Consider the following 121,896-nt stretch of genomic DNA (forward strand, 5'->3'; position numbering starts at 1 on the left):
TTGCTATGCTGAATTATTTATGCACAATCGAACATGATGCGATATGCTGCCATATGCTGCCAGCACGCCCACAAGCGAGCCACTCTGGGCGGCGGAAGCGGAACGCTGCAATTTCCCGCATGCTAGTGTACACGAACCATAACAATGGGAATCTTTGTCCACAAAGCGGCACGTCGGGCTGTCTAGCTCTCACCTGTGATTTCTTTAGATTGGTGCATTATTATCTCATTATTGTAATCTTTTAAAAATATTTGATGAAGATTGTTGACGTCATCTGCCTGTATTCAGCAGAGAGAGAGAGAGACGCTATGCTACTAACCTCAGTCATGAATATTGGGTAGCCATCTCGAGACAACTCCAATATAAAGTGATTTTTCTCAAAGTTCCCGGGATGTCACGTGTCCTATTTATATCAATACACTCGTATCAACTTAAGTATTGCAAAACTTATATTTGATCAAATTAACCTAATATAGAAAACAAGACATACATTTTGTTGTTGACCAAAAAAATCGAAACTCTTTTGTTGACCTCCATACAAATTGTTCTTGCAAAACACCTGCTGGATGGAGACAGATGCAAGTTCTCCCACTAAGAAAATGAAGCCTGTAATTTTCATCATATGTCATTTTCATCATAGGTAGACTTCAACTATGACAGACAAAATTAGAAAAAAAAATCCAGAAAATCACATTGTAGGATTTTTAATGAATTTATTTGCAAATTGTGGTGGAAAATAAGTATTTGGTCACCTACCACCACCAAGATTTCTGGCTCTCACAGACCTGTAACTTCTTCTTTAAGAGGCTCCTCTGTCCTCCACTCATAACCTGTATTAACAGCACCTGTTTGAACTTGTTATCAGTATAAAAGACACCTGTCCACAACATCAAACAGTTACACTCCAAACTCCACTATGGCCAAGACCAAAGAGCTGTCAAAGGACACCAGAAACAAAATTTTAGACCTGCACCAGGCTGGGAAGACTGAATCTGCAATAGGTAAGAAGCTTGGTTTGAAGAAATCAACTGTGGGAGCAATTATTAGGAAATGGAAGACATACAAGACCACTGATAATCTCCCTCGATCTGGGGCTCCACGCAAGATCTCACCCCGTGGGGTCAAAGTGATCACAAGGACGGTAAGCAGAAATCCCAGAACCACACGGGGGGACCTAGTGAATGACCTGCAGAGAGCTGGGACCAAAGTAACAAAGCCTACCATCAGTAACACACTACGCCGCCAGGGACTCAAATCCTGCAGTGCCAGACGTGTCCCCCTGCTTTAGCCAGTACATGTCCAGGCCCGTCTGAAGTTTGCTAGAGAACATTTGGATGATCCAGAAGAAGATTGGGAGAATGTCATATGGTCAGATGAAAACAAAATATAACTTTTTGGTAAAAACTCAACTCGTCGTGTTTGGAGGACAATGAATGCTGAGTTGCATCCAAAGAACACCATACCTACTGTGAAGCATGGGGGTGGAAACATCATGCTTTGAGGCTGTTTTTCTGCAAAGGGACCAGGACGACTGATCCGTGTAAAGGAAAGAATGAATGAGGCCATGTATCGTGAGATTTTGAGTGAAAACCTCCTTTCATCAGCAAGGGCATTGAAGATGAAACGTGACTGGGTCTTTCAGCATGACAATGATCCCAAACACACCGCCCGGGCAATGAAGGAGTGGCTTCGTAAGAAGCATTTCAAGGTCCTGGAGTGGCCTAGCCAGTCTCCAGATCTCAACCCCATAGAAAATCTTTGGAGGGAGTTGAAAGTCCGTGTTGCCCAGCAACAGCCCCTAAACATCACTGCTCTAGAGGAGATCTGCATGGAGAAATGGGCCAAAATACCAGCAACAGTGTGTGAACCTTGTGAAGACTGTGTATAGCCAAGTTATCGTTATTCATTGCGTTCCTTGTGTTATCATTTTTACATTATTTCTATTTTTGTCACTCTGCATTGTTGGTAAGTGCCCGTAAGTAAGCATTTCACTATTATTCTACACCTGTATTTTATTTTTTTTACAATTTTATACTCATGTAAAAACACCCTTAATGCTAGCTCGCTGGCTAATGTTAGCTAGTCAGCTAGCTTACTAAATAGAGATTTTAATAGCTAACATATTCTTCTCTACTGTCTACTTTAAAATGATTTATACTTTTACTTTTGATACTTAAGTATATTTTTGCATTTACATTTAGTTTTAATACTTAAGTACGTACATTTAAAACCAAATCATTTTAGACTGTTACTCAAGTAGTATTTTACTGGGTGACTTTTACTTGAGTACAACAATTGGGTACTTTTTCCACCACTGGTGGATAAAATCACTATTTATAAGCAAATAGCCTACTCTCCCTCCAAAAATATTTGTAAGGGCTCTCTTCGTAATGAGGATCGGACCAAAGCGCAGCGTGGGAAGTGTTCATGATTTTATTTGATCAGCAAACACTCGAACAAAAATAAACAAGAGGGAAAAACGAAACAGTTCTGTAAGGTGCATAAAGTATACAGAAAACAACTACCCACAAAACACAGATGGGAAAAAGGCTGCCTAAGTATGATTCCCAATCAGAGACAACGAAAGACAGCTGTCCCTGATTGAGAACCATACCTGGCCAAAACATAGAAATAAAGAAACTAGAATGCCCACCCTAGTCAGACCCTGGCCTAACCAAACTAGAGAATAAAAGCCTCTCTATGGCCAGGGCGTGACAATATTTGTCACGCCCTGACCTTAGAAAGCCGTTTTATTTCTCTATTTCGTTAGGTCAGGGTGTGATGTGGGGTAGGCATTCTATGTTTTGTTTTCTATGTTTCTTTATTTCAATGTTTAGGCCGGGTATGGTTCTCAATCAGGGACAGCTGTCTATCGTTCTCTCTGATTGGGAATCATACTTAGGTAGCCCTTTCCCTCCTTCAGTGTGGGTAGTTAACTTTGTTTGCTGAACTAAGGTTCACGGTTGTTCAGTTTGTTTCTTGTTTTGTTGGTGTCATTCCGAAATAAAAAGTAATGTATGCTCACCACGCTGCTCGTTGGTCTTCCTTCAGTGACGGCCGTGACAATATCAATATTAGCGGGTAAAATTAATTTGGTGTCAAGGTGTCAATAATGTTGTATTTTTTTAAATTTGCCTATCATATGAAAATAAACAATTTAATACATTTTCTGATTTTAAACCAGATTTTTATTAATCATTTAAAAAGCTTAAATTATTATTTACCTGTGAATAAATTCATGAAATAGAGATGGATTAAAGTATTTATGTGACGATATTCTTCGTCCTCCTCTGGCGAGGAGTATGAAATGTCGGACCAATGCGCAGCGTGGTATGTGTTCATGATGATTTATTATACTGAACACTGAAAAATACAAAATAACAACGTGAAAATAAACAAAAACTGAAACAGTCCTGTAAGGTGCGTAAAACAGAAAATAATCACCCACAAAACACAGGTGGGAAAAGGCTACCTAAGTATGATTCTCAATCAGAGACAACGAACGACACCTGCCTCTGATTGAGAACCATACTTGGCCAAACACATAAACATAACATAGAAAAAAGAACACAGACTACCCACCCCAACTCACGCCCTGACCAAACTAAAACAAAGACATAACAAAGGAACTAAGGTCAGAACGTGACAATTTACCCATTTAATAACCAAACCATCATACAAACTTGCTATGCTCAGTCTTGATGCACAACTGAACTTGCTGCTATATGCTGCCAGCACAACCACAAGCGAGCCACACTGGGCGGATACAGTTTTGCACCCTTCGATGCTCACCATAAGTTTTATACAATGTAATGTTAACATACATATATATTTTTTTACATTTATTTACTTTTTTTAACCTTTATTTTATGAGGGTGTCCCATTGAGAGTTTTATTTAGCAAGGGAGCCCTGCATGACAAGTCCAGCAGCAATTAGACATTCATGTTTGAGACTCAAATACTTAAATTATGTATATTGGCCATTAACCAACATTGTCATCTTGAGTATAGTACCTAAAAGAAATGAGGTCAGCAGCTTCTTAATACAAAATTGTTCTTCATTGTAATGAAAAGTTAGATATAACCAACCAGCCAATAATAATGGATTTCCTCAGATATATCCAGTTTCCAGTCTGTAGTGGACCTTCTTCACAAAATCAGCAGCACTGCCAGCACAAAGCGAGAGGGGAATTATACCATTAAAAAAACTATTAGTAAAATACCTCCCGTATAAGCCAAGTTAGACCTAACCGAATCATGAGAAAACAAAAAGATCATTACTTGACAAATTGGAAAGAAATAATATAAAAACGGAGCAAACTGGAATGCTATTTGGCCCTAAACAGAGAGTACACAGTGGCAGAATACCTGGCCACTGTGACTGGCCCAAAATTAAGAAAAGCTTTGACTATGTACAGACTCAGTAGGAACAGCCTTGCTATTGAGAGAGGCTGCCATATTAGAAACACATATTTCCTTCAGATTACACAGACCCACAATGAATTGGAAAACAAATCACATTTTTATTAGGTGAAATACCACAGTGATCCATCACAGCAGCAATATTTGTGACCTGTTGCCACAAGAAAAGGGCAACCTGTGAATCACAAACACCATTGTAAATACAACCCATATTTATCCATTTATTTATTTTCAGTTTTGTACTTCAACTATTTGCACATTGTTACAACACTGTACATAGCCATAATATAACATTTTAAATGTCTCTATTCCTTTGAAACTTTTGTAAATGTAATGTTACTGCTAATTTCTGATTGTTTATTTCATTTTTGTTTATTATCTGTTTCACTTGCTTCGGCAATGTAAACATATGTTTCTCATGCCAATAAAGCCCTTTGAATTGAGTTGAATTGAGAGACAGAGAGCGAGAGAGGCTGCTATTGAGAAAGCATGGGACCATTGTGCACGTTTTCCAAAAGTTACAGGTTGTTTGCAATTTATGTAGAGGTAGACAGCAATAAATACAATACAACTATGGCTGTGTACCAAATGGAACCCTATTCCCTATATAGTGCACTACTTTGGACCAGGGCCCATAAGGCTCTGGTCAAAAGCAGTGCATTATGTAGGAAATAGGGTGTCAATTGGACACATCTTATCAATGTCCTTGAAGTCATGGCTTAAAACTGCATATTATTATGTTTCACTGGCACACGAGAACAGTTGCATTTAATAATTAATGTTGTACATTTAAAATGAGAAACACAAGGAAATAAACTAGCTCATTAAAGACAATAATGGTTCAAATACCATATTACCGGTATGGTAACTAGTGTCTAGTGCTGCAGCTTAGAGGATTCAAGAGCTCATAGTTGGTCAGCCAACTGTATTTATATTCTTACAAAACTATGATTATTTTGTTGTGCAAATGTATGGCATTATTAACTGTTTCTTAAAGCACACAGTGAATAATGTATTACAGTTTGTTCACAGACATGTTCAGGGAGTTGAATCACATGTTTGAGGAGACACATTTGCTATGAAAAAAGGACTACTGCTTCCATAAGTAAATTTACATTCTCTGATGTAGAAAGAAGATCTCCTTTTCCCTTATTTTCTGATGACAAGATTGTTTGTTCCTTCCACCATGTTGAAACAAAGGGACCTAGTTCCCTTCTGTATCCTATTAAATGCATGATCCCCCTTGCTAAAAGATACGTCAACATGAGAATATCAAATTATTAACAAAAAACTCTTAACTGTGAAATGCGATAATTAGTGTGACGTTATGATGACACCATCATAATCTAACAAGGATTTGAATGGCCTTTGGCACATTATGAAATATGATATCAGAATATTTGAAAGGACAATTTATATATCATCTATAATGTTATAGTGATCATTATACAAACAGTGTCAAAATGTGATAAATTCAATAAAATGCACACTTGTAGAAAATCTAAGAGGAAAAAGTTGAGGACAGAACAAATTAACATTTACATTTTGGATTTAACACGGATCTTTCTTTCAATAAAAATATTACTCCTAGACAAAATCATTTAAAACATACCATTGTGTCGTCTGGAATCAAACGTACACATTTTGTCTTACCCTATCTAAATCACATTTTCTGAACGGAAAACAATACTACCCACTGGTTTCGGCAACTTTATTTGACACCCAGCGTCATTATGTCATAACAGCTGTAACACTGTCATGACACATATTTAGACCCGTTGTGACATATATTGCATTATTTTATGGCTGGTTATGACACCTACATAAGAGTGTTTAAAACCCACAAAACCTACCACACAAGGCAAAACATTCCATTACACCATAGCTTACTTGTCAACAGTATGTTTATGTTATATAACATTTTATGAAATTGACCATATTAAATTATCATTGTAACTGTCCACACATTGATGTCAGACATCCCTACCCAATGCTCTGTTGCTGATGACTGAGATGAATACAGGAGCAGGACAAGACACCCCTTTGACTGATGACTGACATAAGGGCATGTACGTGATAGGCCTTTCTGGCTTATATGATTATGATAGTCATAATTCTTCTTCACAGGGACATAAAGAGTATTTTCTTAGTCCGATTAAAGTGACACAAGATGGGCATAATGCTTCATTACAGTGTCAAAGTGCATTTTCTGCAAAAAAAAGGAAGCTTCTTGGCAGGGAAAAAACAAAAACATTCTGATGTAGGTGTCATAACCAGTCATAAAATAACGCAATATATGTCACAACAGGTGTAACTATATGGGTCATGACAGTATTATGATCATGTTATTACATGTTATGTCAGCTTTTATGACATATGACATGTTTATGACCATGTCATAACATGTTATGATGCTGGGTGTCAAGTAAAGTGTTATCCTGGTTTTTCAATTCTTCTTCATAGTGCATCTCACTTAGTCTTTTTTCCCTTTCTGGATTTCATAGGTTTTTTCCCTCAATGTCAGTGGTGCTATTTCCAAACAACGTGACCAGCTGATCTTCGTAATTTGCAATGTTTCTCTTCATGATGTCCATGCAGGGGCCCAGCAACCTCTCAAATGCCTGGACATCCATAACTGGTAAACACAAGAGGAGAGGTGTCAGACACAGTAAAGGATAACTCTAAACAGATTACTTATATCCATTGTAGGTCCTGATCTGACAAAGATCCACATTGACAAAGAATAAGAACAGCCCATGATTGTGTTTGGAAACGTTATTAGCCCTTAAATCCTTATGTCTTCCGTCCTTGTTTCTCCCATTCCTCTCAAACTGAATTGGAGGAGACTCCAATGAGCTTTGAGAAAAATGTAGGACAAGGACGGAGGAGTATATAAGGATTTGAGACACAGCCCACAGAGTAAAGGCAGCATACCTAAACATTTAACACTTCCCACAGCAAAAGCTGAAGCAGCTCTGGGTTTGTTCGTGACCAAAGCCAGTTCTCCAAAGTACTGCCCTCTTGAGCACGTGGCTATATCGACCTCCTCATCCTCTTGGTCTTTTTTCGTCTAGAGAGAATACATAAGAGAGTAACATAAACAACATAATATCCCACAAATGGCCTCCTGAGTGGCGCAGTGGTCTAAGGCACTGCATCGCAGTGCTAGAGGCGTCACTACAGACCCAGGTTCGATCCTGGGCTGTATCACAACCGGCCGTGATCGGGAGTCCCATAGGGCGGCGCACAATTGGCCCAGCATTGTCCGGGTTAGAGGAGGGTTTGGGGGGGGGGTTTACTTGGCTTATCTCACTCTAGCGACTCCTTGTGCGGGCCGGGCGCCTGCAGGCTGACCTCGGTCATCAGTTGAACAGTGTTTCTCCGACACATTGGTGCGGCTGGCTTCAGGGTTAAGCGGGCAGGTGTTAAGAAGCGCGGTTTGGTGTGTCATGTTTCGGAGGATGCATGACTCGACCTTCACCTCACGAGCCTGTTGGGGAGCTGCAGCGATGAGACAAGGTCAAAATTGGGGAGAAAAAGGGGGTAAAATCCCCCACAAAAAATATCACACAAATCCATCTTAACTAAATTTCTATGTATGATACATTCAAATCTCTAATATCTTAGACACAAACTTACCCTGCTTCTTTTCATGGTGATTCTAACTTGACCAGATTCAACTATATAAAAACAATCTGCTAGATCACCCTGCAACAGAACATACATTACAGTATTTCAAATAGCAAATAAACAATACATTAGAATGAAAGAAATACTTGCAAGAAGTACAATTACCTGGCATGATCATATAAAATAGAAGAGAATAGAAGAGAAGATGGAGAAAACAATACCTGAGAGATGATCTGTTCTTCATCGCTGAATGGTTTAGAAGACAGCACGTCCACTACTTTCATTCTCTCTGAAAGCTGGGGATAACAGGGAAGGCAAACTTGGTTAAGACTGGTTTGCAGGGATGAGTTTGTTCTGTACTTTAAAATACACATCATCTGAATTCTGGGGATAACAGGACACACACTAATTGGATTGCAGGGACGTGTTTGTACTAATGTGAGAAAGAAAATGCACTTTGCGTTCACAAACATATTCTACTGATAAAGACAGAAACACAATAGATCTATACCTCTAGTGATGTAAGGAATGGAAGTGATTCAATGAACTCCTCATAAAGTCTCCTCTTCAACGCGTTGTTCTTTACAATGATCCTCCTGAATGTCAGACGATCCTGAAAATAGACACAGTTGTCAGTATCTCTAATCATTTATAATGGTAGGGTGAAAAACAACAAGTCATGTCGATGTCTGGCAATGGTGAATGATATAGTCAAGACAAACAGTCCACAATTTGGGATTGTTTTGTTCAGTGCAGTACTATTTCCACTCCTATGATTAATTTTTCCTTTTAGTCACTGTGTCCAACATAACATTTTCCAGCAGAGGGAGCTGCATCTCTAACCAATGTCAAGATTTTCCCCAAAAAGCTGTAGAAGTGTCCTATTATTATATCAAGCTATTATCATTGGTTGGTTTATCCGTATCCCCATTAGCGTTTACCGAAGCAGCAGCTATTCTTCCTGGGGTCCACACAAAAACATAAAACACGACAAATAACAAAACACTGATACACTCATAGACAAGAACAGTCACATAAAGCTATAATACAACAATATACAAACAATACAGCTAAATAATAATGTATTGTGTAGATTGCGTGTTAGAGTGTGATAATTTGTGGGTGGCAGGTAGCCTAGCAGTTAAGAGCGTTGTGCCAGTAACTGAAGGATTGCTGACTCGAATCCCTGAGCCAACGAGGTGAAAAATCTGTCAATGTGCCCTTGAGCAAGGCCCAAGTCGCTCTGGATAAGAGAGTAAGCTAAATGACTAAAATGTGAATGTTTGTGTGTGTGTCATTTCACAGTCCCTATTGTGCCATGAGATGATGTTTTATACATTTTTTATGGTAATTTTGCTCTTTGGTTGAGTAATTGGAGATAGCTCTGTATAATACTGTGGTGGGTGATTCTTAAACCAGTTTTAATCATGGCGGTAACAAAGTGATTTAGAAAGCTGATTGCTGCAGATGCATCATGGCTATCATTCTGAAGACTAAGATGCTTAGTTTATGACACAGTGTTTCAATTTAAATATATTTAACATTTGTGTCTGAATTTTGTACATTTTCACCACAAATTCTCATTAACGAAATGCGTCCGGATTAAATTCTCTGGTCATTTGTTACAATTTTACTGACTTATTTGAATAAAACACAAAATATGTTGCTGTAGTTTGTCCATAAATCATAAATGTTTTATACTAGTTGAAGTTTACATTAAACTATAATATTTATTATGTAAAAACAATGTCTTTCTCATTACCGTAACATGTTTTTTGATTTGCTGTAAAAACACTAATACATTTTTTATAGAGTTGTATTCACCCATGATGCATCATCTAGAAGAGTAGTCCTTAGATGAGCACGTTCATTTAATTTCTTCACTTATATGCGGGAATGAGGATCTTATTCTCAAACACCCTCTTTACGACTCTTGACCTTCTCATTACCGAAACGATTAAAGAGCTCAAATTGGGAAAAACTTAAGAGAACCATTAATTAACCAAAATGGAGGCATGAATGGGCCTCAGTGACGTGTTCAATTGTTCTCTGACTCGTGATGGCTGTCTCCTATTACTTTGAGCTAAAGCCCTTCTCATTACCATATCATTTTTCGTCTGTTTCGGTGATGAGAACCTTAATTTTGGTTACGATAATAAGCTAATTCTAATGTATAGTCAATGGGTGTGCTGTGCTGATAACTTAGATTGTATAAATTTTTTGTAAAACATCAGTTATTTGATTAAGAGAAGTTGTCAAAAAATATGTGTGTATAAACCCCATTTAATTGACTTAAAGCCACAATCTGGAGTTTGTGTTTCAGCAAAGAGCAAACCCCCCACTTAGAGGTATCCCCTATGTTTACATGTGTACCTGTTTGTTTTAGCATTTACCTGTACTGTTGTTTGATATCCCACATATTTTGATTATTTATAAGCATATCGTGTTATTCTATTTGCATATTGGATATCATTAAATTTATAAATAGATCTAAAATACCTTAGAACAACACATATCCATGTCTTAATACACCAATGTTACCTGTAAAGACCTTGGAGAAATGTAAAAAATAAATTTAAAAAGTAGCCTTTTAACTTTTGAAAATACATGCACGTAATTACAGTATTTATACTTGTGCTAAAATAAGGGGTATTTTAGTCAATTGCATTAAGATCAGTGATTTTAGTATTATACAAGTCATTTGAGATTAACAAATAACACAGTTTGATGTATTGGGTTACTGAATCTCTAATAGAGCCCAGGACAGTTTTTCAATGGCAATCTATGCAACACTCATTACCAAAACAGGCATTTTCATCTACGAAAGCTGCTTTTCAGTACCGTAAATACACCGATATTTAGGAAATATTCCGAAAAATAAAATGTATACTTTAGTAATTTTGACTTAATCTGATAGTTCTTTATGTGTACATAAACATGACATGAATACACAAGTAATTATGACAAAAAAAATAGATTCAGAAAAGGTTATGTGTTGCTGTAATGAGATAAATTACAACATAAATGTGTAGAATTAAATTTGTAATATATTTGTTTGCAGTGTTGTGCTTAACTCAGACCTTTTCAATCAGTGAGAAATGTAAAATAAAATGTATTCAAATTATGTTTATATCTTTTTTGGACTTAATAATATCTGATCAATAAACATAACAATAATTATTAATTAAATAGCTAAAAATCCTAATCTTAGTAATCCAAGAGGAATTATGGTTGAAAATGTGTTTCTTTTTTAAAACTATTATTTTGTCAAGTGCCAGTTTCTTGAGAATCACCCATGTGTTCCGTGAATTCATTTTGGACTTGGGGACTGTGAAGAGACCCCTGGTGGCATGTCTTGTGGGGTGTGTCTGAGCTGAATGTCATTTAATTATGCAGACAATCTGGAATTTTCAGATCACAGTAATATTTCTCATAAAAACGAAAAGAGAAGATGATAATCTCTTGTCTAACCTCAACCGAGAAAGACTGACATGCATGTTCTTGATGTTAGTTCTGTAGGCAGCAAGGCATGCTGCTCTGTTTGAGCCAGATGCAGCTTTGCTTGGTATTTTCTGTTGCTGCACTTCACCATTTTACTGGACAGTAATCAATATTGGACAAGACCAGAGCCTGAACAACTAGTACAGTTGATTTTTGTGTAAAAAACCATTTTCATAGACATACCCCTCCACATCTTCACAACTAATTTGTCAATATGACTTGACCATGATAATTAACCATCCAACGTTATACCTAGGAGTATAGCTTCCTCAACTTGCTCAATGGTCACACCCTTTATGTACAACTCCAGTTGTGGTTTAGGAAATATTAGAGAATGTTTTTAACCAAATACAATGCTATTTTGAATTACCCATTCTAATTTTCCCAAGTACTCAATGCCATGGTCTGGTAGCATTTGGGGTTTATCACATGTACAAAGACTCAAGTGCTGCTAATGTACAGAGTGTAATCCTTACAGCTCAGAGAGGAAAGATTCTTGGAAGCTCTTTGTACAAAACATGGCTTTTCCCTCACTGAGCTTTCTCAGATGTTTATCGATAGCTTAATACATACAGTGCATTCGGTAAGTATTCAGACCCCTTGACTTTTTCCACATTTTGTTACATTACAACCTTATTCTAAAATTGATAAAATTATTTTTTCCCTAATCAATCTACACAGAATACCCCATAATGACAAAGCGAAAAAAGGTTTTTAGACATTTGTGCAACTGTATAAACATATGTTATGTATCTTACATACGTATGTTATGTATCTTATTTACATAAGTATTCAGACCCTTTGCTGTGAGACTCGAAATTGAGCTCAGGTGCATCCTGTATCCATTGATCATCGTTGAGATGTTTCTAGAACTTGATTGGAGTCCACACGTGGTAACTAAATTGATTGGACATGATTTGGAAAGGCACACACCTACAGTATCTATATAAGGTCTTACTGTTGACAGTGCATGTCAGAGCAAAAAACCAAGCCGTGAGTTCGAAGGAATTGTCTGTAGAGTTCCGAAACAGGATTGTGTCGAGGCAGAGATCTGGGGAAGGATACCAAAAAATGTCTGCAGCATTGAAGGTCCCCAAGAACACAGTTGCCTGCATCACTCTTAAATGGAAGAAGTTAGGTACCACCAATACTCTTCCTAGAGCTGGCTGGCCACCCGGCCATACTGAGCAATCGGGGGAGAAGGGCATTGGTCCGCGAGGTGACCAAGATCCCAATGGTCACTCTGACAGAGCTTCAGAGTTCCTCTGTGGGGATGGGAGAACCTTCCAGTAGGACAACCATCTCTGCAGCACTCTACTAATCAGGTCTTTCATTGAGGAAAGGGGAAAGGGGGATACCTAGTCAGTTGTAGAACTCAATGCCTTCAGCTGAAATGTGTATTCCGCATATGCCTTAATCGACATCCACGTCTTTGGCACCCTGGGAACAGTGGGTTAACTGTCTTCTTCAGGAGTGACCCGACTCATCAGTGAAAGGCACATGACAGCCCACTTGGAGTCAAAAGTCACCTAAAGACTCAGACCATACAAAACAAGATTCTCTGGTCTGATGAAACCAAGATTGAATTCTGGTCTGAATGCCAAGCGTCACGTCTGGAGGAAACCTGGCACCATCCCTATGGTGAAGCATGGTGGAGGCAACATCATGCTATGTGGATGTTTTTCAATGGCAGGGACTGGGAGACTAGTCAGGGTTGAAAGAAAAATGAACGGAGCAAAGTACAGAGAGATCCTTGATGAAAACCTGCTCCAGAGCGCTCAGGACCTCAGACTGGGGTGAAGGTTCACCTTCCAACAGGACAATGACCCGAAGTACGCCGCCAAGACAACGCAGGAGTGGCCCAGCCAGAGACCTGAAAATAGCCATGCAGCGACACTCCCCATCCAACCTGACAGAGCTTGAGAGGATTTGCAGAGAAGAATGGAAGTTCGAACAATTACAGGAGTGCCAAGCTTGTAACGTAATAACCAAGAAGATTTGAGGCTGTAATCACTGCCAAAGGTGCTTCAACAAAGTATGAGTAAAGGCTCTGAATACATATGTAAATGGATTATTTCAGTTATTTATTTTTTATTTCTAAAAACCTGTTTTTGCTTTGTCATTATGGGTATTGTGTGTAGATTGATGAGGGAAACAAATATTTATTACATTTTAGAATAAGGCGTAACGTAACAAAATGTGGAAAAAGTCAAGGGGTCTGAATACTTTGCACCACCTTACAGGCATTTTGTCCATGTGATTGATGCAAAATTGACGACTGAGCCATGCTGACAATGACCGTTTCCCAGAAAACTGCCAGACAACTGCTACCGCATCATACAATATGCACTGTACAGTACTGTCGGTTACTGCATGTACAATGAGGAACAGTTTATGGGGCAGAAAATAATTCACTCACCAGGCACCAGAGAGCTCCGGGCGAGGTGGCTATGATGGTAGCAGCCCTGGGGGTGTTGTACATCAGGGCCAGCTCTCCAAAGCTCCCCCGGTTATCATAGGCTCCCACAGTCTTCTCAATGCCATCAACCCTCATGCAGATATCAAATATCCCTCTGAGAGAGGGGTGAGAGAGGATGAGATTTAGAGAGAACAATTTGGATCATATAATAGTCCTTTCAAGACAAATACAGTGATCAACTGAAATGAAACTATTGCCAAATATACTATGATGTATGGGAGGAACATTTGGGGAGTAACCCCGAAAGGTTGTCAGTCCAACAGTTTAACCATTACGCCAAGAAGTCCAAACCTCTTGATGAGGTTGTTAGGTGTTAAGGTTACTATAGTATGTCAGGGTTTACCTTTCTATGACATAGAAGTTATCCCCATCGTCATCTTGATCTATGATGTGCTCTCCTACCTCAAAGAACTTCTCAAACATGGCATCAAGTACTTGGGAAAATTGTTCCTGTGGTGTGAGATAACAAACAATAAATAAAAATACAGACTGAAACAAAGACCTGAGGAGTATATCAAACTAGCAGTCTATTCAAATAGAAAACATTGTAGGCCCTAGGCTACACATTACTCATTACACATTGCACAGCATCATACATACAGTACGTAGGATACATGAATATTTCAACTTGATTCCTCGCTACATGTTGTTACAGTACTTAAACATAATTGGCAAAACAATCCCACAGTGCATCGGGCCATGGCACAAAGCTACTGGCCCCAGGCTACACTCTGTTCTCTTTTCTGTATATAGCGTGTGTGCGTGTGCGTGTGTAATGAACCATAGCAGATAGTGAATGGAGGGAAAGGGAGACCCACTACAGTACAATGAGGGACTAAAAATATAACATTCTTCATCTTACCGGGTCCAGGTTTTTAAACAGGAGGATATCTCTGCAGGCCTCCTGTAGTCTTTGCCTCTGCTCGTCTGTTTTAGGGTGGGTCACCTGGGAAAGCTATTGTTATATGGAAAGTTATTGACAAAGATATTTTGAAACAACACGTCTTTTGTCCTTCACATCCAATTATCTGTATACTCCACACACTAATACCAATACTCATCTAGTACAACATCCTTTAGAAAACATAGCTGACATTTAGCTTGTCATCATTTTTTATCTCCAGAGTTCATTTCTTCAACAGTTCCTCTGTAGTCTCTGTAATAGTTGCATGTACAGTACCAATTTTTGAAATCTTACCCTTTGCTCTTTGTCCTCCTCGTCTTCATCAGGGTTGAATGCCTCGGCACACACTGTATGATAGAAGAGGTTATTGAAAGTTACTGCAAGACATTCACATTCACTGAAAATACAATATGCTGACCAGAAACACACATTCTGTTGAAGACATATGTTGCTTGTCAGAAAAGGTTAACAAAAAAAATCTAAGAAATGTAGAAAAGTAGAAATACAAGATTGTGCACAGAAATGTGTCACTGTATTTAATCCATTACTGATCCTATAAGCAACTGTCTTATTCATGGTGGATTTAGAGCCTTTGTGTAAAATTATTTTATTAAACGCAACCTTGTTTTAAAGTATTGGGCCTATAACGAACTTCATCAAGATGTACGTTGTCTGTGTAAGAGATTCATTAAAGATAATACGCGGTCCATGTTCCAACAAAGGAATATATTGTAAAAATACGTGGATATCCATGACATCTCTGAGAGATTTAGTAATCCTAATAATGTATCACTTTTTAAACAGATCAGAGAAATAAAAAGTGAGTTAACACAAACAGAATTGAGTCAGAGTTCAGATCCTACTTGTGACTAACATAAAGCACATACTGTATTTATTATGGGGTGATAATACCTTAATTTTACACTTGAATTTGACATAAAGACTTTTTAATTGAAGATGCAATAGACCTTTTTCAGAGTTTTTCACAGTTCAGCTTCTGTAATACCACACAAAAACAAAGGCACTGAGCCCAAACCTCCCCTTAAGACTTTAAAGATGAGTGGCCAGGGGGTCTCTTTTCACCTTTCTTCTGGCATGAGTGCCCAACAGCTAGCCTGGTCAACCAGACTGAGTGCTACGATCATTGGTGAGCTTAGTGGTCAGTATCGTTGACCGGCCTAGCCAATCAGCTCCTAGATGCCTCCAGCCAACCATCCTCTTACTAACTATCCAGATAGCAGCACAGTCACTCCTCTGTCTGTCCGTCTTCATCAATAACCTCAACTTCCCACACAACAGACTAGGATGGATCCTCATATCAACACGGTCCTGCTGCCGCAAGTTTCAACTCACATCATTTTGTGATTGACTTCCTTCCTGGGGTTTGTTAAAGGAAGATCGAGATGACGGTGATAATTCATCTGTATTGTAAGCGAGGCTGGGTAAAATGAAACACAGTGGAGGAAGAGATCGGATTAATGGCCTCTGTGAGTGTTAATACCTACCAGTTACAGTATCCAGGGGATTTTCATATCCACAACGACCGGAGACTTTAACTGTCCTACATACTCATTCTTACTCTAATGTTAAACAAAATCAAAAGAATATGATAGAATAGAACTAAAAACATTGTGATCTTTACTACAGAGTGGACCTAAAAAAGTCTGGAGCATAACTACCTGTGTAACTTCAGAAAGTATCCTTGAGTAAGAGACATTTCTGTTTTGTAAGTAGACTGCTGACTAAACGAACAGTCCAGACAGAGAAGTACTGTACTGTAGAAAATTGAAGATTCCTGGTAAAGCAAGTTAATTATTGAAATGGTGGTGTGTTGTTATAAGAACAGACACTACAGTGCTGCTGACTAAATTACTGTTGATTTCAGGCGCTCTGGGACTGGGTATTTCACGGTTGAAAAGTTAAAATAGTTAAAATAGACTACAGCAGAAGCATATCCCTATAGTGGTTTGTCCTTTAAAAGTTGCAGCGTACTGCGCCACAGCTTACTTGGTGCCACAGAATTCTATGGCACGTTATTTAAGTGCCAGACACTAGTACACTAGTATGTCCTGTGTGGCTCAGTCGGTAGAGCATGGCGCTTGCAACGCCAAGCATCGTGGGTTCGATTCCCGCTAGGGCCACCCATATGTAAAAGTAGTGGCCCCAGCCGACTTGTAAGTCGCTTTGGACAAAAGCGTCTGCTAAATGGGATATATTATTATATTAGTACCATTAATGCTAGTTAGTGCTAGTTTGACCACCAGAGTGCATCTTTGAGAAGCATTTGATAGCCTTCAATAAAGGCTGTACTAGAGATTTTTTTTTTTTTTTGTAAGAACATAGTATATGGGAATGATTTTAAGACATTTTTATTAATTAATTAGATTAACATTATGGTGTTTCTATTTCTATTCCAAGCTCTGGAATGGAAAATATGATGCTGTACAAAGTGACGGTCGGGAGTAGGCTACAGTACTTGGCTATTTTTTTAAAGAATCCCTGTGTTGTGTAGGCACGTGGGAGACCGGGGTTCAATTCCCCGACTGTCCTTGTAAATAAGAATTTGCTCTTAACTGACTTGCCTACTTAAATAAAGGATACACTAAGAGCATAACATTGCTACACCCTAATTGTATAATTGTATTCTACCCAATACCCAAATGGAGATTCAGTGAAAATAAAAATGACATTGATTTATCAAGACCAGTCCCCATGCTTGTCTCAGAGCAGCGCGAAATGGTGCTAAAATAGTTGTAGGCTGTTGCTTCAAATCCTATTGCTTCTATCTTCAATATGCTCTTTAAATAAATAAGGCATACATCACTTTTAACAGCACATTACTCAACACTAGTGAGACTCATGTTGCCTACGGTTGGCCTACAGTATATTGAAAAATATGATGTGACTCTCCGCCGATAATTACATATAGAGGATTGGAGGATTCCAAATTAAAACCAAAAGCCACCTCATGGGTCTCCCGGTGGTGAACAGTCCAGACAGAGAAGTACTTGACACTTGTATCAAACCTGCATCTGTAGCAACGCATTTTGCACTGTGGGTGCCCCCATCCACTCTGGAGACCCCATCCACAAAGTATCAAAATACAGAGAGGTGTTGGTAAAGGTATATCATCCTGCTAATAGCCCATAATGGGCTATTATACAGTGGGGCAAAAAAGTATTTAGTCAGCCACCAATTATGCAAGTTCTCCCACTTAAAAAGATGAGAGAGGCCTGTATTTTTCATCATAGGTACACTTCAACTATGACAGACAAAATGAGAAAAAAACTCCAGAAAATCACATTGTAGGATTTTTTATGAATTTGTTTGCAAATGATGGTGTAAAATAAGTATTTGGTCAATAACAAAAGTTTCTCAATACTTTTCTATATACCCTTTGTTGGCAATGACAGAGGTCAAACGTTTTCTGTAAGTCTTCACAAGGTTTTCACACACTGTTGCTGGTATTTTGGCCCATTCCTCCATGCAGATCTCCTCTAGAGCAGTGATGTTTTGGGGCTGTTGCTGGGCAACATGGGCTTTCAACTCCCTCCAAAGATTTTCTATGGTGTTGAGATCTGGAGACTGGCTAGGCCACTCCAGGACCTTGAAATGCTGCTTACGAAGCCACTCCTTCGTTGCCCGGGCGGTGTGTTTAGGATCATTGTCATGCTGAAAGACCCAGCCACGTTTCATCTTCAATGCCCTTGCTGATGGAAGGAGGTTTTCACTCAAAATCTCAAGATACATGGCCCCATTCATTCTTTCCTTTACACGGATCAGTCGTCCTGGTCCCTTTGCAGAAAAATAGCCCCAAAGCATGATGTTTCCACCCCCATACTTCACAGTAGGTATGGTGTTCTTTGGATGCAACTCAGCATTATTTGTCCTCCAAACATGACGAGTTGAGTTTTTACCAAAAAGTTATATTTTGGTTTCATCTGACCATATGACATTCTCCCAATCTTCTTCTGGATCATCCAAATGCTCTCTAGCAAACTTCAGACGGGCCTGGACATGTACCTGCTTAAGCAGGGGGACACGTCTGGCACTGCAGGATTTGTGTCCCTGGCGGCGTAGTGTGTTACTGATGGTAGGCTTTGTTACTTTGGTCCCAGCTCTCTGCAGGTCATTCACTAGGTCCCCCCGTGTTGTTCTGGGATTTTTGCTCACCGTTCTTGTGATCATTTTGACGCCCACGGGGTGAGATCTTGCGTGGAGCCCCAGATCAAGGGAGATTATCAGTGGTCTTGTATGTCTTCCATTTCCTAATAATTGCTCCTACAGTTGATTTTCTTTAAACCAAGCTGCTTACCTTTTGCAGATTCATTCTTCCCAGCCTGGTGCAGGTCTACAATTTTGTTTCTGGTGTTCTTTGACAGCTCTTTGGTCTTGGCCATATTGGAGTTTGGAGTGTGACTGTTTGAGGTTGTGGACAGGTGTCTTTTATACTGCTAACAAGTTCAAACAGGTGCCATTAATACAGGTAATGATTGGAGGACAGAGAAGCCTCTTAAAGAAGAAGTTACAGGTCTGTGAGAGCCAGAAATCTTGCTTGTTTGTAGGTGACCAAATACTTATTTTCCACCATAATTTGCAAATAAATTCATTAAAAATCCTACAATGTGATTTTCTGGATTTTTTTTCTCATTTTGTCTGTCATAGTTGAAGTGTACCTATGATGAAAATTACAGACCTCTCTCATCTTTTTAAGTGGGAGAACTTGCACAATTGGTGGCTGACTAAATACTTTTTTGCCCCACTGTAATACTGTACATGGTGTCCAAGTCAGGATAACCAAAACATTTATTTATTAAAGACTATCAAAAAAAATGTTGGTACTTATTTATCATGAATGAGCGAGTCACTCGGCTTTTTGTAGGTGCCGGGCTATATGACTGTGCCATACAACTTGATCATTTTTCACGATATTTTGGGGGTTATTTTGTTTTCAAAAAACGAAAGAGTGCAACTGTAATCTGAATCAAGGCCAAAACATTTATTTCTGTTTTTAGATGTAATACATAATACTTTTCACTGTATTATTTATTTTGTCTTTTCTGGTGGATTAAACAGCCAACCTAACATAGAAATAAATTTGAAGATAAAATTATCCCCCTACCCTCCTTCTAGGCAAGTCTATTGTCCAGCTACCTGCTAATAGCCATAATGGCAGTGTACAACGAGACCGTGTGTGTTTCAAAGAGTATTTTCCAGTAAGCAACAATTTGTTTACCTTCATTAGACAACTTTGTTCCAATATTTCTGTAATTCAGTGATATTTACTCCCATAGTAATTCGTTATGGATCCATAACTAAATAAATATCTGCATTTTAAAAGAATATTTTTATCATCATTTTATTAACAAAAGCATAAAGGTGTTGATGAAGAAATACTGTACTGCTGTTTTGAGTTAGAAATTAAATACTTCAGAGTACTTGTGCATCGAATACATTGCAGGTAGGGGGATGTTCACACCAACACACCTTGAAGCTTACAGGGCTAAGTGCCACAAACAAAGTTAACTACCCACACTGAAAGGACGGAAAAAGGGCTACCTAAGTATGACTCCTAATCAGAGACAACGATAGACAGCTGTCCCTGATTGAGAACCATACCCGGCCAAAACATAGAAATAAAGAAACCTAGAAATAAAAAAATAGAATGCCCACCCCACATCACACCCTGACCTAACCAAATAGAGAAATAAAACGGCTTTCTAAGGTCAGGGCGTGACATATCCCCTGTGTATTTATACCTGTGTTCTCTGTTCGTCTGTTGCCAGTTCGTCTTCTTTTTTCAAGTCAACCAGCGTTTTGTGTCTCAGCTCCTGCTTTTTTCAGTCTCTTTTCTCGCCCTCCTGCTTTTGACCCTTGCCTGTTCTGACTCCGAGCACGCCTGCCTGACCAATCTGCCTGCCCAACACTAAGCCTGCCTGCCAACCAGTACCGTTGCCCCACCTCTGGTTTACTGCCTGCCTTGAACTGTCTATTGCCTGCTCCTGTTGGAATATTAAACTATTGTTTATTCGACGTGGTCTGCACCTGGGTCTTACCTTCACACCTGACAGTTTACCTTCATTAGACAACTTTGTTCCAATATTTCTGTAACTCAGTGATATTTATTCCCATAGTATTGCTTTATGGAGCCAGAACTAAATAAACATCGGATTTTGAAAGAGTATTTTCATAATTATTTTATTAACGAAAGCATTAAGATGCCATTATTAGTGACATTGTTTTAGTTTGAAAGTGCAGACTGGCACTAAGAACAGCGGGAACGTCTCCCTAGTCAGCTCCATTATTAGTGCAACGCCCCTTAAAATGTTGCTCTGTGCCACCCAGTGTGGTGGGGTGGCGGTCCACCCCCCCTCCCTCCCCCTTCCTCCCTTCCCCATGGACTAGGTCTGTCTTCTGTGCGCAGCTCTTCGGCCCATCCAGAGCCCCCTGCCCTCGTGTCTTGAACCTTGTGTGCTTTCAGTGGATACATCTTGAGAACTGCAAGGCAATCCCATTGTGCACCACTCGGGTGCCATGACCAATATGACCCATATACACTGCTCAAAAAAATAAAGGGAACACTAAAATAACACATCCTAGATCTGAATGAATAAAATATTCTTATTAAATACTTTTTTCTTTACATAGTTGAATGTGCTGACAACAAAATCACACAAAATTATCAATGGAAATCAAATTTATCAACCCATGGAGGTCTGGATATGGAGTCACACTCAAAATTAAAGTGGAAAACCACACTACAGGCTGATCCAACTTTGATGTAATGTCCTTAAAAAAAGTGAAAATGAGGCTCAGTAGTGTGTGTGGCCTCCACGTGCCTGCATGACCTCCCTACAACACCTGGGCATGCTCCTGATGAGGTGGCAGATGGTCTCCTGAGGGATCTCCTCCCAGACCTGGACTAAAGCATCTGCCAACTCCTGGACAGTCTGTGGTGCAACGTGGCGTTGGTGGACGGAGCGAGACATGTTGTCCCAGATGTGCTCAATTGGATTCAGGTCTGGGGAACGGGCGGGCCAGTCCATAGCATCAATGCCTTCCTCTTGCAGGAACTGCTGACACACTCCAGCCACATGAGGTCTAGCATTGTCTTGCATTAGGAGGAACCCAGGGCCAACCGCACCAGCATATGGTCTCACAAGGGGTCTGAGGATCTCATCTCGGTACCTAATGGCACTCAGGCTACCTCTGGCGAGCACATGGAGGGCTGTGCGGCCCCCCCAAAGAAATGCCACCCCACACCATAACTGACCCACTGCCAAACCGGTCATGCTGGAGGATGTTGCAGGCAGCAGAACGTTCTCCACGGCGTCTCCAGACTCTGTCACGTCTGTCACATGTGCTCAGTGTGAACCTGCTTTCAGAGCACAGGGCGCCAGTGGCAAATTTGCCAATCTTGGTGTTCTCTGGCAAATGCCAAACGTCCTGCACTGTGTTGGGCTGTAAGCACAACCCCCAGCTGTGGACTTCGGGCCTTCATACCATCCTCATGGAGTCTGTTTCTGACCGTTTGAGCAGACACATGCACATTTGTGGTCTGCTGGAGGTCATTTTGCAGGGGTCTGGCAGTGCTCCTCCTGCTCCTCCTTGCACAAAGGCGGAGGAAGCGGTCCTGCTGCTGGGTTGTTGCCCTCCTACGGCCTCCTCCACATCTCCTGATGTACTGGCCTGTCTCCTGGTAGCGCCTCCATGCTCTGGACACTACGCTGACAGACACAGCAAACCTTCTTGCCACAGCTCGCATTGATGTGCCATCCTGGATGAGCTGCACAACCTGAGCCACTTGTGTGGGTTGGAGACTCCGTCTCATGCTACCACTAGAGTGAAAGCACAGCCAGCATTCTAAAGTGGCCAAAACATAAGCCAGGAAGCATAGGAACTGAGAAGTGGTCTGTGGTTATCACCTGCAGAACCACTCCTTTATTGGGGGTGTCTTGCTAATTGCCTATAATTTCCACCTGTTGTCTATTCCATTTGCACAACAGCATGTGAAATTTATTGTCAATCAGAGTTGCTTCCTAAGTGGACAGTTTGATTTCACAGAAGTGTGATTGACTTGGAGTTACATTGTGTTGTTTAAGTGTTCCCTTTATTTTTTTGAGCAGTGTATATTGTCCTGCTAATAACTGTGTTAATAATATATCTGTGAGAATATCCAAGGGGATTTTATATAATTCTAAATTAATAACAATAATAATCGCTTTGTTAAAAAATATATATATATTTTGGAGATTATTTTGTTTTCAAATAAATGTAAAATGAGTGAGAAAAAGGCCAATCTTTAACATGGGGTGAGACATTGTTACTAATTTGTAAATAAAGCCCGTTTGTTATTTATTTATGTTTTTAGAGGGAGAGAACCAAATACCTACAGTCATCGCATGGGTCTCCCAGTCGAGGCCAGCACGGGTATTGAACCAGCATCTGTTGCAACACGGCTTGCACTGCTACGCAGTGTCTTAGACCTTTGCGCCACTCAGGCACTGTACAGCGTGACCGGTCGGGAAAGGGCTACAATACTACAGTAAGAGCAAAATTATCCTAACAAAATAAAATAATAAAAACCTTAGTGTAACAACAGTTTTAGTAAGTAATACTGAAGTCGTGCACAATTATCAGTTTCTATTTAGGTTTATGTCGCCCATTCATTGTAGGTTAGAGACACAGTAGGTAATCAGTGCTCCAACTCCCCCTTGCGCTGGTCTGGAGCAATGAAGTGGTGACGCAGGGTACCGTACTAAACCACAATAATACCTCTAAGTCCCGCAGCATAATAACAAACCTTTAGTGGAGCCACCACTGTACTAATAATGTTCAGGCTTTTGTTCCACCCTAACACACCAGAAACAACAAAAATAACACACTCACCTGATGCTCTTCTAATAAATCGACTCATCACAGGAGCTGAAAAAAAGTGGAAAAACGAGGTGATCATATAGGATTATATTGGAATCTGTTGTGGTGAAACTGCCATGTCAGTTTGCGATATTACAACAACAAATATCACTTCAAACAACGAACACTGTTTATTCCCTCAGACATCATTGCATATCATTGCACACGCGATAGAACAGCAGAGTGTGTCCTACGATTTTTTGAAATTACTTTTCTGGAAGCTCATCTTCTCCTTTTCCAAAACAAAACAAAAACAATAACAAATGCGCCTGGGGCGACCAGTGGCACTGTTTTTACAGATCTCAGCTTTAAGGCCAAATCAAGAAATGTTGCAGTGATACCATACATGTTCTAATTTTTTTAATCAAAGCTGGCAACTAAATGACAGGTGAAAAGGACTCTTAACCTACTGTGGATTGTTATAACAATGTTGAACACAGATGTTACCTAATGCTGAATGCATATCCCATCTTTTTGATAAATTCATCAATATTGCCCATGTGGAGCTAACATGGCAGCCATGGAATCAGTCATAATACTTTTGGTAGAAACATCAATGTCCAAACTCTCTATTATATATTTGCTTTGCAAAACACCAGGGAAGAAAGCACCCTTTGCTAACCGAAAACTCCCAATAAGGAAGTGATGCTGAGTCCTTTGAAGTGTGTTTTGCTTCTCTGATCAAGAATCTGTCCAATGAAAATCTAACTGTTAAAAGTTCATATTTAATCAAATGTATCTATAAAGCCCTTTTTACATCAGCCCATGTACAGAAACCTAGCATAAAACCCCAATATTTTGTTAACTCATACACAAATAACTCATCCTATACTTTTATTTGTGGCCAAAGCATGAATTGGAGAAAAAAAAACACTTCAAAAAGCCCACCTCAAACTTGTATTTCAAACAGACTGTTTAAAAAATGCTTGCTATTGCCTCATAGAGGATGGTGAGCTGGCCAATCAGCGGTCTACTCGCATTAATATTTTTAATGACCGGTATACGCCCACACCATTCTATTGTTGGGGTACACCTACATCATTCTAACACTGTCACGACTTCTGCTGAAGTCGTTGCCTCTCCTTGTTCGGGCAGTGCTCGGCGTTCGACGTCACCGGTCTTCTAGCCATCATTGATCCATTTTTCATTTTCCATTGGTTTTGTCTTGTCTTCCCACACACCTGTTTTCAATCCCATTCATTACCTGTTGTGTATTTAACCCTCTGTTTCCCCTCATGTCTTTGTCAGAGATTGTTTATTGTCAGTGTAGTGTTTTTGTTGTATAGGTGCGCGACGGGTCTTCGTACCCATATTTGTTTATGTTCCTTTTTCTGTTTAGTGTTATGGAGCATGTTACTAGGACATTATTAAAAGACTTCACAGGGTTACACCACGATCCTGGTCGTTGTGGATCGGTTTTCAAAGTCCTGTCGTCTCCTCCCTTTGCCCGGTCTCCCTACGGCCTTACAAACTGCAGAGGCCCTGTTTACACACGTTTTCCGGCACTATGGGGTGCCTGAGGATATAGTGTCTGATCGGGGTCCCCAGTTCACATCAAGGGTCTGGAAGGCGTTCATGGAGCGTCTGGGGATCTCGGTCAGTCTTACCTCAGGTTTTCACCCCGAGAGTAATGGACAGGTGGAGAGAGTTAACCAGGATGTGGGTAGGTTTCTGCGGCCATATTGCCAGGATCGGCCGGGCGAGTGGGCGAAGTTCGTGCCCTGGGCAGAGATGGCTCAGAACTCGCTACGTCACTCCTCCACTAACCTTACTCCTTTTCAGTGTGTATTAGGGTATCAGCCGGTTCTGGCTCCTTGGCATCAGAGCCAGACCAAGGCTCCTGCGGTGGACAATTGGTTTCGGCGTGCTGAGGAAACCTGTGAGGCAGCCCACGTCCACCTTCAGCGTGCCATAAGGCGCCAGAAAATTGGCGCAGACCGTCGCCGCAGTGAGGCCCCAGTGTTCGCACCAGGAGACAGGGTCTGGCTCTCGACCCGAAACCTGCCCCTCCGTCTGCTCTGCCGGAATTCCGCGGTTTGTGGGGCCGTTTAAAGTCCTGAGGAGAGCGAACGAGGTATGTTATAGGTTACAACTGCCCACTAATTACCGTATTAACCCCTCGTTCCATGTGTCTCTCCTCAGGCCGGTGGTGGCTGGCCCATTCCAGGAGGCTAAAGTGCGTGATGTTCCTCCGCCTCCTCTAGACATCGAGGGGGTCCCAGCGTACTCTGTTCGATCCATTTTGGATTTGAGACGTCGGGCGAGGGGCCTTCAGTACCTCGTGGACTGGGAGGGTTACGGGCCGGAGGAGAGATGCTGGGTTCCGGTGGAGGACGTGTTAGATCCTTCCATGTTATCAGAATTCCACCGTCTCCATCCGGATCGCCCTGCACCTCGCCCTCCGTGTCGTCCCCGAGGCCGGTGTCGACGCGCAGCTGGAGCCGCGCGTCGGGGGGGGGGGTGCTGTCACGACTTCTGTCCTTCTCTCCTTGTTCGGGCAGTGCTCTGCGTTCGACGTCACCTGTCTTCTAGCCATCATTGATCCATCTTTCATTTTCCATTGGTTTTGTCTTGTCTTCCCACACACCTGTTTTCAATCCCATTCATTACCTGTTGTGTATTTAACCCTCTGGTTCCCCCCATGTCTTTGTCAGAGATTGTTTATTGTCAGTGTAGTGTTTTTGTTGCATAGGTGCGCGACGGGTCTTCGTACCCATATTTGTTTATGTTCCTTTTTCTGTTTAGTGTTATGGAGCATGTTACTAGGACATTATTAAAAGACTCCATTTTACACTCTGTTTGACTCTCCTGCACCTGACTTCCCTGCCACCTATACACATGTCTGACAAACACAGAAAAGCTGTATTTTAATAACACTTAATTCACATTTTATGGAAGAAAAAACATTTCCCTCATATTGTAATTCATTATAGGTCAAATTTCATAGAAATCTGGAAACACTGGATAGTTACTTTAAATGAGAACATAATTTTCTGGAATTTTACAAGCTGTTTAAAGGTACAGTCAACTTAGTGTATGTCAACTTCAGACCCACTGGTATTGTGATACGGTGAATTATAAGTGAAATAATCTGTCTGTAAACAATTGTTGGAAAAATTACTTGCCCCTGCACAAAGTAGATGTCCTAACCGACTTGCCAAAACTATAGTTTGTTAACAAGAAATCTGTGGAGTGGTTGAAAAATTAGTTTTAATGACTCCAACCTAGGTGTATATAAACTTCGGACTTCAATTGTATAGGCCTAAGGCCAAGACATAAGAAGACACAGTGGCAGAAACATAACAATCGGAAATCGGTTTTTGGACACCGGTTTGGACAAAAAACACTTTTATACACCTTTTTTAACTAGGCAAGTCAGTTAATTAAGAACACATTCTTATTTTCAATGGCAGCCTAGGAACGGTGGGTTAACTGCCTTGTTCAGGGGCAGAACGACAGATTTTTACCATGTCAGCTCGGGGATTCAATCTTGCAACCTTACAGTTAACTAGTCCAACGCTCTAACCACCTGCCTCTCATTGTACTCCACGAGGAGCCTGCTTGTTACGCGAATGCAGTAAGAAGCCAAGGTAAGTTGCTAACTAGCATTAAACTTATCTTATAAAAAAACAATCAATCAATTATAATCACTAGTTAACTACACATCGTTGATGATATTACTAGTTTATCTAGCATGCCCTGCATTGCATATAATCGATGCAGTGCGCATTTGTGAAAAAGTACTGTCGTTGCTCCAACGTGTACCCTAACCATACATCAATGCCTTTCTTAAAATCAATACACAAGTATATATTTTTAAACCTGCATATTTAGTTAATATTTCCTGCTAACATGAATTTCTTTTAATTAGGTAAATTGTGTCACTTCTCTTGCAACAGAGTCAGGGTATATGCAGCAGTTTGGGATGCCTGGGTCGTGAACTGTGTGAAGACTATTTCTTCCTAACAAAGACAGCCAACTTCGCCAAACGGGGGATGATTTAACAAAAGCGCATTTGCAAAAAAAGCACAGTCGTTGCACGATTGTACCTAACCATAAACACCAATGCCTTTCTTAAAATCAATACAAAGAAGTATATATTTTTAAACCTGCATATTTAGCTAAAAGAAATCCAGGTTAGCACGCAATATTAACCAGGTGAAATTGTGACACTTCTCTTGTGTTCATTGCACGCAGAGTCAGGGTATATGCTACAGTTTGGGCCGCCTGGCTCGCTGCGAACTAGTTTGCCAGAATTTTACGTAATTATGACATAACATTGAAGGTTTGTGGTAGCAGAATCAGAATTAGTTAGTTAACATTGATAAATAACATGTTTAATTTACATAATAATGCTTATGTGAGATATTTCTCATTAGGATGTTTTCTTTTGGATAATACTGTTGGCAGTTGCATTTTCCTCACTTCTCCGAGGGCTTAGTCACTAGGGGCCCAGAGAGGGGAGAGGTCAGGCTTGTCTTCATATGTCAATATATCTGTTAAACCATGTGATGCTATGAAGAATATCAGAAGGGGATAGGACAGAATGGAGGCTTGTCTTCTTATGGGAATGTGTCTGTAACTATTGTATGTCCCCTCTGAGGTTGCCCTTATCTTGATCTAGTATATAACCTAAGAGGCTCACTGTCTCGGTGAGCTTGTCCAGGAGGGGGTGTATTTGAGATGGGCGTATCTAAAATTGACAATTGATATATGCCATTGGATAAGGTAATGGTTTGGTACTATGTTGTACCAAGAATGAGATAAGAACTTTGTTTAGGAGACCAAACTGAACGAAAATTTATAGCCAAAGCTATCTGGCTATGGGATACTCCTCTTTCAAGTAAAAGTTTCTTTGTGAACTGTTCCTGAGATCTGTGTTTTGTCATGTGAGTTGAGATGAGTGTGTCTTGGCTATAAATGATACTAAGAATTGTTTTGTAAGCACTCTCAGAGAATTCATTTCTAGACACTGAATTGATCTGAGAGTCACAGGGCTATAGTGAAGCTCATATATAATTAAAAGATGGACTTTATAATATAACTCTGACTTGTGTGTGGTTTGCTCTCTCAATGTTTAGTAATACAGGAAATTACCAAGACAGGTTGTACAATGTAACAGCAATATTTAGACTTAGGGATGCCACCCGTTAGATAAAATACGGAACGGTTCCGTATTTCACTGAAATAATAAACGTTTTGTTTTCGAAATGATAGTTTCCGGATTCGACCATATTAATGACCAAAGGCTCGTATTTCTGTGTGTTATTATGTTATAATAAAGTCTATGATTTGATATTTGATAGAGCAGTCTGACTGAGCGGTGGTAGGCGGCAGCAGGCTCGTAAGCATTCATTCAAACAGCATTTTTGTGCATTTTGCCAGCAGCTCTTCGCTGTGCTTCAAGCATTGAGCAGTTTATGACTTCAAGCCTATAAACTCCTGAGACTAGGCTGGTGTAACCGGGGTGCGCGCTAATAGTGTTTCAAATGTCACTCGCTCTGAGACTTGGAGTAGTTGTTCCCCTTGCTCTACAAGGGCCGCAGATTTTGCTTCGAGGGTGGCTGTTGTCGATGTGTTCCTGGTTCGAGCCCAGGTATGGGCGAGGAGAGGGACGGAAGCTATACTGTTACACTGGCAATACTAAAGTGCCTATAAGAACATCCAATAGTCAAAGGTATATGACATACAAATGGTATTGAGAGAAACAGTCCTATAAATACTATATTAACTACAACCTAAAACTTCTTACCTTGGAAAATTCAAGTCTCATGTTAAAAGGAACCACCAGCTTTCATATGCTCTCATGTTCTGAGCAAGGAACTTAAACGTTAGCTTTTTTACATGGCACATATTGCACTTTTACTTCTTCAACACTTTGTTTTTGCATTATTTAAACCAAATTGAACATGTTTCATTATTTATTTGAGGCTAAATAGATTTTTATTGATGTATTATATTAAGTTAAAAGTGTTAATTCAGTATTGTTGTAATTGACATTATTACAAATAAATACATTTAAAAAAATCGTCAGATTAATCGGTATCCGCTTTTTTTTGGTCCTCCAATAATCGGTATCGGTATCAGCGTTGAAAAATCATAATCGGTCGACCTCTACCACAGAGAGTTGGTTCTAAAGAAAACAGGAGCTGCCTCCACTATTCAAGCACCATTTCAACATCATCTAATCGCATATGCTTAGTCTGAAACACGGACTAAATAAATAAATACCAAAAACTAGTTAGTCCAATCAAAGTAATCTAATTAAAGAATGATGTGGCTCTCCATGGTATTGAGTTCTGTGTGTTTGTGTGTGTGCGTACATGCGTGCAAGTAGAAAAAACACGTTGACTCACCCTATTTGTAGAGAAATGTCAATACCATCCTCCTCTTTCACGTTGCCTAAATGGATTGTGACTGATACAGTACACGCTTTTAGTTTTTGTTGTCCTAGACAACCTGGCATAAAATACTTGCTCGCTAGCCTAACTTCCTTTCATGGGCAACGATACACCAGGCCAGCTAGTTAGAATCAACTTTGGAACTGATTACAGCCGTGAGTCTGAAAGAGCTTTGCACTCCGGGATTGTACCATACAGTATGTGACTCACCACCTGGATTCGGGCTTATGTAGCAAAATGTGAAATTGTGTTTTTTTACATTGGATAAAAGTAGAAACTCAGAGCTACAAAATGGTATATCGTATACTGCATTTGAAGAACAATTGGAAAGTAATTCTGCTTTGAAAATTGATCAACTTGTAAACTCACTTTTGAGAAAATCGCCTTTGAATGTTTTGGTATCTAGTGAAGAACTCTTCTTTGTCTACACCCATTCAGCATCGTTCACACCCTCTTAAACACCCATCTCTTTTCGCTCTCGGAGCAAACACTTGACGCTCTGGCTAATCATTTGTTTACCTCTGGATAACATGAAAACAGCCTAACCAGCTCTGCTGGCAACAATTTCATTACACTTTTATGTAGACGTTTACTGACACCGGCCATATTCAACGGGTGTTGTACACACGTCACGTAACATTAGCTAATGAGCCAACCAGCTAACATTAGCTAAATTAACAACAATGAACAAAGTGCCAACATTGCCTAACATTAGGCTCTAACTAGAAAAGCAAACAGCTCTGGGAAACAAATAATAATGTCCGCTAGGGAGCCAGCCAGCTAACATTAGCTAGCTAGCTAACTGTACACTTTAGCTTAAGACATATAGCTAGATGAACAATGACCTTAGCTAGGTAAACAACTAAGGTTATATATGTAACCACGTTATGTGAGCTATTTGGATTACTCCAATATATTGATATCACTCCGCGGCGGAGGGATACATCCAAGGTGAGAATTTACAGATTTGTAAATGGAGGTGGAGTGGAGACAACGCCCAGAACCGTTGAACCAACCACAGAGGGAGGTGCCACATTTACCCGATAGTACCTAGCAAAGGTACAAGAGGAAGCCCAATTGGCCACAGCACAGATATCAGCAAGGGGCATTCCTCTCAGAATAGCCCAGGATGCAGCCACATGTTCTACCACAGATCCCAGGACTGGCCTGCCAGCCAGGCGGTATGCTGTCGTAATTGTGTCCACGATCCAGTAAGAGAGCCTCTGCTTTGATAACCCAGTCCCCAGGACTCTCTCACCATAGCAGACAAAGGAGGACATACTGCACCCCGCATGACTCGGGCACAACCTCAATACCAGCGCACCAAGAGCAAAACAACCGCCAGTGCAACTGGTATGCCACGGTTGTAGCCGATGCCCTTGCACTCTGCATGGTGTACATTACACCCTGCTTTAGTCCTAACATGGACCATTGGTGCCGTTCAGCAGCCAAGTCCACAGACTGAAGCGGTGCGGTTTCGGATGCCACAGAGTTCCCCCGGCCTAAGACAGCATGTCGGGTCTCATTTCGCAGATGCTAAGGTGTCCCAGACAACAGGGACAGGAGAAGGCTAAACCAGGGTTGTCTGGGTCAGTATGGGGCCACCAGCAGGAGACGATGCTCCGCCATCCTGGTCCTGTCCAGCACAGCCTGGGTCAGGGGAAAAGGGTGGAATGCTCACCATCGTGAGCCAGAACATCCAAGCCCAGAGGCCCTGGTGGCTCCAACATGGAGTACCACATGGGGCAGTGTGTATTGTCCGGGGAGGAAAACAGGTCCACCTGCACCCTCCCGAACTTGTCCCACAGGTGCTGCACCACCTGGGGATGTAGGCTCCAGTCCGAGGCGAGCAGGCTCTCCCTCGAGAGCATATCCGCTGCCACATTCAGGATGTGCCCTCCGCACAGAGACTCTAGACGTCCCTGAGCCCAGAGAAGGAGCTCCCGTGCCATAAGATGGAGGAGATGGGACCTCAGTCCACCCTGATGGTTGATGTAAGCCCCCACTGTGGTGTTTTCCGTAATCTCACCAGGACGTGTCTTCCCTTCAGATGTGGAAGGAAAGACCGCAGGGCCAGCAGTACAGCTCTTAGCTCTAGTGTATTGATGTGCCTGCCGCAACAAGGGGGTGGCCAACAGCCGCTGGCCGACCTGCCCTTGGTCAGCCGATCTGGGAGGCGTCTGTGCTGACCAGCTCCAGGCTGCACATCCTCTGCATCTCCACCCCACCTAAGAAAAAGGAGCAACAGCGCCACCTCAATAATGCCCTGAGGCACTGTGCGGTCACTCGCAGTTGACGGTGGCACTTCGGGTGCAGCCAGTGGGAGTTGAACCACCGTTGAAGAGCCCGGAGATAAAGCAGGGGAATCAGCAACGAGGCTGCCGTCAGCAAGCACAACAGGCGTTGGCAGGTTAGAGCGGATACGACCCACACCTCCCGAAAGCTATCGAGGCAAGATAGGATCGCCTGAACCCTTCTGGTGGGCAGGCGTGCTCTCATGAAGACTGAGTCTTGTTCCATGTCAATGAAGGCCACCCTCTAGGTGGGCGTCAGACAACTCTTCTTGTCGTTTACAGTAATACCCAGCCCGCCGATGTGGGTAAGGAGCATGTCTCTGTCTGATAGGACCTCGGTCCTGGTCGGGGCACAAATCAGCCAATTGTCCAGGTAATTGAGGATCAACAATCCTCGGGACGTGAGAGGTGCCAGGACAGAGTCCATGCACTTTGTGAAAGTGTGGGGTGCCAAGGAGAGGCCGAATGGAAGAACCATGAATTCGTTAGCTGTCCCTTCGAAGCTAATCGGAAGTCTTGCCAATGAGCTGGGTGAACAGGAACATGGAAGTATGCATCCCTCAGGTCCAGGTTCACAAACCACTGGTCCCTAGACACGGCCTTCAACACACGGGCTGGGGACAGCATGTGGAACCTCAGTACCTTCAAGTACCCATTGAGGTTGTGGAGGTCCAGAATCAGTCGAAACCCTCTGTCTCTTTTTGGGTCAACAAAATAAGTGGAGTAGAACCCACCAAGCCATTCTGATGTCTCGATCCTGCCAATGGCACCCTTGTCCAGGAGTGAGGAGATATCCAGCTGCAGGGTTTGCTTCAGGGGGCCAGCGTGGTGACACGAAGACCCCTAAAGGACGGGGGCCAGCACCGGAACTGGAGTCGGTACCCCTCGAGCATTGTGGACAACACCCAGGGGGACTCCACACCCTCCTCCCACTTTGCCATTTTGAGATCGGGAGAAGCGGCCGAGGCCAGGGAAGGGTGTCTCAAGGGTCCTGCCAGGGCCTACCTCTCCTCTGGTGCCCCGAGCACCTGGGTCCCTCATGCACGTTCCTATGGCGGTGATGGTTGACAGGTTGTTGCTCCACCGCACGCTGTGCCCCTCCGCGCTTTCGTCCCTTAACATGACACGATGGGGCAGGAGAGGGACCCCACCGTCATTCAGGTGCAGGTGGGTGGTGACTGTCCGTCTGCCTTGGACCGAAGCCTTGAGGAGGCGTCATGAACCGTCTCAGGGTCTTCCGGTCCCTACGAACCTTGTTGGTCTGCTCCAGAACGTCAGCAACCCCTGGGCCAAACATCAGCAGTAGGGTGATGGGGAGAGTGGCAAATGTGCTCTGGAGAGCAGCTGGCAGACGGGATTGGGCCAGCCAGAGATGGTGCCGCGAGGTAACCACCTGTGCCATGGCCCATCCATTGGCGCAAACCACATCCCTCTGGATCAGGGAAAGCTGGTGAAACACTGTTAGAATTATTATGAATAAATGAGTAAACAATATCCCCATTTTAAATAGAATTGTAACTAAGTAAACTTATACTCTGTTTTATTATATATGATCAACAATATGAGTTCATAAGGTGGGATTGTGAGACACGGACAAGGAGTAATTAAAGTTAATGAACACCATTTCAACTAGGAAGAAACAAATGGGTTGTGGACTGTGAAAACGGATAAGGTCGTTAACCTATGGTTGAACCTACAGAAACGTAGCTCTGGGGTTTGTAGATAAGACAGTGAGTGCATTCCTAGGTTTTTTGTCAATTAGAACTGTCAGCTCAGTGGTGATCGATAATGTTGAGGGGTCAAAAGTTACCTGGGAGTGTGTTAGTAAGTTAGAATGAACTTTTCACCTCACTTTGTCCCGGTCGAGAGGAGGGGATTCTGTTAAAGCAATGAAATGACATCATGATCTGTATATAAACTGTTGCTCGTGGTAGGTGCGAGCGCGCTCCGAAAATAAATTCTGTTACCTATTATTAAAAAGACTGGTCTCCATCTATTTTATGCAAACAAGAATCTTACAAATTCTCATAAAATAGATTAAGGGTTTTCAATTAATGAAAGCACATTGGCATAATTAAATTACAGTAACAGACTGAGCTTATGGATGCCACCACCACACCTGTCACAAAGGGAAGCCATAAGGTCAGCCAAGCTAACAAGGCCACGGAGCAGGGGTCCGATGCCCTGGAAGAGCTTATGTCGTGACCTGCTTGGAGGAATAGGAACCTGGTGAAGGAAGAATTACCCAGTACCTCTGCAAAAAACGGTGAAACCCGTGTGTGAAAAGGCCACTCAATGTTGTCTTGGTAAGCAACTCCAATGTATATTTGGCTTTGTGTTTTAGGTTAATGTCCTGCTGAAAGGTGAATTTGTCTCCCAGTGTCTGTTGGAAAGCATACTAAACCAGGTTTTCCAGTTACGTCCGTCATTAGTGGAAGAATGACCGGACCAAGGCGCAGCGTGGTAAGCATACATCTTTCTTTATTTGGATGAACAACAAAAAAACAACAAAAGACAAAACGAACGTAAAGTTCTGCAGGCTATACAGCAACTAACAAAAGCAAGATCCCACAAGCTAAATGTGGGAAAAAGGGCTGCCGAAGTATGATCCCCAATCAGAGACAACGATAGACAGCTGCCTCTGATTGGGAACAGCACCTGGCCAAAAACAAAGAAACAGAAAACATAGAATGCCCACCCAAATCACACCCTGACCTAACCAAATAGAGAAATAAAAAGTCTCTCCAAGGATTTTGCCTGTGCTTTGCTCAATTCCGTTTATTTTTATCAACCAAAAAAACTCCTTAGTACTTGACAAGCATAACCATAACATGATGCAGCCATCATCATGCTTGAAAATATGAAGAGTGGTACTCGGTGATGTGATGTGTTGGTTTTGTCCCTTTGTATTCAGGAAATTATTTTCTTTGCCACATTTTTTGCAGTTTTACTTTAGTGCCTTATTGCAAAGAGGACGCAAGTTTTGTAATATTTTTTTATTCTGTACAGGCTTCCTTCTTTTCACTCTGTCATTTCACTCTGTCATTTAGGTTAGTATTGTGGAGTAACTACAATGTTGTTGAACCATCCTCAGCTTTCTCCTATTACAGCCACTAACTGTTTTAAAGTCACCATTGGCCTCATGGTGAAATCCCTGAGTGGTTTCCTTCCTCTCCGGCAACTGAGTTAGGAAGGACGCCTGTATCTGTAGTGACTGGGTGTATTGATACATCATGCAAAGTGTAATTAATAACCTCACCACGCTCACTGTCTTATCCGGTGTCCTGTGTGAATTTATGTATGCTCTCTCTAATTCTCTCTTTCTTTCTCTCTCTCGGAGGACCTGAGCCCTAGGACCATGCCTCAGGACTACCTGGCATGATGACTCCTTGCTGTCCCCAGTCCACCTGGCCTTGCTGCTGCTCCAGTTTCAACTGTACTGCCTGCGGCTATGGAATCCTGACCTGTTCACCGGATGTGCTACCTGTCCAGACCTGCTGTTTTCAACTCTCTAGAGAGAGCAAGAGCGATGGAGATACTCTTAATGATCGGCTATGAAAAGCCAACTGACATTTACTCCTGAGGTGCTGACTTGGTGCACCCTCGATAACTACTGTGATTATTATTATTTGACCATGCTGGTCATTTATGAACATTTGAACATCTTGGCCATGTTCTGTTGTAATCTCCACCCGGCCCAGCCAGAAGAGGACTGGCCACCCCTCATAGCCTGGTTCCTCTCTAGGTTTCCTCCTAGGTTTTGGCCTTTCTAGGGAGTTTTTCCTAGCCACCGTGCTTCTACACCTGCATTGCTTGCTGTTTGGGGTTTTAGGCTGGGTTTCTGTACATCACTTTGATATATCAGCTGATGTAAGAAGGGCTATATAAATATATTTGATTTGATTCAATGTCTGCTTTTTTTTAGCCATCTACCAACACTTCTTTGCGAGGCATTGGAAAAACTCCCTGATCGTTGTGGTTGAAACTGTGTTTGAAATAATAGCTCGACGGCGGGACCTTTACATATAGTTGTATGTTTCGGGTACAGAGATGAGGTAGTCATTCAAAAATCATGTTAAACACTATTATTGCACACAGAGTTTACTCCTGAACTTATTTAGGCTGGCCATAACAAAGGGGTTGAATACTTATTGACTCAAGACATTTCAGCTTTTCATTTGTAATTCATTTGTACACACTTTGACATTATGGGGTATAGTGTTTAGGCCGGTGACACCTTTCTCTGTCCAGTTTCAATTGAAATTGTCCACCATGAACTGCACTAGCTAGCTAGCTAACTAGCTTTTATAACACCTTTATTTAACCAGGTAGGCCAGTTGAGAACAAGTTCTCATCTACAACTGCAACCTGGCCAAGATAAAGCAAAGCAGTGCGAAAAAAAAAACACAAAGTTACACATAAACAAATGTACAGTCAATAACATACAGTGGGGCAAAAAAGTATTTAGTCAGCCACCAATTGTGCAAGTTCTCCCACTTAAAAAGATGAGAGAGGCCTGTAATTTTCATCATAGGTACACTTCAACTATGACAGACAAAATGAGAAAAAAAATCCAGAAAATCACATTGTAGGATTGTTAATGAATTTATTTGCAAATTATGGTGGAAAATAAGTATTTGGTTAATAACAAAAGTTTATCTCAATACTTTGTTATATACACTTTGTTGGCAATGACAGAGGTCAAAGTTTTCTGTAAGTCTTCACAAGGTTTTCACACACTGTTGCTGGTATTTTGGCCCATTCCTCCATGCAGATCTCCTCTAGAGCAGTGATGTTTTGGGGCTGTTGCTGGGCAACATGGACTTTCAACTCCCTCCAAAGATTTTCTATGGGGGTGAGATCTGGAGACTGGCTAGGCCACTCCAGGACCTTGAAATGCTTCTTACAATGTGTTACGAACCGGCTCAAAGCCCGTAACAAAGGGAGACAACGTGGAGATAAGGAGTAACAAAATATATATTTATTAACTAAAGCAACTAAGGAAAATATACAATGGTGTGTGTAATCAGTAATCAGTAGTGTAAGTGAGTGTTTTGCATGCATGAATGTGATAATGCAGGGTGTTGAAAGGTGCCAATGCAAACAAACAAAAGGCCACCAAGAACCACAACACAATCTACAAAGGTGTCTGCATGGAGAGAGTCTCCTCCATGAATGTGGAAGAGGTCTATTTATCCTGGGACACACCTGGCCCAGGTGTTTCCCATGTAGCTGACGACCCTCCCCAACTCCGCCCACCGGCATCCTAATAAGGAAACAAGAACAAAGACAGAATACGGCAGACAGAGTGGGAGGGTCGTCACACGATGCCACTCCTTCATTGCCCGGGTGGTGTGTTTAGGATCGTTGTCATGCTGAAAGACCCAGCCACGTTTCATCTTCAATGCCTTTGCTGATGGAAGGAGGTTTTCACTCAAAATCTCACGATACATGGCCCCATTCATTCTTACCTTTACACGGATCAGTCGTCCTGGTCCCTTCGCAGAAAAACAGCCCCAAAGCATGATGTTTCCACCCCCATGCTCCACAGTGGGTATGGTGTTCTTTGGATGCAACTCAGCATTCATTGTCCTCGAAACACGACGAGTTGAGTTTTTACCAAAAAGTTCTATTTTGGTTTCATCTGACCATAAGACATTCTCCCAATCTTCTTCTGGATCATCCAAATGCTCTCTAGCAAACTTCAGACGGGCCTGGACATGTACCTGCTTAAGCAGGGGGACACGTCTGGCACTGCAGGATTTGTGTCCCTGGCGGCGTAGTGTGTTACTGATGGTAGGCTTTGTTACTTTGGTCCCAGCTCTCTGCAGGTCATTCACTAGGTCTCCCCGTGTTGTTCTGGGATTTTTGCTCACCGTTCTTGTGATCATTTTGACCCCACGGGGTGAGATCTTGCGTGGAGCCCCAGATCGAGGGAGATTATATGTGGTCTTGTATGTCTTCCATTTCCTAATAATTGCTCCCACAGATTTCTTCAAACCAAGCTGCTTACATAGAAAGATCTATGTACAGTGTGTGCAAATGTAAAAGAGTAGGGAGGTAAGCAATACATAGGCCATAGAGGAGAAAATAATTACAATTTAGCATTAATACTGGAGTGATAGATGTGCAGATGATGATGTGCAAGTAGAGATACTGTGGTTAAAAAGAGCAAGAGGGTATGTAATAATATGGTGATGAGGTAGTTGGGTGTGGTACTTACAGATTGGCTTTGTACAGGTACAGTTTTCAGTAAGCGGCTCTGACAGCTGATGCTTAAAATTAGAGAGGGAGATACAGTGCCTTGCGAAAGTATTCGGCCCCCTTGAACTTTACGACCTTTTGCCACATTTCAGGCTTCAAACATAAAGATATAAAACTTTATTTTTTTGTGAAGAATCAACAACAAGTGGGACACAATCATGAAGTGGAACGACATTTATTGGATATTTCAAACTTTTTTAACAAATCAAAAACTGAAAAATTGGGCGTGCAAAATTATTCAGCCCCTTTACTTTCAGTGCAGCAAACTCTCTCCAGAAGTTCAGTGAGGATCTCTGAATGATCCAATGTTGACCTAAATGACTAATGATGATAAATACAATCCACCTGTGTGTAATCAAGTCTCCGTATAAATGCACCTGCACTGTGATAGTCTCAGAGGTCCGTTAAAAGCGCAGAGAGCATCATGAAGAACAAGGAACACACCAGGCAGGTCCGAGATACTGTTGTGAAGAAGTTTAAAGCCGGATTTGGATACAAAAATATTTCCCAAGCTTTAAACATCCCAAGGAGCACTGTGCAAGCGATAATATTGAAATGGAAGGAGTATCAGACCACTGCAAATCTACCAAGACCTGGCCGTGCCTCTAAACTTTCAGCTCATACAAGGAGAAGACTGATCAGAGATGCAGCCAAGAGGCCCATGATCACTCTGGATGAACTACAGAGATCTACAGCTAAGGTGGGAGACTCTGTCCATAGGACAACAATCAGTCGTATATTGCACAAATCTGGCCTTTATGGAAGAGTGGCAAGAAGAAAGCCATTTCTTAAAGATATCCATAAAAAGTGTTGTTTAAAGTTTGCCACAAGCCACCTGGGAGACACACCAAACATGTGGAAGAAGGTGCTCTGGTCAGATGAAACCAAAATTGAACTTTTTGGCAACAATGCAAAACGTTATGTTTGGCGTAAAAGCAACACAGCTCATCACCCTGAACACACCATACCCACTGTCAAACATGTGGTGGCAGCATCATGGTTTGGGCCTGCTTTTCTTCAGCAGGGACAGGGAAGATGGTTAAAATTGATGGGAAGATGGATGGAGCCAAATACAGGATCATTCTGGAAGAAAACCTGATGGAGTCTGCAAAAGACCTGAGACTGGGACGGAGATTTGTCTTCCAACAAGACAATGATCCAAAACATAAAGCAAAATCTACAATGGAATGGTTAAAAAATAAACATATCCAGGTGTTAGAATGGCCAAGTCAAAGTCCAGACCTGAATCCAATCGAGAATCTGTGGAAAGAACTGAAAACTGCTGTTCACAAATGCTCTCCATCCAACCTCACTGAGCTCGAGCTGTTTTGCAAGGAGGAATGGGAAAAAAATTCAGTCTCTCGATGTGCAAAACTGATAGAGACATACCCCAAGGGACTTACAGCTGTAATCACAGCAAAAGGTGGTGCTACAAAGTATTAACTTAAGGGGGCTGAATAATTTTGCACGCCCAATTTTTCAGTTTTTGATTTGTTAAAAAAGTTTGAAATATCCAATAAATGTTGTTCCACTTCATGATTGTGTCCCACTTGTTGTTGATTCTACACACAAAAAATACAGTTTTATATCTTTATGTTTGTAGCCTGAAATGTGGCAAAAGGTCGCAAAGTTCAAGGGGGCCGAATACTTTCGCAAGGCACTGTATAAGACTCCAGCTTCAGAGATTTTTGCATTTCGTTCCAGTCATTGGCAGCAGAGAACTGGATGGAAAGGCGGCCAAAGTAAGTGTTGGCTTTGGGGATGACCAGTGCAATACACCTTGTGTAGCGCGTGCTACGGGTGTTGCTATGGTGACCAGTGAGCTGAGATAAGGCGGGGTTTACCTAGCGAATACCTATAGATGACCTGGAGCCAGTGGGTTTGGCAATGGATATGTAGTGAGGGCCAGCCAACGAGAGCATACAAGTCGCAGTGGTGGGTAGTATATGGGGCTTTGGTGATAAAACGGATGGCACTGTGATAGACTACAAACAGTTTGCTGAGTAGAGTGTTAGGGGCTATTTTGTAAATGACATCGCCAAAGTCAAGGATCGGTAGGATAGTCAGTTTTACAAGGGTATATTTAGTGCCATGAGTGAAGGAGGCTTTGTTGCAAAATAGCAAAAGGGGTTGAATACTCTAGACGATTCTAGATTTAATTTTGGATTGGAGATACTAATGTGAGTCTGGAAGGAGAGTTTACAGACTAACCAGACACCTAGGTATTTGTAGTTATTTGTAGGTGTCCAAATAGGCAACAGTTTAGGTAACTAGCTAAATTGTACAGCCAGCATTTTGTCTATAGTGATGCTGTTACCAAACATTTGGATGAACAAATAATTTTGCATCTGCACCAGAAATATATTCGTGTGACACAGGCTTAAGAGGTACAGGAGCTCAAGCAGTAGAAGAATTAGCTGCCGGTACTCCGCTATGGTGGGGTCCTGCCCAAGCCAAGCACTGTATACTATTATATAATGATATGCCATTTAGCAGACACTTTTTTCCAAAGCCAGAATCAAACCCACTACCATGGCATTGCAAGAGCCATGCTCTACCAACTGAGCTACAGAGGACCAGCATATATCTACTGAATTAAGTAGTGATCCACTGGGCTTGATCTATTCCATTCTATTCTTGTCTGTGTTTTATCTGCAATTGTTTAATCATAGGCCTCTGGCAGCAGCCCTCTGCCTATCCTCCTAGTAGCAGCCATTAAGACTTATTTCTCAAGCACCATAACCACTGAGACATGCAATGCTAACCTGTCACATACACTTGTGCTTTTTCCCCCAACTACTTTGCTTTCAGACCTACAGAGGTGTATGCCAACCCCATACTGCTGTGTACAGATGTAGGATTTTAATTGTGCCACTTTTTTGATGATGGAAATGTTCCTGCACAGCAGAAAAGGCAAACTTGTAGTATATTCAAGTATAAAAAGGTTTCTAGCATTTGTAATTTCCACTATAAAATGTCAGACTTGATTTGCCCTTAAGAAAAATGTATCAACCCCTCCACAAATTGCATACTAATTAAAATCCACATAATTCCCATTTCCTGTTGCTGCAGGATTATTTTCCTACTGTAGCAAACTGGCTCAATCTAAGATCCTACATCTGTATTGACTGTCAAAAAAGGCTGGTCATTTACACAACCGGTCAAAAGTTTTAGATCACCTACTTATTCAAGGATTTTTCTTTATTTTGACTATTTTATACATTGTAGAACAATAGTGAAGACATCAAAACTATTAAATAACACATATGGAATTATGTAGTAAACAAAAAAGTGTTAAACAAATCAAATATTGATCTGGTTGAAAAGCCAAGAGTGTGCAAAGCTGTCATCAAGGCAAAGGGTGGCTATTTGAAGAATCCCAAATATAAAATATATTTTGATTTGTTTAACACTTTTTTGGTTACTACATAATTCCATATGTGTTATTTCATAGTTTTTATATCTTCACTATTATTCTGAAATGTAGAAAATAGTAAAAATAAAGAAAAACTTTTGACCGGTAGTGTATAAATTGAGTTTTTCACTCTATTTTTTCTGTAAATTATTACAGAGCCCCACCCTGTTTTGAGCCCCACTTGTTTAGCAAAAACTAAATAAATTGTTGCCTGTTTTGCATGTTATTTTGGCATTAACACGTGTCACATATCATATTACAAACACAGTAACAAAAAAAACAAAAAACAAAAAAACATATATAGTTAATAAAGCCGTATACAAACATGTCTCTTTTTTGATTTCTTGTGTAAGGCAGCTCCAAAATGCAGGTGTTTCAGCCTAGTTCAATGCTTTCTGTGGTGGAAGGGCAGCCAGTGGAAAATACAGAGCGTAGGGGTTGGTAATATTCTCTAGTTGCGCAGTGATTGGCTCAGTGTTCTGTCACTCATGGGGACACTACATCACCCCAAAATCTACAGGGAGAGCTCGAAAGTTCAAGCCCCCTTGGGTGCTGCCATAGATTTACATTAGAAGTGCCCATCCAAGAAGGCTCAAGTTCATTGGTCATAGATAAAATGACGTCAAATCATGTTATATCTATCGTAGCTTTGATTGGACTGATCATGTAATCGTCATACTTTCACAATCTTAGCTAACAAGCTAGACAAGCAGTTATAATCATGAATCACATCGATAATCTACTGGAAAATCCCCTTTCAATCCTTGTCATATGCAGAGAAATTATAGATAAAACTTAGCGGTGCTCACCGGCCATTGGACATGAAGATTACACAACAAGTTGGAAATCGCAAATTCAACATTGAGTGGTTTGGAAGGAATCAGAGGCTAACTGCAAGCATTGTAAAGCAATCACTATTTTGCTTCCCCTGCCTGCTATTCGGTGGAGAGGGGGTGTGGTCCAAGTCTGGGTTCAAAGGTCTCTTTTCCAAGCTTAAAAGGGATAAACATTCACACGCAACACCATGGGGCAGAAAAGGTTGAATACATTGGCCATGCTGTCAATCCAGCATGACTTCTGCCATGTTCAACAGGGAAATCTCAGACTTCAGTGAGTTCAAGACACCTGGGAACTCTGAAACAATTTGCTCTGACTGGGTTAATACGTTTTGAACGGTCATCCAACTTGGAATTCCAAGTCGGGAACTCTGGCCTCTTTCTTGAGCTCTGACCTGAAGATCACTGACGTCATGATTCAGCCTTTTTTTCAGTTTCCATTTGTCTTGAAAGCATCATAAATCCCGAGAATGTCAGACTTTGATGACAAAGTTTCATGACAAAATTTGCCCACAAGAAGGGCCGCAGCGCCACCTTCCTGCTCAAGTGAGCACAGCACAACGGTGAGTCCAAAATGTCTTCTATGCTGCTGCATAAATGACGTAATATGCCAGGGAGATATGTATACTGTAGCGAAGAAAGTAATACTACGTGTATGTTGTATAGTAAGCTGTTAGTAGCCCATGTGTCTCACCCTAATAATTTGGTCCATTTCTCCCTCATAACTCAGCCCTAATGTTCTGACTTTGTGGTGCACATGTAGCCTGTTTCAGAGAAATGTCATCATCGAATAATGTCTGCTTATATGCCCCCTTTATTTATCCTACAGTTCTGACTTGGTGTACAGGGAGAATACTGCAAGAACGACCCATGTTCTGAATTCTGTCACTGTACATTTCGAAGGTGCTGTAACAAATAGTTATTTTGACTCTGTCCGTCTTAGCTCGCTCATGAATGTCTTAATCGAAATTACGGATTGCTTCTTATCGGCTCATCGTTCCATTATGCCATAGTTTGTATGTCTCAATTGTCAGTAGAAACCACATTTGTTTAAGCAAGTCAGCAATATCAGCTATGTTTTTAAAAAGGCAGTGAATTAGGCTGAATTAGCGGTTTCGCTACCAGACAAGGCTCCGCTGATAGCCAGGTGTAGCAGTGGTAAGGACTTACTCCATGGTGCTGAAAAGAAAGCTCTGCTGTTGAGACAGCTTTATGTAGGCCTTAGCAGTATGTGGGCATCGTTTGTCACCGTTATAGTGCACTTAATGGATTGTTTAGCATTGTGTTGTGTAGTGGCTTTGCTGGCATGTATCTACAAAAAATATATATTTTTTGCCCCACCAAGATTTACATGCTAAAATCACCACTACTAATGTTTGTGATTTTCATGAGGACTGTGTACTCTATTGTTGCTCTAACTCCCTCTCTAGTAACTTGGCCTATATGCATTGTGTAAGCCTAATGATGTCAAAAGAAATTCTCAGGAATCAGGAAACAGGATAAACTGGCATGGTGTTGTTACAATGTGGAAAACAATTTGAAAGCTCATCACACATCACTGGCTACAATGGCTACATTTTCTAAGAGGCAAACATGTTGCAATTGTAGAATTTCATTCCATCTCATATACAATTTATTATGTTCTATTCCATTCCGATATTCCACTGGCTGAATAATATAATAGAAATTGAATACAATTTAATAGACTGGAGCTCAACATGGTTATTGTTCATATATTAGCCTACCTGTGAATTCCTCGTCGTCACTCTCCTCCTCTCCATTTTCAGAATCAATCTGCATGGCTTCCTCAATGAAATTGACCGCTTTCCCACTGGGTCTCGTGGCCGAATTTTGGTCATTGCCAAACGCGGCTCCTCTAATTTCACTGTCCTTCAGTTGGGTGAAATACTGCAAAGCGAACTCGAGCAAATCTCCCGGCTGATTCCTCAGCACTTCCACGGTAAAGCTCTGCAACAGCTCCGTCAATCCTTCAGGAATTTCTATACTCATTCCTGATGTCAAATCTATGAGAAATACGAATAAAATGTATATCTTTGTGCTTCCAACAAATGAAAGAATTCTGTTCAATTCTACTCAAAACAAAATACAGATTTTTTTTTACTGAGATATGCGCTTAATTGCCCGGGGAATGTTTTATAATCCCCATGCAATGCAGAGAGTCCTTTCAATGTGCTGAATGAAAATGGCTCTGAATTATTTGGACTCAGCATCTTCTGCTTGCTTCTGGCTACACATGTGACCAAAGAAACCATGGCAACCACCATCCCAGGGATTGCGTATGAGAGCGAGCTGCAGCAATGCAATGGATGGCAAAAACTGCAGTGGCATAATGTTGGAGGCCTAATCAACTCTGCAATTGAGGGCAAAAACTGCAGTGGCATACTATTGTAGGCCTAATCAGATGACAGCCGTTGCATCAATGCTGCTTAATAAATAATACAGTCAAACTTTTTTAATTATGTAAATCAAACATTTTCACTTAATATGTGTGCAACAAAAGTTCAACATTCACCAATGCCTTGTGCACACCAGTTGCATCAAAGTCAATTAATTTCAATGGGATACAATCCACACTGCTGCGACTCATCTGCTAGACATCTGCCAGACTAGGCTGCAGCGCGTGCAGTGTATTTTTCCAATGTGTAGGTTGTATTGCCATGCGGCAGAGATCTGTATATAATGACTAGATGCTCATATCTCCGCCCTACCAATGTGAGTCCTCCCAAAGGCGGGAAGGCAGGTGACAAGTTTAGGTCCAAAATTAACCCATAGGAACGCTTAGGGTTTATTATGGACAGATTTTGGCAAGAGTGAAACCTCCCGCTTCACCTCTTCCTCTCTGCGTGAGGTCTTACATGCTGACCCATTATTGCTAAATACATTTAAACATACATGTTATTCAATTATTGCACCCAACGAGCGTATGCATTGCCAAGTGCTAAAAGAGAAGTCAGTTCTATTTGTGACACTGCATAATCCCAAACGGTGTTCCATAGAATGCTGTGCAAGTCCTGCCTCTCCCATCTCCTCATTGGTTTATAGAAGCAGATACACACGTGCCATCTCCTCATTGGTTATACCCACGTGGGTGATTGAAATATGAACTTCAGTCGGTTGGTCGTGGTAATACACCTATGAAAGTTAGATGCCAATCGCCATATGAAGTCCAAAGATGAAAAAGCCTGGAAGGAGGAGAGATGATTAGAAATGTTTCGGTTGACTGGTCTATGTGTGGATTAATTGTCAGAGTAGAGGACCTTGTGCATTTCAGGTAAACAAACAACTCAACGTTTATATCCCAGGACAAATTAGCTAGCAATTGCAAGTTAGCTAGCTATATTACCATAACTTGTTTAATGCTTTTCGACCTTTCCCCAAATTAATATAATTGGTTCAGAGTTTGTTTCGATATTTCAACCTGCATATCGTGATCACGTTTGGTGTGGGAGGACAAAATCAATTTGCGCACGATTTGGGTACGGTGTAACAAACTGAAGTAGAATAACCACCCAAGAAGGTGCTTACGTGTAACTTTCAGCTATGTGTTTCTGGGAAAGCAACAAGATTTTTTAATGGGATTTATTGAATATATGCAAGGGAATGGTTTTGGAAGCATAAGGACCGTATCTTTCATATCAGCGAGAAACACCTTGATAGGGTTATTGTTCCCACATGGCCATATCTCCATGTTACAGCACTTGTTTATGGAAGACAGGCGGAAGACAAGAGGCTGTGCTTGTTAGTGATCTAGCATGCTCAGAATACCGGTGTGTAAGTGTAACTTGGGAAGTGTAGTTTCATGGATGGTTTTCGAGAGCTAGGGGAGTATCAGCTGCTAGTCAACTATGCCTGTTTAGAGAGTGTTCTGACGGTACTTTTGACATGACCGAGGCAAGTTTGACCTCTTACTTGCCAAGATAGGAGCAAGCATCGCTAGGAAGGAGACCAACTACCACAAGTCCAGTTGAAAGGCACACAATTTGTGTATTTACTTAATAGTTGGCTGCTGATTACAAAATTGCCCATGGTAAATGAAACTACCACAATTGGAAGCTGAAATGTACTAGCCTATAATGAGTTTGGTATAGCCTACACTACAGCATGAAGCAATAGTTTGCCCATGGTACATGAAACGATCAATGTTGGATGCTGAAATTGAATAGCATAATGACTTTGGTATACCGGTAGCCTGCAATAGAATAGGCTACAGCATGGAAACAATAGTTTGCCCATGGTACATGGAAGCTGAAATGAAGTTGTGGATGAAACAATAGTTTGCCCGATTACAATTTGAGGCAATGGTGAATAGATTAGGCCTACTGTTTTAGATTGAATGAATTTATAACATATTTTTATTTTTGCAGATTCCTGTCAACTGGGGACTAGTGTATGGTATAGTGCCCTTAAACTCAACTCTGGAACTCGAAGCCAGTTCCACTGCGTTTTTTTGGACACCATGTAGGTGCAATTAATTATCAATTAGAACAGAAAACCAGCAGGCTCCAGACCTCGTAGGGTAGAGTGGAATACTCCTGGTATAGTCTATATATTGTATATAAACGTCACAGGTGTGACTCATTTGCATGTCTTAGGCCCTGAGTGCACTAGCCTAACAAGCATTTATATTGGTTAATTGCCTTGTCATGTGACTTGAGCTGCATGTATTTAAACCCATCTTTGTGTTTCTTTGGCGGCTGCCCACAGGAAGTGAATGCAGTCTGGAGGCATGGTGGAGCCTAGGTTTTACCTGAGCATGTGATGGCTTCTTTTGGAAAAAGCACATGGCTAATGGAGTTTGTTTGAGCTGAAGCGAGATTGCATCCTGGGCCCCTTTTTGTTGGTGTGGTTATGTATTTTAACTAGCATGGTTTTAAGAGTAAAGAGTAAGATATAGTGCATGTTGAAAAGTTTTCAGACCCCTTGATTTTTCCCACATATTATTCTAAAACTGCTTAAATTGTTTTCCCCCCTCATCAATCTACACACAATACCCCACAATGACAAAGCAAAAACAGGTTTTTAGAAATGTTAGCAAATGTATTAAAAAAACTGTCACATCTACATAAGTATTCAGACCCTTTACTCAGTACTTTTGTTGAAGAACCTTTGGCAGCGATTACAGCCTTGAGTCTTCTTGGGTCTGACGCTACAATCTTGGCACACCTGTATTTTGGGAGTTTCTCCCATTTTCTTCTCTGTAGATTCTCTCAAGCTCTGTCAGGTTGGATGGGGAGCGTCGCTGCACAGCTATTTTCAGGTCTCTCCAGAGATATTCGATCGGGTTCAAGTATGGGCTCTGACTGGGCCACTCAAGGACATTCAGAGATTTGTCCCAAAGCCTCTCCTGCATTTTTTTGGCTGTGTGCGCTTAAGGTTGTTGTCCTGTTGGAAGGTGAACCTCCACCCCAGTCTTAGGCCCTGAGTGCACTGGAGCAGGTTTTCATAAAGGATCTCTCTGTACTTTGCTCTGTTCATCTTTACCTCGATCCTGACTAGTCTCCCAGTCCCTGATGCTGAAAACCATCCCCACAGCATGATGCTGCCACCACCATGCTTCACCAAAGGGATTGTACCAGGTTTCCTCCAGATGTGAAGCTTGGCATTCGGGGCAAATAGTTCAATCTTGGTTTCATCAGACCAGAGTATCATGTTTCTCATGGTCTGAGAGTCCTTTAGGTGCCTTTTGGCAAACTCCAAGTGGGCTGTCATTTGCCTTTTACTGAGGAGTGGCTTCCGAATTGGCCACTCTACCATAAAGTCCTGATTGGTAGAGTGCTCTAAAGATGGTTGTCCATCTGGAAGGTTCTCCCATCTCTACAGAGGAACTCTGGAGATATTTCAGAGTGACCTTCCGGTTCTTGGTCACCTCCCTGACCAAGGCCCTTCTCCCCCGATTGCTCAGTTTGGCTGGGCGGCCAGCTCTAGCAAATGTCTTAGTTTTTCCAAACTTCTTCCATTTAAGAATACTGGAGGCCACTGTGTTCTTGGGGACCTTCAATGCTGCCCTTCCCCAGATCTGTGCCTCGACATAAGTCTCAGAGCTCTGCAGATAATTCCTTCAACCTCATGGCTTGGTTTTTGCTCTGATGTGCACGGTCAACTGTGGGACCTTATATAGACAGGTGTGTGCCTTTCCAAATCATGTCAGACCAATTGAATTTACCACAGGTGGACTCAAATCAAGTTGTAGAAACATCTCAAAGATGATCAATTTCAAGTCTCATAGCAAAGGGCCTGAATCATTATGTCAAGGTATTTCTGTTTATTTTTTATTTTTGATGAACTGGCCAACATTTCTAAAAACATGTTTTCGCATTGTTTTTGTGGGGAATTGTGCAGTTGCAAAAACTGGCTCTGAGGACCGCCACAGGAAAGGAAGACCCAGAGTTACCTATGCCACAGAGGATAAGTTCATTAGAGTTACCAGCCTCAGAATTTGCAGCCCAAATAATTGCTTCAAATAGTTCTAACAGACACATCTCACCATCAACTGTTCAGATGAAACTGTGTGAATCAAGCCTTCAATGTCGAATTGCTGCAAAGAAACCACTGCTAAAGGACACCGATAAAAAGAAAAGACTTGCTTGGGCCAAGAAACACGAGCAATGGACATTAGACCGGTGGAAATTTGTCCTTTAGTCTGATGAGTCCAATTTTGACATTCTTGGTTTCAACCGCTGTGGCTTTGTGAGACGCAGAGTAGATGAACGGAGGATCTCCGCATGTGTGGTTCCAACTGTGTAGCATGGAGGAGGTATGATGGTGTGGGGGTGCTTTGCCGGTGACACAGTCAGTGATTTATTTAGAATTCAAGGCATAGTTACCCAGCATGACTAACCACAGCATTCTGCAGCGATAACGCCATCCCATCTGGTTTGTGCTATTAGTGGGACTATCATTTTTTATTCAACAGGACAATGACCAAACACACCTCCAGGCTGTGTAAGGGCTATTTGACCAAGGAGAGTGATGGAGTCCATCAGATGGTTTGGGATGAGTTGGACATCAGATTGAAGGAAAAGCAGCCAACAAGTGCTCAACATATGTGGGAGCTCCTTCAAGGCTGTTGGAAAGCAAAGCTGGTTGAGAGAATGCCAAGCGTGTGCAAAATCTGTCAAGGCAAATGGGGGCTACTTTGAAAAATACTTTTTTGGTTATTACATGATTCCTTGTGTTATTTCAGTTGACGTCTTCACCATTATTCTACAATGTAGAAAATAGTACAAATAAAGAAAACCCCTGAGTAATGAGTAAGTGTGTCCAAACCTTTGACTGGTACTGTATACAGTTGGAAGTTTACATACACCTAAGCCGAAGACATTTAAACTCAGTTTTTCACAATTCCTGACATTTAATCCTCGTAAAAATTCCCTGTTTTAGGTCAGTTAGGATCACCACTTTATTTTAAGAATGTGAAATGTCAGAATAATAGTAGAGAGAATGACTTATTTCAGGTTTCATTTCATTCATCCCATTTCCAGTGGGTCAGAAGTTTACATACACTCAATTAGTATTTGGTTGCTTTGCCTTTAAATTGTTTAACTTGGGTCAAACATTTCAGGTAGCCTTCCACAAGCTTCCCACAATAAGTTGGGTGAATTTTGGCTCATTCCTCCTGACAGCTGGTATAACTGAGTTAAGTTTGTAGGCCTCCTTGCTCGCACATGCTTTTTTAGTTCGGTCCACACATTTTCTAATGGATTGAGATCAGGGCTTTGTGATGGCCACTCCAATACCTTGAGTTTGTTGTCCTTAAGCCATTTTGCCTCAATTTTGGAAGTATGCTTGGGGTCATTGTCCATTTGGAAGACCCATTTTTAACCAAGCTTTAACTTGACTGACGTCTTGAGATGACATCTATTTTGTGAAGTGCACCAGTCCCTCCTGCAGCAAAGCACCCCCGCAACGTGATGCTGCCACCCCTGGACTTCACGGTTTGGATGGTGTTCCTCGGCTTGCAAGCATCCCCCCTTTTCCTCGAATGATGGTCATTATGGCCAAACAGTTCTATTTTTGTTTCATCAGACCAGAGGACATTTCTCCAAAAATAACGATATTTGTCCCCATGTGCAGTTGCAAACCGTAGTCTGGCTTTTTTATGGAGGTTTTGGAGCAGTGGCTTCTTCCTTGCTGAGCAACCTTTCAGGTTATGTCAATATAGAACTAGTTTTTACTGTGGATATAGATACTTTTGTACCCGTTTCCTCCAGCATCTTCACAAGGTCTTTTACTGTTGTTCTGGGATTGATTTGCACTTTTCACACCAAAGTTCATTCATCTCTAGTAGACACAGCGTGTCTCCTTTCTGAGCGGTATGACGGCTAGTGGTCCCATGGTGTTTATACTTGCGTACTATTGTTTGTACAGATGAACGTGGTACCTTCAGGTGTTTGGAAATTGCTCCCAAGGATGAACCAGACTTGTAGAGGTCTCCAATTTTTTTCTGAAGTCTTGACTGATTGCTTTTGATTTTCCCATGATGTCAAGCAAAGAGGCACTGAGTTTGAAGGTAGGCCTTGAAATACATCTACAGGTACACCTCCAATTGACTCAAATGATGTCAGTTAGCCTATCAGAAGCTTCTAAAGCCATCATTTTCTGGAATTTTCCAAGCTGTTTAAAGGCACAGTCAACTTAGTGTTTGTAAACTTCTGACCCACTGGAATTGTGATACAGTGAATTATAAGCAAAATAATCTGTCTATAAACAATTGTTGGAAAAATTACTTGTGTCATGCACAAACTAGATGTCCTAACCGACTTGCCGAAACTCAAGTTTGTTCACAAGACATTTGTGTAGTGGTTGAGAAATTAGTTTTAATGACTCCAACCTAAGTGTATGTAAACTTATGACTTCAAATGTATATACCAGGGGTGCAACTTTGGTTTTAGAAGTTGGGGGACAATTATTCTGATTCAATTTTTTATCCTGTTGGAAAAACACTCCAAACAGCCTACCCGACCTTTTGGAGATGACCGTATGGTCCGAAATCACAATTTAATTTCCATCCCTGCCTATACCCAATTAAATCAACACAATCCTGAGTCTCTCCAACACAGACAAATAGCAGGCAAATCAGAAAAAATGACCCCATCACAGGCATTGGGAGTCTGGGGGTTTCCGAAATACGATTGGTAGGTTACCTGAGAATAGTGACACACATTATCTAAAATGACAGGTCTCATTGTTGTTTAAAACATACCTTATATGCCTCAAACCTTATTGTATGCCATTCTTTACCTGAAGGTGCTTTAATAGCTATGTGGATAGAGTTTGTAGATGTGGTTTGAATTCATATGTTACGTCCGTTGTTAAATGAAGACCAAGGTGCAGCGTGGTAGGCATACATTTTCTTTAATTTTTAAATGTTCCACCCCAAAAAATAAACAACTCAACAAACGTAAAGCTAGGAGTGCAACACACGCAACACAAAAATACAAAATCCCACAACAGAAGGTGGGAAAAAGGGCAGCCTTTTTTTTATGATCCCCAATCAGAGACAACGATAGACAGCAGCCTTTGATTGGGAACCATACTCAGCCAACAAAGAAATATAAACATAGATTTCACACCCTAGTCACACCCTGACCTACCACCCTGACCTATCAGGGCATGACATAATTTAAAGATACAATGTTGCTACATGATGACAAAGTTGGATACATAGTTGGGAATATTTCAAGAGATGTAAATTATACTGAACAACAAAATAAAGGCAACATTATCAAAGATTTTACTGAGTTACAGTTAATGTAAAATCAATCTATTGAAAAACATTAGGCCCTATTCTATGGATTTCACATGACTGGGAAAACATATGCATCTCTTGGTCACAGATAACTTTTTTTTAAAGCTAGGGGCGTGGATCAGAAAACCAGTCAGTATCTGGTGTTGCTACCATTTGCCTCATGCAACGCGACACATCTCCTTCACATAGAGTTGATCAGGCTGTTGATTGTGGCCTGTGGAATGTTGTCCCACTCCACTTCAATGGCTGTGTGAAGTGAAGTTGCTGGATTTTGGTGGGAACTGGAACATGCTGCTGTATGCGTTGATCCAGATCATCCCAAACATGCTCAATGGGTGACATGTCTGGTGAATATGCAGGCCATGGAAGAACTGGGACATTTTCAGCTTCCAGGAATTGTGTACAGATCCTTGCGACACGGGGTCTTGTCATTATCATGCTGAAACATGAGGTGATGGCGGCGGATGAATGGCACAACAATGGGCCTCAGGATCTCGTCACGGTATTTCTGTGCATTCAAATTGCCATCGATAAAATGCAATTGTTTGTTGTCCGTAAGTTATGCCTGTCCATACTAGAACCCCACCACCACCATGGGGCACTCTGTTCACAACGTTGACATCAGCAAACCGCTCGCCACATGACACCATACACGCTGCCAGGTACAGTTGAAACAGGGATTCATCTCTGAAAACAGACTTCTCCAGCGTGCCAGTGGCCATTGAAGGTGAGCACTTCCCACTGAAGTCAGTTATGGCACTGAGCTGCAGTCAGACAAAGACCCTGGTGAGGACAACTTGCACGCAGATTAGCTTCCCTGATATGGTTACTGATAGTTTGTGCAGAAATTATTTTGTGGTGCAAACCCAGTTTCATCAGCTGTCCCGGTGGCTGGTCTCGGACGATCCTGCGGGTGAAGAAGCCGAATGTGGTTACCCGAGGGCCGGTTGGACATACTGCCAAATTCTCTAAAACGATGTTGGAGGTGGCTTACGGTAGAGAAATTAACATTAAATTCTCTGGCAACAGCTCTGGTAGACATTCCTGCGTTCAGCATGCCAATCGCACGCTCCCTCAAGACTTGAGACATTGATGGCATTGTGTTGTGACAACTGCACATTTTTAGTGGCCTTTTATTGTCTCCAGCACAAGGTGCACCTGTGTAAAGATCATGCGGTTTAATCAGCTTCTTGATATGCCACACCTGTCAGGTGGATGAATTATCTTGACAAAGGAGATATGCTCACAAACGGGGACGTAAACAAATTTGTGCACAACATTTGAGAAGCTTTTTGTGCGTATGGAACATTTCTGCTGTCTTTTATTTCAGCTCATGAAACATGGGACCAACACTTTACATGTTGCGTTTATATTTGTGTTTAGTATAATGCAAATCACATCAGATTAAAAGGGGTTAATTAACCAGTTAAATGTAATCTATGTAATACCCAAAAGTAATTATGTAAAGAAAGGGCCATAAACAATAACTAGTAATGCTGCATACTCAAAAGGTTTAAATATCACCTTTCTGATAAGAGGTAGTAACTTTTGAGGACACAAGCTCAAGTACACAGTACACAAATGATAAAAATATGAAAATGTAAAATATTTTCTGTATTTCCTATTCAACAAAAAACTTGAAAGGACTTGCATATTTTCTAAATATAGCATTATGAAATTATAAAATTACTGACTGTCAACTTCCTTGTAACTGTAACAAATATTTGTATGTTTAGTGCTAGAGAAAATGTGCATATTTTCTAAAGGTCTCTCTTGACCAAAACGTCTAACTCATCGCTGTGAATGTCTCAGAGCTCTAGCTTGCTTCCTGGACTCGTTAGGATATCGCCTTTCATCTCAAATCAAATTGTATTGGTCACATACACATGGTTAGCAGATGTTATTGCGAGTGTTGCGAAATGCTTGTGTTACGAGTTCTGACAGTGCCGCAATATCTAACATGTAATCAAACAATTCCACAACAAATACCTAATACATACAAAACTAAGTAAAGGAATGGAATAAGAATATATACATATAAATAAATATATCCTGTCGGGCTGTATCACCACCGTACCAGGCGGTGATACAGCCCGACAGGATGCTCTCAATTGTGCATCTGTAAAAGTTTGTCAGGGTTTTGGGTGAGAAGCCAAATTTCTTCAGCCTCCTGAACACTGTCTGTGTGGGTGGACCATTTCAGATTGTACGTGATGTGTATGCCAAGGAACATGAAACTTTCCACCTTCTCCACTGCTGTACCGTCGATGTGGATATGGGGGTGCACCCTCTGCTGTTTTCTGAAGTCCACGATCATCTCCTTTGTTGGAGGGTACTAGGTGTTGAATGCTGAACTATAGTCAATGAACAACATTCTGAGGATAGCAAAGTGGAGATGTTGTATTCCTGTCGGGAATTCTTGTCCAGATGGGATAGGACAGTGTGATGAACTATAGTCAATGAACAACATTCTTACATAGGCATTCCTCTTGTCCTGTTGACCTATTGGGGCGGTAAGCAAATTGAAGTGGGTCTAGGGTGACACCTAAGGTGATATGGGCGGCAGGGTAGCCTAGTGGTTAAAGCATTGGACTAGTCACCGAAAGGTTGCAAGTTCATATCCCTGAGCTGACAAGGTACAAATCTGTCATTCTGCCCCTGAACAGGCAGTTAACCCACTGTTCCTAGGCAGTCATTGAAAATTAGAATTTGTTCTTAACTGACTTGCCGAGTTAAATAAAGGTAAAATACATCAAAATGATCCTTGACTAGTCTCTCAAAGCACTTCATGGTAACAGAAGTGAGTGTTATGGGGCGATAATCGTTAAGTTACCTTAGCGTCTGCTAAATGGGATATATATATTACCTTTGCCTTCATGGGTACAGGAACAATGGTGGCCATCTTGCTGCATGTGGTGACAGCAGACTGGGATAGGGAGAGATTGAATATGTCTAAACACACCAGCCAGCTGGTCTGTGCATGCTCTGAGGATGCCATCTGGGCCGGCATTCTTGCAAGGGTTAACACATTTAAATGTCTTACTCACATCGGCCACGGTGAAGGAGAGCCCACAGTCCTTCGTAGCGGGCAGCGTCGGTGGCACTGTATTATCCTCGAAGCGGGCAAAGAAGGTGTTTAGTTTGTCTGGAAGCAATACGTTGGTGTCCGTGATGTGGCTGGCTTTCCTTTTGTAGTCCGTGATTGTCTGTAGACCCTGCCACATACGTCTCGTGTCTGTACCGTTGAATTGCGACTCCACTTTGTCTCTATACTGACATTTTACTTGTTGATTGCCTTGCAGAGGGAATAACCACACTGTTTGTATTCAGCCATATTCTCAGTCACCTATCCACAGTTTCTTGTTAGGGTAGGATATAATAGTCACAGTAGGTACAACATCTCCTATGCACTTCCTTATAAACTCACTCACTGAATCATATTTATAAATAAATACAAATACGTCAATATAATTCCCTGAGGCTACCCGGAACATGTCCCAGTCCGCGTGATCAAAACAATCTTGAAGCGTGGATTCCAATTGGTCAGACCAGCGTTGAATAGTCCTTAGCAAGGGCACATCCTGGTTGAGTTTCTGCCTATAGGAAGGGAGGGGCAAAATGGAGTCGTGGTCAGATTTGCTGAACGGTGGGCGGTTTGCATAAAGTCCAGTGGAGTTCCTTGAGGGCCGTCGGGGTATCGGCTTGAGGGGGGATATACACGGCTGTGACAATAACCTAGGATAATTCCCTTGGGAGATAATATGGTTGGCATTTGATTGTGAGGAATTCTAGATCAGGTGAACAAAAGGACTTGAGTTCCTGAATGCTGTTACAATTACACAATGAGTCGTCGATCATGAAACATACACCTCCACCCTTCTTCCCGGAGAGATGTTTATTACTGTCGGCGCGACGCGCAAAGAATTCAGGTGGCTGTATCGACTCCGACAGCATATCCCTGATGCCTCTCTGGAAAGCAACCCTTGCCCTAATTTCATCTACCTTGTTATCTAGAGACTGGACATTAGTGAGTAATATACTGGAAGTGGTGGGTGGTGTGCGCACCTCCGAAGTCTGAACAGAAGACCGCTCTGTCTACCTCTTCAACGGCGGTGTTGTTTTGGGTCCGCCTCTGGAATCAGTTCAAATGCCCTGGGTTGTTGGGACAAAGGATCCGCAAAGTCGCATTCCTGGTCGTGGTGCTGCTAAGTTGACGTCGATCTGATATCGAATAGTTCTTCCTGGCTGTATGTAATAGCACTTCAGATTTTGTGGGCTAACAATGTAAGGAAGAATACATAAAACTATTCTGCAAAGTTTCCTAAGGACTAGAAGCGAGGCAGCCCTCTGTTGGCTCCATTTCATATTAATCTTGTCCGTCTATGACAAAGGGTTTTGTTTTAAATCTATGAATCATTTTTGATTAATCTATCTGAATTTGTCTCTGCGTTTAAACCACTCTGTCCTGTTGCACTACGATGTAACGATTGCAGGCATGTGCTGTGATGTAGGGTTGAGCCAGGAGTTAGTTGGACAGTCGGAAGAGCGAATGAAATGGTAGGAGGGACATCCCAGCTTCAAGTGGTTTCAGATTTTATTTTCTAGTTCAGTTGGTATGAGCAAGACAAAGAATGTGTTTATCATTTTTATTTGGATTTATGGGATAAGACAGTTGTACTAAGGACAGTCATCAATAAAAATCATAAATAGGGGTAAAAACAGTATCAACACATTTGCCTCAATTCAAGCTGATGCAACATGCCGGAGTGTCAGTTGGCTGGGATTATACACTGCATACAGTTAACCACATATTGAAAGGGGGAATCTCCTTAGGACCTATCAATTGACCAGGAGCATCATTCTGTCCTGGGGATCAAACAAGTCAATATCAACTGCAACACTTACTAAAAATGCAAATACCAATTGTTTTGCAACATCTGTGGTGAGTAACGGCACAATCAGCAATCGGGAATTCGGTTTCACAATTATTCGGGGTAAACAATGTGGGGAAAAAAAAATTGTACTGCACAACGTTAACAACCTTAACATTAAAGTTTGGTAATAAATTGTTGTGAGATCACGTTACAAATGGGTGCATTATAATTAGCCTTGTCCCAGTCATAACAGCCCATTATGGTAGGTCTATCTCCTGTTTCACGAGGCAAGTTGATGTACAAGAGATTGTGGGTGTTTGAGGATAGTAGCGTGTGGGTGGGATGGTGGTGATGGACTCAGAGTCATGGATGGCTGGAGAGAAGGAGTTCCAGAGATTTGGTGCAATACTGGAGAAGGCCCTGTCACCAAAGATCTGAAGCTTGAACCTGGAGACGACAAGGTGGCCAACTGTGTTAAAATGGAGTGAGCGTGTGGGTAGTGAAGAAGGTCTGGGGGGCGGGTCCAGGTGGGGAAGGGCTTTGTAGGTCAGAAGGAGGATCTTGTATTCAATGTAGTGTGAGACAGGGTACCAGTGGAGTTCTCAGACGACAGGGGTGATGGGGGCAGGTAGCCTAGTGTTTAGAGCACTGGGCCAGTAACCTGAAGGTCACTAGTTCTAATAATTCCGAGCCAACAAAGTGAAAAATCTGTCTATGTGCCATTGAGCAAGGCACTTAGAGTAATTAGGGTTAAGGTTGCCATTGATAATGGCAGTCCCTGGCTGTGACCCCACTCTTCGAGGGCGTCTCAGAGAGTTTGATATGAAATAACATTTCCAATTCACACATGTATCAATAAACACTTGTAGATGTGTGAAATAGGATAAATAATATAAGCACCCATCAAATTATGATTCTGTGCTGTCAGGAATTAGTGTGGATGCAGAGTTTTGGAGCTTATGGAGAGAGCTAGAGTTGATGCCGGAGAGTAATGAGTTACAGTAGTGGAGTTGGGAGGAGATGAATGCACAGACAGTTTTCTTAACAATTTTTCCTTCAACTGTCCTCTTTTTATGTCAGATGGTTCAGCACCATCCTCAGAATTGCTTTCATTTTTTGTGTAATTCTCATTTCTAGATAAGGCTTACAATACATGATAAAGTCTTGCTGTCACATAGCGCAAAACACAGGGCCCTAATTATAAATAGTACAGTGGGGCAAAAAAGTATTTAGTCACCCACCAATTGTGCAAGTTCTCCCACTTTTGTTTCTGACCAAATACTTATTTTCCACCATAATTTGCAAATAAATTCAATAAAAATCCTACGTGATTTTCTGGATTTTTCTTTCTCATTTTGTCTGTCATAGTTGAAGTGTACCTATGATGAAATTACAGGCCTCATCTTTTTAAGTGGGAGAACTTGCACAATTGGTGGCTGACTAAATACTTTTTTGCCCTACTGTATATGTGTCAGATTGTCAGTGTGCTGCTGTTAAACTGAGGTTATAGGTTTGTGATTCCTTCAGCCACATCTTGTCTGACTCACGTGTAACCGACTGGGTGCCCTTGAGACGCGCTATCCAAAGCTGCTTGGCCAGGTCGTCCGACAGGCTCTGCACCTTGCCAAAGTAACTTAGAATGAGGTTCATGCTGTGTGTGTTCTTGCCGTCTATGCGGTACTGGTCGTACAGGAGGTCTGCCACCATCTGAAGTACTGCGCAGGAAGGGAGGATGAATATTAATACACAAATACATTGTTACTGTACAGCAGGGCTCTCCAACCCTGTTCCAGAAGAGCTAACCCTGCTCCAATCCAAGTTTTAATTTAACTGATTTAGCTTATCAACCAGAAAATCATTTGAAATCCGGTGAGAGATTATGGTTGGAGGGAAAACCTACAGGTCCGTAGGTATCCAGGAATAGGGTTGAAGAGCCCTGCAGGACAGTGCCACAACAAATGCAATGCAAGCCAACAATAATAGTTCCAAATCATGTGGCATTTTATGTTCGAGCTGAGCATATATTCTGCAGGTTCTCCATAACTGAGGAAAGCTGACTGTTGCATCCCAGCATATTTTACATCCTTCAGGATCCAATGATGTTGATGCTTTTCCTCCAGTCCTTGCTGATGTCTGCCAGAGAGTTCTGGATGTCCTTAAAGTCCCCCAGGGCATAGTGGAACTGACTGAGCCCTGTACTTGCCCCTGGCAGCCTGGAAAGTGGGGACAGACAATTGTAAATGGTTTAGATAGGGCTTTACAGAAAGCATCGGCATACACACACATCTTTTATTTTAATAACGGAACATTTTCTAAATTCCAGCATGTCACCTGCAACTAGCCATAGACGTTTAGAAGACATAACAAAAAAGCAGTAAATGATAAAATAGCATCCACCAGTCTTGCATTACGATCAGTGTCAGTTTTGCTAAAATAAAAACAGACATATATAAGCTTCCTCTGTCAAAACGCTCTGTCCTCTGGTCAAACATAGTCAAATGCTTGATGTGCTCTTAAAGTGACTGGTGATGGTAAAGCACTCAACCAATCATGAGTTGTTCCTGACTGCTGATGATCACATAACTCTGTGTATGAGCACCCTAACCAGCTATTATAATTTAAGATTGTCAAACAATTTGTCAAATATACTGTACTACATACCAACTGTCTTGGGCACATTGGTCCAGTTGGTGGTGGTATTGCAAGGATCTGCATCGAAGAAGCGGTCCTTGTACATAGCATCCAGCATGGTGGCAACACAGTAAAGAGAGAATGCCACCGAATTGCTTGTTCACAGCCTGTGTGGACAGTTTTGTTGAGCAGGTGTTTCAATGCCATGACAGAGGGCATCACGTCTGCTGCAGGTGAAGTTGATGAGCATATATCTCAGGTCAGTTGTTCGAATGGAGCTAGCGAGCTAGCTAGATAGCGTGATCATGTTTCAAACATGTGCTCAAATGCCGTTGAATTGGCAGCAGTATGACAACCAGCACATTCATGAGCATGCAATACGACTTTCCTCAGTACGAATTCATCGACTACCCACTGTGCTGTCAGACTCCGCATGCTGACGAGGCTGATATTGCTGGTCCCAATGTCAGTTGTGAAGCTAATAGCAGTGATGCTATGACTAACTACGGAAAGGGCAACATCTGAAAAATAGCGCACTTGGTAGCGTGTACCAATGCTCAACCAGTCGGTGAAAGCCAACATCACCCACAACAGAGAACGGTTGTTCGTCAAGGGCAATTATCTTGGCATTAATGGATTTCGCCTTTGAGTTGTCTTGCTGAAATTCTTACTCTTTCAAATGACTGCTCAACTTGTTGACTGCTCGATCTACATAGCAGAAATGGTAGGCTAGATTTGGAATGCTATGTTGCACGTGTAGCGCAAAATTTTACGTGGCGTCATTACATCATGTACCTATGTTATATTAGGTATGCACGGTCGCTTAGACATCGGTTTGGCACATCGTCGTTACACTAGACATCGGGCTGGTGCAGAGGTTGGCATTTCTAGCTAATGTCGTCCGATTCCGATATTTTTCACCGATGTATCTTTTGAGGGATGCACGATATAACAGAAAAGATAGACCGCAACAGAAGAGTAGATGGAGAGACACCAAACAAGAAGCCGAGACAGCAACAGAAGGGTAGGACATGATTGAGAGGCACACCAGACACAGGGGTATACCTAGTCATTTGCACAACTGAACACATTCAACCAAAATGCGTCTTCTGCATTTAATCCAACCAAGGGTGAATCAGAAAGGTGCGAGGCCCACCTTACTCAACATCCATGACACCGTGGGTTGTTGAGGGTTAACTGCCTTGCTCAAGGGCAGATTTTTCCATCTTGCTGGTTCGGTAATTCGAACCAGCAACCTTTTGGTTATTGGCCCAATACGCTTAACCACTAGGCTACCTGCTAATGGAGACACAAAAAGCTTCTGTTGTGCACAAATTTGTACACATCCATATATATGAGCATTTCTCCTATTCCAAGATAATCCATCAGCCTGACAGGTGTGGCATATCAAGAAGCTGATTAAACAGCATGCACATTACACAGGTGCACCTTGTGCTGGGGACAATAAAACGCCACTAAAATGTGCCTTTGTCACAACACAATGCCACAGATGTCTCAAGTTGAGGGAGCGTGCCATTGGCATGCTGACTGCAGGAATGTTCACCAGATCTGTTGCCAGAATTTCTCTACCGTCATTTTAGAGAAATTGGCAGTATGTCCAACCAGCCTCAACCGCAGACCACGTGTCAACATTGAACAGAGTGCCTATGGTGGCGGTATGGGCAGACAACCCACAGACAAACAATTATTTTATTGATTGCAATTTGAATGCATAGAGATCCTGTGACGAGATCCTGAGGCCCATTGGGCATGCCATTCATCTGCGGACGTCACCTCATGTTTGACCATAATGCACGGCCCCATGACGCAATGATCTGTACACAATTCCTGGAAGCTAAAAACGTCCCAGTTCTTCTATGGCCTGCATACCCAGACATGTCACCCATTGAGCACATTTGGGATGCTCTGGATCGACGTGTATGACAGCGCGTTCCAGTTCCCGCCGATATCCAGCAACTTCGCATAGCCATTGAAGAGGAGTGGAACAACATTCAGCCTGATCAACTCCATGCGAAGGAGATCTGTTGTGCTGCATGAGGCAAATGGTGGTCACACCGGATACTGACTGGTACTGATTCACGGCCCTACCTTTCTCATTTAAGTACCAACAGATGCATATCTGGATACAAGTGAAATCCATAGATTAGGGTCTAACGAATTCATTTAAATTGACTGATTTCCTTATAACAACTCAGTAAAATCTTCAAAATTGTTGCATTTATATTTTTGTTCAGTATAATTAAAGTCACAATGGATTCATTTTGAATGAAGCAGCTGCCTGTTAGCTGTCGAGAATCAGTGGCGAAGCTAGCTAGATAGGTCGTGCTAACAAGCGAACTGGTAGTATGAAACATTCAGAAACTTTGTCCAATAATGATGCAGAAAAATTAATCCATGCTTTTGTTACTTCTAGGGTAAACTATTGCAATGCTCTACTTTCCGGCTACCCGGATAAAGCACTAAATAAACTTCAGTTAGTGCTAAATACGGCTGCTAGAATCCTGACTAGAACCAAAAAATGTGATCATATTACGCCAGTGCTAGCCTACCTACACTGGCTTCCTGTCAAGGCAAGGGCTGATTTCCAACATACAAAGCATTACATGGGCTTGCTCCTACCTATCTCTCTGATTTGGTCCTGCCGTACATAGCTGCACGTACGCTACGGTCACACGACGCAGGCCTCCAAATTGTCCCTAGAATTTCTAAGCAAACAGCTGGAGACAGGGCTTCTCCTATAGAGCTCCATTTTTATGGAATGGTCTGCCTACCCATGTAAGAGACGGATACTCGGTCTCAACCTTTAAGTCTTTACTGAAGACTCATCTCTTCAGTGGGTCATATGATTGAGTGTAGTCTGGCCCAGGAGTGTGGTGAACAGAAATGCTCTGGAGCAATGTACTGCCCTTGCTGTCTCTGCCTGGCCGGTTCCCCTCTTTCCACTGGGATTCTCTGCCCCTAACCCTATTACAGGGGCTGAGTCACTGGCTTACTGGTGCTCTTTCATGCCGTCCCTAGGAGGGGTGCGCCACTTGAGTGAGTTGAGTCACTGATGTGATCTTCCTGTCTGTGGTTGAAGATATCCCTCTAGTGGTGTGGGGGCTGTGCTTTGGCAAAGTGGGTGGGGTTATATCCTTCCTGTTTGGCCCCGTCCGGGGGTATCATAGGATGGGGCCACTGTGTCTCCTGACCCCTCATGTCTCAGCCTCCAGTATTTATGCTGCAGTAGTTTGTGTCGGGGGCTAGGGTCAGTTTGTTATATCTGGAGTACTTCTCCCGTCTTATCCTGTGTGAATTTAAGTGTGCTCTCTAATTCTCTCTTTCGGAGGACCTGAGCCGTAAGACCATGCCTCAGGACTACCTGGCATGATGACTCCTTGCTGTCCCCAGTCCACCGGCTGTTCTGCTGCTCCAGTTTCAACTGTTCTGCCTGCGGCTATGGAATCCTGATCTGTTCACCGGACGTGCTACCTGTCCCAGACCTACTATTTGACCATGCTGGTCATTTATGAACATTTGAACATCTTGGCCATGTTCTGTTATAGTCACCACCCGGCCCAGCCAGAAGAGGAATGGCCACCCCTCATAGCCTGGTTCCTATAGGTTTGTTCCTAGGTTTTGGCCTTTCTAGGGAGTTTTTCCGAGCCAACGTGCTTCAACACCTGCATTGCTTGCTGTTTGGGGTTTTAGGCTGGGTTTCTGTACAGCACTTTGAGATATCAGCTGATGTACAAAGGGCTATAATAAATGAATTGGATTTGAAGTGAATTAGATTTGGTCATCTTGCGAGATAGCTAAGCTTGGTAAAGCACTTAGTGTTGTGTGCATTGTGCTGCACTTTCTACCCCATTTGTTTCATATGAAATATACCGAAGTGACTTTTTCATAGCAGTTTAGGAGACTGAGGTTAAGGTTAGGAGAAATGATCTAACCTGCTATGAAAATCCCTTTTGACCCCCCCCCCCCCCGCCCCATTAGCTAACGAACTAATGAGCAGGTGCACATTATGAAACTGAACCTAAAAGAAAGTTCCTTCAAGCGCAAAACTCAATTCCTAGATGTAAATGGTCAAGAGTGTAGCCTATTCTTATTGCCAGATCTGTTTTCCGTGTCAGCCACTGCATGTGCTTCTTAAAGAGTTAAAGCAAATAAAAATAGAGGGTCTCCCGAGTGGTGCAGCGGTCTAAGGCTGTTGGGGAAGCTATTCTTAAGAGCAGTCACTACAGATCCAGGTTCGATCCCGGGCTGTATCACAACCGGCTGTAATTGGGAGTCCCATTGGGAGGCGCACAATTGGCCCAGCGTCGTCTGGGTTAGGGTAGGGTTTGGCCAGGGTAGGCCGTCATTGTAAATAAAAATTTGTTTTCAACTACCTATGGTAGTTAATTTTTTTTTTAAACAAAATATAAAAAGTCACTCTTATCCCAATAAATATTTATTTAATGGGATCAAGTGACAGTATCGATCACATCTTTCATCTTTTCCAAAGACAGCTCAGTGAAATATTAACAAATTTACAATCATGAATGTAACAAAGCAAAACCAAAGCCTTATAAAAAAAATCTGATCAGGACCTTCCCGAGTGAGTGAAAGGTGGCCAATGGCCATCAATGTCTTGACTTAGCCTGATCTGTTGGGCAAGACAACACAAACCGATCTGGGACCTGGCTAGTCTTCACTGACCGTTGGTGTTCTTGGCCAGCTGGTGGTGGTCTTGGCTATCCAGAATAAATCACACGGTTTCACTGTCGTAATGACTAATTCATAGATAATGGAGTGAAACGTACAGAATGGAGCTAAATTCGGTCTGAATTTCAAGGCTAGGACTTGGTTGGCCATGGGTGGTCTTGGTTGTGGCTCAGCTCCAGGATAGGTCCATCATGACACCCACACTCATTTAATGCTTTATAATTCATCTTTATCTGTTACCTGTATGGGAAAGAGGAAGGAAAAGTAAGTAACAGGACTTAATGTGTGGATACTGGCCTAAACATAGTTGTTGTACTTAGAAACATACCACTTCATCCTCATCTTGTATTTCCTCTTCTTCCTCAGCCTCTGCCGCCTCTTCAGGCTCCTCCTCTGGCTCCTCAACCTGTTCGTTGAGATCTACGTTCATACTGAGCCGCAGCATGCGTTCAATCCTGTCTCCATAGGCCTTGGTGTCTTGAAGCTGGTAGCCTGAACGCAGCGTGGCCGTCTCAAACAACACCATGGCCAGGTCTGAGGCAGTCTGGTCCTCGGCATCAGTCTAGGGGGAGAGGTCCCAAATAAGTTATATTTACAGTTCGAGTCATTTAGTAGCAGTGTTGGGGAAGCTATTTTTAAGAGTTTACCAAGCTACCAATTACTTCACACTGAAAGTTTAGCTTAACTAAAGCGAACCTTAAAAGTAAACTATTTAACTGAAATTCTCTTTGAAAAAAAAGCAGTTTACTACATCCAAACAACTTAACGGCCGAAGACGTAAGATGCGTTATCCAAAACACCACACAGATAGAAAAGTCACTAAGTGAGTCATTGGAGCATGTGTCGATGCTGATAGGTTCGAAAAAAAAGGGAGCGCTGCCCTCCGATCCGCTTTCTCCATTCAAATCTTAACTTTACATTATTGACGAGGGATCAGCTCCTAGAGAGAAACTATTATAATACTTAATTTTAAAAAAATGCACTAAATCCCTGATTTGGCACATGTTCAGCTACACATGAAATATATTGGAGACAAATTACAGACATAGCCCACAAGTAGCAAAATAGAACATGAAATATAGAAACATCCTATTCACAATAGAATGCATTCCAATATGACTGAAATAGGCCTATATTCTAGCGTTTATATTTTAATTCAGCCATCTCAGTTAATTTGAATAATCTTTTTATAGGTTGGTTGTATTAAGACATTGACAACTTTATTTTCTTGTCAATTTTGTTCTGAAGTTAAGCAGTCAGAGACATAGTATCACATGATTTATGTTTGATTACGGGCATTTTCAAGAACGTTAATAACGATGATTTTGGGAAACAGCTCTGAGATTTAACGATGCTACTACGAAGGTTCTAACGACCAACAGCCTTAAATATGCTTTTGGGAAACTGGGCCCGATGCCGAAAAAAAGGAAATTGCCTACTTCACAACTTTTTTAGCAGTTTGTAGTTTGCTACACTGTTACATGGAGAGAAAAATTAACTACTGAAAACACTACCAAGATATGAATTCTGTTCAACTACCGCCAAGCTACTGCAAAATTAAGTTAAATTACATGTAGTTCACTACTCCAACACTATTAGCAGACACTTGTCTAGGGTGACATCCAGTTAGTGTATTAAACAAAAAACAGTAATACCTGCCCACAGATCAGACTGACAGCAACATTTACCATTTCAGTTGTCAGTGTCTATCAGTGAGCTCCAAAAGTATTGGGAGAGTGACACGTAATGGAAGGATAAAATTAGGTTAAAGTGCAGACTCCACTTTAAATTGGAGGCCATCCATATTGGTTGAAACATTTAGAAATTACAGTACTTTTTGAACCTAGTTACCATTTTAGGGGACCAAAACGTATTGGGACAATTTTACTTGTGTATTAAAGTAGTAAACCATTTAGTATTTGGTCCCATAGGCATAGCACACAATGACAAGATCAACCTTGTGAGTACACATTTTTTGGATGCTTTTTGTTTTTTCAGATTGTGCCCAAATATAAATGAATGGTTAATAATGTAGTGTAATTTTGGAGTCACTCATTGTAAAGAATATATGTTTCTAAACACTTCTACATTAATGTTGATGCTACTATGATTATGGAAAATCCTGAATGAGTGCGACGCACAAAAACTACTCCATTACAAAAAACGTTATCCTCCCCTGTTATTGTAATGGTGAGATGTTAGCATTTCTTTGGGCGTATGATGTATTTAACTTTCTCACCTCATTATTCACGATTCAGTCAGGATTATCCGTAATCATGGTAGCATCCACATTAACGTAGAAGTGTTTAGAAACATCCTATTCACAATAGAAGTGACTCCAAAATGAATACATTTACCATTCACTTCTAATCGGGCACAAAATAAAACAAAAACACATTTGTAGAGTCACAAGCTTAATGTAGTCATTGCATGTTATGAACATGGGACCAAATACAAGTGAAATTGTTCCAATACTTTTGGTCCCCTAAAATGGGGAGGGGAGGGACAATTATGTACAAAAATACCCTCAGATGAATACTGACAGTCTGCACTTTAACCTCAGTCATAACATAATTTCAAATCCAAAGTCAACACAAAAAAGGGTACTGTCCCAATACCTTTGGAGCGCTGTATAGTGGATCAATAATATTGTGTTATATTACGGACATCACTCAACTGATGAATTGAGGAACTCTGGCTTGGACCACATTGGCACCACTCAATAATCAGGTTGAGATGGGAGTATTATGAACACAGCTTCACATGGTTGTGTATGTGATACTTACAGAAATGCGTTTCAGCATGTCCTTGATGAGAGGGTGCTTTGGGTTGATTTCTAATGTTTTCTTCTGGCTTGCATAATAACTGGAAATACAAAGCAGAACACAATATAAAGGAAGAGATCAAGACGTGTCACAAAACAAAATGGTGGTATTATGAAGTGAGATCCAGGTTTACCTCAAATATTCATGCAAGTCTCCCATTGACAGATTGAGCTTTTGAGTAACATCAACACTTCAGAATGCTACCTGAAGTGCATAGTGATCACTCACTTTGTGGAGATGTCTTTTCCTGTCTGGTAGGCCTGTGCCTTCATGATCCTCTCCATGTTACCAGACCAGCCGTACTGGCTGGCTACCAGGGCACAGGGAGACTTGGTCAGCCTCTGGGACAGGATAGCCTTCTCAATCTAAAGAAAAAATAAAATTGGCAAATAAGAAAAGGGTTCCCACAATATATGACAAGTAGCCTAGTAGTTAGAGCGTTGGGCCAGTAACCAAAAGGTTGCTAGAGCGAATCCCCGAGCTGACAAGGTACAAATCTGTCCTCCCACTGGAGGCAGTTAACCCACTGTTCCTAGGCAGTCATTGTAAATAGGAATTTGTACTTAAGACTTGCCTAGTTAAAAAAATAATACAATTAAACATTTTGGGTCGGATTCACCGTTGAGCATGTTTTTAATCATGATAAGGGCTCTTGCGGTGACCATATCACTGCCACACGGGCAGTGAGTCATACGTCGTCTTCGGAAAGTATTCAGACCCCTTGACTTTTTACACATTGTGTTACATTACAGCCTTATTCTAAAATGGATTAAATGAATACAAGTCTTCAGTAATCTACACAATATCCCATAATGACAGAGCAAAAGCAGGATAAAAAGAAAAAAGAAATACCTTCACATAAGTATTCAGACCCTTGGCTATGAGACTCAAAATTGAGCTCAGGTGCATCCTGTTTCCATTGATCCTTGAGCTGTGTCTTCACCTTGGAGTCTACCTGTGGTAAATGCAATTGCTTGGACATGATTTGGAAATGCACACCTGTCTATTTTAAAAAGGTCCTACAGTTGGCAGTGCATGTCAGAGCAAAAACCAAGTCATGAGGTCGAAGGAATTGTCCGTAGAGCGCCGAGACAAGATTGTGTCAGATCACAAATATGGGGAACGGTAGCAATACATTTCTGCAGCATTGAAGGTCCCCAAGAACAGTGGCCTGCATTCTTAAATGGAAGAAGTTTGGAACCACCAAAATGCCTAGAGCTGGCCGCCCAGCCAAACTGAGCAATCGGGGGAGAAGGGGAACATTATGTCAATGTAATATTTCAGTTTTTTTTTTTTTTATAAATAAGCAACATTGTCTTAACCTGTTTTTGCTTTGTCATTATGGGGTATTGAGTGTAGGTTGAGGAAAAAAAACAATGAATACATTTTAGAATAACGCTGTAACCTAACAAAATGTGTAAGTCACAGGGTCTGAATACTTTCCCTAGGCACTAACTGCAATAAAATCCCATGTGACTGTTGAGTCACAGTAATGTATTTTTATGCACTCTGGATATCATTTGGTAGTACCCAACCTGCTAACGACCATCCTGTCCTTATGGCCTGGTACTTCGGGCTCTATCGTCCTAACCACCGATGTCAATGCTAATGAAAAATCTAAATGTCTATCCACGAGTCAGAATGTATAGCCTTAGGGGCTGCTGTTGGTTCATTGTGCAGGGCGGCTTATGGAGTTAAACAAAAATTTGTGAATTTGAATAACATAGCAATTGGGCTTTTTTTCCTTCTTTTCAGTAAGGATGTATCGATCATGTGCAGGTGTTGTTACATGTGGTCTGCCACTGCGAGGAAGATCAGCTGTCCGTCCTCCCTGTAGCGCTGTTTTAGGCGTCTCACAGTAGGGACGTCGCAATTTATTGCCCTAGCCACAACTGCAGTCCTCATGCCTCCTTGCAGCATACCTAAGGCACATTCACATAGATGAGCAGGGACCCTGGGCATCTTTCTTTTGGTGTTTTTCAGAGTCAGTAGAATGGCCTCTTTTAGTGTCATACGTTTTCATAACTGTGACCTTAATTGCCTACCGTCTGTAAGCTGTTAGTGTCTTAACAACCATTCCACAGGTGCATGTTCATTCATTGTTCATGGTTCATTGAACAAGCATGGGAAACCGTGTTTAAACCCTTTACAATGAAGATCTGTGAAGTTATTTGGATTTTTACAAAAAAGGGAAGTTTATTTTTTGCTGAGTTCATTTAATTTTCCAAATTAAGCACTGGGTAGCTGCAAGAACAGGGTTAGAGAGCCCATGGCATACAGTTTGGAGAGCATGCTCTACAAACAGTTGTTGATGCATGGAGTGAAAGTGTTTTTATTTCTCAGATGTCTACCCGGCATCATTGAAACACACTGGCGGGAAAGCGTGCAGCCTCCGTTCGCATGCATATGGATATGGCCATTCTAAATCTAAACTAATTTGACATAATATTAGAGACAAATTAAATTGAGATCAATCTGATTCGTGAAAAGATGATCACTTACGAGAACAGCTGTGCAGCCTGAGGCAAGGAACAGAGCGCAAGCTTCTTTTTTTCCTCAACTTTCTCAATTAGTCAATGGTCTTGTCACATCATGCAACCCATATACATTTTGATTAAGTTTGTATCATTCACAACTCAATTCACCAAATAACTGTATCTAGCCTATAGGACCCATTTCAAATGATCACTTTTCCACTCAACATAGCCACTTCATATGCACTCCACAGGAGGCTGCTGAGGGAAGAACAGCTCAATGTCTGGAATGGAGTGAATAGAATGGTATCAAAAGCATGTATTTGTGGAACGACTGATACCATTCTATTTATTCCATTCCAGCCATTACTATGAGTCCATCCTCCCCACTTAAGGTGCCACTGGTCACATGGACTCCGGAATGTGAAACATATCCCTCCTATTTTATTCCGCTAAGTTTAATTATGTGTGGAGGCCTGGAGATGCTAAACGTGTTTATTAGAAGGTAAATTACCGTGAGATCGGCAGTCTTTTGCATGACAACCGGCTGACAAAATGTCATGACCGCTACAGCCCTAACCATGACTAAACATTCTGGGAAAATAAAAATAAAAGTTGTCTGAAGTCTGGTCTTTCACATTCATAATCTGCACGTTACCTTGTCCTTGAGGGCGCTGTCCTTCATCCAGGTGGTGAGGGGTTCGTACTCCTTCTCCAGGACCTCCCTGGTCTCCTTGGCCTTGTCGCTCTCGTCAAACTTAATGCCCTCCTTGGCCACATTCTGGAAGCGCTTACCATCGAACTCTGGCAAGGCCTGGACACAGTACTCATCCACTGGCTCTGTCAGGTAGATTACCTCATAACCCTTCTTCAACAGACTCTCTACAAAGGGAGAAGACTCAGCCTGGGGGAGAGGACATTCCACAAGGGAAGACAAGGGTTAGGAACATTAACCTTGACTATATTACTCCTTACAGAGCTGCAAACAAAGGGCCAAGGGGAAGGAGTAGTGAGCGAATTGGGACCAGCTGAGTGGTTGATTCTGATTTTCGGGGACGTGACTTTCTTCCTTACCTTGACCTCGGTTGAAAATATCATAATTCAAGGTAAGGGAGGAAAAGTCAAGGGAAAAGTTAGAGGATAGTGTTTTAATTCATCCACTTTATGGTCCACCCTCTACCGACTTGCTTGTGCCTGGTTCAGGCCTTGACGTACAGCTGGCACCTGTTCTCCTTCATCTGTTATACATACCATTACATCAGAGTCACCTATACCTACAGTACCTCCAAGTACAAAAAAACTAATTTGGCTCTATACTATATAGAGGGGAGTGTTCAAAGTCAAATTCTACCCACCTCCCTGCGGCTGGTCCCGGCCATGAAGTAGATCTTGTCCTGCTTGTCCTTCATCCTCTCTACGTACTGCTCCAGGCTGGCCAACACCGTGTCGCTGTTGGAGGTCTGAAAACGCAGCAGTTTGGCCAGACGAGTCCTGTTGGAGTGGTCCTCGATCACACCCAGTTTAATGTTGGTACCAAACTCCTTCCAGAACTTCTCATTGTACTGCTCCTCTGCAATCTTCTTTATCATGTCCAGGGTCTTACGCACCAGCTTCTTACGGATGACCTGGATGGGAAACGTAAGGGAGGAAGGGGCTTTAATTATGAAGCTCACATCATTGGTTAATGATAATTAATTATGTTCAAATCATCATCTTCTGTAAGTACCAAAGAGAAGAGATCTGACTGAAACCTGTCAGTTAACAGTCTGAACTTGCTTATTTGAGATTAGAGAGGCTCACTTTGAGCAACTTGTGCTGTTGCAGGGTTTCTCTTGACACATTCAGTGGCAGATCATCAGAGTCCACCTAACCAAACAATCACATTATCATAAATCAGAAAAACTGAAGTATTAAATGAACTATTATTCAAATGTACAGCAGGGTCAAATACATTTCTATTCAGTCAATTCAGATCGTAAACTAACGTTTTCAATTTCCTTTATTGATCCAAGCCTGCATAGCGCTAGAAGCTACGTCACTCACCACTCCCCTGACAAAGTTCAGGTATTTGGGCATCATGTCATTGAAATCATCAGTGATGAAGACTCTACGGACAAAGAGCTTGATGAAGTCGTTCTTCTTGGTTCCATACTCGTCGAACATGCCCCTGGGGGCAGCAACGGGGACAAACAGGATGGACTTGAAGGTGACCTCACCCTCAGCTGTGAAGTGGATGTGGGAGAGGGGCTCATCTGTGTCCTGGAGGGACGACCAAATTGTATTGATTTTTCAAACACCAATCAAATGTATTGATTTATAAAGCCCTTTTTATATCAGCAGTTGTCAATGATTTACAGTAAACTAAGACAAGACCCTAAAGAGAAAAAATAAAGGCACATTAGCTAAGAAAAACCCTGTGGAAGGAAGAAATGTCAAAAGGAAGTGCAGACTGCATACCTTAGAGAAAGTCTTGTAGAAGGCTTTGTACTCATCCTCCTCTACTTCTTTGGCTGGTCTCGTCCAGATAGGCTTGACGTCGTTCATCAGCTCCCAGTCCCACACTGTCTTCTCAACCTGGACGAAAGGAATGAAGTTGCTTGGGTACTTAAAAAGTCACTTATCAAAATCAAGTTGATGGCTTAGGTGTGCTAGTATTGGAATGGATCAAATAAACTGAAGTTGAGTTTTGGGAAACAAAATAAAAACTCATTTGTTTTAACCTTCTTGGGCTTGTCCTCCTCTTCCTCCACCTCTACCTCTACCTCATCCTCAGTGTCATCTTTCTCCACCTCGTTGTCCTCGATGGGCTCCTCAACAGTCTCTGTCTGGGTGGGGAGAGAAGGGAACATGGCAAAATATTATTTCTACAGCTCACTGCTATAAACACACCATGGGTTGTGCCATCGACAACAAACTATGACGCCCTCAATTGTCTCAAATCCGTCCTCTCTTTCTGCAATGATCTGAAAACAGACCACATGAAAGCCAGTCTAATGATGAGCAACTACCAACATAATGTTTCTAATCAGTGCAGATGAGAGGACAGGAGACAATGTACAGTAAATGATAGTATAGTTCCACTCCTATACCTTGCTGGCCCAGATGTAGATGGGGAAGTTGATGAACTGTGAGTATTTCTTGACCAGGTTCTTGATGGTTTCCAGCTCCAGGTAGTCTGTAGCCTCCTCCTTCATCACCAACCTGGAAGAGTAAAACAAATGCGAAATGCGGGATTAGTGTGTGGTTTTTTGTCCCGTGTCATCTTATCCTTCAATGCAACATAAGTAGTTCATTGAAATCAGGGCCACAATATGAATACCATCACCTAGTATTCAAAACTTAAATACTTGGAGCACTGCCAGATGGGTGGGATATTCACTTTTGGGAGTATGCCATTGGAGGCACTTACGTGATGGTGGTGCCCCTGCCGAGCGTATCCCCGCGAGGGTCCTCAATGACAGAAAACTCATTGGAGTCAGACTCCCAGATGTGCTGTGTGCCGTTGTTGTGCTTTGAAGACACGATCACCTTGTCGGCAACCAGGAAGGTAGAGTAAAAGCCAACGCCGAACTGGCCAATAAGCTCAGAGGTGGACTGGCCCTCGGTTTCAATCTCCGTCATCTTGTTGAGGAACTCGCTGGTGCCCGACTTGGCGATGGTACCCAGGTTCTTGACCAAGTCCTCTTTGGTCATGCCGATGCCCGTGTCAGTGATGTGGAGCATGTTATTCTCTTTGTCCATCTGGGGAGGAAAAAATTAAGAAAAAAGCTCAAGCTCAGAAGTCCTACGAGTATTTATCTTATGATTTCCATGTCTTGGCTCTTCCTCAATTCAGCTTTACTTGATTCCTTGCATCCGCTCCTAACAGTCTCAAAACCCAAAACCCACTGGAGAAGGTCTGAAAGGAGGAACTTTGGACATTCTCCAGTACGGAATGTGAGTTGAGATTGAACCTGTGAGGACCATGAAACACCTTGATCTTGATGGTGAGCTCCTCATTGGCTGCCAGTGCATCCTCGTTGGTCAGAGACATCATTCTGATCTTATCCAGAGCATCAGAGGCATTGGATATCAACTCCCTCAAGAAGATCTACAACACACAGGAGTAAAGGATGGTTATGGTTGACTTATACCCATTTGCCCCCTTGGTTTGATTAAATCCACAATCTGTATTTAGGGACCGCTCTTTCAAAAGGATAGCCTACACAGTTCATATCAGGCAGGTGTGCTATTAGCAATAAGCATTATTCTGTAGGCTTACTGATGTAGCATAGTGGTTAGGCCAGTGGCTCCCAAACTAGGGCTTGGGTCACCTGATATAAAACATATTAATCATTGTAATGTGGTTAAATTCAGCCAGAGAGCACCCTTAGATCATGGGAAAAGGCTACACTTGAATCATTCCCAAGGTGAATGGCTAAACACACTACCTTGTGAAACCACACACTAATTAGAGACTTTGATATTACCGGCAGTAGTTGATTAGGGATGGTCATATGACCTTTGTTCCAAGTACTGACAATTTTTTTGGAGGACTACAAAATAAAAATAAACTTATATAAGCCATTTTTAGAAAAGCAACATTTCACTACATGCCAACAATGCCTAATTTATCATAACAATTACAGATAACGAATCCTAATTGCCTGAAACTAATATCAACTGGTAATATTGTGAAACAGCAGTGTACCACTTGTAGAAGCCTATGGTTGTGCAACGGCATGGCCTTGTTTTGTAAATTAAACAGACAATCCGCTCTTATTTCCCGAGATCACATCCAAGAAAACATTTTTGGTCAAAAAAAGTTTACAGATTAAAATAGGTCAGATTAGACCGAAGTGATTCACATCTCATGTCAAGAACAGTTCGTCAAAGAGTAATCATTTGAAACAGGGCTCAATTTTAAAGAAATCTCATGGTTACAAACCAAAATCGGTCTTTCCAATATACAGACGATCGATTAGGTTAATTAAGCCTGTTCTGAATTTTCTAAATGGATTAACAATTCTACATTGAACACTATGGGGATGAATGACGAGGACATCTGTTTGGTGATTAGGCCTAGGCTTAATGATTCCGATGAAAAATACTGTCTTTATCAAACTAATGTTTCAGCATATTTTCAGTGTGGAACTGGTCTGTCTAGTAGGGAGTAATAGCCTAGGTTAACCAATTTGAAAATGCCACTAGTAGTTCGCAAAGTAGGGTCGCCACTAACATTAACGTAAACTCGTACAACGCCTTGGTCCGTACAATTGCCCTTATTTTAGCGCCCCAAAAACGTAATACTTCCAGATCAACTGTAATATCAATACCATTGTAAAGCACAATTTCTCCCCTTTCCAAAAGATTCAATTACATGACCTAAACACTGCCCGTTTCTGCATAATTAAAGCAGGTAATGAGCCCCGTCGGGTCTTTAAAAAATTAAATGGCGGGTGGGTAAGCGAAACTAATGAGTGATAGTGAGAAGCAGAGATGTGAAAAAGCCATTTTCCCACTCGATCTGTCCAACTATCACCTTATTGCCTCTAAAAATGTAAATAAAACACCATAAAGAGTTTATATAATGTGTCATTACATACCTATTTGAAGGTTTGTGTTGAATTTGAGTTGGGTTATTAGGGCGGTGCTAAAGTGATCTTAGAAGTAAAACAGCGGCTTTGATAATGATGATCGCATTGCAATGATGAAAAAAATGACTAGGTATCCACTGTCCATTCTCGTTTTTAAAGGATGAGAGAAGTGCTACACCTGGTGGAAATAGATTGTAAGACAGAAAAAGTTGCTTCATGCGTGCTGTACGTTACAACATGACACGTCCAGATGTGAAAGGGGGTCGGTTTTTTCAACCTTTCTCCAATACTATAGAGCCATTACCATGTCGATCAACGCTTGAATAGAAACCTAGTTCACACCCCGATTTTGAAGTCAACAGTCGCTAGTCCAATTAGTTCTTTGTAGCCTCGTTTGAATGTCGCGTTACGCACATTTGTACGGAATGGGGTTAGTTTACGTTAGTTACCACAGCCACGAAGTCATAAACCCTGTCCATCTCTACAATTTTGCTTTTTAAAACCACAGTGTTAACCTTAAGACCAAAGAGCAATTTTTTTGCATTTATTAATTTTTGGTGGCTGTGGTAACAAGTGACAACCGCAAAGTAGCCTAATGCCTCAATCACACCGACAGAGTCATTGACTGTGTTTGAATACCCACACTAACATAGTATACTGTATACTTAAAGAGAATAAACTACATACTGTTAATTCTTTAGTATACTGTAAACAAACAGTATCGTTTCAGTTGAGCATACTAGAGCGTCGCCTGTCTACGGGAGTTGATGCTGTTAGCATAAAAAATGACTTGCTAAACATTTGACAATTTCAGGTGTGTATGTAAAGTCAATCTGTAGTGCTAGAGCTAGTTCTGGGCATTCGTAAATCCAGAGCGTTTAGCTCTGAGCGTTCAGAGCGCACACTGGAGCGCCACTGGCCGAGGAGTAGGGTTGAGCAGAGCATTCAACTGCAGTCAAGCACCCAAGCTAACTGGCTAATGTTGGCTAGCTACTTCCAGACAATGAGAGAACACTGACCATTTTACACAATCTAGCAGAACGGGTTAGGCTGTTTTCATGTTATCCAGAGCGTTGGTGACTTACTGTGCTACTGGCAACAATTACGCTTTTTTTGCTGACGTTTACTGACACCAGCCATATTCAGAGTAGATGCTCTGAAACCGGAGTAGATATCCAGAATTAACAATGTCCATTGAAACGCACAACGACGATACCGCTTGTGAATAATCAAGTCAATAGAAATTGGTTAGTTTATATACTGCCTGGCAAGTTGATATATTAGTATCCATCTAACGGTAGGTAACGAGCTAACATACCTGTACATACTGCTGTAGTGCTATGCGGTTCATAAGGATAGCGTAGCTATCAAATTGTCAGCCAACATAATGTAACATTTGAAAAGTAATTTATTACATTGTGCAACATTTGTCCTTAGTTAAGTCAATTAATTTTTTAGTTGCTCTCAAACTTTAGCAGCATATTTCCTGTCATTTTCTGAATGTTTCTGAAAACATTGTGAAGCCACCACCATTTTCTGAAGATTTGCATTTATGGGCCCTAAAAGTACAGATAGTGTCCCCTGTGTGTATAATTCGTATTTAGTACGACATCCGGGAACTTTTGGCATACTAACTATATCCATACTTTGACCAATGTGCATACTAAAATCAATTAAAAAAGAAGTGTCCTCAGCCAGCAGCATTTATTTTCAGCAAACATGTGCAAATATTTGTATGAACATAACAAGATTCAACAATTGGAGACAAACTGAACAAGTTCCAGACGTGTGACTAACAAATAGAATGTGAACATGAACAAAGGGGGGGGGGTCAAAATCAAAAGTCCGTATCTGGTGCAATGAACCTCCTCATGGACTGCACTAGATTTGCCAGTTCTTGCTGTGAGATGTTACCCCACTTTTCCACCAAGGCACCTGCAAGTTCCCGGACATTTCTGGGGGGGGGGGGAATGGCCCTAGCCCTCACACTCTAATCCAACAGGTCCCAGACGTGCTCAATGGGATTGAGATCCGGGCTCTTCGCTGGCCATGGCAGAACACTGACATTCCTGTCTTGCAGGAAATCATGCACAGAACGAGCAGTATGGCTGGTGATATTGTCATGCTGGAGGGTCATGTCAGGATGAGCCTGCAGGAAGGGTATCACATCAAGGAGGAGGATGTCTTCTCTGTAACGCACAGCATTGAGATTGCCTGCAATGACAAGCTCAGTCCGGTGATGTTGTGACACCGGCCCAGACCATGACGGACCCTCTACCTCGTTCCAGAGTACAGGCCTCGGTGTAACGCTCATTCCTTCGACGATAAACACGAATCCGACCATCACCACTGGTGAGAAAACAACGACTCATCAGTTTAGAGCACTTTCTGCCAGTCCTGTCTGGTCGAGCGACGGTGGGTTTGTGCCTGTAGGCGACGTTGTTGCCGGTGATGTCTGTTGAGGACCTGCCTTACAACAGGCCTACAGGCTATTGCGGATAGTCTGAGCACTGATTGAGGGATTGTGCGTTCCTGGTGTAACTCGGGCAGTTGTTGTCATCCTGTACGTGTCCCGCAGGTGTGATGTTCGGATGTACCGATCTAGTGCAGGTGTTGTTACACATGGTCTGCCACTGCAAGGACGATCAGCTGTCCGTCCTGTCTCCTGTAGCGCTGTCTTAGGCGTCTCACAGTATGGCCATTGCAATTTATTGCCCTAGCCACAACTGCAGTCCTCATGCCTCCTTGCAGCATGCCTAAGGCACATTCACGCAGATGAGCAGGGACCCTGGGCATCTTTCTTTTGGTGTTTTTCAGAGTCAGTAGAAAGGCCTCTTTTAGTGTCCTACGTTTTCATAACAGTGACCTTAATTGCCTACCGTCTGTAAGCTGTTAGTGTCTTAACCGTTCCACAGGTGCATGTTCATTCATTGTTCATGGTTCATTGAACAACCATGGGAAACAGCGTTTAAACACGTTACAATGAAGATCTGTGAAGTTATTTGGATTTTTACAAATTCTTTGAAAGACAGGGTCCTGATCTTTTTTTGCTGAGTTTGTATACTCAATTCACGTCACAAACAGTCCAGTTAGCATGAGTATTCGAACACAGCTACTCATTTCCAACGGAATGCTGCGTCTGCCTTGCAGCATTGGGTTGCAGAGGCAGTTGCAGTGTGTCCTGCATATGTTGGATTTATCAAGCGCATACATCAAACTATGCGTAGACCGCTTGACAAAAATGTTAGCAGAAGGTGAATGTTGAACTTTGTTGCGCCCCGGTACTATTTTGCACATGACGCTACCAGTGTGATCTAGGCCGATGAAGTCATGCGGCAAAATAATGTGCAGTATCTGGATGTGCGCAAGAGTGCTTCTGGTGTACCAAAATGTAATGACACCGTTACGCTATTCCAAAACTGTAGTTCATTGTTGGAACACATTTCCCAACTTCAGTCAACCAGCATTTAGAATGTGATAAAACTGCAAGACATGTCGCTTGTGAAGCCCATCACTTTACAGGCATTCATTTCTGTAGGCTCACGGCACAGGCGTGTGTAGAGGGAGCGGTTGGAACACAATTGAGTGTAAAGGAATTTAGGGAGCAGAACTGTGATGCTTGGCTTGTTTTATTGTTTGTTGTGTCCTGCAAATGCACACATTGAATTCTAGAGTCAAAGAAAATTAACGTGGTCTTCAACACAACGGACCAAATAGTTACAGTATTTAGTTGAAGATTATTCGAGCACTCATGGCCTACGATTGATATGGTGAAAACAATGTTCAGGGCAGGCAGAGGCAAAGTCACATCAATACCTTTGTCAGATAACACAAACGATTAATTGACACTATAGCTAGCAATCATGATGATAATGACTTAAGACTCAAACTACATCTTGTGCACTACAAATGGATGTTAGCTGTGAGGGCCGATACGCCCACACATTGACTTTTGTTAGCTACATTTCGGCGGGTGCTATTCACGAGGACATATTTTCCGTCTCATGATTCCAGAGCATGAAACAGCACATGGGATGTTCAGTGTGCGGTGTCACTATATTGACAAAAAGCAGATTCCAATGGGGGCGGTGTTGCGGTCTATATTCAGAAGCACATTCCTGTAAAGCTTAGAGGGGACCTCATTAAATACGGTTGAAGTAATATGGCTACAGGTTCATCTGCCTCACCTAAAGCCCATTCTTGTGAGAAGCTGCTATAGACCACCAAGTTCTAACAGTCAGTATCTGGATTCCATGGGATTCTGCACAGATGGGGCTCCATTGATCACGGGGGCAGTGGGTCGGCCTCTGCACTTTAGTTATTAACGCGTCTTCCCCTGCAAGCCTTGTATGATACACCCACTGAGCTACTATAATGGATACAATGAGACCAAATGGCCGCAATAGAGCAGAAATCAAATGACGCAGGTAAACGCTTGTCATGCATCAATCTATGTGGAGATATTTGATCAGCGCATGACAATATTCTATTTCCCACCGATGCTTGGTGGTTAGCGAGGGGGAATGTTGGAAAGATTTTTGGAATTGGGGGGGGATTGACTTGTCATCCGTTATGACCCAAAAAAAGTTGACTAATGAAAAAAGAAAAAAAAGTATCCTTGCTGATGTAACAGGCATTGCAGGAACTCAACACAAGCATGTAGAGCAAATACAAGAGATGAGTGACAACCAGAAAATCCATTTGAATGTGATCAATGGCTCAGTTGATGTGCAGGTTCGATTTCACTTGTAGCTGATCAGCAGTCATGTGACCAAATGTTGCAGACAACTTGTCACTATGGAGAAGTTTTGGTTCTTGACTCAAAAGGAAATACTGTGCCATCTCCCTCTGAGCATTAAAACGCATGGTGTGCCGATTCAGTGCTCTTCTCTGCATGAAAAAGCAATGCGTCCAGATTGGATGAGACAGGAGAGATGAGGTGCGCACTGTCGACCACTGACTTCGAGACGCTCCGACGCAACATGCATCAGGCACACCCATCTTAGTGGTTGTGAGATTTGTCTTATGTCAGACAAATTTGCAATTGACCATCATAGACCCACATTAAAAAGTATGTGGAGTTAAGAATACAAATCCAAAATACTGTTAGAATGTTTGACTACCATGGCCCCAATTATGTAATTTTCCGTCACATGGTTGTCGTCTTCATAATTTACACATCAAAATGAGATTGTGGGCCAAAATAGTTGGGGAACCCCTGGGTTCGGCTACAGATGGCTGAAACATGGGGTTACACATCTGCATTTGTTTAGGCTACCCCTATGGGCTAATCATTAGCTTGAAGTGTAGCTGCAAAACCATAATTCTTACTTCAATACCAATATCATAAAATATGCCTTAAGTCAAATATACAGCACTGTTACTGTATAAGACACTCAACTCTCCATCTGGAGATCTAGGTTACTGGTGTGCAGGCTTTTGATCCAGCTTAACAAGATCTTGTTGAACAGCTGATTTGTAGAATCTGATGTGTTAGAGCAGGGCTGGAACAAAAGGGTGGAGTGCACACCCAGTGCCTGACAGAGCTCCAGACTAACCTTTCCCCCGTGCAGTTGGAGGATTACCAGAATCAGGAGGGAATAATCAGGAAGGGAACCCTTCCAATTTTAGGGATGTTTCCATTATCTTTCAAGTCTACTTCAGGATAAAGACTGTTCCCCAGCATGTTTGTCCCCAGCCACCACCACTCACCTCCTTGTTCTTGTAGAGTGAGTTGATGATAAGCTTCATCATGCGGTTGACCTCTGCCTGGAAGACATGCTTCTCAGATTTCTCTCTGATCTCTTTTATCTGAGCAGCGTTCAGCCCGTCCAGCTGGATAGACTCCTCCTCCCTGGAGGAGGAGCAGAAAATAAGTGCTTAATCCTTTCAATATCACTAAAGTCAATGACCACTGTCATCACATTTCTGTTCCCCAGACAATGCTTTAAACATTGCTGACAATAATTTGATTTAATGAAGGGCTGATTCACAGTCAGCAATGTAGACCATGGGCATGACCTCTGGAGAGGGTGCATCAAGCATCTACCACCAGGGGTATTTTTTTAAATTTATCCTTTATTTACCTAGGAAAGTCAGTCAAGAACAAATTCTTATTTACAATGACGGCTGACCCCAGCTAAACCTTCAACTAACCCAAATGACACAGGTCCAATTGTGCACCGCCCTATAGGACTCCCGATCACAGCCGGTTGTGATACAGCCCAGGATCAATCCCGGGTCTGTAGTGACACCTCTAGCACTGAGATGCAGTGCCTTAGAACACTGAGACACTCAGGGCCTTCCGAGGCCTAGTGACATGTCGAAGTGTAAGGTGTCATTTTCTGTCATCTGTTCATTAGGGCACAAAACAGAAAAAGTTGTAAAGCATCCACTTGTCAGTTTTCTTTCTTTTGGTGCCTAATGAATACAACCCAGCTGTGAGATGCTATGACCTCCCCTATGAATCTAGTTCCTCTCAAGTTTCTTCCTCTGACCTACCTCTGCACCACCTCATCATCTGTTTTGGAACCATCTCTGCTTTTTCCCAGATCATCTTCCACAGTCCCATCAATGTCAAGTCCATCTTCTGCTCTCACAGATGCTGAAATTAGAACAGATTAGTTAGGAAAAGACTTAAGTGAATGGACTTATGTGAAGGGCCACCTATTCAGAGGCTGAATGTGTATCTAGTTACCTGTATCTATCTAGTTAGCTGGATTGAAACATACTTAATTGCATGTAATCTATGAGGGGGGGTAATTGCACTTAATACATCAGATTAAAAATATTCATTAATGGGCTATAACTAAACAGCTTTATTATTTAGATGAATTTCCTGTATTCTGGTTAGAACAAACTGAGATAACTAGGATGAGCAAGCCAAGACTAGCAGCAAAGAAATACTGTAATCCGAGAGGGTATAGGGCTATGGGGTTACTAACTAGTCAACTATAGAGCTAGGAAAAGGAACGATGTTTGCTTGTACCTGTAAGGAGACTTTCAGAAACACGTGTGAAGTGAACAAATCTCCTTGAATAAATTCCAATTAATAAAACGTTAATTCATACAAATAAAAAGCCCAATGATACCCATATCTAGGTAACTATTCGTTTGAATTGCAAGCTTGCATTTTAGCAAGCCAGCCATCTAGTTTACCTGGCTACAAATGAAGGAACTCGAGTTCAAGAACTAGATAGCTCATGTGAATGAATACCGTTAATAATACAACATATCCTCAGATACTCACCGAAAGCTAAATGTGCACAGAGCAGCCCAATCAACCAGATCCGCTTCATTTTGTGAAATATGATTGAATGGAGCCCAGCTCTTCAGACAAAAACTGGGATCAACACAATCAACGATGCCTTGAAAAGGAAGAATAACAAACTCGCACTCCCACCAACAGCGCTCTATTTAATACCTCCCATAACGGACCAATCACAGGACACCACGCACAAACCTCAGCCAATAGCAAGCAGGACATTTCACTATCTACAGCACCTTTTCTCCCAATAAATGTCTTCCATGTACAATTTAACACGTGTCTTGTAACCATGAGCAAAATAATTATTTTAGCGCTTCTAGTTGAGACAGCAAAGATTATTGCTCAACAGACAATGTCTACGCAAGTTGCTCAATCAGTGGTTGTAGATTATAAATTGTATTGTAATGATGATTATTGATCAATGTTCTATTTATTTACTATAATGATTTATTTGTTCACTTAGAGAAGCTCATAGCCTACCAGATATTCATAATGCAAAACATAAGAAACATTTATTCACGCAATAAAGAAAAGCAGAGCGATAGGATATTTTAGGGACATAAATCTATGCATGTGCAGGAGGCATGAACAGACATGTAATCCACGGTCAGCTCAGTAGCATCGAGGTGTGTGTGTGTGTGTGTGTGTGTGTGTGTGTGTGTGTGTGTGTGTGTGTGTGTGTGTGTGTGTGTGTGTGTGTGTGTGTGTGTGTAGCCTATTTTGAAGAACATGAGCTGTATATATCCTTTCAATTACAACCTCTGAATTTTCTGCATGTCATGCTGTGTTCAATATTGTAGAAAACTGAAAATTGGTTAAATAGCTCTTACACAGCCTGGAGGTGTGTTGGGTCATTATCCTTTTGAAAAACAAATTATGGTTATTCTAAGTGCAAACCAGATGGGATTGCGTATCGCTGCAGAATGATGTGGTAGCCATGCTGGTTAAGTGTGCCTTGAATTGTAAATAAATCACTGACAGTGTCACCAGCAAAGCATCCCCACACCATTACAAATCCTCCTCCATGCTTCATGGTGGGAACTACACATGCGGAGGTCATCCATTCACCTACGCTGTGTCTCACAAAGACACAGCAGTTGGAACCCCCAAACATTGGACTTATCAAGGACAGATTTCCACTGGTCTAATGTCAATTGCTTGTGTTTCTTGGCCCAAGCAAGTCTCTTCTTATTGGTGTCCTTAAGTAGTGATTTCTTTGCAGCAATTTGACCATGAAGGCCTGATTCACACAGTCTCCACGAAACAGTGGATGTTGAGATATGTAAGTTACTTGAACTCTGTGAAGCATTTATTTGGGCTGCAATTTCTGAGTCTTATAACTCTAAGGAACTTATCCTCTTCAGCAGATGTAACTCTGGGTCATCCTTTCCTGGGGCGGTCCTCATGAGAGCCAGTTTCATCATAGCGCTTGATGGTTTTTGCGACTGCACTTTTCAGTATAGACTGAACTTCATGTCTTAAAGTAATGATGGACTGTCATTTCTCTTTGATTATTTGAGCTGTTCCTGCCATAATATGGACTTGGTATTTTACCAAATAGGGCTATCTTCTGTCTACCACCCCTACCTTGTCACAACACAACTGACTGGCTCAAACACATTAAGAAGGAAAGAAATTCAACAAATTCATATTTACAAGACACACCTGTTAATTGCAATTCATTCCAGGTGACTACTTCATGAAGCTGTTTGAGAGAATGTCAAGTGTGTGCAAATCTGTCATCAAGGCAAATTTGAAGAATCTCAAATATAAAATATATTTTGATGTGTTTAACACTTTTTTGGTTACTACATGATTCTATATGTGTTATTTCATAGTTTTGATGTCTTCACTATTATTCTACCATGTATAAAATAGTAAAAATAAAGAAAAACCCTGGAATGAGTAGGAGCGTCCAAACTTTTGACTGGTACTGTACGTCTCGTGTCTGAGCCGGTGAATTGCAACTCCACTTTGTCTCTTTACTGACGTTTTGCATGTTTGATTGCCTTACAGAGGGAATAACTACACTGTTTGTAGTTAACTGTTTTCCCAGTCACCTTGCCATAGTTAAATGCGGTGGTTCGCTGTGATGCCCCTCAGCCTGCAGTGAATGTCATTCATCAGAGGTATCCTGAGATACTAATAGTAAAGAAGGTAGACTTTGTTGCGTTTATTGCGCAAATGATAAATTAAACTGGACAAACTTAAACTTTATTTTTTTTAATAATCAAAATCATTGTGAAGGTGGCCAAAATATTTTGGGATCTTCAGGACTTCACGGATTAAATGTTACAGGGAATAATGAATGAAGAGTTTCCCCCCTCTCAGGTTCCTGAGCTTGTGTTGGTATCTGAGTAGACATTTGAATCTTCTTCAAGGAGGAAAGCTTTAATTTTTGTTCCTCCTTCCCCTATTATTCCTGTATTAAAGTTTATCCGTTGTCACCCCATCCAATAGGTGGCGGCACGCACTTCTAACGTTTGCTTGCAAAATGCTATAATACTTTTTAAGAAGAAGACGAAGAATAAGAAGGTCTGTCATTTTGAGTGTTGACCATAGAGAATGATAGAAGCCTCTAAATGGCCAAAAAGCGCCATTGAGGGCTTTCACCATTTTCACGTAGTCAACTGGGTGGTACTTCCAACTTCATTGGCTGATCCCTCCTGGTGACCCTGTTGGAATAATGCCCTGGGTCATCAGGAGTTATCAGCCAATCGTGAAGAAGAAACTTTACTACTTCACCATGGAGACAGCCTCAATGGCTCTGCCCATGCCGTCGCTATAATGACTCAGATTCAAAACGTAGTCCTCTATCTATATCTACGGTGTTGTGAGTCGAACCAAGGAAGTGACGTTGCCACGGAAGAGCATGGACCGATTCGGTTTCTGTATTTACAGAAGAGTGCTCTAACCGAGTGCATTTACGTAGAGCCCACGACCTACACGCTGGTTACTGACAAACCGAAGGCGACTAGTCATGACGCCGTTGTCACTGTACTTGTGTAGTCTGTTTAAAAAGAATAAGTTGTTAATTTGCTACACCTACTTACATACGCACGGAACACCACTTCACCTCGTCGATCGGGCGGCGCGGAAGACTCGACTCGCTCGGTTATTGGATATGAATTTCCGTGCAGTGTTCTGTGGTAGGGTCACTGGCAAGGTTTTGGCGCAACAATCCGGTGCCAAAATCTATAGGGAGGCTACTATGTGTACCAGTTCCGCAAGTGGCCAGGACATGACCAACTGGTTGTGGTCTATTTACAACGAAACCAAAAAACAGACCGAAGGTAGGGCATGCATTTGTTGAATTCAATGAAAACTAGTGTGGTTTAGGATGCAAAACAATATTGTCCAGTAACTCATTACTCTGTAGCATATTCCTTTGAAAGACTCGGTGTAACTTGCACTTAGCCAGCTACTGTACCAGGGGTGTCATGTCAATAATAAGTACTTATTGTAGGCCAGTTATTGTACCAGTTAAAAACGGGTACCTATTATTGTAGCCACTACTTACAAGTATTTATTATTGTACCAGAGACACTGGACATTTCACCTGCTGGTGACCACTGTCAATGGCACAATGTCAAAGGCATCCTGAACTGTTGTTGACTGACTGAATGGACATAGACTGTGACACTGGCATGTTGTTTTACACTGTGATTGCTTGCTCTCCCTCCTCTCGTAGTCTCTGGAATACAGGCTTTTGAGACCCAGCAAATGGGCAGTGGACTCATCATGTCCAACATAGAAGGGGCCAGGGGTCACCAAGGTCTTGAAAACCCTTCTCTGTATGTTGGGTTTTTAGCAGTTACATTCACTCACATTTGGCTCCATGTGAACTACATTTCCAACTATGTGTTTTAAAGTTCAGAAAAGTAAATGATTATCACTTTCAAACCGGTTTTGCACAGATCCACAAGCTGTGTGCCACCGGTTGACTAACTACACCTCCCCAGTTACGCATACACACACAGGTGTTTGGAGCACGCTATATAGTGTCTTCCGTCTGTCTTCCGTAAACCAGCGATGTAACATGGAGATATGGCCATATGGGGACACTAACCATAACCATATAAATGTCTTCACCCTATTCTTCCTTCTATTTTAGCCTTGATCCCAGTGATATCTAAGAACAGTGTGAACCCCAACACTATCTTTGCCAATAATGAGATGAGTCTGCACGATATAGAGATCTATGGGTTTGACTATGACTACACCCTGGCTTTCTACTCCAGACACCTCCACACCCTCATCTTCAACATCGCACGGGACATCCTCATCCAGGAGCACAGGGTAAGTAGTCTGTTCCTCCAGTCTAGGCTGAACTCAGATCTGTAGCAGAGGGATCTTTCATGTGACAGGGATGCAGAGGAACAGTAGCCTGATCCCGGATCTGTTAAAGCTCTCTTGACAACACTTATGTTAATTGTCATACCAAGTTTGTATCATATTGCCAATTGCTCACTGGGGCCAAGGTTGGCTTGACAATGAATGGCAAGATAGCACAAACTGATCTGGGACCAGAGTCTGTTCCTCTAGCATGGTGTCCCAGCTATGTTTGTGCTGTCTTATCAGTAGGACTTGGCAAGACAGCAGCCAAATGTTATGGTCATTGTCATGCCAAATCTATTTGTGCTGTGTAGCCATCTCCTACATTCATTGTCATGCCAAACTGCCACTGGCATGACAATAACCATATGTGACTTGTTTCAGGAAACTAGGCATATGGCGCGCATCACTACTTCACAGGAGAGCCATTTGAATGCGTTTTTGGCAGAAATGCCATTCGAACATGTGAACTTTCATGTGCCTTAATAACAAACATGTATGCCTTCTGTAAATACGAATGAATTGTTAAATTACGACCCTAGTTGGTTTAGCCACAGAAAAAGATAGCAACCTTCCCACTAGCCATGATTGGCTGATATAACGAGTGGCCTGGACATGCCTGCCATGTAGCACCCTTTTGTCTATTTGAGCTGGTCATGTGTAGGTAATCCTGTCTAACGTGGCTTTTAAAAACATATATTGCACAGTAGAACTGCATAAGTGTTGCTTTCCACTTTCTGGAGGACCGAGTTTTGAAATCAGTGGAATTAGAGTATGATAGCTAAGGAGATAAAGAAAACGCCTGTCTCTGGATTACATCTTCAAACTAAGGGCAACCATGGCATCCGTGGCAGAGAGGGAAGTGTCCATCCATGTAGCCAGCTAGACTATCTTATCCATATACATTTTCAGATATTACACGTTTCTAATTTTGTCAGTGGTTTTCATTTCAAGTTAGTTAGCTAGCTGACTGGCTCGCTAGCTAACATATATGATCTGTGTAGCAATATTATTTGTATCTCAGAGCCATTTGCTTTGCTAGTTATAGACTGTTAGCTAGCTAGCTAACATTGAACCTGGTTGGTTAGCTACCTGCAGATTCAAGCAGGGTGGTAACGTCATGATTTGGAATTATGGTTCATTGTTTAGCTAGCTAGCAACATGTCTTAACAAAAGACTCCACTATGCAAGTAGAATGTTAATGATGTCACTGCAACAACTGTTGATAGACTTAGCCAGAGTGAATTTACCAGATATCTACTCCAATTTCAGAGCACTCTCATCTGAGTGTACCAGAGCACAGAATAACTGACGAATATATGAACGCTTACCACCCTTTGAATATGGCCGGTGTCAGTAAACGTTGGCAAAAAAGCTTGAATTGTTGCCAGCAGCACAGTTGCAGTCACCAACGCTCTGGATAGAATAAAAACTGCCTAACGAGCCCTGCTAGGGCGAATTAAATGGTCAGTGAGCTCTTCTCTTATTTGTGTCTGGAAGTAGCTAGCCAACATTAGCCAGTTAGCTTGGGTGCTTGACTGCTGTTAGGACAGAACGCTCAGATCAACCCTTAAAGAGATGGGTGGGGCTAAAGCTTAAGCGGGTGTGAACAATGCTGAATGGGTGCAGACAAAGAAGAGCTCTCCTGTAGGTGTACCAAAACATTCAAAGGACATTTTCTCAAAAGTGAGGTTATAAGTTTATCAACTTTCAAAGCAGAATTACCTTCCCATTGTTCCTTAACTGTAGTGTATGACGTACCATTGTGTAGCTCTGAGTCTCTACTCTTATCCAATGTAAAAAATAAAATAAAAAACACTATTTCATATTTTGCCACATAAGACTGAATTGAGCCGGTTGGCCACATATGAGTTGGTAAGTAGGCAGAAACAGAAACAGCTCTTCTAGTCCTTGGCATGCCAGATCATAGGAGTTTACAAGACAGTCTTAACAAATCTGACCAGGTTTCTTTTTTCTCTGCTTTTCCTCTGCTCTTTCATGTGATGATGAAATCTGCTCCAGATACATAATAATCATAGAAACAGAAAGCTATTTTATTAGGCTATGTAATTCTGTTGTACTTGACAGACCACAGTCAGGCCGCGTTTTGTTCGTAACCGTGACAATTCTCCCCCTCCATTTGATTCAACACTCACAATTTTTCTTCCATAGTGAAATTCTATTTGGTGTCAGTGTCACCCTATTCAAGTTGACAAATAATTTTTTCGTAGTCGTGGGAAATTCTCTGGAGTCTCTTGCCTTTCAATTCCATTCAAGGTCTTCTATGATGAGTTTTTCTTCAATGATTGAATGACACTGACGTTAACTTTTTCAGTAGACTCTGCACACTTCTCAATTAGTTGATATGAGACATTTGTGTTCCACTCAAAGCTCTGATAACATCTATTTTCCTTCCTCTTTAGTACCCCGAGGGCCTGCGTGAGTACGAGTACATCCCAAACTTTGTTGTCAGGGGACTGCACTATGATGTCCAAAAGGTGAGCATGGTTGATATGTATAATGGGCAACTGGGCATTTTTATACATGACTCTGGTGGGATGTTAATTACTTAACTCACGGACCAGACCTGTGTGGAAGCACCTGTTTTCAATATGTATTATATATACACAAAAGTATGTGGACAACCTTTTCAAATGAGTGGATTCAGCTATTTCAGTCACACCTGTCGCTGGCAGGTGTATAAAAGTGAGCACATAGCCATGCAATCTCCATAGGCACACATTGGCAGTAGAATGGCCTTACTGAATAGCTCAGTGACTTTCAACATAGGATGCCATCTTTCCAACAAGAAAGATGTTCTGCCCTGCTAGAGCTGCCCCAGTCAACTGTAAGTGCTGTTATTGCTGTTACTGTTATTGAAACGTCTAGGAGCAACAACAACTCAGCCAGTGAACTGGAAGGCCACACAAGTTCACAGAGTGGGGCAGCCGAGTGCTGAAGCGCGTAGTGCATAAATCGTCTGTCCTCGAATGCAACACTCACTACCAAGTTCCAAATTATCTGGAAGCAACATCAGCACAAAGACTGTTCGTTGGGAGCTTCATGAAATGGGTTTCCATGGCCGAGCAGTGCCACACAAGCCTAAGATCACCATGCGCAATGCCAAGCATATCCTTTATTTTTCCAGTTATCTGTAGCTGTTATAAGGCTTTATATCACTGCTTGTGTGAATATTACATTTCTGATTGGCTGACAAGTGCCAATCTTTTTCTAATTTGTGTTAATCAATTATTTGTTCCAGGCATTACTGATGAAGATAGATGCCTTTCACTACATCCAGTTGGGAACAGTATACAGGTATGTACTATCAACACTATCACATTTTACAATCAATCCCTTTACATTCAACACTCTTTTGGATTTAAACATATGGATGGAGTGGCATATTGGAAGTGTATGATAGTACAAAATTGTATTTTTATTTTTTATTTTACCAGGTAGGCCAGTTGAGAACAAGTTGTCATTTACAACTGCGACCTGGCCAAGATAAAGCAAAGCAGTGCGACAAAAAACAACACAGAGTTACACATGGGATAAGCAAAAGTACAGTCAGTAACACTATAGAAAGAAAAAAAAAATATATATATATATATATATACACACAGTGTGTGCAAATGGAGTAAGGAGATAAGGCAATAAATAGGCCATAGTAGCGAAGTAATAACAATTAAGCAAATTAACACTGGAGTGATTGATGTGCAAGTAGAAATACTAGTGTGCGAAAGAGCAAAAAAGTAAATAAAAACAATATGGGGATGAGGTAGGTAGTTGGATGGGATACTTACAGATGGGCTATGTACAGCTGCAGCGATAGGTAAGCTGCTCAGATAGCTGATGCTTAAAGTTAGTGAGGGAGATATGTCTCCAACTTCAGCCAATAATTTTTCATTTTATTTTTTGCAATTTGTTCCAGTCATTGGCAGCAGAGAACTGGAAGGAAAGGCGGTCAAAGGAGAAGTTTGCATTGGGGATGACCAGTGAGAGATACCTGTTACGGCTGGGTGTTATGGTGACCAGTGAGCTGAGATAAGGAGGGGCTTTACCTAGCAAAGACTTATAGATTACCTGGAGCCAGTGGGTCTGGCGACGAATATGTAGCGGGTATATTTGGCACCATGAATGAAGGATGCTTTGTTGCGAAATAGGAAGCCGAATTCTAGATTTGATTTTGGATTGGAGATGCTTAATATGAGTCTGGAAATGTTCTCTTGTCACATGTAGGGGTCTTCACCCGGTGCCAGACAAGGAGGTGATTGCCATGTACGACGGCTGCCATGTTCCTCTGGAGAATATGAGTGACTTTTATGGCAAGGTAGGGCTCATCTCCTCCACCCTTCTACATTCACTATATACAGATCAGCCTAATTTACCGTGATAAACTTACCCTTTTACATTTCGCAGCAAGGCCACTCTGTTTATCCCAGTCACTGTGGTCATGAACTTTTTTCACCACTACGATACTGTAGTATTATGTTTCTACCCTGTGGAGCCCAATTATAGGTAATCAGTGAACCCAGAAGCAAATCTTACATGTGCTTGCTAACTATATACAAAATGTACTTCTGTGGGCAGAGGTTAGGGATACACTTCTGTTTTGCATATCCTAGTAACACCTCACTTTACTAGTGTCTTGTCCTATCTGATCTTTAATAATCTCCCCTCTATCCTCCACAGAGTTCCCATGGCCACACTATGAAACAGTTCATGGATATCTTCTCCCTTCCAGAGATGAACCTACTGTGCTGTGTTAATGACTACTTTATGAAGCACAACATCGACTACGAGCCTGTCCACCTCTACAAAGACGTCAAGGTAAAGAGACCAGAACAGTGGTGTTCCAAAGACACCTTCTTTGGACTGGAACTGCAGCCGATGGGGGAAACCTCATAGGGAGAGGCAGTTTCCCAGACACAGGTTAAGCCTAGTTCTGGACTAGTTAGAATCATGTTCAATGGAGAATCTTCTTTCAAATTGGCTTGTAGACCAATTACTGTTCACAAAGGTTATAATGAAATAAAGATCAGAAAATGGTCTGAAATGTTACCTGATGGTGGAGCTCTAAACATGCGCAAATTCCCATAGGAATTTTAAGTGCAGAGCTTCTGCCTTCATTTTTCATCTTACAGGAATGATATACTACTGTACATGTGTGGATCAAGCGTAAGGCTCTAGCTATACTTTGATGTAAATAACCCCTGTTTGATTCCCAGGTCGTCCACTAGATAGCAGTTGCATTTGGTTTGGGTAATCAGTCACTGTGCCAAAAACGGCTGAACGGCTCTTCAAGCCGACATCTTAAAATGACCGTAGCAATCAGGGCTTTGGAGCTATAGTTATTTAAAATAAGACACAGGCAGATGAGGGAATTTCTTACTTCTTGTCCCATTCAAGGATTTGTACGACATTGCCAGCAGTAAGATTTGAGTTCAATTTCCAAAAGACAAGAACTGTAGCTTTTCAAATTATATCACTTTTCTATTTTCTGGTACCAGGTCCAAAACAACCACTCAGAGTTGAATAGGTTAAAACAGCTACAGAGTTCAATGGCTAAGAAGGAAGAAAACTGAGGATGGATCAACATTGTAGTTACTCCACAATTATGACTTAAATGACAGCGTGAAAAGAAGATTACAAATATTCCTAAACAAGTCACTAAAGTAATACTGCAAATAAACATGGGGCTCCCGAGTGGCGCAGCAATCTAAGGCACTGCATCTCAGAACAAGAGTTCGAATCTAGGCTGTATCACACCAGCCATGATTAGGAGTCCCATAGGTGCGGTGCACAATTAGCCCAGCGTCGTCCGGGTTTGGCCGGGGTAGGCCGTCATTGTAAATAAGAATTTGTTCTTAACTGACTTGCCTAGTTAATTAAAATAAAATAAACACTTTTTGGCTTAAACGCAAAGCCTTAATTATGTTTGGGTCAAATACAACTGAGTAACTGTCTCCATATTTTCAAGCATGGTGGTGGATGCATCATGGTTTTGATATTTTATTTATTTATTTCACCTTTATTTAACCAGGTAGGCAAGTTGAGAACAAGTTTTCATTTACAATTGCGACCTGGCCAAGATATAGCAAAGCAGTTCAACACATACAACAACAGAGTTACACATGGAGTAAAATAAACATGCAGTAGAAAAATAAGTCTATATACAATGTGAGCAAATGAGGTGAGATAAGGGAGGTAAAGGCCATGGTGGTGAAGTAAATACAATATAGCAAGCAAAACACTGGAATGGGAGATTTGCAGTGGAAGAAGGTGCAAAGTAGAAAGAAATAATGGGGTGCAAAGGAGCAAAATAAATAAATACAGTAGGGGAAGAGGTAGGTGTTTGGGCTAAATTAAAGATGGGCTATGTACAGGTGCAGTAATCTGTGAGCTGCTCTGACAGCTGGTGCTTAAAGCTAGTGAAGGAGATAAGTGTTTCCAGTTTCAGAGATTTTTGTAGTTCGTTCCAGTCATTGGCAGTAGAGAACTGAAAGGAGAGGCTTGTAATCGTTAAGGACTAGGGAGTTTTCAGGATTAAAAAAAAAAACGAAATGGAGCCCAGCACAGGCAAATCCTAGAGGAAACTGAGATTTTGCAGAAAAAGATCAGGGTGCCTTGTGAGGATCAGGCGACAAGTGGCTAATCTGCCTTTGCCTTCCATCCTGCTAGTTTACGTTCAATCTCTGGAAAATAAATGGGACGAACTGAAAGCACGTATATACTACCAATGGGACATGAACTATAATATCTTATGTTTCACAGAGTCATGGCTGACTCTTTAAAGACTACAGAGGGAGCTAAACAACTTGTATGCTCGCTTCGAGGCAAGTAACACTGAAAACATGCATTAGAGCATCGGTTGTTCTGGATTTTTTTTTATTTTTAATTTTACCTTTATTTAACCAGGCAAGTCAGTTAAAAACAAATTCTTATTTTCAATGACGGCCTAGGAACAGTGGGTTAACTGCCTGTTCAGGGGCAGAACGACAGATTTGTACCTTGTCAGCTCGGGGGTTTGAACTTGCAACCTTCCGGCAACTAGTCCAACGCTCTAACCACTAGGCTACCCTGCCGCCCCAAGTGTGAACACACTCTCCGCAGCTGATGTGAGTAAGACCTTTTAAACAGGTCAACATTTCTCAAGGCCGCAGCGCCAGACGGATTACCAGGATGTGTACTCCGAGCATGCACTGACCAACTGGCAAGTGTCTTTACTGACATTTTCAACCTCTCCCTGTCCGAGTCTGTAATACCAATGTGTTTCAAGCAGACCACCATAGTCCCTGTGCCCAATAACTCTTAAGGTAACCTGCCTAAATGACTACTGACCCATCTGTAGCCATGAAAGCCATGCTTTGAAAGGCTGGTCATGGCCCACATCAACACCATTATCCCAGAAACCCTAGACACACTCCAATTTGCATAGCATCCCAACCGATCCACAGATGATGCAATCTCTATTGCACTTCACACTGCCCTTTCACACCCGGACAAAAGGAACACCTATGTGAGAATGCTATTCAGCTCAGCGTTCAACACCATAGTGCCCTCAAAGCTCATCACTAAGCTAAGGACCCTGGGACTTAACACCTCCATCTGCAACCGGATCCTGGATGTCCTGACGGGCTGCCCCCAGGTGGTAAGGGTAGGCAACACCACTTCCGCCACGCTGATCCTCAACACGGGGGCCCCTCATGGGTGCATTCTCAGTCCCCTCCTGTACTCCCTGTTCACTCATGACTGCATGGCCAGGGATGACACCAACACCATCATTGTTTGCTGATAACATAACAGTGGTAGGCCTGATCACCGACAACAATGAGACAGCCTATAGGGAGGAGGGTCAGAGACCTGACCATGTGGTGCCAGGACAACAACCTCCCCCTGCCAGGACAACAACCTCCCCCAACCTCCCCCTGATTGTGGACTACAGGAAAAGGAGGACCGAGCAAGCTTCCTTTCTCATCGATGGGGCTGTAGTGGAGCAGGTTGAGAGCTTCAAGTTATTTGGTATCCACATCACCAACAAACTAACATGGTCCAAGCACACCAAGACAGTCGTGAAGAGGGCACGACAAAACCAGTTCTTCCACAGGAGACTGAAAAGATTTGGCATGGGTCCTCAGATCCTCAATGTTTTACGGCTGCACCACTGCCTGGTATGGCATCTGCTCGGCCTCCGACCGCAAGGCACTACATCTGGTAGTGCGTACGGCCTAGTACATCACCGGGGTCAAGATTCCTGCCAACCAGGACCTCTACACCAGACGGTGTCAGAGGAAGGCCCTAGAAATTGTCAAAGACTCCAACCACCCTATTCGTAGACTGTTCTCTCTGCTATCGCATGGCAAGCGGTACCGAAGTGCCAAGTCTAGTTCCAAGAGGCTTCTAAACAGCTTCTACCCCCAAGCCATAAGACTCCTGTACAGCTAGTCAAATGGCTACCCAGACTATTTGCATTGTCCCCCCCGCTTCTATGTAGCTGCTGCTACTCTGTTATTATCTATGCGTAGTCACTTTAATAACTCTACCTGCATGTACATATTACATCGATACCGGTGCCCCCTGTATATATCCCACAATTGTTATTTACTGCTGCTCTTTAATTATTTGTTATTCTAATCTCTTTTTTTGGGGGGGGGATATTTTCTTAACTGCATTGTTGGTTAAGGGCTTGTAAGTAAGCATTTCACTGTGAGGTCTACACATGTTGTATTCGGCACGTGAGACAAAGTTTGATTTGATTGTCTGCTTTCCATCAGACACTGGGAAATTAATTCACCTTTCAGCAGGACAATAACCTAAAACACAAGTCCAAATCTACACTGAAGTTGCTTACCAAGAAGACAGTGAATGTTCCTGTGTCCGAGTACAGTTTTGACTTAAATCTGCTTGAAAATCTATGGCAGGACCTGCAAATGGTTGTCTAGCAATGTGCAACTCATGTGACAGAATTGAACAATTTTGAAAATAATAATTGGCAAATCCAGATGTTAGATTTTACTTATCCAGAAATACTCACAGCTGTAATCACTGCCATAGATGTTCTACAAGGTTTTGACTCTGGGGTGTGAATACTTATACTACCAGTCAAAAGTTTGGATACACCTACTCGTTCCAGGTTTTTATTTCCTTATTTTTAATATTTTCTATATTGTAGAATAATATGGAAGACATCAAAACTATAAAATAACACACATGGAATCATGTTGTAACCAAAAGTGTTAAAGAAATGAAAATATATTTGAGATTCTTCAAAGTAGCCACGCTTTGCCTCGATGGCAGCTTTGCACACTCTCGGCATTCTCTCAACCAGCTTCATGATGTAGTCACCTGGAATGCATTTCAATTCACAGGTGTGCCTTATTAATTTGTGGAATTTCTTTCCTTAATGCCAGTTGTGTTGTGACAAGGTAGGGGTGGTAGACAGAAGATAGCCCTATTTGGTAAAATACCAAGTCCATATTATGGCAAGAACAGCTCAAATAAGCAAAGAGAAACAACAGTCCATCATTACTTTAAGACATGAAGGTCAGTCAATACGGAACATTTCAAGAACTTTGAAAGTTTCTTCAAGTGCAATCGCAAAAATCATCAAGCGCTATGATAAAACTGGCTCTCATGAGGGCCGCCACAGGAAAGGAAGATCCAGAGTTACCACAGGCACACCTCACCATCAACTGTTCAGGGGAGCCTGTGTGAATCAGACCTTCATGGTCAAATTGCTGCAAAGAAACCACTATTAAAGGACAGCAATAATAAGAAACTTGCTTGGGCCAAGAAACACAAGCAATGGACATTAGACCGGTGGTAGTCCAAATTTGAGATTTTTCGTTCCGACTGCAGTGTTTTTGTGAGACGCAGAGTAGGTGAACAAATTATCTCTGCGTGTGTAGTTCCCACTGTGAAGCATGGAGGAGGATTTGTGATGGTGTGGGGGTGTTTTGCTGTTGACGCAAGCAGTAAAATTAGATTTTTAAAAACAGATGAACTTTATTGAACAGTGGGGACTGTGAAGCAACAGAAATATTGGCACAGACACATGCATACACACACAATAACATGCACACTATACAGTGGGGCAAAAAATTATTTAGTCAGCCACCAATTGTGCAAGTTCACCCACTTAAAAAGATGAGGCCTGTAATTTTCATCATAGGTACACTTACACTATGACAGACAAAGTGAGAGAGAAAAAAATCCAGAAAATTACATTGTAGGATTTTTAATGAATTTATTTGCAAATTATGGTGGAAAATAAGTATTTGGTCACCTACAAACAAGCAAGATTTCTGGCTCTCACAGACCTGTAACTCCTTCTTTAACCTCTTGAAACTCCCCATCCCGGATCCGGGATTGTGACTAAGCAACAGGCTCATTAGCATAACGCAACGTTAACGATTTCTGAAAATCGCAAATAAAATTAAAATAATGCGTTTGCTCTCAAGCTTAGCCTTTTCTTAACAACACTGTCATCTCAGATTTTCAAAATATGCTTTTGAACCATAGAAATTGACTAATTTGTGTAAGAGTATGCAAAGCTAGCATAGCATTTTGTGTAGCATGTAGCACGCAACATTTTCACAAAAGCCAGATAACCAAATAAATAAAATCATTTACCTTTTGAAGAGCTTCTGATGTTTTCAATGAGGAGACTCCCAGCCACATACCAAATGCGCAGTGTTTCCTGAAAGCGTCTGTGTGTAGGAGAAATCGTTCCGTTTTCTACATTGCGCCTGGCTACCGAAACGAACCGAAAATGCAGTCACCTACAACGTGAAACTTTTTCCGGATTAACTACATAATATCGACCGAAACATGGCAAACGTTGTTTGGAATCAGTCCTCAAGGTGTTTTTTCACATATCTCTTCATTGACATGCAGTTCTTGGAAGCTTGCTTCTCTGTCTGTGCCCCATGGAAAAATACTGGCAGGTGACTTTTGCGCACCAATTTCGCGCAGGACACCGGGCGGACACGTGGTAAATGTGGTCTCTTATGGTCAATCTTCCAACGATCTGCCTACAAATACGTCACAATGCTGCAGACACCTTGGGGAAACGACAGAAAGGGCAGACTCATTCCTCTTGCGTTCACAGCCATATAAGGAGATCATGAAAGACAGAGCCTCAAAATCCTTGTCATTTCCTGGATGCCAAGTCATCTTGGTTTTGCCTGAAGCTCACGTTAAAGGGCACGCACAGAGAAGATATTTGTATTTCTGGACACGTCAGAGTGTTTTCTTTCGAACAGTAGCAATTATATGCATAGTCGAGCATCTTTTTGTGACAAAATATCTTGTTTAAAACGGGAACGTTTTTCTTCCAAAAATGAAATAGCGCCACCATAAGTGTAAGAGGTTAAGAGGCTCCTTTGTCCTCCACTCGTTACCTGTATTAATGGCACCTGTTTGAACTTATCAGTATAAATGACTCCTGTCCACAACCTCAAGCAGTCACACTCCAAACTCCACTATGGCCAAGACCAAAGAGCTGTCAAAGGACACCAGAAACAAAATTGTAGACCTGCACCAGGCTGGGAAGACTGAATCTGCAATAGGTAAGCAGCTTGGTTTGAAGAAATCAACTGTGGGAGCAATTATTAGGAAATGGAAGACATACAAGACCACTGATAATCTCCCTCGATCTGGGGCTCCCCGTAAGATCTCACCCCGTGGGGTCAAAATGATCACAAGTGAGCAAAAATCCCAGAACCACACGGGGGGACCTAGTGAATGACCTGCGGAGAGCTGGGACCAAAGTAACAAAGCCTACCATCAGTAACACACTATGCCGCCAGGAACTCAAATCCTGCAGTGCCAGACGTGTCCCCCTGCTTAAGCCAGTACATGTCCAGGCCCGTCTGAAGTTTGCTAGAGAGCATTTGGATGATCCAGAAGAAGATTGGGAGAATGTCATATGGTCAGAAGAAACCAAAATATAACCTTTTGGTAAAAAACTCAACTCGTCGTGTTTGGAGGACAAAGAATGCTTTGGGGCTGTTTTTCTGCAAAGGGACCAGGACGACTAAAGGAAAGAATGAATGGGGCCATGTATAGTGAGATTTTGAGTGAAAACCTCCTTCCATCAGCAAGGGCATTGAAGATGAAACATGGTTGGGTCTTTCAGCATGACAATGATGCCAAACATACCGCCCGGGCAACGAAGGAGTGGCTTCGTAAGAAGCATTTCAAGGTCCTGGAGTGGCCTAGCCAGTCTCCCGATCTCAACCCCATAGAAAATCTTTGGAGGGAGTTGAAAGTCCGTGTTGCACAGCAACAGCCCCAAAACATCACTGCTCTAGAGGAGATCTGCATGGAGGAGTGGGCCAAAATACCAGCAATAGTGTGTGAAAACCTTGTGAAAACGTTTGACCTCTGTCATTGCCAACAAAGGGTATATAACAAAGTATTGAGAAACTTTTGTTATTGACCAAATACTTATTTTCCACCATAATTTGCAAATAAATTCATTAAAAATCCTACAATGTGATTTTCATAGTTGAAGTGTACCTATGATGAAAATGACAAGCCTCAACTTTTTAAGGAGTACTTGCACAATTGGTGGCTGACTCAATACTTTTTTGCCCCACTGTATATACACATGGATTTAGGTCTGTAGATACAGTTGAGGTCTGAAGTTTACATACACCTTAGCCAACTACATTTAAACTCTTTTTTTATATATATATATATTTTTTACAATTCCTGACATTTAATCCTAGTAAAAATTCCCTGTCTTAGGTCAGTTAGGATCACCGCTTTATTTTAAGAATGTGAAATGTCAGAATAATAGTTGAAACAATTATTTAAGCTTTTATTTATTTCATCCCATTCCCAATGTGTCAGAAGTTTACATACACTCAATTAATATTTGGTAGCATTACCTTTTAAATGGTTTAACTTGGGTCAAATGTTTGGAGGTAGCCTTCCACAAGCTTCCCACAATATGTTGGGTGAATTTTGGCCCATTCCTCCTGGCAGAGCTGGTGTAACTGAGTCAGGTTTGTAGGACTCCTTGCTCGCACATGCTTTTTCAGTTCTGTTCACAAATTCCCTATGGGATTGAGGTCAGGGCTTTGTGATGGACACTCCAATACCTTGACTTTGTTGTCCTTAAGCCATTTTGCCTCAATTTTGGAAGTATGCTTGGGATCATTGTCCATGTGGAAGACCCATTTGTGACCAAGCTTTAACTTCCTGACTGATGTCTTGAGATGTTGCTTCAATATATCCACATAATTTTTCTTCCTCATGAAGCCATCTATTTTGTGAAGTGCACCAGTCCCTCCTGCAGCAAAGCACCCCCACAACATGATGCTGAAACCCCTGTGCTTCACGGTTGGGATGGTGTTCTTCAGCTTGCAAGCCTCCACCTTTTCTCTCGAAAAATAATGGTGGTCATTATGGCCAAACAGTTCTATTTTTGTTCCATCAGACCAGAGGACATTTCTCCAAAAGGTATGAGCTTTGTCCCCATATGCTGTTGCAAACCGTAGCCTGGCTTTTTTTTGGTGGTTTTGGAGTAGTGGCTTCTTCCTTGCTGAGCTGCCTTTCAGGTTATGTCGATTATAGGACCTGTTTTACTATGGATATAGATTATTTTGTACCTGTTTCCTCCAGCATCTTCACAAGGTCCTTTGCTGTTGTTCTGCGATTGATTCGCACTTTTCGCACCAAAGTACGTTCATCTCTCCGAGACAGAACGCGTCTGATAGCTGTTGTTTATACTTGCATACTATTGTTTGTACAGATGAACTTGGTACCTTCAGGCTTTTGGAAATTGCTCCCAAAGATGAACCAGACCTTTGGAGGTCTTATATTTTTTTCTGAGGTCTTATCTGATTTCGTTTGATTTTCCCATGATGTCAAGCAGAGCGGCACTGAGTTTGAAGGTAGGCCTTGAAATACATCCACAGGTACATCTCCAATTGACTCAAATAATGTAACTTAGTCTAACAGAAGCTTCTAATGCAATGGCATCACTTTCTGGAATTTTCCAAGCTGTTTAAAGGTACAGGCAACTTAGTGTATGTAAACTTCTGACCCACTGGAATTGTGATACAGTGGATTAATAAGGAAATAATCTCTGTAAACAATTGTTGGAAACATTACTTGTGTTATCCTTCTCTTTTGATGACGTCTGTAACCGTAATAGTCTTGGTTTCATGCACGTTAACATGAGAAGCCACCTCCCTAAGTTTGTTTTATTCACTGCTTTAGCACACTGCCAACCCGGATGTTCTAGCTGTGTCTGAATCCTGGCTTAGGAAGACCACCAAAAATTCAGAAGTTTTCATCACTAACTACAAAATTTTCAGACAAGATAGAACTACCAAAAGGGGCGTTGTTGCAATCTGCTGCAAATATAGCCTGCAGAGTTCTGTCCTACTATCCAGGTCTCTACCCAAACAATTTGAACTTCTACTTCTAACTTCTCTCTAAAAACAAGTCTCTCACCGTTTGTGTCTGCTATAGACCATCCTCTGCCCCCAGCTGTACTCTGGACATCATATTTGAACTGATTGCCCCCCCATCTATCTTCAGAGCTCGTGCTGCTAGGCGGCCTAAACTGGAACATGCTTAACACCCCAGCCATCCTACAATCTAAGCTTCAGGCCCTCAATTTCACACAAATTTTCAATGAACCGACCAGGTACCTCCCCAAAGCCGTAAACACGGGCACCCTCCATAGATATCATCCTAACCAACTTGCCCTCTAAATACACCTCTGCTGTCTTCAACCAAGATCTCAGCGATCACTGCCTCATTGCCTGCATCCGTAATGGGTCAGCGGTCAAACAACCTCCACTCATCACTGTCAAACGCTCCCTGAAACACTTCAGTGAGCAGGCCTTTCTAATCAACCTGGCCGGGGTATCCTGGAAGGATATTGATCTCATCCCATCAGTAGAGGATGCCTGGTTATTAACAATAAAAAAAATGCCTTCCTAACCATCTTAAATAAGCATGCCCCATTCAAGAAATTTAGAACCAGGAACAGATATAGCCCTTGGTTCTCCCCAGACCTGACTGCCCTTAACCAACACAAAAACATCCAATGGTGTTCTGCATTAGCATCGAACAGCCCCCGTGATATGCAGCTTTTCAGGCAAGCTAGACACCAATATACACAGGCAGTTAGAAAAGCCAAGGCTAGCTTTTTCAAGCAGAAATTTGCTTCCTGCAACACAAACTCAAATAAGTTCTGGGACACTGTAAAGTCCATGGAGAATAAGAACACTTCCCAGCTGCCCACTGTACTGAAGATAGGAAACACTGTAACCACTGATAAATCCACAATAATTGAGAATTTCAATAAGCATTTTTCAACGGCTGGCCATGCTTTCCACCTGGCTACCCCTACCCCGGTCAACAGCACTGCACCCCCCACAGCAACTCGCCCAAGCCTTCCCCATTTCTCCTTCTCTCAAATCCAGTCAGCTGATGTTCTGAAAGAGCTGCAAAATCTGGACCCCTACAAATCAGCCGGGCTAGACAATCTGGACAATCACTTCTCAAATGATTGCCTCGCCTGGTTCACCAACTACTTCTCTGATAGAGTTCAGTGTGTCAAATTGGAGGGTCTGTTGTCTGGACCTCTGGCAGTCTCTATGGGGGTGCCACAGGGTTCAATTCTTGGACCGACTCTCTTCTCTGTATACATCAATGATGTCGCTCTTGCTGCTGGTGAGTCTCTGATCCACCTCTACGCAGACGACACCATTCTGTATACTTCTGGCCCTTCTTTGGACACTGTGTTAACAACCCTCCAGGCAAGCTTCAATGCCATACAACTCCGTGGCCTCCAATTGCTCTTAAATACAAGTAAAACTAAATGCATACTCTTCAACCGATCGCTACTTGCCCGCCTGTCCAACATCACTACTCTGGACAGCTCTGACTTAGAATACGTGGACAACTACAAATAACTATGTGTCTTGTTAGACTGTAAACTCTCCTTCCAGATCCACATCAAACATCTCCAATCCAAAGTTAAATCTAGAATTGGCTTCCTATTTCGCAAAACAAAGCATCCTTCACTCATGCTGCCAAACATACCCTTGTAAAACTGACCATCCTACCAATCTTCGACTTCGGCGATGTCATTTACAAAATAGCCTCCAAGACTGCATCCAATTTGTTGGGTAGGGTATATCACAGCGCCACCCGTTTTGTCACCAAAGCCCCATATACTACCCACCATTGCAACCTGTACGCTCTCGTTGGCTAGGCCTCGCTTCATACTCATCGCCAAACCCACTGGCTCCATGTCATCTACAAGACCCTGCTAGGTAAAGTCCCCCCTTATCTCAGCTCGCTGGTCACCATAGCATCACTCACCTGTAGCACGCGCTCCAGCAGGTATATCTCTCTGGTCACCCCCAAAACCAATTCTTTCTTTGGCCTCCTCTCCTTTCAGTTCTCTGCTGCCAATGACTGGAACGAACTACAAAAGTCTCTGAAACTGGAAACACTTATCTCCCTCACTAGCTTTAAGCACCAGCTGTCAGAGCAGCTCACAGATTACTGCACCTGTACATAGCCCATCTATAATTTTGCCCAAACAACTACCTCTTTCCATACTGTATTTATTTTATTTATTTATTGATTTTGCTCCTTTGCACCCCATTATTTTTATTTCTACTTTGCACATTCTTCCAATGCAAATCTACCATTCCAGTGTTTTACTTGCTATATTGTAATTACTTTGCCACCATGGCCTTTTTTTGCCTTTACCTCGCTTATCTCACCTCATTTGCTCACATCGTATATAGACTTGTTTCTACTGTATTATTGACTGTATGTTTGTTTTACTCAACGTGTAACTCTGTGTTGTTGTATGTGTCGAACTGCTTTGCTTTGTCTTGGCCAGGTCGCAATTGTAAGTGAGAACTTGTTCTCAACTTGCCTACCTGGTGAAATAAATAAAAATGCACAAAGTAGATGTCCTAACCAACTTACCAAAACTAGTTTGTGGAGTGGTCCTACCCTGAGGGTATGTAAATTCCTACTTCAATTGTATGTGGTAGTGGTGGAGTAGGGGGCTTGAGGGCACACAGTGTGTTGTGAATGTGTTGTATTGTTTTTGAAATTGTATAAACTGCCTTAATTTCGCTGTACCCCAGGAAGAGAAGCTGCTGCTTTGGCAACAGCTAAGGGGGATCTATAATAAATACACTCTCTGGGATTTATTTTGGAATTCAATGCACATTTAATGAGCATGGCTACCACAGCTTTCTGCAGCAAAATGCCATCCAATCTGGTTTGCACTTAGTGGGACTATCCTGGCTGTGTAAGGGATATTTGATGGGCGGCCAGCCATTGGAAGTGCCTCTTGATGTATACTCCATCTGTTACCAGTCCTCGACTAGTCTCCCCCTGGTGGCTGACCTGCTGTACGCCACAAGTGTGAAAGGATGGTCGCTATAATGGCGCCAGAGGGGATGGCTGCCGTTTTTACTGGCTCCTAACCAACTGTGCTATTTTGTTAGTTTGTGTTGTTTGTAACTTATTTTGTACATAATGTTGCTGCTACCGTCTCTTAATGACCGAAAAGAGCTTCTGGGCATCAGAACAGTGATCACTCACTTCGAACTGGACAAAGAAAACAAGAAAATACTCATCCAGAAGCGGTGCTCCAAATGGCCGGGGATTTTCATGCAGGCAAACTTAAATCTGTTTTACCTCATTTCTACCAGCATGTCACGTGCAACCAAAGGAACGAAATCTCTATACCACCTTTACTCCACACATAGAGACGCATACAAAGCTCTCCCTTGCCCTCCATTTAGAAAATCTGATCATAATTCTATCCTCCTGATTCCTGCTTACAAGCAAAAACTAAAGCAGGAAGTACCAGTGACTCGCTCAATACGGAAGTGGTCAGATGAAGTAGATGCTAGGCAACAGGACTGTGTTGCAATCACAAACAGGAATGTGTTCTGGGATTCATCCAATGGCATTGAGGAGTACACCACCTCAGTCACCGGCTTCATCAACAGGTGCATCAATGACATCGGCCCCACATTGACCGTACGAACATATCCCAACCAGAAGCCATGGATTACAGGCAACATCTGCATAGACCTAAAAACAAGAGCTGCCACTTTCAAGTAGCGGGACACTAATCCGGACGCTTATAAGAAATTCCGATACGCCCTCAGACGAACCATCAAACAGGCATAGCGTCAAAACAGGATTAAGATTGAATCCTACTACACCGGCTCTGACGCTCGTCGGGTGTGGCAGGGCTTGAAAACTATTACGGACTACGAAGGGAAACCCAGGCGCGAGCTGTCCAGTGACGCGAGCCTACCAGACGAGCTAAATGCCTTTTTTATGCTCGCTTCGAGGCAAGCAACACTGAAGCATGCATGAGAGCACCAGCTGTTCCGGACGACTGTGTGATCACACTCTCCATAGCCGATGTGAGCAAGACCTTTAAGCAGGTCAACATTCACAAAGCCGCAGGGCCAGACGGATTACCAGGACGTGTACTCAAAGCATGTGCGGACCAACTGGCAAGTGTCTTCACTGACATTTTCAACCTCTCCCTGACTGAGTCTGTAATACCAACATATTTCAAGCAGACCACCAATGTCCCTGTGCCTAAGGAAGCAAAGGTAACCTGCCTAAATACACTGCTCAAAAAAATAAAGGGAACACTAAAATCACATCCTAGATCTGAATGAATTAAATATTCTTATTAAATTATTTTTTCTTTACATAGTTGAATGTGCTGACAACAAAATCACACATGATCAATCAAAATCAAATGTATCAACCCATGGAGGTCTGGATTTAGAGTCACACTCAAAATTAGTGTAAAACCACACTACAGGCTGATCCAACTTTGATGTAATGTCCTTGTTTTAACAAGTCAAAATGAGGCTCAGTAGTGTGTGTGGCCTCCACGTGCCTGTATGACCTCCCTACAACGCCTGGGCAAGCTCCTGTTGAGGTGGCGGATGGTCTCCTGAGGGATCTCCTCCCAGACCTGGACTAAAGCATCCGCCAACTCCTGGACAGTCTGTGGTGCAACGTGGCGTTGTTGGATGGAGCGAGACATGATGTCCCAGATGTGCTCAATTGGATTCAGGTCTGGGGAACGGGCGGGCCAGTCCATAGCATCAATGCCTTCCTCTTGCAGGAACTGCTGACACACTCCAGCTACATGAGGTCTAGCATTGTCTTGCATTAGGAGGAACCCAGGGACAACCGCACCAGCATATGGTCTCACAAGGGGTCTGAGGATCTCATCTCGGTACCTAATGGCAGTCAGGCTACCTCTGGCGCGCACATGGAGGGCTGTGCGGCCCCCCAAAGAAATGCCACCCCACACCATGACTGACCCACCGCCAAACCGGTCATGCTGGAGGATGTTGCAGGCAGCAGAATGTTCTCCACGGCGTGCTCAGTGTGAACCTGCTTTCATCTGTGAAGAGCACAGGGCGCCAGTGGTGAATTTGCCAATCTTGGTGTTCTCTGGCAAATGCCAAACGTCCTGCACGGTGTTGGGCTGTATAAGCACAACCCCCACCTGCGGACGTCGGGCCCTCATACCACCCTCATGGAGTCTGTGTCTGACCGTTTGAGGAGACACATGCACATTTGTGGCCTGCTGGAGGTCATTATGCAGGGCTCTGGCAGTGCTCCTCCTGCTCCTCCTTGCACAAAGGCGGAGATGGCGGTCCTGCTGTTGGGTTGTTGCCCTCCTACGGCCTCCTCCACGTCTCCTGATGTACTGGGCTGTCTCCTGGTAGCGCCTCCATGCTCTGGACAATACGCTGACAGACACAGCAAACCTTCTTGCCACAGCTCGCATTGATGTGCCATCCTGGATGAGCTGCACTACCTGAGCCACTTGTGTGGGTTGTAGACTCCGTCTCATGCTACCACTAGAGTGAAAGCACCGCCAGCATTCAAAAGTGACCAAAACATCAGCCAGGAAGCATAGGAACTGAGAAGTGGTCTGTGGTCACCACCTTTTGAGCAGTGTATTTACGTCAGTAGCCATGAAGTGCTTTGAAAGGCTCGTCATGGCTCACATCAACGCCATCATCCCGGAAACCCTAGACCCACTCCAATTCACATTCCGCCCCAACAGATCCACAGACAACGCAATCTCAGTTGCACTGCACACTGCCCTTTGCCACAAAAGGAACACCTATGTGAGAATGCTGTTTATTGTCTACAGGTGAGTGTTTCCACACCGTTGTGCCCACAAAGCTGCATCCTGGACTTCCTGACAGGCCACATCCAGGTGGTAAGGGTAGGCAACAACATCTGCCACGCTAATCCTGAACACTGGGGCCCCTCATGTACTCCCTGTTCACCCACGACTGCGTGGCCAAACACGACTCCCAAGACCATCGTTAAGTTTGCTGACCACACATCAGTGGTATGCCTGATCACCGACAATAATGAGACAGCCTACAGGGAAGAGGTCAGAGACCTGGCAGTGTGGTGCTAGGACATCAATCTCTCCCTCAATGTGAGCAAGACAAAGGCTGATTGTGATCTACAGGAAAAGGTGGGCCGAACAGGCCCCCATTCTCATTGACGGTTTTGTAGTGGAGAGGGTGAAGAGTTTCAAGTTCCTTGGTGTCCACATCACCCATGGCCCAAACGCACCACGACAGTCGTGAAGAGAGCACGACAACACCTTTTCCCTCTCAGGAGACTGTAACCATTTACATGGGTCCCCAGATCCTCAAAGTTCTGCAGCTGCACCATCAAGAGCACCTGACCGGTTGCATCACTGCCTGGTATGGCAACTGCTCGGCATCTGACCGTAAGGCGCTACAGAGTGTAGTGCCAAGCTTCCTGCCATTCAGGACCTACATACTAGGCGGTGTCGGAGGAAAGCCCAAAAAATTGTCAACGACTCCAATCACCCAAGTCATAGACTGTTCTCTCTGCTACCGCATGGCAGGCGGTACTGGGGCACCAAGTCTAGGACCAAAAAGCTCCTTAACAGCTGTAATATTTGTGTTGTGGAGAAATGACCAGGCAATAAGTAGATGGGAGTGCAGTTAGTTTCCTTTAGTCAAAAAACTCGTGCTCTACAGCCCCCGGCCCAATAGTGCGCATGTGCATTTCCAATTAGGTGTAGTAACAGAACACAGCTGTAATACATTATTGTTTAGTAACAGCATAGTAACTAATATAAACAGCTGTAGATCACAAATACTACAACAGCTTCTACCTCCTAGTCATAAGACTGCTGAACAATTTATCAAATGGCCACCCAGACTATTTACATTGACACCCCTTCCCCATATGAGTTTTTTCACTGCTGCTACGTGCTGTCTTATCGATGCATAGTCACTTTACCCATACCTACATTTAAAAATGACCATGATTAACCTGTATCCCCGCACAAATTGTTAACAGAATTACCCAAAAATCTGTAACAAAACAGTTTGGTCACCTGTTACTAGCCTCCCTTCCACTGGCATACTGTTATGTTCAGCTCAATGTTTTGTTTGTGGTCAAAGCAAGAGTGTGAAAACAGTCTGGACAACCCCTCCCTCTCTAGTTAATGTCACCTTTCCCGGCTCTTACTGACACCAACCCATGAGCCCCTTTTTTTAAATTCCATTTACTCTAATCAGCCCTCTCACCCACTGAGCACTGACTGACACCAGATCTCCGTTGAAAAGTAGTTGAAATTTAGTCCAGATCTTAACCAGTCAATGTTTCACATGTTTATACACCACAGTAAAGAAAAGTAAAGTAGTTTAGTACAGTAGAGCACACTATAATTTACTGTACTGAACTATACTCTACTGTGCTATACTGAACTCTACTTTAATGTGCTGTATGTACTGTGATGTCCACAATGTGAAACATAGATGTCTATGATTAGTACAGGTATGGTCCAGCCCAGAGCAACCAAATTTGGTCTTGTTTGGGTGCGGAGCTCATTAGAATAATACCCAAACATGCAAAAGAGGATATGACATTTTTCTACCTTTTGTGTACCTATTCAGGATATATCACAATGAAGAGAATGATATGCATTTCTGTATTGTACAGATCAGGGACCCATGATGTCATTCTGTTACCGGGTGTTAATCCACTTCTCTTACTGTAGCTCAATAATCAAAATAGATTTTTGGTCACATCATAAACTGCAGGAGATTTTACCATCATTCTGTTACCAAACTTTCCATCTGCACTGTTCTTTGAGTGTTTTTGTAAAATGTTGTATGGTTTGTTTAACTTTATTTCTGTTCCTCTCACTGTTTGTAAAAGAGCTGTATTTTGTGAAAAAGATTCCTCCTGCCACAAAATACTACCATTGTAACATCTCATCCTCTCTCTGTGTTGACAGGCAGCGATAGGAGATGTCCATGTGAAGGGTATTATGTATCGAGCTGTGGAGGCAGATATGGGTAAGGATAACAACGATCTCTGCGTTGTTCTCTAAAATAGTTACTTTATGATCATTGGAAAGAGGGGAGTGTATGCTCTGATTGGGGCAACGCAGTCTGTTATGTTATATGTGCTATCTTTACAAATTATCTCAGGTGTTTGTGCTACTGTATATGAATGTCTGTGATAATGTGAGGAGAGTTCTACATCAAGTTCACTGTCATTGCTCGTATCTTCAAAGAGATTACTATGAAATCGTATTATTGTAGTTCCTCGAAAGAATGTATTTTCTGTAGACAATAGCAATCGTCTGACAGTGTAGATCAGTTTTACTATATTTTCACTACCCCCCTATATCTTTCTCTCTCTCTGTAGAGAACTATATTTCCTATGGGGAACAGACTCACGCTGTGTTGAAGAAGCTCTATGAGGATGGCAAGAAGATGTTCCTCATCACCAACAGCCCCTTTGACTTTGTGTGAGTGTCAACTGTCAACCTGTGTTCAGGCGTCTTGTGATCCTGTGTGGCTCAGTCGGTAAGACTTTGGCACTAGCAAACGGCAGTGTTGTGGGTTCAAGTTCTGAAGATATCACATGCAATACAAAAAAATGTATCACTGTACTGTAAGTTACTCTGAGATTTCTGTCAGTACTGAGCTAGGCTTTACAACCACAACATTTGTTAGATTCACAGGGAGGCTTGACCCAAATCCACTGGTCTAAATCAAAGAGCTTCCATCACCTACTCATGTCATGGTTACAGGAATGTTAGCTACATTCTTGTTACCTACATTCAGTCCTTACTGTGATGAAATCGCAACGGCTTGAAACAAGACTGATTTAAAAAATGGAACAAACGATTGATGAACTACCCTCATGAGTGTGCAGATATGTTTGATACTCTGGCAGAGTGTGCTGTGTGTTCTATATTATGTTGTGTACTGTGTGAATTCTAATATAACATCTAATATGTGAATTCCCAGGGACCGGGGAATGAACTACATCGTGGGGAAGGACTGGAGAGATTTGTTTGATATTGTCATTGTGCAGGCCGACAAACCAGGCTTCTTCAACGACAGGAGGAAGTAAGTATTGGAACTATATAAAGACCTTTAAACTTCTGTTATGTCCCTTTTGGTCTCCACAGGGTACCTACATAGAGACTTCATGACACATTCATAAGCAGTACATAAGCGTTCCATAAATGCTTATGTCAACAACCGCAAGTTGAAGTCCTCATGAAAGTAAGTACTCTTCAAATAAAGTGTTAGCGTTTTTCTTCCTCTGTCCATCCTAGGCCCTTCAGACGAGTAACAGATAAAGGGGTGCTGCATTGGGACAGGATTCACAAGCTGGAAAAGGGGAAGATCTACAAACAGGTACAGGACAATTCAATTTAGCTATTGAATGTGAGTTTAAACTCCTTTGTGGGGTCTGGAATTATTGCATTTGTCTTTGATACAGGTATGTGTTTATTTCAGGGAAACCTATATGAGTTCCTGAGACTCACTGGTTGGAGGGGGTCCAAGGTGCTGTACTTTGGAGATCACATTTACAGTGACCTGGCTGTAAGTGCAACAACAATTTGCAAATGCTTTAGCTACAACAAGCAGTCATTCAAAGTGACAACATTTCCACATACAGTACAAATACAATGGACGTCATAAAAGTAACTGGTTATTTGCGGTGTTATGCGTCTCCTTGTAGGACCTGACTCTGAAGCACGGCTGGAGGACAGGAGCCATCATCCCAGAGCTGAGGAAGGAGATCAAGATCATGAACACTGAGCAATACGTCCACCTGATGACCTGGCTACAGGGCCTGACTGGACTCATAGAGCACATGCAGGTAGGTGGGGGTGGGGAGAGGTGTGTGTGTGTGGGGTGTGTTGAATACTGAGTACATCCACCTAATGACCTGGCACCCGTTACTTTTGGATTACTTTTGCCTTAAAATATCCCCCCCCCAGAGGAAGTTGGGGCCACTATTTCAACATAGTTTTCTGTCCAATAGATGAAATGCACATTTAGGTTCCACCTGCAAAGAATGACGAGGGCTGTTTATACATATTCACGAATGTGGGAATTTCCACGTGGAGTTGATAAACATCAACAAATAGGGCACTGACAGTTGTCAGTGTAGCTAGCTAGCATGCTAACCTTTTCTAGCTTGCTAACGGTCTTGCTAACCTTATCTCCCTAGCTAATATTATGTTTGTTTTTTTACTACGCCATATTCAAAAGATTAGCCAACTGGCCCTATGGCTGGTCCTGGAGCTGAATCTGTCATAAGCATTGATTTAGGCCATCCCTGGCGAAGTTCACCCTATCTTTTTCCTAGATGGCGTAGCAGTGCAGACGTGGTTTGTCGTCCTCTCATGTAATTTTTGTATTTTTCGTCTTTTTTTTTCCAATTTATTTTCAATCTCAATATACCATCCGGCAACCCGCCTCACTCAATGTGATATGGATCCGCTATTTTTTTTTTAGACCTTATAGCCAGAACCACCATCAGAAGCTAACCAGCTAATTAGCTACTAGCTATTCAGTCATTGTCAGCCACTGCTAGCGGCCTTCACTTTCTGCACAGACACCAGCTGTTTTTTGGCCTGGATAATACTTGCCAGCCTGCCAGTATTGGACTGTTCTCTCCACTACAACGCTGGATTCCTGCCGTAAACCCTGGACCATTACTCCTGATCATCACCGCTAGCTAGCTGCCACCAAGTGACCCAGCCCCGAAGCTTATCCTGAGCCAGGTCCACCTCCCAACCTACTCAGTGATCTCTCGGCTACACAGCTGATGCCTCCTGGACTCTACCCCAACACAGCTAGAATCCACTACTCCACCGGATCTTTGCCGTAAGCTCTGGACCTTTGCATCAGATCATCGCTGCTAGCTAGCTGCTTCCAAGTGGCTATAGTGGCTAACACCCCTGCCCTGAAGCTAGCACCAGTTAGCCGTGAGCCAGGCAATGACTAAAACTAGAATACCACTCTCACCATCTGGCCTGGACCCTTTGTCGACACGGCGCCCCGCCATGGCGCCCGCCATACCACCACGACTGGTCTGCCGATGTAACTTCATCCGCTGTGCCCTTAGCCGGCCTTTGCCGGACGTCGGAGCAGATGCTTCTACTTTCCCCAGCCTGCTAACTTTAAGCCCTCGTGCTAGCGTAGTAACGACTTCCCTGCGGCTTCCCTGATCCATCTATTGCTGTTCACTGGACCCTATGATCACCGTGCTACATAGCTGATGCCTGCTGGACTGTTCATTAATCACAGTACTCCATTTAGTTTATTTTTTGTTTATCTGTCGGCCCCAGCGTCGAACTCAGGCCCTGTGTGTAGTTAACCGAACCTCCCTGCCCATTCATCGCCATTTTACCTTTTGTTGTTGTCTTAGCTGTTGTTGTCTTACCCGTTGTCGTCTTAGCTAGCTCTCCCAATCACCACCTGTGATTGCTTTTTGCCTCGCTTTATGTCTCTCAAATGTCAATATGTCTTGTATACTGTTGTTTAGGATAGTTACCATTGTTTTAGTTTACTGCGGAGCCCCTAGTCCCACTCAACATACAACAGATAACTCCTTTGTCCCACCTCCCACATATGCTGTGACCTCACCCAGCATAACTAGCGTGTCAAGAGATGCAACCTCTCTTATCATCACTCAGTGCCTGGGTTTACCTCCACTGTGCCCGCACCCCACCATACCCATGTCTGCGAATTATGCCTTGAATCTATTCTACCACGCCCAGAAATCTGCTCCTTTTATTCTCTGTCCCCAACGCACTAGATGACCAGTTTTGATAGCCTTTAGCCATACCCTGATCCTACTCCTCCTCTGTTCCTCGGGTGATGTGGAGGTTAACCCAGGCCCTGCGTGTCCACAGGCACTCTCATTTGCTGACTTCTGTAACCGAAAAATACTTGGTTTCATGCATGTTTACATCACAAGCCTCCTCCCTAAGATTGTTTTACTCACTGCTTTAGCACAGTCCGCCAACCCTGATGTCCTTGCCGTGTCTGAATCCTGGAAGGCCACCAAAATTTGAGATTTCCATCCCCAACTATAACATTTTCCGTCAAGATAGAACTGCCAAAGGGGGAGGAGTTAGCCTGCAAAGTTCTGTCATACTTTCCAGGTCTATGCTCAAACAGTTTGACCTTTAATTTTTTAAATTAATCTCTCCAGAAATAAGTCTCTCACTGTTGCCGCCTGTTATAGACCCCCGTCAGCTCCCAGCTGTGCCCTGGACACCATATGTGAATTGATTGCCCCCCCCATCTATCTTCAGAGTTCGTTCTGTTAGGTGACCTAAACTGGGATATGCTTAACACCCCGGCAGTCCTACAATCTAAGATAGATGCCCTCAATCTCACACAAATTATCAAGGAACCCACCAGGTACACCTCTAAATCCGTAAACATGGGCACCCTCATAGATATTATCCTGATCAACTTGCCCTCCAAATACAATCAGGTTCTCAGCGATCACTGCCTCATTGCCTGCGTCCGCTATGGGTCCGCGGTCAAGCGACCACCCCAAACGCTCCCTAAAACACATCTACGAGCAGGCCTTTCTTATCGACCTGGCCCAGGTATCCTGGATGGATATTGACCTCATCCCGTCAGTTGAGGATGCCTGGTCGTTCTTTAAAATGTATTTCCTCACAATCTTAAATAAGCATGCCCCTTTCAAAAAATGTAGAACTAAGAACAGATATAGACCTTGGTTCACTCCCGACCTGTCTCCACTCGACCAGCACAAAAACATCCTGTGGCGGACTGCACTAGCATCGAATAGTCCCCGCAATATGCAACTTTTCAGGGAAGTTAGGAACCAATGTACGCAGTCAGTTAGGAAAACAAAGGCTAGCTTTTTCAAATAGTCTTGCATCCTATAGCTCTAACTCCAAAAAGTTTTGGAACACTGTAAAGTCCATGGAGAATAAGTGCACCTCCTCCCAGCTGTCCACTGCACTGAGGCTAGGTAAGACTCACCACCGATAAATCCACGATAATCGAGAATTTCAATAAGCATTTCTCTACGGCTGGCCATGCTTTCCTCCTGGCTACCCCAACCCCGGGCCAACAGCTCTGCACCCTCCGCAGCTACTTTTCCGCCGCCATTGTTGCAATCCCTATTACCAGTCTGTTCAACCTCTCTTTTGTATCATCTGAGATCCCTAAAGATTGGAAAGCTGCTGTGGTTATCCCTCTCTTCAAAAGGGGTGACACTCTAGACCCAAATTGTTATAGGCCTATATCCATCCTGCCCTGCCTTTTTCCAAAGTCTTCGAAAGCCAAGTTAATAAACATCACTGACCATTTCAAATCCCAGTGTACCTTCTCCGCTGTGCAATCTGGTTTCTTAGCCGGTCACGGGTGCACCTCAGCCACACTCAAGGTACTAAACGATATCATAACCGCCATCGATAAAAGACAGTACTGTCCAGCCGTTTTTAATCGACCTGGCCAAGGCTTTCGACTATGTCAATCACCGTATTCTTATCGCAGACTCAACAGACTCGGTTTCTCAAATGCCTGCCTCGCCTGGTTCAACAACTACTTCTCAGACAGAGCTCAGTGTATCAAATCGGAGGGCCTGTTGTCCGGACTTCTGGCAGTCTATGGGGGTACCACAGGGTTCAATTCTCGGGCCAACTTTTTTTTAATGTATATATCAACGATGTCGCTCTTGCTGGGGTGATTTCCTGATCCACCTCTATGCAGACAACACCATTCTGTATACATCTGGCCCTTCTTTGGACACTGTTAACTAACCTCCAAACGCGCTTCAATGCTATACAACACTCCTTCCGTGGCCTCCAACTGCTCTAAAATGCTAGTAAAACCAAATATATGCTTTCCAACCGTTCACTGCCTGCACTCGCCCGCCCGACGAGCATCACTACTCTGGACGGTTCTGACTTAGAATATGTGGACAACTACAAATACCTAGGTGTCTGGCTGGACTGGAAACTCTCCTACCAGACTCATATTAAACATCTCAAATCCAAAATTGAATCTAGAATTGACTTCCTATTTCGCAACAAAGCATCCTTCACTCATGCTGCCAAACATACCCTAGTAAAACTGACCAACCTACCGATCCTCGACTTCGGCGATGTCATTTACAAAATAGCTTTCAATACTCTACTCAGAAAACTAGATGCAGTCTATCACAGTGCCATCTGTTTTGTCACCAAAGCCCCTTATACCACCCACCACTGCGACCTGTATGCTCTAGTTGGCTGGCACTCGCTACATATTCGTCGCCAGACCCACTGGCTCTATGTCATCTATAATTCTATGCTAGGTAAAGCTCTGCCTTATCTCAGCTCACTGGTCACCATAACAACACCCACCCGTAGCAGGTATATTTCACTGGTCATCCCCAAAGCCAACACCTCCTTTGGCCTCCTTTCCTTCCAGTTCTCTGCTGCCACGATTTGCAAAATTCGCTGAGACTTATATTTCCCTCACTAACTTTAAACATCAGCTATCTGAGCAGCTAACCGATCGCTGCAGCTCTACATAGCCCATCTGTAAATAGCCCACCCAATCTACCTACCGTATCCCCATATTGTTTTTATTTACTTTTCTGCTCTTTTCCACACCAGTATTTCTACTTGCCCATCATCATCTGCTCATCTATCACGCCAGTGTTCATTTGCTAAATTGTAATTACTTTGCTACTATGGCTTATTTATTGCCTTACCTCCTCACACCATTTGCACACAATGTATATAGACCCCCTCCCCCCCATTGTGTTATTGACTGTACGCTTGTTTATTCCATGTGTAACTCTGTGTTGTCTGTGTCGCACTGCTTTGCTTTATCTTGGCCAGGTCGCAGTTATAAATTAGAACTTGTTCTCAACTAGCTTACATGGTTAAATAAAGGTAAAATTATTTGTTTTTAATTTAAAATATCTTAGACTTTTTGTATTTTTTTCACAAACATCCTTTCTGAATTCAAAAGTAATCCAATAATTAATAATCTTAGTTTTTAAAATATCTAATCTGATTACAATATTTTTGCTGGTAATGTACTGATTACACTTAGTTTGTAATCAGTTACTCCCCAACCCTGTCCTTACTTCCCAGCTCCACAGATATGTATTCTCAGTATGTATGTAAAAAGTTACACAGTATGTCTTCTTCTCCCTCCGTTCCAGGTCCACAGAGACCCAGCGTCGCAATCTGTTGTCCATGAATGGATCAAAGAGAGAGAAGCCATGAGGTACCATGGGGAATTACTTTTAATGTGTATGAACCATGAACCAGAGAAGTAATTATGTAATTTGTAATGAGTCCTCTTATTTGTTCAAAGTCTAGAAGTTATGCTGTAGATATTTTGATAATACTTTATTTGAAAGGCACCTTCAGTACATAAGGAATTCATAACACATTTATAATCTACATAAGAATTACATATGACTGTAGCTACCCTTCAAATAAAGTCTTACCGATATTTTCCTCGACAACATATCTTACGTGTTTTATCATACAACAGATCGCAGACTAAGGACATCTTCAACAGCCAGTTTGGGAGTCTCTTTCGAACGTACCACAACCCCACCTACTTCTCCCGCCGCTTGTCTCGTTTCGCTGACATCTACATGGCCTCCCTCAGCTGTCTGCTGAACTATGACTTCCAGCACACCTTCTTCCCTCGCCGGACCCCCCTGCAGCACGAGTCACCCTTCTGGCCCGAACAGACCAGCGCCGGAGCCCTGAAGATGCCCTTCATACCCCACAGGACCACGACTGAAGAGTAGAGGGAGGTAGGGTTTCAGTGTAACACCCCATCTGGACCTGCTCAAAGTAGAGGGGGACGGGTTTCATTGCGACACACTCCGCCCGGACCTGGTCTGGACACAGAGCTCTCAGTGGGCCCTATTCAGAGTTGAGATTAGTGTGCACAACTCAGTTTTGCGCCGATCATTCATTCATTCATTCATTCGTGTAAATTGTAGACTAGCACAAAATTGTAAGTTAAGTGCGTTGTCTTCAAGTCAGAATACTGTCCTGAGATGGGTTCTGAACATGGCTGACTTGGACTTCAACCGTTCATTACATATTTAGGGCATGTGGACTGTAACCTAAAGGCCATTATCTAGATACTGTACATACTCCATCTCATATGCTGGCTTTTTCACAATAACTTGAATATTGCTGCTCCTCTTTAAAATCTTGACACGACATCTCACTATTACACATGTAGGTTTCATCTATCTATAAAGATTTAGGACGTTAGATAATATACAGTAAGTATATACCCTCTTTAATAGTTCTGCAATGTTTCAATGCAATTCTATTATCATTAAGAGAACCACTAACAGTAGAGTTGCTTAGTATACCAAACACAAAGTATTACGTTTGATGAATGTGCTTGACAGACATACAGTATGTAACCAAATGGACATTTACTTAGATCAGCAAACTTTCACTTTCATCCAAACAAGGTCAAAATATGTCACTGTGATCTCTAATTTCTTAGTAAGTATGTGTGGGTGTGAGAGAGAGCGTAAGAGAGTATAATTGTCCGTACAGAGTGAATATCGTTCATTTTATAGCAGTCTTTAAAGACGTCGGGCCAAGACATGATGTGCATTATCTGTAACATTCATTGTAATCATATATTTATGTCAATTTATGATATGCACTTGTATAGTTAGTTACCTGTGTATTAAGATGCTCTTGGCCTTTTTAACTATATACAGTATCTGTAAAAAGTTGGTAATAAGGGATGACCACCGAAAGCAGGTGGTCTCTGAACCTGTAAGCACAGAGAAACACAGACTCCTGATATTATCTAGCACAGGAGTTTTTGTGATGTTGAATTGTTTGAAATGATAACTTGACATTTTCAAAGACATGCCTTACGCGTCTGTCACTAGAACTGCACTGTAGATCATATATTAGTGATGCTTTAGTTTAGAATATATTATTCCCTGGTAATAAGGGAGATAGGCCTACCCTAAAATCATATTTTTCACAAAGGCTTTGTTATTAGTAGTCCTTACTAGTTCAGGTACTAGCCACATTAATAGCATTCCGACTCAACCGACATAACTGTCAGTTTATTTTTCATAGAAAAGAGTAATATGCTGTATTTCATTGACAAATGTATGTTTCATCGTCCAGTGTTGCGTGGCTATCTTTTATGATTGTTTTCTTAAACATTGTGCTTTAAAAAAGTATAAAATGTAAAAGTGTGGTCAAATAATTTACTTTGCATTAAAATGTTCAGATATTAGATTTGTTTTTGGGGGAAACAAACAAGAAAATGACATTGTTTATGATCATCGATGAGGCTTAATGTTTTAGAAATCTATTGTTTGATATATATACAGTGTGGTCTGAAATTATTGACATCCTTGATAAAGATGAGTAAAAATGACTTCATAAAATAAGTTGAGCTATACTGAACAAAAATATACATGCAACAATTTCAAAGATTTACTGAGTTCCTTAGGACCTAATCCATGGATTTCACATGACTGGGAAAACAGATATGCATCTGTTGGTCTCATAACTTTTAAAAAAATTTAGGGGTTTGGATCAGAAATCCAGTCAGTATCTGGAGTGACCACCATTTGCCTCATGCAGCGCAACACATTTCCTTCGCAATGAGTTGATGTGGCCTGTGTAATGTTGTCCCACTCCTCTTCAATGGCTGTGCGGAGTTTGGATACTGTCGGGAAATGGAACACGCTGTCATACACGTCGATCCTGAGTATCCCAAACATGCTCAATGGGTGACATGTCTGAGTATGCAGGCCAGAACTTGGACATTTTCAGCTTCCAGGAATTGTTTAGAGATCCTTGTGACATGGGGCTGTGCATCATCTTGCTGAAACATGTGGTGATGGTGGTGGATGAATGGCACAATGGGCCTCAGGATCTCATCACGGTACCTTTGAGCATTTGAATTGCCATCGATAAAATGCAATTGTGCTTGTTGTCTATATCTTATGCCTGCTCATACCATAACCCCTCCCCCACCATGGGGCATTCTGTTCACAATGTTGACATCAGCCCACAGCTTGCCCACACGACGCCATACACATGGTCTGTGGTTGTGAGGCCGGTTGGAGGTTCTAAAATGACATTGGAGGTCGGGTTATGGTAGAGAAATGAAAATTAAATTACCTGGCAACAGCTCTGGTGGACATTCCTGCAGTCAGCAATGCAATTGCACCTGTGTAATGATCATGCTGTTTAATCCACTTCTTGATTTGCCACACCTGTCAGGTGGATGGATTATCTTGGCAAAGGAGAAACGCTCACTAACAGATGTAAACAAATGTGTTCAAAATTTGAGAGAAATAAGCGTCTTGTGTTTATGGAAAATTTCTGGGATCTTTAATTTAAACTCATGAAACAAACACTTTGTTTTTTTGTGTGTGTATATTGTATGCTAAAAACAATTGCCCAGAAAGATTTTGTTTATCAAGTTAAACATTCTCTCAAAGGTAGGGGTCAAAATGATTAAGACCCCTGTTTTCAATACCTCACCTTGCGAGGATAACGACACAGCCTTTTTCTAAAATGTTTAATGAGTTGGAAAACACATTTGGACAGATCTTAGACCATTCCTCCATACAGAATCCTTCCAGATCATAGATATCTGTTGTCTGCGCTGATGGACTACCCTCTTCAGTTCAAACCACAGGTTTTCAATCGGTTACATCTGGCGAGTCGTAGGAAAATGTTGATTTTGTGTCCAATGAACCATTTCTTTGTGGATTTTGAGGTGTGGTTGGTGTTGTTGTTTTGATGGAAGATCCACTTGCGGCTAAGTTTAAGCTCCTAGTAGAGGCAACCTATAAGGGCACAAGGCGAGACCCAGATGCAGACACGTTTGAGTCTTTGATATTTATTATCTCCACAGGGGGTAGGCAAGAGTGGTCATGGACAGGCAAAAAGTCAAAACCAGTTCAGAGTCTAGGAGGTACAGTGCATGCAGGCTCGAGGTCAGGGCACGCAGAATGGTCAGGCAGGCAGGTACAGAGTCCAGAAAACAGGCAAGGGTCAAAACCGGGAGGACAAGTAAAAGAGAATAGAAAAGGCAGGAGCACGGGAAAAACACACTGGTTGACTTGGAACATACAAGACTAACTGGCATAGAGAGACAGGAAACACAGGGATAAATACACCAGGTATAACAAGCAACACCTGGAGGGGGTGGAGACGATAACAAGGACAGGTGAAACTGATCAGGTTTTTGGCTAAAATATCCTGGTACTGGATAAAGTTCATGATGCCTTTGACCTTAACTAGGGCCCCAGGACAAGTGGAAGCAAACTATTCCCATAAAATCAACCATAACATCATCCACCACCATATTTTACAGTAGGTATGTTGTTCTTTTCTGCTCATGCATTCTCATTTTGACACCAAACCCACCACTGGAGTGTGGCCCAAGAGCTCTATTTTCATGTCATGGCCCCTAGTTAATTCTCAATGTGAATTTACTGTGCCTTCAGAAAGTATTCACACTCCTTGACTTTTTCTACATTTTGTTGTGTTACAGCCTGAATTTAAAAATAATTACATATAGATTTGTCACTGGCCTGGAATTATTAAGTAAGCATTTTGCACCAAACACTTTGTATTCAGGACAAAAAGTGAATTGCTGTGACACATCTTTTGCAGTATTACTTTCGTGCCTTGTTGCACACAGGACGCATGTTTTGGAATATAATTCTCTGTACAGGCATATTCATGTTCACTCTGTCATTTAGATTAGTATTGTGGAGTAACTAAATGTTGTTGATCCAACCTCTGTTTTCGCCTATTACAGCTATTAAACATTAAATCATGGAGTAACCAAAAAAGTGTAAAACAAATCTAAATATTTTATATTTGAGATTCTTCAAATAGCCACCCTTTGCCTTGATGACAGATTTGAACACTCCTGGCGTTCTCTCAACCAGCTTCATGTGTTAGTCACTTGGAATGCATT

General features: G+C 42.2%; 2 protein-coding genes and 1 long non-coding RNA gene across 3 annotated transcripts; 1 reads left to right on the forward strand and 2 right to left on the reverse strand.

The window, feature by feature from the left end:
• Positions 1-4,499: 4,499 nt before the first annotated feature.
• LOC135524053 (endoplasmin-like) lies at positions 4,500-83,321 on the reverse strand. The gene is made up of 26 exons (XM_064951200.1): positions 83,171-83,321; positions 82,423-82,525; positions 81,634-81,775; positions 74,319-74,435; positions 73,755-74,086; positions 73,435-73,546; positions 73,066-73,170; positions 72,803-72,919; positions 72,389-72,604; positions 72,146-72,211; positions 71,701-71,970; positions 71,004-71,249; positions 68,100-68,236; positions 67,833-67,911; positions 65,378-65,608; positions 44,808-45,114; positions 23,826-23,861; positions 15,231-15,283; positions 14,895-14,987; positions 14,376-14,482; positions 13,973-14,126; positions 8,564-8,665; positions 8,274-8,348; positions 8,062-8,130; positions 7,357-7,492; positions 4,500-7,057 (listed from the first exon to the last, which is right to left on the reverse strand). Exons 1-26 carry the CDS (start codon positions 83,217-83,219, stop codon positions 6,921-6,923), a joined length of 3,591 nt encoding a protein of 1,196 aa, XP_064807272.1. The 5' UTR covers positions 83,220-83,321; the 3' UTR covers positions 4,500-6,920.
• On the reverse strand, positions 57,464-64,286 carry LOC135524052 (uncharacterized). Its single transcript, XR_010452897.1, has 2 exons — positions 59,253-64,286; positions 57,464-58,152 (listed from the first exon to the last, which is right to left on the reverse strand). It is a non-coding gene; the product is annotated as an uncharacterized LOC135524052 (long non-coding RNA).
• A 2,744-nt stretch (positions 83,322-86,065) lies between the features above and the next one.
• LOC135524054 (5'-nucleotidase domain-containing protein 3-like) lies at positions 86,066-119,274 on the forward strand. The gene is made up of 14 exons (XM_064951201.1): positions 86,066-86,481; positions 87,303-87,487; positions 89,947-90,021; positions 90,786-90,841; positions 91,766-91,856; positions 92,219-92,356; positions 109,878-109,938; positions 110,294-110,396; positions 110,902-111,003; positions 111,216-111,297; positions 111,400-111,486; positions 111,626-111,766; positions 117,101-117,165; positions 117,439-119,274. The coding sequence occupies exons 1-14, from the start codon at positions 86,169-86,171 to the stop codon at positions 117,701-117,703; spliced, it is 1,764 nt and encodes a 587-aa protein (XP_064807273.1). The 5' UTR covers positions 86,066-86,168; the 3' UTR covers positions 117,704-119,274.
• The last annotated feature ends 2,622 nt before the right edge of the window (positions 119,275-121,896 follow it).

This window comes from Oncorhynchus masou, chromosome 31 (genome assembly GCF_036934945.1).
Source record: "Oncorhynchus masou masou isolate Uvic2021 chromosome 31, UVic_Omas_1.1, whole genome shotgun sequence".
Taxonomy (NCBI): Eukaryota; Metazoa; Chordata; class Actinopteri; order Salmoniformes; family Salmonidae; genus Oncorhynchus; species Oncorhynchus masou.

Coding starts and splice junctions, on each gene's coding strand:
- LOC135524054 (XM_064951201.1), top strand. CDS start 86,169: ATGACGCCGTTGTCACTGTACTTGTGTAGTCTGTTTAAAAAGAATAAG. Junction 109,939..110,293: donor AGCTGTGGAGGCAGATATGG/GTAAGGATAACA, acceptor CTCTCTCTGTAG/AGAACTATATTTCCTATGGG. Junction 110,397..110,901: donor AACAGCCCCTTTGACTTTGT/GTGAGTGTCAAC, acceptor GTGAATTCCCAG/GGACCGGGGAATGAACTACA.
- LOC135524053 (XM_064951200.1), bottom strand. CDS start 83,219: ATGAAGCGGATCTGGTTGATTGGGCTGCTCTGTGCACATTTAGCTTTC. Junction 65,609..67,832: donor ACATGCTGAAACGCATTTCT/GTAAGTATCACA, acceptor CTCTCCCCCTAG/ACTGATGCCGAGGACCAGAC. Junction 45,115..65,377: donor AAATACAAGATGAGGATGAA/GTGGTATGTTTC, acceptor GGAAGCACAAAG/ATATACATTTTATTCGTATT.